The sequence below is a fragment of the Nannobrachium achirus genome (genome assembly GCF_963921795.1).
Source record: "Nannobrachium achirus genome assembly, chromosome: 5".
Classification (NCBI taxonomy): domain Eukaryota; kingdom Metazoa; phylum Chordata; class Actinopteri; order Myctophiformes; family Myctophidae; genus Nannobrachium; species Nannobrachium achirus.
This window is the reverse complement of record NC_137814.1, coordinates 53,746,910-53,891,088: the sequence shown is the minus strand read 5'-3', so window position 1 is coordinate 53,891,088 and position 144,179 is coordinate 53,746,910. Positions and strand designations below refer to the sequence as shown.

Here is a 144,179-nt window from a genome sequence, read left to right as displayed (position 1 = left end):
AAAACACAATTTGCTTTGACACATGAAGATATAATCATACGGTGTGACACTAAATCATTTGGTGTGACATTCCAAATAGTGAAAAATCATACCTTTATTAATGATGAAACCAAAAAAGATTTTATGGATTACATAGAAAATAGTATCAGGAAGAGTCACAAATATTTGTGTAATTTTAGAGAAAGTTTTGTCACAATAAATTTAAAATATGTTGAAAGATCGACAACATGGGCCTCACACAGAGTGTTGATTATGAAAAAGAAAATACAGATTTAATTAATTTTCACAAAACTATAGTGGATCACAGGTTAGTTATGATAAAGGACTTTGATAAAGTGAGTAACTTAAGAAAGGTGTACTCCATTTTCATTTTATGAACAATTATTGTCATGTCACACCATATGACGATTTTAGGCACAAGTACAACGAACTGCTGAATAAAGTCTGATTCCAATAAAATATCTAAAAACAAAATGTGTTTCCATAAAGTTGAGAGTGAGTAGAACAAAAGTAAATAATTTTTATGCCTGCTATTTAAAGTTTTTTTTTAAAACACATTTTTGGGGCGTCACGTCACTGACCCATATATGGAGATATCTGTCTGTCTGCGTCCATTTTATGCCCATATATGGAGATCTCTGTATCTGTCTGTATGTGTCCCTTTTATGTCCATATATGGAGATCTCTGCCCTTAAGGTGGCCAATCGTCTAGTCGGGGACCGGCCTACCCGGGAATTATGTAAATAGGGAATGAATGCCCCACCCTTTAACGCAAACCCCATTTATCTGTTTGCATGTGTCCATTTATGCCCATATAGAGATATAGGCAATACCCATCATACCCGTTGTTCGGTTATTGCCTAGCGGACATCAGCGCATACGGAGAATCCGAACCTTTCACGCCGGTTCCGGAAAATCGCATATCGGGTCAGGTTGAGGCCGGGCACTGCACTCCCTGCTGCGGCGGGGAACGCGCGTGCCGAATTTGAACAGGACGAACGGTTCTCGAGATACGCGGATTACATACATACATTCACACTCACAGATTTTGTATCATTTACATTTTTTCTCGCATTTATTGTAAGATTTAATTACAACAGTTCAGAGAATTTTAAAATCATAACTGCCTAGAGCCTGCAACTGCTAAGTGGCTGAATGCCTATTAGCTAAGCCACCCCAACAACACCTCGCTTTTCTGGAGTAACATGCATATTGGAGCGCACGCAGACAGCTCATCTTAAAACATTATAGAAACAATGATCTGGAGCGCTTGCCTCAGCAGGAAGCCGCCGCTGCCAAGAATCACGAAACCCAGTCCACTAGTAGCCCCTTGAAGCGCTTCTGATTGCGTACAGCATAGGCCAATCAGTCCATTGATCACAAGCGCTGCCTGGCTCACTCCTGCGCCGCTTGATTACTCATAGGCCGACAGCGTGGAGGATTTCGGGTTTGCTGAATCTAATGTAGCGTACATACGCTGCCAATGACCATCACCCTAAGGATTTAATCGTTGCTGAAGGCACCAAAAGCGCTGCTGTCGTAGCTGCTCCGATCCGGAGGGAATGCGTCGTGAAGAAGGTCGGAGATAGGCCGCAACTCTGGCAGAGCTTCATGGTCATGGGTTGCCCAGCGTCGGTGCGGAACAGTGGGTCGTTTGGAGCAGACATCGGACGGACAGCCAGGTATTTCAGCATAGAATTGAAAGGACAAATGGGTGAGTTAGTTCTTGCGACCATCACTGGAGTACCCTTGCTGTATGTATCTGTTTTAGACTGCTTCAGAATATACTGTAGTATTTTTTGCCTTTGGCCTTTCCTGAGCTGGCCGGTGGCCGAGTCGCTCGGGCACAGAGTGCGGAACTCCTGCAATTTGAAACGGGACAAAGCATCAGCGATGCTATTTTGTTTCCCTGGAATAAACACTGCCTGCATAATGAAATTCCCCTGCAGACAAAGCCAAGTAAGGCGCCTTACGAATGTATTAATAATAGTAATAGAGGAACAGCCTTTGTTAATAACTTGCACTGTTGCTTCATTATCACCCAGAACTGTTATCCTTTTGCAGGCCCACTTGCTTCCCCACAGAGATGCTGCCGCTACAATAGGATACATTTCATACAATGCAGTAGATTTACAGAATTGAGGAAAGTCATGCATTTCTTTAGGCGAAGTGCTGGCAAACCATTCACCTTTGAAATAGCCCCCGAACCCGACCGAAGGGGCCGCATCCGTAAAAAATTGCATTGACTCGGGCGACTCCGATTCCTCATCATAAAAGAACGATATGCCATTCCACTGATCGAGAAATAGCGACCAAAATTTAAGATCGGATAGGCTACCCTCGTCCAACTCTATGCTATCCGTAATGTTCTTCTTTGTCTTTGATAAGTTGATAAGCCGGGATACAAAAGAACGCCTGTGGGGGATAATGTGCATAGAGAAATTAAGATGCCCTAGCAGGGAGAGCAGGTCCCTTTTTGACACAGAAGTTTGAAACAGAAATTCCTAAAAGACGGCTTGCATAGAACGCTATCAAGCAAAATTCCTAGAAATTCAATGCGCGTTAGAGGCCCCACATTTTTTTCCTCAAAAGGGTACTCCGAGGGAATTGAAAATGTGACGCACCATAGAGATGGACCTAGCAAAATCAATCGTAAGAAAATCATCCAAAAGATGGAGTACGAAGGGGAGTTTGTACGTGTTATAGAGGATCCAGCACAAAGCCTCTGACAGCGTGTCAAATATGCGCAGACTACTGCGGCAGCTGAAAGTCAGTTTGACCGCAAAATAGAATTCAGAACGCCACCTGATACCGAAAAGATGCCACTGGAAGACCCTTCTTTATTTCCTTCCCCAGGAGTTTGTCAACTACTAACGGCTCTGAGAAAGCCGATTTGAGGTTCCTACACACGTAGGAAGTTTTAGGTAGCCAGCACAGCCCCGCTAAGAACCCCTGCATTAGTCCCGTGATCAAATAATTGACCCAGCATCTGTTTGGGTGGTCAGAAAGAGCAGCAGAAAGAGATGGCACATCCACAGGTGTTGAAGGGTGCTTCTCTTCTATTTTTTCCCATCCTTGCATCCTGAGCTATGGCTTTTGGGCACAAATCGGTTCTGTCGCTGGAGGAGCCGCATACTGAGCAAGACAGTGGAGGATGTCCCGTGAAGTGGCGGCTAATCAGGCTGAGATCCAGAATGGACCAATTTATCCTCTGGTTAAATCTCTGAATATGCAGGGCGGCTTTAGATGAGAAACATTTATGGTACTCGTAGAAGAGACCACCCCTGTATGTGTAGGCCAAATCAGAAATAATAGACCGGTATGCGTCCAGCTCTACCCTGCGCTCACGATAAATCTTGCACATGGTGTCTCTCTAGACGCCAAAAGCCACGTTAAACTCAGCTAAGGTCAGTGTTTTTCAGCTTGGGACACCAGAGCCCCGGTGTCCTTCTTCCTCCTCTCCAATGACCAGCTCCTGGTCTGAAGATGAGCTGGCCGACATGGTGAGTAATGCACTGTAATTACACCGTACAGACTGAACCTCATCGGTAATAGGCGGTGAGCAGGGTAGGCAGCAGGCAGTAGCTCAGCAGGCAGCACCTTAGCATCAGCTAAGCGACTGAATAAGCAACTGCTAAGCAACTGAATAGCTACGGGGCAGGACCTCCTGAGTAGGGGTCGGGACCTCGTGAGCGAGGTCCCGACCTCGTGAGCGAGCACACAACCTACAGTGCGGAGTAAACTCTCTAACCCTATTGGCTTTTCCTTCGTTGTTAGGTCGTATTCGGGTTGTTCTAGTCCTAAAATCGGGGCGTTTCGAGAATAATTAAGGGCGTGTTATTTAAATTTCAGCCTGCGCATTTATCAAGGCTGAGATCAAATGTACGCCAGGTGTGTCTATTTAGGACGTGTTCGTAAATGCCACTTGAACCTTGGCCTACGCAACATTTTGGGAAAAGAATACGCTGTTTTTTACACTCCATTGATAAATGAGGGCCAATTGTGTCTGAAAGCAAAACAGGCTCTGGTATTATCCTTCCACTGGATGTACTTCCACTGGTCACCCTCGAAAAAAGAGTTGTTGCAACTCAATGGTTGATCCTCTATTGAAATTTCAAATAAATACAGGGTGCAATTGACCCTTTGTCAGCCTTCTGATTGGTCCCTGACTGGCCAACAAGAAAAATCATTCTCCTTCTACTGGAGGCGGAGTTATGCAGTGGGACAAAGTCTATATTCTTCCATTAATATTAATGGCGAGAGTGTAGTTTTAAATTGATATTAATTTTTTTTAATTTTTTATTTTTTGCTTTGTCATGATAAATGGCAGGAGCATTTTGGAACACAATGGAGTGAATACACAGTGAATATTTGTTGAAATGATAAAATAAATCAATATGTGGATTTCTAGTCTTGCATAAACGTCTCCTGATAGTCACTGCGTTGTACGGTGATGCGCAGTACGGCCAAGATGCGGTACGGCGAGTATAATGAATAAGCTTCAACAAACTTGTTCACATGAACGATATCGATATCGATATAACTAAGATATCGATCTAACTAAGATATTCGATTGGGTACATATATTTTAAATGGGCAGAATTACAATTAAAATACATTTTATGTTGAGGGCTAGCCTATAGTTCCACAACTTCCTGGTCATTGCGAGTCACCCAAGATGCACTGAGTCTCTCTTTCTCTGTCCTCTGCCTGTTTCAGAGGATTAAACTAATTAAAACATGTATTTTCAGGGGAAACCCCTGTTTTGCAATGTAGCTACTGTACTTTTTTGTTAATTTTTTATTAATATCACATAGATGTTTTTCTTTTTGTACTTTAAATAGCAATAATGAGGCTATGAAAAATCGTTGTTTTCCCATTAATCTCCCATTATAAAAATAGTCTGTGCCCTGGCTTTGTTGTCCCACTTAGTAACAGAGCGACATGGGGTGGGACTTGACAAAGAGAGGATTCCCTGCAGGGCCCTGCTTACTGTCACATTTGTCTTGTTATATGTTTAAATGAAACTTCAAAACATAGTGTAAAGAGGCTGTGTTCATAAAAACCTGAGTTCCCAAGTTCTCATTTTTCGCCACTTAGGGGGAGGCAGACGGAGGAGTCTCGGAGAATGTTCATATTACCCACCTGAAACCCATTTAATATTGTCTAAGTAATTACATTATGTAAATTAAAAATGAAAATGTATAATGGTATTATTGCCTTTCTCAACAGGAGGACGTGTGCAGAGGAAATCCACTGCCAGGGTTCCAAAAGGTGGAACAGTTCTGCTCTCTGCTGGTGGACTTCGGCCCCTGCACCACAGGCAGGCTGAGCATCACAGCAACATCCTAGAGGCGTGGAACCAGGTGGAAGAGCATGACAAGCAACCACAGAAATGTAACCAGCTGTACAAAAGCCACTGGGGTATTAATGCTGTACTGTCGCACCAAAAGGGACGACCCTGCCGAAGCTGTGCTGGCACAAACACTGTTCAGGGGAATGCGATGCATAACCACATCAGGGGCCACATGTAATCGCCATGGGCCAGAGACGCGCCTTAGCTCCAATTTACAACTAACTTGGTACAAACAATGTTCAAGGGATCTAGCATGACAATAGTCACACACCAAACATAAATAACTACAGCAGTGTTACAGCAGTGTTAAACACTTATGGACACTGATCAGTACAATATAATGTATAGCAGTGGTTCTCAAACTTTTTCATGTCAAGGACCCCCACATTGACAGTTGTTAGCCCAGCAGACCACCATTTGAAAAGATATGCCAAGGCAAGGACCACCAATAGAGAACGGTTTTACAGCGCAGTGATTATAAACCAATTTAATTTCACAGGCCCCCAGTTTGACATGCATTAGGCTACGGACCCCCATTTAATGGTATTTCTATCTAAAGTCAACATCCAGCTTCAGTTTATATAAATTAAAAAGGATATGCTATGTGTGACTTCTATTCTATATAAATATTTTTGACTTGACTTGACTTATGTCATTTACTGTATGTATTGATTGAACGCTTGCACATTGCTAGATATGTTGTCCAAATCATAATAAAACCTTGGGCCCCAAATCTCAATTCCACATATTGTCAAAGTAAATAGTCTTCATTTTTGCTGTAAAATACAATCTAAGTATTCAGAGGTGGACCCATTCTCTTCAGAATATTAAATAAAGTCATATGAGTTTTATGATATGGGTTTGGGAGAAATTACAGGAGAACACAAACAAACAAATAAATACATACTGTATATCGTCGTTGTCGGGTGGAAACCTTGTATGTCCAATACTGTTCGTTTTATATTCATCATTTTAAAAATGAACTAAACTAGTGAAAATAGCAGATCTACAAGCACACAACGCCTCGCGGATGCGAGGCGTTGTGTGCTTGTAGATCGGCTGTTTTCACTACTTTTGTGCGACAGCCTTGTATGATGAAGCAGGGCTTTACTTGGTGAAAAAACACAAATTTGGAACTTGGAGATACGCGGTTTCTGCCCGACAGTGACGATATGGTGCCATCTTCCATCTGTCAGAATAGGCATTGGGCAGACTTACTGTACTGTCTTGGTGTAATTTTAATTCCATTGAATGACCATAAGATGTCACCAGTGAACTGTAACAGCAGAGATCTTGGTTTGCATTTGTACTTAAACAGTGAATATTGAAAATAGTTATTGTTGTAAAACACGTATTTATGGTAATATTTTGGCCCTTGAAACTATCATGTTAAACATGTTCAATAATGGAGGTGTCATCTGTTGGCATGACCAAACATTATGCTTTAAAAGAATACACTTCCAATGCAATTTGTGAAGCGCTTGTGTGATAACCATGGTTGGATGTTATTTTCCCTGAATGGCCTGTGTATTAATTACAGCTTTAATGCAATATTTAATGCATTTGAGATTATGTTGTATTCATGACAATTTGAGTTGCAATACAAATTCTCTTTTTAAAAAAAGAAAAAAGTGTGTGTTCAGTATCTATCTATCTATCTATCTATCTATCTATCTATCTATCTATCTATCTATCTATCTATCTCTTTGACAGGTCTTCCACCAGCCCAGGTTCGAACCAAGGATCTACTGTTTTCTACTGTTTTCTCATGGATCTACTGTTTTCTCATGTTCATTAGACTTTCCCCTCCACTCCCTCCCTCTCTCTTCTCTTCTGCTCTCCTCTCGTCGTTTTTTATTGAGGGGTACTACTGGAGAAAATAAAATGCCATGACCCTCCCTCTCAATTGGGGGAAAAATCAATCAAGCATTAAAAAATTAAAAGATTGGCCCTCCCCTACAACATGACATTTACCACAGTAAAATTATGCCTAAAACCTAAACTTATAGTGATTCCTAACCAGTGGCGAGGTCAGAACAGAGAAGCAAGTTCTGGGTGGACACTGCGATTTTTTATTATTATTATTTTTTTTACTGCAAATTATTAGGGCTTTTTAGGGATAAAAACGGGTGCGGGCAAATAAACTAACACACTCTCCAAACTAAAGTAACACACAGTGAGTGTCGTGGACATCACAAAAAAGGTGAGAAGTAACAGCTGCCATTCATTTTGTGCTGTTGATTGCCTGTGGTCAAATCTGGGTCAAATGCGCATTTTCAACGAGCGATCGTTAACCTAATGTTACATGAATGGCAGTGTTACCGGACTATTTTGAATAAAAAATTGCATGACCCTCCCTTGAATTCAAAGTGAAATCAGCAGACCCTCCCTAGGACTGAAATTAAAATAGCATGACCCTCCCCTATTTTCCTCCAGGGGGTACTGTTCATAAAAAAACGATTGCTCCCTAAAACATATTTTTTGGAGAAAAGAAACATGATATGCCCAGTCACTATACTGCACCTGAGATGTTCCTTTTTACTGACACCAAGTTTAAAATAAGAATTGAATACACTGAACATGAATATGAAGCAACTGAAAAAAATGTTATTTCAATGGTAGTGGATAGAGAGACAGGATCTACCAACCAATGGGTGTGAAGAGGGGCACAACCATGGGCGGGACTTGACAAAGGGTCCATTACAGGCACACTCAGGCCCTAAACAGAGGGCACGCCCACCCTCCTCTGTTAAATACAGTACTGTGGCAGTGAAAGTGTGACACTTGTTGCATTTCAGTCCAGCATGGAAGAACATAACCTGACTTGCGTCAGATGGTGGCAGTAGTGCGTAGGCTACCGCCCTACTCTACCATCTGAGATCTCTCGGTGGGAGTTGATAACGCTTGTAAAGCCCCGGGCCGGACCAATCAGCGGCAGCTACGGGCGGGCTCTGAGCGGCTCTGAACCAATAGAGTCTGATTGCAGACCACGTGGAAACCCAGGAGGCAGATGAGTGGTTGGAGTTGGCAATCCCAGACTGTGATTGAGAGACGGCCCCATCCAATCACCTGCTCAAAAAATGGCCCGCCCCTTACATCGAGTCTGCCGGAGGGATCCCATTTGAAGGTAGAAGAGCGATATGCAGCGCAGCCAGGCATACGCACTGCTGCCATCATCGGGCAGGTTAGGAAGGACATGCACTAATGGAAAACCCTAAACCTAAACTTAAACCTAACCCAGGTTTGGATGCAGATGCACTAATGGAAAACTGGTTCAAGTACCCTGTGGCGTCGAGAGCTTCTTATAACATCATCGTCGCTGGAATGGAGAAGCTTTTGGCTCAGCAGTTTACATGTCCTTGTGACGGACAAAGAAATAACACATTGCTTATATTTGTCATCATCTTCGTTCCCAGCTTCATGGTCCTGATGATAACGATGATCATCGAAACGTCCGGCAAAGATCGTTGGTATGTGTTCTACGTTATCACCCCCATCATCTTTTGGCTGATATTAATCTTCCTCGACGGCCGGTTCCTTACTTGTGCCAAGACAGACTGGGAAGGTATATATGTGGTGTATAATAACGATTCAGGTATGCAGGCACAGAGCTGGTGCAAGCCATGCAATTCATCTTTAATCTGTCCCAACAAGAACAACAATCTCGAGCCTCTTCTGAGTTGTATGCTCAAAACCCAAGAGTTATATGTTTTATCTCAGGTAAGTTAAATATTCTCCTACATGTATGCTGTAGGTCTACATTATAGCAGATGTCTATCCTGTTATGCTGTTTGCATAACTTGTAATGTTCTTATTTCAGTTTTGACTTTTCATTGTTTTTGCGAGTCAATATATGAAGAAATACCACCTAACCCCAAAAAATTGTCACAAATGATTTTTCAAAGGATTCTGGTAGTATTGGGCAAGCTAAATAACATATTAAAAGTTTACCAAAATCAACCTCCCAGAAAGCCCTCATTTTCAAGATGGTGTCCAGGATGGCTGCAGGGAGCTTTAAAAAAGGGCTATATCTCGAATGGAAAAAAAAGTTAAAAAACCATAACAATTGTGCACTTGGTTATAGCTTTTAGATTTTTGGCATGATGTTATGTATGGCCAGAGGGTTTTCAAAAAACATCACAAACAAGTTGGGCTTGCCCCCTATTGGTCTGTTGCAAATAATCCAATATTAAATAGGTCAGTATGGTTGAAACCCCAAATCATTGATGGAAGAGATTTTTCAATGGATTCTGGTACTATTGGGTATGCTAAGAAAAAACATACTGCTGGAAAGGCATCATTTTTAAGATGGCACATATTCCCCCCCAATTAACATGCATTTTAAGCTCCCATGGACGCCATCATGAAAATTATGCCTTTCCAGTCATTTATTTTTCCTAAGCTTTTACTAGTAACAGAATCCATTGAAAAATCTATTATTTTGGGTTTCAACCATATGTCACAGTTAGTTTGAGATTCAGTTAGATTGAGAACAAGAGGTGGAGCAGGCGGTGCCTCCTTTGGGGAACTAGGAATAATTTGACTGAGGTTAGGGTTAGGATTAGGGTTAGGTTTAGGCACAGTTTTACTGAGGTTAGGGTTAGGATTAGAGTTAGGTTTAGGCATAGTTTTACTGAGGTTAGGGTTAGGTTTAGGCATAGTAGCATTCACCAGCGTGGGACTAATGCATGGGCTCCTTCCACATCCAGGTGAACTTCTTCCACATCCAGGTTAACTAAAACAAGCGCTCCTTTCCCAATCTAACTGGTTTCTCAAACTAACTGTAACATATATAGGCCCCTACCGACTGACCTATTTAATATTGGATTAATTGCAACAAACCACTAGGGGGAAAGCCCAACTTGTTTGTGATGTTTTTTGAAAACCTTATGACCAATTGGCCATACCTAACACCATGCCAAAAATCAAAAAACTGTAACCAAGTGCACAATTGTTATGATTTTTACACATTAAATCCCATTTATGGGCATTTTAAGCTCCCGGCAGCCATTGTTGACGCCAGTTATGTCATCTTAAAAATTAAGCCTTTCCGGAAGGTATATTTTCCTAATTTTCTAGTATGTTCTTAAGCATGTCCATAGGTACCAGAATCAGTTGAAAAAACAGCAACTTTTCTTCCATTCGAGATATAGCCAATAAAGGATTAGTTCACCCCCAAAATGACTTTTTTTCTATTGATAACTCACGCCATGGAGACTTGAGTTCAATAATATGTTTTTGTACCCTATGTCGCATTCCTAAGACAAAAATGTGATTATAGTAAATTTACCCCCATTGATTCCGGATGGGGACCCGAATGCATTTGGGTCCCCATCCCGAATCAAAGGAGGTAAATACATTGTTGTCTTAGGAATGCGACGAAAAACGTAAAATATTACTCCATGGCGTGAGTAATTAATAGAAAGAAAGTCATTTTGGGGGTGAACTACTCCTTTAAAGGGGAGAGAAACCCTGCCTCTTTATTTGTTTTATCAGACTTGAATATGAAAAGAAAACTAAAATGTAGGCGTGGTTATCTGGAGAGAATCTGTCCGCACTTGTTGCTGTTTGCATTTCTATAACCAGTTAAAATTTTTAAAAGTATTTTACAAACAAGCTGTCTGAGCTTTTATCCATAACTTTCTCCAGCATTGGACTGTTTACCGGAGCAGAATGGACGCTAGGCGCTAGCGCTGTTGGCAAAATGTCCTGGCTGTGTGTGTGTGTGTGTGTGTGTGTGTGTGTGTGTGTGTGTGTGTGTGTGTGTGTGTGTTTGTGTGTGTGTGTGTGTGTGTGTGTGTGTGTGTGTGTGTGTGTGTGTGTGTGTGTGTGTGTGTGTGTGTGTGTGTGTGTGTGTGTGTGGTGACAGTGCGCGCGCACACACACTACACACACAATGTCCACATGCACGAAAAATAGCTGCGGCGCTTTCGCGACGCGTTGTGAGCTTGTAGATCGCCTATTTTTAACGAGTAGCCTACATTTTGAATCCTGGACGGTTACTTGTTTCTACATCGCAGTATTAATATACTTCCAACATGTAACAAGTTTTAATTTCCACAACTGACTCGAACAGCAACAGCCCTGCCCCATGGTCGACAGCAGCCACATAGCGTTCTCTGCCACGGCATGTAAACACACGGTGGTCATTCGGCTCGGAAAGAGTCAACGACCATTGAAAATACTAATATGATAAAACACCAAATACAAAGAAACTACCCTATAATCTAAAGAACTGTATGACTTGTGAGTTTGACTTGACTTGTGTTGTGAGAGAGAACCAGGAAACACAGACAGTGTAACTGTGGCCGGTCTGTTGACGGTCTTTGGCTCTGCTCTCTGGCTGCAAGCACAGCAGCCTACAGTGAAACCACGCCCCCCTTGATACGACTCTATATAAAACAAACATTAATATTAATTAGATATGCCTAAGTCACGTCACAGAAATAAAACAGAATGAGCTAATATTGTGGTTTTCAAAGATTTCTTTTCTACCCCGCAACTAGAAGTTCACAGAAATGGCTACAGAGACAGCAGAAAACTCTGAATTCACAAGCCTATAGGCAAACTGAATGATATCATTGCTCTCTATCACATCAAGTCAAGTGACTTGTGGATATAATATATTAATATTTATAAAAAAAAGTTTAATTTGCGTTTCATATATCCCTTTAAGTTCCCCGCAGCCATATCGGACGCCATCTTGAAAATGACGGCTTTCTGGGAGGTTGATTTTGGTAGACTTTTAATACTACCAGAATCCATTGAAAAATAATTTGTGACAATTTTTGGGGGGGTTAGGTGGTATTTTTTCATATTGACTCGCCTTTTTGTCTCCCAGTGGATAGGCATGGTGTTTCTGACTTTCCTGTGTATCCCACTTTGTGTTTATTGTTACAAAACATATTACAACAAAGAGCCAACGGTGAGTACCAGGACAATTATTTTCATAATCACTTTTTGGAGAACCAAGCCCATTCCCTAGAGAACTGGGCCCATTTATTAATATTTTAAAACTATCTCTAATCATGAACAGCGAGGTGTATTGATAACAGAAAGAAAAATACCTGGGCACTTCAGAAGAGATTACCCGAATAAAATGCCTCAAAAAGAGGTTTGACTCAGAGGTTGACGCAAATCAAAAAGCCAGTCACCCCTGCAAAAATAATAAACACATGCAGACCAGTTGAGTGCTCCGGTATTTTATTTAGGTAGTTTCTTCTGAGTGCCTAGGAATGTTTCTTTCTTGATTCAAGTTGTCCCTGTTGAGCACCGAGCCCTTCTACCTCTAATAGGCTGAAGCGCCTCATTTACAGTACATTCACTTCCTAAAACACAAGATGCTCCTAGTTGCTTAGTTGCTTTTGATATAAAGAATACATTTCACAAATGTCAAATCACATTACCTGGCTAATTATGGCTCCAGAGTTAACTTAATGTGGACACTAGATGTGTGCTACGTTCTACTTCCTCCAACAACTTTACTTTCCTATTTCCTCTATGAAATGGTGTAGTTCATAGTTTTTTGCAAGAAATTGCAAATAGAATTCTAAATATTATCATTTCGTTGAGAAAAACAAAGAAGCCAACCAGGTGAGGACACAAAAAGTAAAAAATGTTGTTTTTGATGATTATCTGGATGCTGATGATGATGATGGTGGATGATTTTCTTTGGGAAGTTATCCTTCCCCTGACTCCTTGTTGTTTTGTATGGATATTGCTGTATATCTTGCAGTGCTATATGTGTACCGTTAGTAAAGGTACACATACAGCAGACAGAATTAACACTGGTCGTAGCACAAGCACGCCGTCTAAAAGTGGTCTAATAGTGGTATAGATTTGAACGTTTTTTGTCGTCTAAACTTAGACTAGACGACTAATAGACGTCTAATAGTCGTCTAAATATAGACGGTCTGCATCTAGACGACTATTAGACGTCTATTAGTCGTCTAGTTTAAGTTTAGACAACAAAAAAACGTTCAAATCTATACCACTATTAGACCACTTTTAGACGGCGTGCTTAGTGGGGTCCTTTACTGTTGTGCTACGACCAGTGTTAATTATGTCGACTAAGACTAAAGACTAAGTATTTTAGTCAACTAAGACTAGACTAGTTTTTTCGTTGCGAAATGTGTTTTTCAGAGCAAGGAGAGAGAGAGAGAGAGAGAGAGAGAGAGAGAGCAAGGGACCCAGTGGTCCGAAAATAAATAAAAAACGGGCGGCAGTGTGCAAACGTGATTGACAGGTTAATTGCGAGGTTAATTATCTGTTCTTTTCAAATGTTGTTGGTTTTGCACAGAGAGTAGCAGGCAGTGTCAGATGTGATTGATACTGTTACTATATTATTTGCAGAGCAGAGATTTTGTACCTGCCAGTGGTAGGGTGGCACACACTAGGCATTGTATTTTCTATATTAATTAACAAGGTGCAATGGCATTACAGCTGAAGTTGTTTGTTTTTTTTTTCTTCAGAAATGAGCTGTATTTTTCTGAATCTTTTTGATATTGCACTGACAGAGTAATGACAGACAGTAGAAGACAATGACTTGTTCAGAGTTATATGGTTATATTTAGCCTAAAAGACTAAAAAACTAAGACTAAAAGACTAAGACAAAAATGTTTTGATATTTAGTCAACTAGACTAGACTAAACTAAAACGATTTAATGACTAAACCAGACGAAATTGTATGATTTAGTCTTCAGACTAAGACTAAATAAAATTTCTGACAAAAAATAACATTGGCTGCCACTGGCAACTTAATTTCCCCCATGGTATCAATACAGGTCTATCTATATAATCTATCTAATCAATATTAAGGTAGCATATATAGGAGTAGATTTGCAAATTATTTTTGACTGACTAAAGTCTCCATCAGAACTGTGTTGAGCTGAACTGATATTGGCTCTGTTTGTTTGATTTAGCAGAAGAATGAATCTCCAGGTAGTGCTGGAGCTACAGGTATGTTCTTCTACTTTATTTCAGTGATTTTCAAACTTATTGTAAAGGGCCCCCAAATTCATATGCAGACACCCATTTGAAAATATTTTGTGTCAGAGGTTTGCAAGATTTGTGTGGTTAAAATGTAAAAAAAAAAAAAAAAAAAAAAAAAGCCTGTCTGGTGATCCTGATCACTAACTTCGATCGAACAACTCCACTACTAAAAAAGAAATATCCCATGATTTTGTAACCAATTCTTCACCCAGTGCCAATAGCCTAAGCAGTAATCCTGGGGGGTACTCTCCTCCCTCTGTCAACCTGGGGAGAGCCCCTAACTGAGCTTGTGCTTCCTTCAATGCATGAGGATTGAGCAGGCCGCTTCAGGCGCCTCATGATACTTCCCCCGCCTGCTACACACCACTCCCAAAACCATGATCCTTTTGCTGTCCTTTTGGTACTCTATGCTTACATTTGGAGTCGGTTCAGGGACATGGTGAAATAATTTTCTTTGAAAATAAACTTTGAAATAACTGACATACATTCATCCACAGGAAACACAAACGAGGATTCGCCCCATCCGTCTCAAGACCCCTCCACTGCAGGGACTCAAGGGGAGATGGATTCCAGGGTATGAAGCTGCTCTGCTTGGCATCAGTGTGTTAATATCTGTGCCCCACTTTGTATTTCAGACTCAGGATTCCCTAGTTATTTTTGTTGTTGTTTTGAATGGCTATTGCTGAATCTTACAGTGCTGTATGTGTACCTTTACTTTTGTGCTGCCACTGGCAACTGAATTTCGTCCACAGTATCAACACAGGTCTATCTACATAATCGATCTAATCAATATGAACTAGTCCTGTGTCCGGGGGGGGTGTGCACTGTGCACAGGGTGTTCCATGTTGGAGTGCCCGTTGGGCAGATCTTTATGCCCATACACTGGCAGATCTTTATGCCCATACACTGTGTTCCATGTCCAGGCCAGTCTGTGATGCCATGTCAGTACTATGACGTCAGAGTATGACGTGATGTCAGCATGCTGACAGACGGTTACCATGGTGGCGAAACTGTGTAGTAAGAGCGATGTCAGCATGCAGATGGTCAGACAAACATTCGCTAAATTAATAGTTAGATGTAGATTTGCAATTGTTTTTAACTGACTAAAGTCTCTCCATTAGAACTGTGTTGAGCTGAACTGATCTTGTCTCTGTTTGTTTGATTTAGCAGAACAATGAATCTCCAGGTAGTGCTGGAGCTACAGGTATGTTCTTTTACTTTATTTCAGGGATTCAAACTTCTTGTCAAGGGCCGCCAAATGTATTTGGCCGCGACACCCATCTGAAAAAATGTTATGTCAGATTTGCAAGACTTGTGCTGTTAAAATGTCTCCCTCTGTCAACCTGGGCAGAACACTGAACTGAGCTCATGCTTCCTTCAATGCATGAGGAGTCAGCAGGCCGCTTCAGGTGCCTCATGATGCTTCTACCGCCTGCTACACACCACTCCCAAACCCATGATCCTTTTGCTGTCCTTTTGGTGCTTTATGCTTACATTTGGGGACGGTTTAGGGACGTGGTGAAATAATGTTCCACTTTGAATTAACTGACATACATTCATCCACAGGAAACACAAACTCACGTATGGCCGAGGATGACTCCAACCAGAACGATGATTCCCCAGGTCCGTCTCAAGACCCCTTGACTGCTGGGACTCAAAGGGAGACGGATTCTAGGGTATGAAGCTGCTCTGCTTGGCATAGTGTGTTAATATCAGTGCCCAACTTTATATAGTGTATTTCAGACTCAGGATTTCCTAATTATCAGAGATTACATTTGTTTAGGGAGCATTGTTAGCCCTCAGAATTTAATAAAATAAATTTTAAAAGGGCCAAAAAAAATCTGTTTCAGGAGAAAACTACTTTCACAAATGTAAAACCACATTACCTGTCTAATTATGGCTCCAGAGGCCAGAGTTAATGTGTACACTACACTCCCACTGAGCATGCCGTCTAAAAGTGGTCTAATAGTGGTATAGATTTGAAAGTTTTTTAGTCGTCTAAACTTAACTAGGCGACTAATAGATGTCTAATAGTCGTCTACATATAGACAGTCTACATTTAGACGACTATTAGACATCTATTAGTCGTCTAGTCTAAGTTTAGACAACTAAAAAACGTTCAAATCTATACCACTATTAGACCACTTTTAGACGGCATGCTCTTGCTCAGTGGGCTAGATGCATGCTACGTTCTACTTCTTCCAACAACTTTACTTTCCTAATTCCTCAATGAAATTGTTGCAAAATCCCTTGAGTTGATTATGGTGATGTGGAGAGAAATTATGAAAACCCAGAGTAGAGTGACAAGTCATGAGCAGCAGGAAAACAGACAATGCATTGTCGGAGAACAGACTGAAACAACAAACAGGTGTTCTAGTTCAATATGAAACATCAAAAGATACATTGGTTAACTTTTCTGATTAAACGCTCGCTGTGGTTCACAAATACAAGACAAGTTGAATAGGTGATGGAAAACCTTATCTGGGTCGCGGCTCCTAACTGAAGGATGGCAGGAAGTTAGATGCTTGCATTCTGCAATTTTCTGCAAAACTCAACAAGCAACAGTCATTCTGAGAAACATTAGAAAAACATATGGAAACGTATTGAGAAACACCGCCTGAATCATGCCGCACTAGACAGTAGATGTCTCAGACAGCGGCCACAGAGATCACAGGAGGTCACAGGAATAAAGCAAGGGTTAGAATGAACTGTCTAAGTGGGATTGCATTGTGTCTGATCACAACAGAAATGGTGTAGGTCATAGTTATATGTAAAGAAATTGTGAATAGAATTCAACTTATTATCATTTCGTTGAGAAAAAACAAAGAAGACAACCGGGTGAGGAGAGAAAAAGTTTAAAAAAAAAGTGTTCTGAAGGTGCTTCTAGGATCAACGGAAATGAGGGCTTAAAAAGAAGATGTCCGGGCAAGAGGATGTAAAGTTAAAAATAAACATTTAAAAATGCTAAAGTTCTGTTTAACTCTACATCCTCTCTTCCTCTGTCTTTGGGTGCTCGGATCTCTTATTCTAATATAATGTTGTTATTGATGATTATCTGGATGATGATGATGATGGTTGATTTTCTTTGTGAAGTTATCCTTCCCCTGAGTCTTTTTTGTTATTTCTTTGTATGGCTATTGCTGTATCTTACAGTGATGTATGTGTACCTTTACTTTTGTGCTGCCACTGGCAACTGAATTTTGTCCACAGTATCAACACAGGTCTATCTACATAATCGATCTAATCAATATGAACTAGTCCTGTGTCCGGGGGGGTGTGCACTGTGCACAGGGTGTTCCATGTTGGAGTGGCCGTTGGGCAGATCTTTATGCCCATACACTGTGTTCCATGTCCAGGCCAGTCTGTGATGCCATGTCAGTACTATGACGTCAGAGTATGACCTGATGTCAGCATGCTGACAGACGGTTACCATGGTGGCGAAACTGTGTAGTAAGAGCGATGTCAGCATGCAGATGGTCAGACAAACATTCGCTAAATTAATAGTTAGATGTAGATTTGCAATTGTTTTTAACTGACTAAAGTCTCTCCATTAGAACTGTGTTGAGCTGAACTGATCTTGTCTCTGTTTGTTTGATTTAGCAGAACAATGAATCTCCAGGTAGTGCTGGAGCTACAGGTATGTTCTTTTACTTTATTTCAGGGATTCAAACTTCTTGTCAAGGGCCGCCAAATGTAATTGGCCGCGACACCCATCTGAAAAAAATTTATGTCAGATTTGCAAGACTTGTGCTGTTAAAATGTCTCCCTCTGTCAACCTGGGCAGAACACTGAACTGAGCTCATGCTTCCTTCAATGCATGAGGAGTCAGCAGGCCGCTTCAGGTGCCTCATGATGCTTCTACCGCCTGCTACACACCACTCCCAAACCCATGATCCTTTTGCTGTCCTTTTGGTGCTTTATGCTTACATTTGGGGACGGTTTAGGGACGTGGTGAAATAATGTTCCACTTTGAATTAACTGACACATTCATCCACAGGAAACACAAACTCACGTATGGCCGAGGATGACTCCAACCAGAACGATGATTCCCCAGGTCCGTCTCAAGACCCCTCAACTGCTGGGACTCAAAGGAAGACGGATTCCAGGGTATGAAGCTGCTTTGCTTGGCATAGTGTGTTAATATTAGTGCCCAACTTTATATAGAGTATTTCAGACTCAGGATTTCCTAATTATCAGAGATTACATTTGTTTAGGGAGCATTGTTAGCCCTCAGAATTTAATAAAATAAATTTTAAAAGGGCCAAAAAAAATCTGTTTCAGGAGAAAACTACTTTCACAAATGTAAAACCACATTACCTGTCTAATTATGGCTCCAGAGGCCAGAGTTAATGTGTACACTACACTCCCACTGAGCATGCCGTCTAAAAGTGGTCTAATAGTGGTATAGATTTGAAAGTTTTTTAGTTGTCTAAACTTAGACTAGACGACTAATAGATGTCTAATAGTCGTCTAAATATAGACAGTCTACATTTAGACGACTATTAGACATCTATTAGTCGTCTAGTCTAAGTTTAGACAACTAAAAAACGTTCAAATCTATACCACTATTAGACCACTTTTAGACGGCATGCTCTTGCTCAGTGGGCTAGATGCATGCTACGTTCTACTTCTTCCAACAACTTTACTTTCCTAATTCCTCAATGAAATTGTTGCAAAATCCCTTGAGTTGATTATGGTGATGTGGAGAGAAATTATGAAAACCCAGAGTAGAGTGACAAGTCATGAGCAGCAGGAAAACAGACAATGCATTGTCGGAGAACAGACTGAAACAACAAACAGGTGTTCTAGTTCAATATGAAACATCAAAAGATACATTGGTTAACTTTTCTGATTAAACGCTCGCTGTGGTTCACAAATACAAGACAAGTTGAATAGGTGATGGAGCGACGTGCAACCACAGTGCAGGAAACCTTATCTGGGTCGCGGCTCCTAACTGAAGGATGGCAGGAAGTTAGATGCTTGCATTCTGCAATTTTCTGCAGAACTCAACAAGCAACAGTCATTCTGAGAAACATTAGAAAAACATATGGAAACGTATTGAGAAACACCGCCTGAACCATGCCGCACTAGACAGTAGATGTCTCAGACAGCGGCCACAGAGATCACAGGAGGTCACAGGAATAAAGCAAGGGTTAGAATGAACTGTCTAAGTGGGATTGCATTGTGTCTGATCACAACAGAAATGGTGTAGGTCATAGTTATATGTAAAGAAATTGTGAATAGAATTCAACTTATTATCATTTCGTTGAGAAAAACAAAGAAGACAACCGGGTGAGGAGAGAAAAAGTTTTTAAAAAAAAGTGTTCTGAAGGTGCTTCTAGGATCAACGGAAATGAGGGCTTAAAAAGAAGATGTCCGGGCAAGAGGATGTAAAGTTAAAAATAAACATAATGTATTTAAAAATGCTAAAGTTCTGTTTAACTCTACATCCTCTCTTCCTCTGTCTTTGGGTGCTCGGATCTCTTATTCTAATATAATGTTGTTATTGATGATTATCTGGATGATGATGGTTGATTTTCTTTGTGAAGTTATCCTTCCCCTGAGTCTTTTTTGTTATTTCTTTGTATGGCTATTGCTGTATCTTACAGTGATGTATGTGTACCTTTACTGTTGTGCTGCCACTAGCAACTGAATTTCCCCCACGGTATCAATACAGGTCTATCTATATCATATACCGGTATGGGCAGCTGGCGGCCACATGCGGCCCCCGCCTTCACTTAATGCAGCCCGCAGGTTAATATTGGAATACTGATATATAATTGATTTCAGCCGTTACAATTCCAAACATGCAAACATGATGCGAATTAAGTCTACTGTATATAAGTAACTTAATGACTAGTATTTAAATGTATTGTATTTTTTTTATGTCCAATGTGTTTTAAGTTCATAAAGTTAACATAAGTATAACTAAATGCATTTGAAATTAAATAAAAATGTTACTTTTCAGGATTCCAATTAAAAAATAGCAAAAATAAGAGATCTACAAGCTCGAAACACGTCACACTGCGACACGTTTTGAGCTTGTAAATCGGCTATTTTTGGTACTTTTGTGTGACATATGACGAAGTAGGGCATTCATTTACGAAAAAAGTTAAACTACAGAGGTAAGCCCGTCAGCATATGCAATGTGGCCCTCTGGAGTGAGTGTGGAAATATAGTGGCCCTGTCCATCATCAAAGTTGGCCACCCCTGCACTATACAGACCGAATACAAGGTTCCCCTGTTGACTCATCAGTGCAGCACAGCAACGCTCCTTCCTTCCTCAAGGAGTTATTCTCCCCACAACCCTCGACCCGCAACCTCCGCTCTTAAAAAAACACACACAAAACCAAGCCCAACCTACGTAGTACGTACCCTGGGCTATTTAAAAATAGCACAAAAAAAATCAGGATTCCAATTCCAAAATAGCAGATACAAGCTCAAAATGTGTCGCACTGTGACGCGTTTTGAGCTTGTAGATGGGCTACTTTTGCCATGTTTGACTGTATATACAATGAGGCCCTCTGAGTGAGTGTGAAAATATAGTGGCCCTCTCCATCATCAAAGTTGCCCACCCCTGATCTATATAATCTATCTAATCAATATTTATGTATAGGAGTAGATTTGTAATTGTTTTTGACTGACTAAAGTCTCTACATCAGAACTGTGTTGAGCTGAACTGTATCGTCTCTGTTTGGATAGATTCGGCAGTGTCTCAATGCATTGCATTGCAATTGTCTTTGCAATGACAAAGACAATGACAAAGACAATCCGGCTAAAAAAGGCTCGAACCAGGAGATGGGTAACCTGCCAAGTACCGGTACGTTCTTTTACTTTATTTCAGTGATTTTCAAACTTCTTGTCAAGGGCACACAAATTCATACATTATGTATTTGGCCACAGAGTCACTATGAAGGTAGATAGGTATCTTATTCATGAGCAAACAGTTCTGAAGTTGTGCACTTGTAGATTGATTTTGCAGTTCAGTATTTTGCGATTTGAGCAGTTTTACTTACTTACAGTTGTAGCTCGGAGTTTGCACATGTGTATGATGGAATCCTATGTTAAAAAATAAAAAAAAATCGTGTCCTGCCCTGCACGCGTAAACATTTACATCCTCAAATCCATTTCTACACGCTCTTGAATCATCATATACAGTTACGCATACTGACAGACGGCGAAACTGTGTAGTAGCCTAAGAGCGATGTCAGCATGCAGATGGTCAGACAAACAGTCGCTAAATTAATAGTTAGATGTAGATTTGCAATTGTTTTTAACTGACTAAAGTCTCTCCATCAGAACTGTGTTGAGCTGAACTGATCTTGTCTGTGTTTGTTTGATTTAGCAGAACAATGAATCTCCAGGTAGTACTGGAGCTACATGTTTGTTCTTTTACTTTATTTCAGTGATTCAAACTTCTTGTCAAGGGCCCCCAAATTTGGCCACAGACACCCATCTGAAAACATTTTATGTCAGATTTGCAAGATGTGTGTTAAAGTGTCTCCTTCTGTCAACCTGGGCAGAACACTGAACTGAGCTCATGCCTCCTTCAATGCATGAGGATTGAGCAGGCCGCTTCAGGTGCCTCATGATGCTTCCCCCACCTGCTACGCACCACTCCCAAACCCATGATCCTTTTGCTGTCCTTTTGGTGCTTTATGCTTACATTTGGAGACGGTTCAGGGACGTGGTGAAATAATGTTCCATTTTGAAATAACTGACATACATTCATCCACAGGAAACACAAACGAGGATTCGCCCGGTCCGTCAGACCCCTTGATTGCAGAGACTCAAAGGGAGACGGATTCCAGGGTATGAAGCTGCTCTGCTTGGCATCAGTTTGTTAACATCAGTGCCCAATTTGTATTAAATAAAAATGTAATAAAATGTTGTTGTTTTTTTAAAAATCTGCTTCAGCAGAAAACTACTTTCACAAATGTAAAATCATATAATCATATTATGTTATTATGGCTCCGGAGTTAATGTGTACACTAGACGTGTGCTACGTTCTACTTCCTCCAACAACATTACTTTGCTAATTCCTCAATGCAATGGTTTAGTTATATGTGAAGAAATTCAAATAGAATTAAAATTATAATCATTCTGTTGAGAAAAACAGAAGCCAACCAGGTGAGGAGACAAAAAGTTAAAAAAAAAAAAAAAAAAAAGTGTTCTGAAGGTGCTTCTGGGATCAACGGGAATGATGGCTTAAAAAGAAGATGTCCGGGCACTCAAAAAAGTGGAGAAGAGGATGTAAAGTTAAAAATAAACATAATATTTAAAAATGCTAAAGTTCTGTTTAACTCTACATCCTCCCTTCCTCTTTCTTTGGGTGCTCGGATCTCTTTTTCTATTATAATGTTGTTATTGATGATTATCTGGATGATGATGATAATGATGGTTGATTTTCTTTGTGAAGTTATCCTTCCCCTGACTCTTTGTTGTTATTTTTTTGTATGGCTATTGCTGTATCTTACAGTGCTGTATGTGTACCTTTTCTGTTGTGCTGAATTACCCCCACGGTATCAATACAGGTCTATATAATCCATCTAATCAATATTAAGGTAACATATATGAGTAGATTTGCATTTTTTTTCTTTCTTTTTGACTGATTAAAGTCTCTCCATCAGAACTGTGTTGAGCTGAACTGATATTGTCTCTGTTTCTTTGATTTTGCAGAATGATCTGGAGTCTGGTATGTTCTTTTACTTTAATTCAGTGATTTTCAAGCTTCTTGTCAAGGGCCTCCACATTCATATGCAAATACCCATTTGAAAACATTTTGTTTCAGAGATTTGCAAGATTTGTGTGATTCAAATGTAAAAGGAAAAAAAAGCCTGTCTGGAGATCCTAATCGCTAACTTCAATCACAACTCCACTACTTGTTCTTTCTTAAAAAGAAATCCCATGATTTTGTAACCGATTTTTCACCCATTGCCAATTGCCTAAGCTGTAATTCTGGGCACCGCTCTCCCTCTGCCAACCTGGGGAAAGCCCCGAACTGAGCTCACGCTTCCTTCAGTGCATGAGGTGCAAGCAGGCCACTTCAGGTGCCTCTTGATGCTTCCCCCGCCTGCTACGCACCAGAGCCCTAGAATGGAGAGTTAAGCCAACTACGTTCACTTCATGGGGCGAGTCCAATGGCGGCTCGGGAGGAGCTTCTATAGTGACAAATATCTAACCGGAAGTCTGCTAAATGAATGAGAGCAGCAGCTCAAAACATTATTTCCTAACGACTTTGACCTTTATAAAAATAATCGATTCAGACAAATGAAAGAAAAAATATCACAGGTTATTTCCTGATATCTTATTCGAATTTTATTAACCATGTTATTTTACATCGTTTTTTGGCAATAGTACCAAGTAAATATTACAGAGACTTTAGTTGTCACTGTAAAAATACTTTAAAACCGTTCTAATGTTGTATATTTACCTAAAAATGCCGATATTCGCGACGCTGCATCACTTTAGAGCTGAAATGGGTGACGTAACGAGTTCATTTTCTGACCCCTCGGTGACACCACTCTCTGATTATACTGCTCTGCTACGCACCACTCCCAACCCCATGATCCTTTGTGCTAAAGCTCCGCCTGCTCCATAGAAACAAATAAGAAAAAGCCCCATAACCCTAGCAAGAGCTGCTGTTTGCTATTTTGGTGCTCTTTGCTTACATTTGGGGATGGGGACGTGGTGAAATAACTTTCCACCAATAATTTATTTCAGTGGTTGTTGAGGCAGAGCCCTATGAGCGAGGACAAGACTCCAGCGATGTGACTCTGAAGCCCAAGGAGGACAGTGTGAAGTACAGGCCGTGAGGCGGAGGATGGACCCAGGCAGGAAGTCCCTGAGTCATCACGGCCCGTGATGCACACACCCATAACCCATCTGTTCCAACGGTTGCCTTCAGGGTAGAGTTGTCTGAGTATCAAAGCCAGCACAAGCAGACTGATAAACAGTTTCCTCCTGATAAATGAGTCTAAATAATACTTTTTTTCCCCTATGGTATTACAGCCTTTTATGCTTATCTGGGCCTTTTTTAAACAGCTTTTAACCTTTTAGATATGTTTAGTATTGTTATTTATGTACTGTTTTTATTTCTATGTAGCCTGTTATGGAGCATCCCACAACCAATTGTTTTTCACATAGATACAGTAGATTATTTTTGCACCAAGCAGCCATCAAGACACAAAATCAAACACACAAACACAATACATGAATGACAAGACGGAACCCACAATTCACTGAAACATGATACAAAACTAAAATAGTCATAATATCAGCAGAACTGAGATGGTTCAGAGAGTCTGTTCAGAAACCCTGCAGACAGTACTTGTGACAAGATAGAGCAAGATAGAGCAACTATGTGGTCTAGTTCTGTTCTGAAATTGTTCTTCAATGTTTTATGTTTTTATTTTTTCTGCTTTATTGTAATCATTGTAATGAATTATTTCTTTTTATTTTGTATTGTTTTCTCTGTTATTGTGCTTCATCTTCTGCTCTGTAAAGCGCTTTGAGCTGCATTTCATGTCATGAAAGGTGCTATACAAATACAGTTTTATTATTATTGTTACCCTTATTATTATTATCATTATTATTTTGTGACTGAATTGTATAGATTGTTTTTGTAGGGGACTTAATGTATCAAAACCTTTTTTGTTCTGCATGGATTTGGAACAGACGTATAGTTTATTTCTTTGAAAGGATGTGTGCAGTGTGCACATTTTCCATATCTTTGCAATTGTAGTAGCAGCACACCAGTGATGACAATGACTGTATCTGTACACATTACAAACCAGTCAGTTTTTCCTATAAATAAACAGTAGTGGCTTTTTAAACTGTCAATAGCAATGGTCTGAGAACTGTATCTTGTGGCACCCCCTTGTGGACACTTAAAACATCATAAAATATTAGCCTGAACACATGAGTCCTGTCAGCAAGATACATATAAAAAACGAATAGTCATGAATTAACCTCTGCTTCATTAAATTATAGTCCCAAGTATCAACTAAATACCTTTGAAGAATCAATAAAAAGGGCAGCACAATGCTGTATCATAATTATTTAAACCCCCATTTACCACTTCAGGCAGACTAATATCACTGTGTAGATTTCATTCTGGAATCTCTGTATAGAACCTCCATTTCCAAGGGGCATATCACCAGGAGAAAAGGTTCTCCTGTACTGGTGATAAAGACGCCCCATAATATTTGCATGCTGATTGGCCCTGAACTTCGGAGGGAGTGAAATCCAATCACAACTGAGCGGTGCCAGATCAAATCTGTCAAAGGCAATTTGTTTTTTGTAATGGCAGATTTGTTTCCAGGCTACTTTAAAGCAGTGGTTCTCAACCTGTGGGTCGGGACCTCACAGGTTGAGCCCCAGGGGGTTCCTGAAATAATTTTGTGGGGTCCCCAGAGGATTAAGTTAATGTGCAACATTGTTTTCTCACTCAACAGGAAACAAACCGACATAAAGTTAGTGTATAGGGGGTGTTTGCACATTTCTAAAGTTACAATTTAAGGAGTTTTTAATACCTCTAAAATGACAAATTAAACATTGGCCAAATTGTCAAATATTAGAGGCAGAAATTGTGAAAATAGACGATCTGCATGCTCACATACATGCAGCAGATCTATGCTCATGTGAGGCGTTGTGAGCATGTATCTGCTATTTTCACAATAGAACCGTGTTATACAAAATGTAATGCCTCAACTCTTAGTGCTCGTCAGGGTGGGGGGGTCCCAGTTAAAATAGCATTAGTTTGGGGGTCGCTGCTTTAAAGCAGCAGTTTTTTCACAACTAGATAACCTATTATATCTAAGTACGTTATAAAGATGTTTAAGCAACAACAACCATAACTGTATAGAGGATCCCTGCTAGGGACTTGACTGTATTACTAGCCTAAGTATATTCACCTTATTATTGGCCCTACTCCAGGGCGGAGCCATCACCCTTTTCTGTTGCTTCATTCAATATCTTATCACTTCCTCTCGAAGCTAAAGGAAAGGTCGCAGATTTGATGGATAGAGATAATCAAATTTTGATTATCTCTATCCATCAATTCCAGCCGGGACTTCAATGGAATACACATGCGATGAATTGAATACACAAGACCCCAATGGAGACAAGCCATAGTGCTTTCTTGGGTTTAGTCCTTTTAGCATCCTTTTGTAGATAGAACTTAGAACTGTATACTTTCTGTGATTTTAAACTGTTACTAAAGTATTCAGTCAATTAATCAATCTGTCAATGTGGGCCAGGTGGACATTTGAAAGTAAAATAAGTCATAAAAGTTGTTTTCTGCTGTGTTGCTTTTAGATGTGTATACTTTTTTGGGGACATATTTAAATAGCCCATCATTGATTCCAATGTTACTTCACTGAACTTCCGGTGCAAGCTTTTGCCACCGATGACCATCATGGCCAGTGTTGGGTGTAACAGCATTAAAACTAACAGCATTACTGAAAAGGATTACTTTTTTGGGCTAACGGAGTAACCTAATGAGGTAATTTTGCAATTTTAGTAGTTTCATTATAGTTACCTTTTCAAAAAAATTATGTTGTTACTCAGGTACATTTAAGACCTAGATTTCCCTGTTCTTTCTGTTGCCACAAAGGAAAAATAATCCATCTGACACATGTCTGCTGAATGAATGTGAGCTTGTCTCTGTCAAAGGAGACATGCATGCGATGGTTTACAGTCCTAGTGGCGAATAAAAATAACTTCTGGGATGTCAGATCTATGTCCAGTATTACTAGTTTTGTTTACATTAATGTGTTGCACGTGTGCGACATGGCAGGGCTTGGGAAAAGACAGAGAGGTTGCCCTTTAGGAAGGTTTCATTGTGACTTGATGTATCCTAGGGGGAAAGATTGACAAATTTGACATACATTTATTTATAAATAATGTGACAACAAATATGTGGCCCTCACGTTAATTGAAATGATATAACACACTGACTATTATTTTTCTATTACTTTTTTCATTATTTTTTATGTATGTATATATTATGTTTATTTCATTTGAAAGTGAAACATCCCTTTCGTGTAAATCATACTTTTTAGTTTGTCTGCATGGATTTGGAACAGGCTTTAGTTGCTGAAGTTGAGTTTGTTACTTTAAAAGGATTTGTGCATATTTCCATATCTTTGCAAATTGCAATAGTAGTAGCAGCACACGGTGATGACAATGACATCGGTATACACAAACAGCGGTTTGCATCAGAAACAGTTTAGCCAGTATCTTGTGGCACCCCCTTGTGGACACTTAAGACATCATAAAACAAAATAAGTCAGACATTCCCATGAAAGTGGCATGAGGGCCCACAGGAGGGTGTATTTAGGTCAGATAGGACCTGACAGACAGCGGCTATTTCCCTAGAACAGTGCTAGACCTTATACGCTTCCACTCTTAAGACAATACTCTAGTCACATGATTGCGACCTAGCGAGACATAATACATCATCATGCAATGGTATTGCACGCAGATAGATACTGTAGGTCATCAAAAATAGTAAGCAAAAAAGAGGACACATATCAGTCACCAGAACCAAGGGCATGTGTTCATACAGGAATTAAGTCTCTCCCCTCAAGGGAGGGAGAGAGAGCTTGGTACATCATTACAGAGAAAAGAGCCCTGTGTACTTCGTTCTGTACAGGTGCCTTGCACAAGGTTGCAATATGATCTCATCTCAAGTTATTGAACACAGTTTAGGTTTAAGGTCATACATAGATTAAGGTTACACTATTGGAAACTCAAATAAGATAATGAACTACATTTAATGACAAGAAAATGTTTAAAAACACTTTAAACATGCAAATCATTTAAATAGAAGCACACTATATCATTCTCTTATCAGTCTCTGTGACTGTTCTGGGGTGCGCAGTCTGCCTCCAAAACATATTATTTTATCTGTGAGAAGCTCTGTCATTGGTCCAGAATACGCAGCCACTTGCGACTAACCAATCAATGTGCCTCTCGTTCGGATTGGTTAGACCTGTCAGTCAATCATTTTAGCCCCGGTCAGCCGGTTCATGCACCAATGAGCTGCTAGTGACAGAGCTTCTCACAGATAACAGACTAGTTTTGGAGGCAGACTGAGGCCCCTTGGAAATGTCACAGAGACTAGATTTCTTTAGGAAGCATTGTTAGCCTTCTGATTAAAATAAAATAAGTAAATAAATGAATGAATACATACATACAAAAATAAATTAATACATTAAAAAAAGATAAATAAATAAGCTATTGCCAAAACATCTGTTTTAACCCAGAAGGAAGCCAGGGATCGAACAAACCTTCCGATTCCCATGTGGCTGTTCTACCAGCTTATTGGCCCTGTTTTACACACGTCTCCCTTTGAGTCCCTGCATGTCGAGGTGTCTTCTGTTGGCAGAAATGGCAAAGCCTCGTTGTGGTTGGAGTCATTCTCCGGGCTGGGTGCGTACATGGGGATTTCTGTGGAAGAATGTATAGGTCAGTTATTTCAAAGTGGAAGATTATTTCACCTCGTCACTAAACCGTCCCCAAATTTAAGCACAGAGCACCAAAATAGCAAACAGCATCTCTTGCTAGGGTTATTCTCAGCTGGGCTTTTTATTTATGTTTTCTCTTTTGGAGCAGGCGAAACTGCAGCAGAAAGGATCTTGGGATTGGGAGTGGTGCGTAGCAGACGGGGGAAGCAGAAAGGGGCGCTAAAAAGTAGTACTGGACTGGTCAACTTTTATTCAAATGAGAAGCACCTTTAGCCGGTCATAATCTTGTAATCATGTTGGGAAGGTATAATACACTAGCATTAACCAAAAAGTCGACAAGTCAACTCAGATGACTTCATTACACAAGTCGACTCCCACTAGGGAAAGTCGAAAGTTGGGAAAAAACTAAAAACAAACTAAAAACATATTTTTTTTTTCTATCATTATTTTTGCTCCATGTATACGTGTGTACAGCATTCAAACCGTAAGATTGCTTATTGTCAAGAACAGAATGATTCTATCCTTTTCCAACTGTGTTTTTTCAATGGAATTGAGCACAGGGTTTGGGGTTTTGTCCCCCCGTTCATGCACAGTGTGATGACGTCATGAAACAATAAAGTCGATTTCAACTCAGCTTTTTACTGAGTCGAGTCGACTTTTTCAAAAAACAGAAATCGTCAATGCCCGGCTAGTATACACACCCCTAGCTATAAAATATGTGACACCATTGCAGTTGTGCATGGTAGCTTTCTGTGTTACCACTCCATTCATAACTCCATGCCAAAGGACACACGTCGTCGCCATTCCAACACCTCGCCTTTCCGAAGGTTGACTTCCATTCATCGGTTTCCCCACTCTTCTATAGACCCCGCACATCGCTATTCCGAAGAATGACACTTCGGAATGGCAGGGTTTCAAAGTTTTCTAAAGACCCCGCCATTTGAATATACTTATTTATTATTGTTTGGTCCCTGAGATCGGTCCCTGATATTTCCTGAATGTTTGTGAATGAATGGTAAAATGTATCGTCAGGTCGGCATCAACATCAAATCACCTAATCCTTCATCAATCCTAAAAAAAGAAGAAAAAATTGTCAAAATGTCTTTAAAAAAAAGGGACATAACATGTTAAATGTTGAATAATGATATTAATGAAAATGTGTTACATGTTTTGACACAATAAAGTATTAAAAAAAATCCTTCATCAATCCTCCTTTTATTAAATAAAATCAAAGTTTACATCTGTCTTGCCGGTGTGACCTTTCATGAAAGCATACGGCACTGCTTTCTTTTCGATGTCTCCATGTCTGCACTTTTGGAAAGATTCAGTTTTAACCTAGAATTCACCCAAAAGCGATTTCAATAGTTCAAAGTTCTTTCTATCTGAAGTGTCTATGTTACTTCTGTATATCAATCGTGATTTGATTACAACTCAAATCAATAGAATGCTAAATGTTGAAGTGTAACTCGGATCAGTGAGCATGCATGCGTCAAAGAGACGCATTGAAAAATCATATTGGCGACCTTTCCTTAATTTAGGTTCCTTAGGGCAACTAGGGAGGAAGTGAACAGATATTGAATGAAGCAGCAGAAAAGGGTGATGGCTCCGCCATATAGTGATAGTGTATACCGGTACCTTCCCAACATGATTACAAGACGATTAAAAACATGTTTTACTACTGCACCTGCAGTGGTCTTTCTGGTAGGCCCACTTATAGGCCTATCAAGCATGCATTTATGCATCCATCCCTCCGGTTTCTGTCCAAAATGTAAGCTCACCTGAAACCTCCCATGAATCAGAGGGCTCACCCTTCTCTGTTAAATACTGTACCGATAGCAGTGGAAGTGTGTGACACTTGATTGTTGCATTTCGGTCCAGCATGGAAGCACTATCGGAAAAGTTGACAAAGTACCCTGTGGTGTCCAAAGCCTCTATTGGAATCATCCTGGCTGGGATCGAGCAGCTCTTGGCGTTGCAGTTTGCCTGTCCTTGTGATGGACTGTGGAGAAACAGAGAGCTGACTGCTGCTGTCTTCATAATACCAACTATAATGATCCTCGCAATATCGCTGATCATGGAAGGGTTCAAATTAGATGGAGCTGCACTTAGTATTATATGGGCGTTTGTCTCCGTTACCACCCCTATAGTCATTTGGCTAATGTTGATGTTCCTCGACGGCCGGTTCTTTACTTGTGCCATGACAGACTGGGAAGGCAGATATGTGGAGCTTGACGGTGCAGATCCACAGAGATGGTGTGAGCCAAACAATTCATCTCTTACCTGTCTAGACGACGACGATCTCGAGCCTCCTCTGGGTTGTATGCTCAAAACACAAGAGTTCTTTGTTACATCTCAGGTAAGTTTGTTATTCTCCTACATGCTCTACAGTTTTTATGTCAATTATGTTGAAAATAAAAGTAAGTACAGTTGTGCCAGTCAAAATTAGTACTTAATTTGTTTTAAAAACTTTACGGAGCAGCAAGTTCACATACATTTGTCATTGTTTTATCATTAAACATTAACAGTAAAATAAATGTTTCCATTTTCCATTTTCTCTTAAGTACCCCCTGTAGTATCTCTGCGTACCCCTAGGGGTACACATACTGTTTGAGAAACACTGCTCTACATACGACATGTATCCCATTATAACATGCACTATTGAAAACCTTCATTGCAATATTGATGCTGTTTGCATAACTTGTAATGTTCTTAATTCAGTTTAGACTTTTCATGGTTTTTCCTTGTAATTTATTTATTGTCTGTTTTGTCTCCCAGTGGATAGGCTTAGGGCTTCTGTTTTACCTGTGTCTGATACTCGTACTCCATTTAGTCAATGAATTGACAAAACCGAAGGCAGGAGGGACTTTAAACGGTGATGTGGAAGGTATGTTCTTTTATTTTATTTTATTGATTCAAACTTCTTGTCAAGGGCCCCTGAATTCATTATTCAGTATTTCGCCACAGACTGAAACATTTTGTGTCAGAGATTTGCAGTATTTGTGATGTTAAAATGTTTCTTTTGTTTTGAAAATAGCATATCTACAAGCTAACAATATGTCGCGATGCAACACATTTTGAAATAACTGAAATTCATTCTTCAATAGGAAACAACTCGACTCAGTCTAGGCCGGTTGCCAGCAATCCATCTGTACCGGTTGCCAGCACTCCACCACCTGTACCAGATTCCTTGACGGTTGCCAGCAAGACTCAATTTGGTATGTTTACACATGGTCCACCCAGCACTTAGCGAGTGTTTCACAGTTGAGATTGACAGATATCTGACAGAAATAGACTGCTGTGGGAAATTAGCGACTATTGATTAAAGAAATAATAATAATAAATAAATAAATCTCCCATTCATTTTTTCCTCATAGACTTTAAGCTTACAAAAATATTTAGATCCAGGATCCTGGTGAATCATGACCATAAAACGTATCTAGTCTGGATCACAACTCCACTACTAATGGCGATATAGGCTATTTCTGTAGGTCTGAATTCAAGAAAATACATACACGATCAAACTCCACGATTAATTATGTAATTATAACACATACATAATGAGATCTAGAGGTTATAGTCTGTCAAATGCACAGTGGTAAACAAAAGCAGCCTATGTCAAAGGCACTACATCCATAATATTGTATTTGTTTTGTCAGCACAAAACAGTTTATTTATAGATGTACAGTAGATGTACAGTAGATGTTTCGTGCTTGTATTCTCTTGAATGCAGACCAGTTAATATACCGGTATGGCATATGAGGGCAGGTGCTCCCTCTGTCATTGCAGGAGTTGTCCCAGATGATTCAAAGATACTAACAGCTTGTCAGTGAATGACCGGCTAAAGGTGCTTCTCATTTGAATAAAAGTTGACCAGTCCAGAACTACTACTTTTCAACGCCTCTTGCCCCGGCTGCTACTCTCCACTCCCAATCCCATGATCCTTTGTGCTGCAGTTTTGCCTGCTCCATAAGAGAACAAATAAATAAAAAGCCCAGCTGAGAATAACCCTAGCAAGAGATGCTGTTTGCTATTTTGGCGCTCTGTGCTTATATTTGGGGACGGTTTTGTGACGTGGTGAAATAATCTTCCACTTTGAAATAACTGACGTATACATTCTTCCACAGAAATCCCCATATACGCACCCAGCACAGAGGATGACTCCAACCACAACGAGGCTTTGCCATTTCTGCCAACAGAAGACACCTCGACATGCAAGGACTCAAAGGGAGACGTGTGTTAATACCAGTGTAAAACAGGGCCAATAAGCTGGTAGAACAGCCACATGGGAATCGGTAGGTTTGTTCGATCCCTGGCTTCCTTCTGGGTTAAAAACAGATGTTTTGGCGATAGCTTATTTATTTATCTATTTATATTTTTTATGTATCTATTTTTATTTACTTACTTATTTATTTATGTATTTATTTTATTCAGACGGCTAACAATGCTCCCTAAATAAATCTAGTCTCTGAGACACTTCCTATAGGGCCACAGTCTGCCCCCAAAACTACTCTGTTATCTGTGAGAAGAACCCGCCGACCCGAACGAGAAGCAGACCGCAGACGTATTATTTTATCTCACAGATAAAATAATACGTTTTGGAGGCAGACTGCGCATCCCAGAAGAGTCACAGCGGCTGATAAGAGAATTCTATAGTGTGCTTGAATGATTTGTATTTTAAAGTTTTAAAGTTTTTAAAGTGTTCTTAAACAATTGTCTTGTCATTAAATGTAGTTCATTATTTTATTTGAGTTTCCAATTGTGTAACCTTAACTGTGTCAGTATGACCTTTAAACCTAAACTGTGTTCATCAACTTGAGATGAGATCATATTATTGCAACCTTGTGCGACCCAGGCACCTGGTACAGAACGATAAGTACACACAGGAATCTTTTCTCTGTAATGATGTACCAAGCTCTCTCTCCCTCCCTTGGGGGGAGTGACTTAATGTCTGTATGAAAACTGTTGCTTTACTCAATATGTTTCAGAATGCATTCTCTGAATAAACCAACTTATTGAACTCCATATTCTCTTCTCATATTTGGCCCTGTGTCACTTTAAATGAGTATTTCAGTCAGACTCAGGATTTACCTAGTTAGTTAGAGACTAGATTTCTTTAGGGATTCAACATTTAAAATTTCATCTACATCATCATCATCATCAATGTTGTCCTCATCGGTATCGCTAACGCTAATTGAACCCGATTAAACTGAAAAGGCTGAACTGACATGCTAAACTATTAGTTTTACGCTACCAAACAGGTTGCAGATTACCCAGCAGTGCATTGCGTTGTAAACAAATATTATAGTATACTTCAGCGAATGAATGAATAGTGAAAAGGCGGCCATGAAGCTGTGTAAAGATTTAAATGTTGAATTAAACACTTTACAGGCACGGCAAAAATCGTACGTGATATGAACAGAACAGAAAAGCATCACACTACTTCCTAAGGTTAATCTGAGCATAAAGACAATGTTTTAAATAGTGTAACGAGAATGTATGTTTTGACATTCCATAGACATTCCATTTGGCCCGACCATAGTTCGGCCAAATGGACATTTATAAATTGCTAATTTGTATTTGTATTTAATTGTATTATATTCAGACGGCTAACAATGCTCCCTATAATCTAGTCTCTGTGAAACTTTCTATAGGGCTGCAGTCTGCCTCCAAAACTGTTCTGTTATCTGTGAGAAGCTCTGTGACTGGCAGCCAATTGATGCATGAACTGGCCGACCCGGGGCTAAAATGATTGACAGACTGATCTAACCAATCTAATGGCAGAGCTTCTCATAGATAAAAGAACAGTTTTGCCACACATTATTATACCTCACTCTATAATTGTTGTATGTATGATGTTGTATCTTTGAATAATAACCTGAATGAGGGTCATGTTTATTTATTTGTTATATTTAAAATATTATTGTACGGCAAATGGGTTTTAATAATTAAACGTTTTCTTGTAAACAATGTGTGCGTGCTCATCTTACAGTGTGCTTGTTTGTATGAAAGCCAAGGTCACTGCTCTATCTTTATACTGATTATTATATATTTACAGTATGGAAATTGCAAGTGTGGTTGCCGTGACGCGAGTCACACTTGCAAATTAATATTCCGTCTTACTATTTGAAGATTAATTCACCAATTTAATGAGTCAGTCCTTGTCCCACTTATGCCCATATATGGAGATCACTGATGTCATCAATATTAAGCCCATGTCTTGGAAAGCCCATATATGGACATACTGTGTTGCGCTCGATGCCTCAGCACCCCGCGGCATGGACAAAACCCGGCGCCTCTGACCACATGACCTACTGTATCATACTATTATAATTTCTGGGCGTGTCAGCGGGCCTTTAAGTGGCCTGGCTATCACAGAAATATAGAACAAAATCTTATCCAACGATAACAGAATATTCTTCGTTTTGGGTCTGAGAGGCTAAAGGTGTCAACTGGTGGTCCGTGGCGCAACTATAACCACTGCCAACTTAACGAGGCTAGCACTAAGACCCAGGGAATGCCTGCCCTATCCTGTTCCCATGGTAAATAAATATAGCCAGCTTACAGACAGTGTGGCACACAGAGGTTAGAGGCAGGCTGGAGCACATTAACTAAACAACATCTTTATTTCACTGGCTGCCGAGTGCCAAGGGAGATATGCATACATTATCTTAACATACGTGAATAGCATGTGTTTGACAGGTCATAGCCTATACAGGGATACTGTATTATGCTTGGCAGATGTGACTGACTGACTGACTGACTGACTGACTGACGGACTGACTGACTGTGTCCTTGTTATGCAGAGTGACACCGAGTGCATGCATGCGAAGTTGTTGTAGTTCTCTGGTCAGTGCTGCTAACTATTCAAGTATAGAAATACTTAAACCTTGTGGGATGGACATTGAATTGAGTCCCCAGTGAGAGTAGAGGGGTGTTAAGTCATTTAATTGGGGCCATATGAGGGGAAAACAATGTATAGGCTGCTATTGCTTTGGTTTTGAAGTTCTGTGGGCTATTTTAAGAAGAGAATTTGACAGCTGAGAGGGACACACACGGGCTAGAGAGAGCAAGAGACTCTCGGTCACACCATCAGCGGACAGCTCGCACTAGAAGCGGTCGGGTCGCCACCGCTCGCTCCCCGGACGGACCACCATGCTTCAGCTGTGCAAGGTGACCAGGCACCTGTTCATCAGCAACGCTCGCTCGGCCTGCAGCGACGAGCTCATCCAGCAGGAGGCGGTGACGCTCTGCATCAACGTCTCCAAGCAGCAGCCGTTCCCCGCCGCGTCCAAGTCGGCCTCCTGTCCGTCGCTCGCCGCCGTCGAGCTGATCCGCGTGCCCGTCTACGACGACCCCAACGAGGACCTGTACCGCCACTTCGACCGCTGCTCCGACGCCATCCAGAACCACGCGATCCGCGGCGGCCACAGCGTGGTGTACTGCAAGAACGGACGGAGCCGCTCCGCCACCGTGTGCGTCGCCTATCTCATGAAGCACCGCAAGATGCCGCTGAAGGACGCCCTGCAGGTGGGTGGAGAGAGAGAGGCTGTTGTGTTCTCTCAGCTCTGGTGGTCCAGGCAGGGACGAGGGACCTCATGCAAATAGCTGCTGTCTGATGATCAGAGCAGAAGAAAGTACCGTAGTCTAATCAGATTTTATATTTTGAAGTGAATGAAGGCAATCTAAAAAAAAAATAAAAAAAATCTTGAAATGTTCATATATTCTAGATACATTGCACATTCGGTGAATTATTCCAAAAAAATATATTTTTTGATTTTTATGGCATGAATATTAAAAATATTACAATATTACACGAGACCAGTCAAAACAAGGATTTATAATAGAGAAATGTCAGCCTTCTGATGTCAGAGCTGCTTGAAGTCCAGTGGGAAGTTTCCGACTTTCCGAAGTCAGTTATTAGGGTGCTGTGGCATTTGCAATGCCTTTTTACAAAATATTTGAATTTTCTGAGATTGATCTATAATGTAGAAATACTATTCTGAACTTTATGTGCTGCTGGGCAGATTAACCTAAAATAAAAGGCTACATCATTATTGATCACTTAATTTATGTTTTGCATTCAGAATCTATATCTGCAACATAAACTACACCTGTTAAACTAAAACTGCAGTGTTAAGTACAATGTTGCCTCCTCTAACATGTAGAGAAGCATAACGTATCAAGAAATATAAATATTCCAATAAAAGCACGGCTACTTGAGGAAATATAACTTTCCATCACTGGATCAGGGACTAACACAAGGTATGGGGACACAGGGACGTTTTATTTTTAAGGGGAAGTTTATTTGATTATAAACATTGTGATGCTGAGAATTATTAGTTGTTCCATACCAGAACCATTGCGCTAGTGAGAATTTATTCTGAGCATAAAAAAGCTTTAACATTCACTGCCCCCTTTGCATGTGTACAAGGTATGTAATTGCCAGACAACTCCACCTGGGGAGTTGCGCCCCAGGAAATAGTTATATCTAATTTAACAACACCCTGATGTACAATAGTTACTCCAAAATCACAGGTTTGTCTCACAATATTAAGATGGGCAGAAACGTGGTTACAAATGTACAAAAAGCTTTTATTAATATAATTTCATAGTATCATCAATGTCATCATAAAATGAATCCAACCAAAGTTTAAAAGTCAATTACAACTGTGAGCACCAATAAACACACATGAGCTATGCAGGCCAGCACTGCATCTGCATGGGGGAAAAGGATCGAGAGGGCAATGGTACACCAAAACACAGCAAATGGAAAATAAGCAAACTCAATAACAAATGAATAAACCAATAAAGGGGGGGTGGGGGGTTACCATTACCACTGGGCGGCCCAGTACCGGTCCTGCAAAAAGAACTGTAAATCAGTAGCCTACTTCAGTGAAATATAATAAAACCACATTTCCTATTCTATGTTGTCTATTGGCAGAAATGAACACTTAAAAATGCTCTTGTATACATTTTAAAGGACTTAAGAGCATGAAAGTGTTGCAAATTTTGGTTGTTTTTACTTAAAGTATGTGTGGCAGCCAAGTCTTGTTTTTAATTTGTTTGCTTTTAATTGCTCAGTATGTATTTTAGGCCTACAGCAGGCTACATTTGTTTTCTTGTGCCAAGAGGGCACTTGGCCAAATGGCCAGGTCCCTCTCTTAACAATGAATACAAACATACAGTATCTCAGTGAGTGAGGTCTACCTGGTTAAATAAAGATTTTATAAATATACGATACAGCAATCTTGTGGAATAGGAGACCTTGTGTGTCTTGGAGGCAAAAGAACTATACATAAGTATTGAGTGTTATTGGGTACTTACCGGTAAGTACACATTTGCGGTATCTTTACTGGAGTATTTCCAAATTTCAACACTTTTACTTCTACTGCACTACATCTCAGAGACAAATATTGTACTTTTACTCTACTACAATTATTTGAAAACTAAAGTTACTTTGTAGATTCCGATTATTATTACAAAACATATACTTGCAAGCTCACGGCTCGTTGCGATGTGACACGCTGTGAGCTTGTAGATCTGCCATTTTCATACATATTGAAAAAGTGAAATGGGCCATTCTGCGTAAAGAGTAGCCTAATTTTGGTACTTTAAGTATATTTTGATGCCAATGCTTTTGTACTTTTACTCAAGTACATTTTCTGCACTGGACTTTTACTTGTAACAGAGTATTTGCAGATTGTGGTATTGATACTGGACAGGTACTTGAGTACTTTCGTCCACCACTGCTGAAAAAAAACTCACTGGCTTAGAAAGCCTGTTCTGTAATGCTGCAAAGTCACAGTCTGGATCTCAATGACAGTCATATCCTGACACAAGGCTGTCCTCAATAATGAACATACCCGCTGGCGCTGACTCATCATGTATCTGGAGGCAGGCCTCTGCTGACGTACAGTGATGTACAGTAATTTAAAGACCTCTTCGCGCTGTCTGTTTGTTTCTGTGTCCTACAAGGACATCTGTAGTTCACGAAAATCAACACGATTTGATGGACGCGCACTCTATGTACCCAGACTCTATGTAACCAGAAAGAAAATGGTGTTAAATGAACTCTAAGATAGACAGACAGATAAACAGACAGACAATTATTGAACCAGTTGTCATAGCAGCACCACTGTAAGAATGAAACAAAGATACAGTCAAGTACAGAATAAGTAGAACACTAGTTAAAATGAGATAACAATTACCAGTAAGACTCCCTAATAGGGAGATAAGCGACCGTCAGGTCGCAGCGTGATTTTAGGGCAAAATGTGTAGGAGTAGTGTCCAAAAATGTGCTTGAAGAAATTGGCCTGTTGGTGGCGCTATATGGGACAGATCCATATTGATGAGATGAGTGTAGACATACTGTGTACCGATTTGCGTGATTTCAGGGCAAAATCTGTAGGAGCAGTGTCCAAAAATGTGTTTTAAAAAATCAGCCTGAAGGTGGCGCTATATGGGACAGATCCATGTTGATGACATGAGTGTAGACATACTGTGTACCGATTTGCGTAATTTTAGGGCAAAATGTGTAGGAGCAGTGTCCAAAAATGTGTTTTAAAAAATCGCCCTGATGGTGGCGCTATATGAGACAGATCCATGTGGATGACATGAGTGTAGACATACTGTGTACCGATTTGCGTAATTTTAGGGCAAAATGTGTAGGAGCAGTGTCCAAAAATGTGTTTTAAAAAATCGCCCTGATGGTGGCGCTATATGAGACAGATCCATGTGGATGACATGAGTGTAGACATACTGTGTACCGATTTGCGTGATTTTAGGGCAAAATCTGTAGAAGCAGTGTCCAAAAATGTGTTTTAAAAAAACGGCCTGAAGGTGGCGCTATATGGGACAGATCCATGTTGATGACATGAGTGTACAGAATAAGTAGAACACTAGTTAAAATGAGATAACAATTACAAAGACAATAGCCTCACTAACATGTGACCTTGCCCTCTGGTCTGGTCAGGTATGAACAGTGTAGGCCAACAGTAGATAGAAATAGAGGCACATGTGCATTCTTCTATCACCAATAAAAATGCCACAGAGAAAGACTTCTGGACGTCTGCATTTGCACTGACCGGACATAAATGCCATGAACCGTGATGATGCCGTTGTGAGGACTAGCTGACACCAAGTCAGGAATCTGAGACCGCTCTCCAATACTCCCTGCTATTCAGCATCAGAAATCTATGCAGTGTTGCTATCAACAGTAAAAAATGCTTATACATATAGGCTTATACTGTAGCTATGTAGTTGGATATAAATAAATATAGAGATAGGCGCCGGTATAATGTACATTCAATCTCCAGTAGTATGTGCAGGAGTGTTTGCAAGACAGGTCCATTTGGTTCCGTTTCTACACTCTCTAACACATTATGTACTGTTGTTCTAAACAAATCTATTGTTTGTTTTTATTTTACCCCAAAGATCTGAGGGGGAACGTGCCCTCTCTGTTTCTATGGGCATGACACCATTAGTAGTGGTAGGAGTAATAACTCGATGTGCTGTCGCTTCCTCTTTTGCAGAAAGTGAAGACGGCTCGTCATGTGATCGCCCCCAACGCCGGCTTCATGGCTCAGCTGGAGAGATATGAAACAGAGCTGAAAAAGAGACGCAGAGTGCATTCATCACCCAACTAGTAGATCCACTGAGATCACGGCTGCTGTCCCTCCCCCCAGAGACAATCTTACCTAACCTTCTTCTCCAACATGTAGTACCTCAAAGTTGCTCACCCAAAGCCTTCAAACCCTACTGTAAGATGTCTTTAAGAGCTCCCATTTCTACTCAAACTGTGCACCTCCATAAAGGAATCCGCTTTTCATCTAAGTGCTTAAAGAGAAAGTTCACAGTGTTTGTAAGCACTTAACTTGGTTACTCTTGCCTGTGCGAGTATACAAAGAAATGGCATTTTGTTTGAGGTTGACCTAGTTTCAGTACAGTACCAAAAGGCTCTCTGAGAGTATGGTCACACTAGCACCCTTTAAAGTCCCTTTTTCTTTAAAGCCAATGAAGAATGACTAATAGGTGACGGCATACTGTTGCAAAAGGGGCCACCTTTAAAAGGTGCTTGGTCATTGTGCTTTTTTTGGGAAGAGCTGAGCGAATTAGAAACTTGAGAGTAGTTTAACTTTTTAAGAAAGGGCACATACTTTGTACACGACATGGGCTGCTTTTAAACAGCTGGCCAACCACGATAAACTGTGTCTGCCATCTCGAGACAGCTGGCTTTACCCTCCACAACAAGTATTCAAATTGTCCCTTTAATAGTCCCGAGTAAAGCTCTTCGTCCAGAGTGAGCTCCTGGACAAGGTGGTGATTTGCCCCTGTACCGCTGGTTGTATAAGCGCAGGAGGATGTCTTTCGTTTTCAGAAAAAAAGCACTCCAGGCAGCACTTTCTCTTCACAACAAGGGGACAGTGCGAACACGCCCTGACACAGCATAAGCGAAGGGAGAGAAACGTAATACAGCACATAGGGTACAAGATCTTGACCTTTGCCTCGACGAATGATTCATCATTCTCTGATGACCGTGAGGGTTTATTTTTCCTCGCAACACCTCAGCTGTTTATCGTTGTCTTTTTTATCTCCTCTCCTTGCCTTTCAGAGTAATTGCTGCGCTGTACTGGAGCGGTGTCAGCTTTTACCTCTGCTCAGAAGCACCTTCACAGAGTGACGGTGCATTTAGGCAGAACACTGTGGAGCCGTTGGCATTGTTAGTTTTGAAGCCACTTTCACTTTAACCTTGTCCTTAGCCATGGTTCTGCTGCAGCGTCTCTAGGACAGTGGTTCTCAACCTGTGGGTCGGGACCCAATGGGGGTCCCCATATGACAGTGGTCCCCATATGACAGTGAAGTGTCATTTTAAGGACTTTAAAGCCTTTTTAACACCTCAAAAGAAAAGAATGAAAAAAGAAATTAGATCATTATTGCATCAAAAGTAGCCTAATCATCAAACTATACTATAAAAACATTGGCCAAATGGTCAAATAATATAAGAAAGGGACAAAGATTTTGAAAATAGCCGAACTAAAAGTCTAGATCTACTTCTTTTCCTCAAAGTTGTGAAGTTGTGAGCTTGTAGATCTGCCATTTTTGCAATATGTATCTTTGGAAACATAATCAAACTAAATGTAATGCCTCAAATCCTACAATTCCAAGTGCTTGTCAGTGTGGAGGGTCCCCAGTTCAGATATGATTATTTTGGGGGGTCACGGCCTGAAAAGGTTGAGAATCAAGTATTGCTTTGGAATGAGGTCCTTAGAATGCTAAACTGATGTCATTACAGCAGCTAGGGGCGAACTTGATATACTATCCATGTATTGGTATACGCAGTAGCTCTACATTATGTACAAAGAGCCATCAAATATCTAAACTTCTGTTAGATAAATGCACAGGATAGGTATTAAAGCAATAAGTTGTACTCAGGTAAATTCTATAGAATAAATAAAGTACACAAGCCATAAGATATAGATTCATATGCAAGTTTGGTTTCGACTAGATTTATTCAGATTATGTCTATCTATAGCTCAAGGACAGGTACACGCAGATTTATGAAGTGCAATGACGTACTCTGCTTGTTGTTTTATTTTTAGCACACAGGAGCAGAGCCCAGACCACTACAGTAGCTGACCAGGAAATATGTTTTTTGCCTTTGAATTAGTTTGTCTCTTACTGTGGGCAGATATGTTTAGGCCGCATACTGTGAAACATGAGCTTACTTTTAGGGATTAAAAAGCGGTGTAGATGATAAACTATTCTAGGTACAATAGGTTAAGCTTCTACAGATTTTTGTTCTAGTCTTCAGCATAATGTGTAAACTCAGGTCTTACCTTCTGTGCAGTGATTTGCAGTGTTGGAAAAAGTACCCAAATTCTTTACTAAAGTTAAAAGTATCAATACCACAATGTAGAAATATTCAAAATGTACTTAAAGTACCAAAAGTTAAAGTAATCATTATGCAGAATGTCCCATTTCAAGTTTACAAATGTGTAAAGCTCTTTTGAAAATAGCAGATCCACAAGCTCACAATGTGTCGCATCGCAAGCTTGTAGATCCTCTATTTTCAGATGGCCAAAATCCATATAGGGCTGAAGTCATTGAAGTGCGTAATACAAATCTACAAAGTAACTAGTAACTAAAGTTTTCAAATAATTATAGTGGAGTAAAAGTATTGGAAATAATCAAGTAAATACAAATACCTCTGAATTGTACTTAAGTACCATACTTAAGTAAATGTACTTTACACCACTTGAATGTTTATGGTAATATAGATAATATAGGTATTATATTGATATTGTGATATGAGATTTGATATCATCTGGGATTTTGGATATTGTAACATCGTAATATGGTATAAGTGTTGCCTTTTTCATGGTTGCAATCATTTAAGTCTTATTTTATACTTAAATAAAAAGGTCTAATGTAATCGTGACAATTGTGATATAACGAGGTGTTTGGACAAAATGAAGGTGATATTTGATTTTGTTCATATCGCCCAGCCATATCGGTCACACGACTGAATAACCATCAGAAAAATAACCTCACGTTTCTACATTGAAGAACTGAGCTTGCTAAGCTTGTAGATGCAAGACTAAAGAATGTGTGAGGCTAACATCAGCCTGACAGCATCACAGTAGGTCTATATCCAGTGTGTATATACTGTAGATTACAGCTTCAGCCTATTCCTTTTGATCACATGTAACAATGACTAAGTGGATGTATGACTAAAAATGGGAGTGATCAAATAAACTAAACTAAACTAAGATTAACTGTATTCATCACTGGCCCTTCCTTCTGAAAGATAGGTGGTGCTAAAGGTGATTTGCATAATAATTCATAATCCGGGGCGGACTTTAGATATAGCATGACCCCTTTTAAAAAAAACAAATAATCATTATTATGTTGTGGACAGATTTTATGTCTTAAAACAAAATGAAATAAAGGTTGTGTGTCCATTAGCAAGTTGACATTTCTCTCTTCTTTGTGTGCCCTAGAGTCTGTGTTGCTCCTCACAACCACCTGGAGCAACTTTATTTGAACCTACAGTAATATTTAAAATCATTATTGTGCCTAGTCTGTCTGTATAATATTCTGAATCATTAACATATACTTACTTACTTATCTATCTCTCTCTCTCTCTCTCTCTCTCTCTATATATATATATATATATATATATTTATATATATATATATATATATATATATATACCTGTATATATAGTGAGAGAGAGAGTATGTATATATACGAGTATTGTGGCAAGAATTTGGGGATTTGACCTAAGGGTTGCACTAAGGAGTAAGGCCGGCATGTGGTCATTATGGCATCCTCAGCAGATTCCATGAAATATCTTGCTAATTTCCCAGAAATGTGAATCTCTGTGTTGATCATGGAATAAAGACAGCATTAACGAGAAAAGAAAAAAACAGACATACCTTTTAGAGATAGATTTTTTTTTAATTAGAAACCTGTTTTAAGATCAACGTGGCAAGGATGTGTGTGAGGGCAGTGGTTCTCAACCTTTTTTTCAAGTTTGATATGCATTAGCTTGTGATGTCTTTCTTATCTTTGGGACAGCAATCTAATTACTGTAAAATCCTTGTTAATTTAAAGCAGCACCATGTAACTATTTAGCATAGCAAATTATGTCCCACAAATACAGCAATAACATATAAATATAGACTCAGGGGGGATCCCTGCTAGGGGTTTGACTTTATCATGTATAAGGGAGACAATGGGTTTCATTCTAGCATTTGCCAAGGCACATCCTCGCTGGACATGCTTGCAGAAACTCTAGTAATTTGTGTCCAAAGTGGCCACACTGATACCCAAAACGACATAGTGCTGCTTTAACCCTGAGAGTGTACAAATCAACCAGCCCATTTAGCTTGGATGACCCCAGACTTTGAAAACCAGGGCCTTTAATAGTGCATTGTTTCTCAAATGGTAGTATCTCTAGGTTACAGGAGGGAATGTCATGAGAGAACGTGGAAAATGCATGAATGTATTTTACTGCTATGTTCGATAAATGTTGACATACTTTGGGTGAACCAACTGAACTTTAAAGTGTTATCCCAGTTAGACTTGAGGCCCATTCTAAAAATGCCTTCTAAATCCTACCAGTCTTTCTGAATTTTGTATACTGCCCTACAAAGGTGAAGTAACTACGTTTTCGGACACACCGACTTAATTGTGTCGCCCAAAGGTCAGATTAGCCTTCATGATATTGGGGGATGAACACTTAGCTCAAGAACAGATATACAATCAGTGTATTATCACTTATATGCCGTTATCTCATTTGGCTGATCAGCTGTAACACTTTTAATCCCATTATTTTGTAAAATTCTCATACATAGTTACTGCACTCTGCCTTTGTAGGGCAGTATAGCCCAGATCTAAAATGACACAGATGCTTTTCCGACATTGACCTCAAAACTGGACTTAGGCATACAGAAATGTTACGGGCCACAATTTAAATACATCTGCTCAGGAACTGCAACACTCAAAAGGTGGGTCATTACTTATCATTCATTCATAGTATCACATTTCTCATGCAGTTTTGAAAGCTAAACCTGGTCTGGTGAAGCCCCCCCCCCCAAAAAAAACAAACATGTGAGACCCCGTTAGAGAACCGGGCGGGGACCGGACGTCTTGTCCCAGTCTTGGCGTATCTGATCGATCCAGTCGTTGTAGTTGGACACCTTGGTGTAGATGCCCAGCTTGTCCTTCTTGCCGCAGCCCTCTCCCCACGACACCAGGCCGATCAGGAACCACGTGTCCCCGTACAGGGTGACCATGGGGCCCCCGCTGTCCCCCTCGCAGGCGTCCACCTGCTGGCCCAGGACGCCGGCGCACAGCACGTTGCGGGTGATGTTGTGGGTCATGGCGCGGGCGCACGCGCCGCGGTCCACCAGCGGCACCTTGATGACGTTGAGCGCCGAGCTGAACTTGCCGGTGGCCAGGTCCTCCTTGCCCCAGCCCGTCACCACGGTGACCGTGCCGTTGAGGTGGAGCACGCGCTCGGCCATGCCGCGGCTCGGGAGGCACGCGGGCACGATGTAGTTGGAGAGGGGGGCGGGCGTGGCGAGACGGAGCAGGGCGATGTCGTTGTCCACCGTGTCGCTGGTCAGGGTGTAGTTGGGGTGCCGGAAGATGCCGTTGGGGGCGACCGCCAAGGTGGCCTCCGTCCCCTCCTTCTTCCAGCGCTCGTAGTCGCCTGCAGTATAGTGGTGGGTTTAAAAACACCACGAGACATCGTTATAGTCTCATGCGTAGACAGAAGATAAGAGATCTCTGTTTATCGATGTCTGGGCAACAAAAAAATTCTCCACTAACCCTCCCTGTATGGGCTAATCAAAACTCAAACACAAAAGGACCCCAATTGAAACAAGCTCAAAGCTTTTTTGAGGTGTTGATCCTTTTAGTTCACCTTGTACCAGTGAACTGTACTGTCATGAAACTGTACCTTATCCTATACAAACTTCTAATAAGTCTTCAATCAATCAATCAATCAATCAATCAATCAATCAAACAAAATGTAAAACAAAAAGTCAAAATGAAAGGTGCTAAACTTGAATAATACTGCTCTCCAACAACAGTTCCCATAGACCATATTCACACCGTGGCCATCTTGGATCACATGACTTCCTGGGGTAGCAGCCTGCACAAGCCTGCATTACAAACCATTGTGAACAATGGAGCGATGGTCCCAAAATATGAGTTCTGTTCAACCAATTTATTTTTACAAAATTGATAAATGGGCAGATGACAACATCATCATCCCCAAAATGATTAAATAGAAGGGTATTATCGACAATATTCATGGTAGTTAGGCTGCAACCTTACTGTGTACAAAGACTTGCTATCTGTGCAGTGCTTGCTCCACTATCATATTAAAGGAGCTATAGTCAACTTTTTCTTGAAAAAAGGATGCTAGTCTAAAAGACTAGAATGAAGCTTATTTTTCTAATAAAATATTTTCGAAACATTATTTTTATTTTAGCATCCGTTTTTCAAGAAAAAGTTGTAATATTAATAATATGAAGGCAGAGCAAGCACTAGTCTGCATACTGTAGCAAGTCTTTGTACAGAGTAACACTGCAACCTAACTACCATGAATATTGTGGATAATACCCTTCTATTTAATAATTTTGGGGATGTTGATGTTGTCATCTGCCCATTTATCAATTTGGTAAAAATAAATTGGTTGAATAGAAGTCATATTTTGGGACCATCGCTCCATTGTTCACAATGGTTTGTAATGCAGGCTTGTGCAGACTGCTACCCCAGGAAGTCATGTGATCCAAGATGGCCACGGTGTGAATATGGTCTATAGAGTCCAGCCTTTAGCCAAGCGCTGAGCCAGCCGTCATCACCAGCTTGTCCAGCCTCAGAAGCATCCCTGTCAGTCACGCTGCCTCCCCAGCAGACCTGTCAGTCACGCTGCCTCCCCAGCAGACTTGTCAGTCATGCTCCCTCCCTAGCAGACCGCAGCATAAAGTAAAACACCTGCACCATCTGACAGCACACATCAAAGGACCTGAGCTGCCCTCAGCAGGAAAAGCAGCGTTATAAAGTTTGCTGACAGCACCATCACCGCCACCACCCTGAGTACAGACAACGATGGGACGGTCTACAGCGGTGGTTCCAAAAACCTTTTGGCTGGTTGACCCCCAAACTAGACTTGACCAGGTAACGCCTGGTCACTCCATTTAGATGTTGGCTATTCAAAAACAACAGATCTGCAAGCTCACAGCTGCGGGCTTGTAGTATGTGTTATTATGCTATTTTTGAGCGGTGGTCAACCGCTCCTCAGAATGGCTTTGTCCGTGGCTATGTGGCGTTGTTAGTCCCTAGCATGGCAGTGCCGCTGGTGACCAAGTGGTGGTGTTGAGTCACACACACACACACACACACACACACACACACACACACACACACACACACACACACACACACACACACACACACGTGCGCACACACGCATGCACACACACACACACACACACACACACACACAGCAAACACCACCGCTCAGTTTACACGGGTGATTTTTCTACGCTTTTTGAAGAATATCATATAAAATGTAATAATTTATGTTTATGTTAATTATGTTAATCTTCTCTTCTGTGGGTCCCTGGCACAACAACCTTTTAAGATGCATGAAGACGTTTGGGAAACCCTGGAGTAAAGGACTGCTTGGCTCACCTAGTCTCACTCTGAAGCTGAGGCTGCCCTCCAGACAGTGAGCTGCAGTCAGAACCCAGCTCTCATCGATGAGAACTCCTCCACAGTGGAACCTGCCTCTGGCATTCAGTAACAGAGCCTATTGAAACCAAGCACAGGCACGCGCGCGCGCGCGCACACACACACACACACAGAAACATTTTAGGCATTTATGTCCACATAAAGGAGATGCATACAAGGACACACATATTATAGGTGCAGTAAGGTTATATTCACAAAGTCATGCATGGCATATACTGTATCTTCATGATACAATAAGCATGTCTCTGCCATACTGTATGTGGCGGCTGCCAATTATAGCGGAGACAGCACAGTTCTTTGCCAGCCTCTTTACCTATTTTTTGGGCATCCCAAGTTGTTGGAACTCTCTAACAACCAGTCCTAGGCTGCCAAATATAAAAAGTAAACAAATAGTCTGCACGTGTGGCCCAGCTCTGAGATGTGGTAACGTAGAAGTTATAGTTATTTAATGACCTTGGTCATGAAAGCTTTCTCTTGGCTAGGGTCAAAGGTGCAGGCTATCTCTAATACAGACACTTCTCTGGACTTCATCAACCACAACAACATCTGGTGTATTAGCTGACAAAGATGCAAAGATGTCTGAGTTATCACAGAGATGAAACATGGATGGAATGACTCGGGGGTTTGTACATTCTCACTGAGGGTGCATGATATTTTGATATGTCCTTTGCTATGAGTTCCACACACACGCACACTTTTCTCTCATTTGGTGTTTTTTCTATGACAGTATAGTTAAACAGAAGCAGCAGGTTTTGATAAAGTGACATTAACTGTGAAGTGAGGTTTTTTACCTGCCAGGGGCTCTCCCCCTTCTTGCCCACCTCCCCTCCCACCATCCAGGGCAGCAGGCCTTCCACCGGCCCGTCATACGACGTCCTGCTGATCAGGAGCTGACCACACGACGAGCTTCCTGAACAGGAGATACCAGTGGTGTAAAGCAGTGTTTCTCAAACGTTTACATTTCAAGGTCTCCCCTTAACTCTGACTGAACACAAATGGAACGAACTGGACTCCTGGTTCCTTTTGTATACTGTTAGAGTTACAGACTTGTATGGGTCAATTTAGACCCCTTTAAAGGTAGGGTAAAACAGCAGTGGGAGGAATTCATTTAATTAAGTACTTGGAGAAAAATGTGTGAAATAATAGGCTACTCTAAGTGTAAGCACTTGAACCCCAGCGTCCGTACTATGGTGGGAACTTTTGCCAAGAAATAGCGTTTTGAGCTCCTATAGTGTGTGCCAGCGGCTACGTCATTGTAGTCCTTAGCGGCCATTTCTTGGGACAAAACACAGGTGTTTCAATTGTTTGATGATTGCATAGAACTAATGCTATAGTCTAATCAGAACACTTGTGTAAGGCTGTGTTTACCCAAGAAATGGCCGCTCTTAGAACTACATTTGGCACACCCTATAGATCCTATTTTGGGCCTAGATGGAAAGAAGGCTCTCCAAGTACACTTGTAAACTTGAACTATAGCGGGTTTAAGTGGTTTTAAAAAATAAAGAAAACAAAACTTAAGTTAATTGTCTCACCAGCGGGGACACAGGTTTTGCCGTTGTCGCTGAGTCGGTAACCTTTGATGCAGCTGCAGGTGCGTCGCTGGCCGCCGCCGTTCTCTGTGCAGTCATGGTCGCAGTCACCGTTGTTAACAGAGCAGTTAGAGGCCGTGCTGGCTGCGGAACACATGCAATACATTATGGAAACCTTGGCTCAAAAACCTTAATAAGCTTAATATCTCCAAAAGAGAAGAAGCTGTGTGTTCCAATGGGCCCAATGTAGTTATTGTTTGTTTATAGACAGTCACAAGCTCTTGTCAATACTTTTCATTGGTTCAATGTTTAACCCACAGACACACTTAAAGGACAACTTTGTTTTTCGTTTTTACAACAAGGGTTCATGTTTTAGATAGAAATTAGAGAAAGGAAAGATGAGTGTTGAAATGTACTGCTTTCTATTGTTCTAGAAATGTTTATTTGAGTGGGCGGGGGCATGCGTATAAGTGATTTTAGACAAAATAAGCCGGCGATTTATTTATTAATGTTTACTATAGTCCTAGCTCCCAATAAGTCACAATCTCCCATGAAAGTCCACAGGGCATCTTGGGGATGGGGGAGGTGTGACCATGAATGTTGACGCAACACACAGAGAACTGTGTGTAGTAATCATTGTTTACCTCATGCTTCCCGTTCCCAAGATGCACAGCGATCTCAAAACCTCCACCGGCTGTCTGTCAGTCTGTCAGTCTGTCAGTCAGTCTGTCCGTCATGTCACACTTTTCCCCAACTCATATCTCCGCTACCGTTGCCCCAATCCATGCCAAACTTTGCACACACACTCCTTGCCTGCCAATCCACAACCTCCATCCCTCCAGGGACCCCCGGAGCTCCAGGGACCCCCAGGGACCCCCTTCCGCCGCTGCCAAAAAGTGCAAAAATGACCAAATTACCACCCCAACGGCGCTGTTCACGGGGAATTCCCAGGGACCACCGATTCCTGGTGCTCCAGAATGGATGCAAAAGTGGTCGCATCCCCTAGTGGAGGACCCCGCCACTGCAGCGCACATAAAATGCCATAACTCTGGCTAGGAGCGAGCCGGGGCCGGTACCCACACATCCGCCTCGGCGGTGCCAAGAGAGCCATCTGTGAATCTGTCCCATATAGCGCCACCATCAGGCCCATTTTTTCAAACACATTTTTTGGACACTGCTCCTACAGATTTTGCCGTAAAATCACGCAAATTGGTACACAGTATGTCTACACTCATGTCATCAACATGGATTTGTCCCATATAGCGCCACCATCAGGCCGATTATTTCAAAAACATTTTTGGACACTGCTCCTACACATTTTGCCCTAAAATCACGCTGCAACCTGGCGGTCGCTTATCTCCTGATTAGGGAGTCTTACTGGTAATCTTTTCATGGGCAGATGTGACTTTTAATTCTCACTACATTCTATCTAAAACATGAACCCTTGTTGTAAAAAAAACAAACACAGTTGTCCTTTAAAGGAGCATTAAACCCCAGGCTGATTTTTGTTGTTAGTGCTCCAGTTCGGATTAAAAACAACGGCAGATTAAAAACATAGCAGACTGCCTTTTAACAGCGGGCGGCCGTCATCCGTATTTTCCAGAAGTGTGTTATTTGTCAGTGGGGCCCGGCAACTACTGGCGATATAGCAGGCGATGAGGCGATAGTGGAAAAAGAAAGCCCAAAAAGAAAGTCAACATAATTAAACATGATAGCTGCATTCTAAAAAATGCACACACACACACACACACACACGCACACACACGCACGCACACACACACACACACACACACACACACACACACACACACACACACTGTGATTATGGGACCTGTAGGACCTGTGTGACACCGTCGCGCAAAGTATAAATGAGGCATAACCCCATGGAGCATCCTCTAAAGCTACCCTCTAAAAGCCTTATCCTACACTTAACCCCAACCCCAATCTTTTCCTATTTCATGGGTTGCATTTGTAGTCCTACACGGGCCATGTTGAGGGCCAACACAGGTGTTCTGATTGGCGTAGTATAGAACATTAGTTCTGGGCCAATCAGACAAATTGAAACACCTGTGTTGGTCCTCGACGTGGCCGTTTAGGACTACAAATGCACCTCACGAATTGTAGGCGTAACTGTAAAAATATTGCTTTTAAACGATAAAACAACCATTTCTCCTGTGAGAGCCAGGGAGATGGTCCTCACAGTGTCCACGGTGATTCTCTCACACTTGTGGCCCTCACAAGCTGGTGTAATACAAATGCGGGGCTACTCACGCTGGTTACAGTATTTCCCCTCATAACCCGGGTCACAGCTGCAGGCATAATTCTGGAATTGATCAACACAGGTCCCATGAGCACAGATGTTTGCAATACATTGGTTCCCATCTGAAAACACAACATGATATTTTGAGTCAGTGGTTCTTCTCACCTGTGGGCCGGGTCCAGCTGGTGGACCGTATAAGGGTATTGCAAGTGGGCGCCCAAATTGGCATTACATTATGATTTGAACTACTAGTCCACTCCTGTGCCTGGGGGGTGTGCACAGTATCTAAGGGATTGAATGTAGGAGTCTCAGAAGTAATGTTGGAGTGCCTGTTGGGCAGATCTTTATGCCCATATACCGGTATGGTGTTCCTTGTTGGAGTGCCCGTTGGGCAAATCTTTATGCCCATACATGGTGTTCTGTGTCCAGGCCAGTCTTGTGATGTCAGTACTATGATGTCAGAGTAGCATTCAGACAGACGGTTACCATAGCGGCGAAACTGTGTAGTATCAGTGATGTCAGCAGTCAGCATGCAGATGGTCAGACGGACGAACAGACATTCGCTAAATTATTAGTTAGATAATAAATAAATAAATACATAAAACATGAATACATACTTTTAAATGTATTTTTTTTTTAACCTTGAAGAAAAGGTTTTTTGTTATGCCAATAAATAGGAACTATACTATGTATACGTAAGTATGCAATGAACGAAAATGCATGCGGCCCACCCATCCGACCACTGTGTGTGTGTGTGTGTGTGTGTGTGTGTGTGTGTGTGTGTGTGTGTGTGTGTGTGTGTGTGTGTGTGTGTGTGTGTGTGTGTGTGTGTGTGTGTGTGTGTGTGTGTGTGTGTGTGTTTCCATACATACAACTTTGTCTTACCTATGTAGCGGGTCCAGAACTCCAGCTGTGGGTTCAAAATGAACAGTCAATGAATCATTTCCATCCCTTTGTAGCATATGATACCATTCACTTTACAGTCTTCTTTGCACCTTTTAGTGAATACTAACTTGTTTAACTACTCACGTATAGGTCCCCAAAAGGACAATGAAACCAGAAAAACTGGTTCCGCATAGGGTACTCATTATGTCCCGATGAGGAGGGAGTAAATACATCAGGTTGGGGTTGTTGGGGTCAAGTTAGTTGCCATTTTGGTTTAGTTGTACAATTTTAGTCGTGTCCCGACACTCCCGACAAAATAAAATAAAATAAAAAATGTTTCGAAAAGTAGCCAAAAACATGTTTTATGTGGAATGGTTATTGTGGGAAAAAAATATACAGAAGGTCTTAGCGAATATAGCGAAGGTCTTACTGTGGCCTCCCTGGTCTGGAAGATCTCCCTGGCTTCCTCGAAGTCACAGATCTCCTCATTGCACTCCCGCTCCTGGTCCCCTGGTTTGAGCTCCTCCAGGAAGGAGTTGGCCCGTCTGGCCCTCAGCAGCGTGTGGGCCTCCGGTCGACTGGAGAACACTGGACACATGCAGCCAGGAAGAAACTGTTACAAACTGTACATTTTCTACAGTAACTTGTTTGTACCTCAGCCCTCACTACATTTCAAAGACAAATATTGCACTTTTTTCGCTGCTTGCACCTGTATAAGTCAGTGACAAATAAAAACAAAAACGTCTTAAATCTTGGAAGAAGTCCAAGATTGAAACGCGCCATACTTTTTCACAGTAAGACGCTTGTTGGCTGCTCAAGGCATAATTCGGTTCCCTTCTTCCCATACTTTCTTCCCCCTAATAGGTAACCCCTTTCTTACATCTGACTCAAGTTGATTTTTTCACCATTGACGGAGTGCCCTGGAATTCCTTTCTCTGTAAAAGTCTGCTGTCTACACCTTTGGAATTTAGCAGTACTTCTTTGAAATATTTTTGTCCATGCAACAATGTGTTTCTGGGTTTCTGCTTCCAATTATGATTATGAACCACTTGTGTATTTACCTCAGTGATTCTCAACCTTTTTTAATTCCAAGGACCCCCAGTTTGCTATGCATTAGGTCACCGACCCCTGTTTCATCAAACTGTTATAATCTCTTGGACCCCAATCCACAATGCAAAATCCTCAGTGTTAATTTGACTCTGAGAGTGTACAAATGGAACCAAGTTGCAGGTCCACTTGGAGCATCCAGGTGGTGACTTACCTGACACGCTGATAACCGACGTCCAGCACAGAAGCAGCACCACTGATGCACAGAGGACGAAGCCAGCCATGACATCAATCAAACCTGCCAGCCAATAGGGGATGTGTCTGAGAAGAAGCCAATCGCTTTTCAGTTCTCCGTGTTTAGATTTACCAAGTGTTTATGCTATACAGTGTAAAGTTTACAGATGATTCATGGCTACAGTACATCAAGTGAATCTGTTCCCGCAGCATTCCTGGCAGCATATAGTTTTACTGAGATTGGGGTTAGGTTTAGGCATGGGTTTACTGAGGTTAGGATTAGGGTTAGGTTTAGACATGGACCATCATTTTACTGAGGTTAGGGTTAGGCTTTAGGCATAGCGCCTCTGGGAGAATTCAGCTCAGGGACACTTCGACACATATAGCCTGGGCCACAGCTCTACCACGCCTTCTTTTTTTTAAATGTCACAATTGATTCCATCTAGATTTTGCAACTACATTGCTTGTACATATGTTCTACCGTAAGGCTGTTCCATGAATAGCCTAGGCCTACTGTAAAAAGAAAGGTTGTTCCATCCATGACATTTACAGAAGGGAGTATTGCTATAAATCCCACAAATAAATGCAAATACAATAATTTAAATGGAATGCAATGCAATTCAAATGTACAGCTCACCAGAACAGCAGCACAGGGGAAAATGTTCACGCTTTCCTCAATTCTCCTTTTGATTGTCACTCGAGATGAAAACAAAAACTCAGAATCTGTCATGTGGAAAAGGCCTGAATAAACAATACTGATGAAACAGTTCTTGATTGTACCCTGATAACCTCTGGCCAACACAGTCCAAATCACAGACAGACTCGCAAACACAACCAAACACACACACACACACACACACACACACACACACACACACACACACACACACACACACACACACGCACACACACTCCCCGATTATCATCATTCATTTGAAATCGTGTAACCTTTTGACACAAGATAATATGAATCAGGGTGCCATCTTAATGGAATTGGAACATAACAAAAAAATAAACATTCACATTTAATACATCAGAACAACTAAGCATAATGTGATTTATTTAGCTGCTGGGTACTTACATGTGGAGAGTTGCGGCAGGGACTCGATCTGTTGCATGGGCTGTTTAATCTGAGTTAATGACTGACTACAGATGTTTACTGACAGTCCAACAATCTGAACTCCAGCACTGGCTTCCTTCACACACGCCTCCCCTTTAAACTGTCCTAATTTAACACAACGGTACATCCGGGAACTTATCGCATACACATTATGTGTCAACCACTTTACTATAACTTCTGCTATAGGCCTACCTGGTGCCCTGATCTCAATACAGTGAGTCAATAAAGGAGCTATAGTCAACTTTTCTTGAAAAACGGATGCTAAAATAAAAATAATGTTTCGAAAATATTTTATAAAAAAATAAGCTTCATATATGTGTTTCAATTCAAAAATGACCACAAAAAGCGTAACATAATGATAAAATAATCATTTTGGCCATTGTCGGGCCGACACTTTGTTTACATCCTAGTCTAGACTAGAATGTAAACGAAGTGTCGGTCTGACAATGGCCAAAATTATTATTTTATCATTATTTTACGCTTTTTGTTGTAATTTTTTAACCAAGTTAAAGGCTCTTTTCCACCGGCAGCGATAACGATGACGATAACGATTTAAAAAAGTGGGTTTTCAATTGAAGTGGATCGGCAGCATCCACCCAACACCGATAAAGACAACGATAGCCGACAACTACATCGTTAGGATCAACAACGATGTGGTTAAGATCACAGTGATATGGAACTGGGTCTCTGACAAACAGCTCGCGATGCGCTCTGCGCGAGCGGCTGTTAATTGGCGCCTCTTCACATTGATGTCCGATAACTTTATCGGACATCAATGTGAAGGCATAATTATCGCTGTGATATTTTATGGCTATCGTCATCGTTATCGCTGCCGGTGGAAAAGGGCCTTAAAGGACAACTTTGGTTTTTACAACAAGAGTTCATATTTTAGATTGTAATAAGAGAAAATAAAAGATGAGTGTTAAAATGTTTTCATTTGCTGCTTTCATTTTTTTTTTTGCGAGTTTGATTTCAGTGTGTGGGGGCATGCGTGCAAGTAGCTAAATGTCTTTTTAGACATAATAAGCTGGCAATTTCTTCATTACTATTTACAGTAACGCTACAAGATCACATCTGCCCATGAAAGATTGCGGTGCAACAAAAAAAAACATACATTTTTAATTTTATTTTATTTTCTCTAATTACAGTACAATCTAAAATATGAAGCCTTGTTGTAAAAAAAACAAACAAAAAAACAAAGTTGTCATTTAATTTCAGTGAGCGACAATCATAGATTAATAAGTGTTTAATGAGTGCTGATACTATTAAGAGATAATTTTTTGCCAATCAGCCTTGTGTGTTTCGGTACCCAGCATTGTCAGAGTTTATTGTGAGGGTGAAATAGGCTCCCCCCATTTAATTATTAAAACATATAAACACATTTACAATAATATTTTAAATATAAGAAATCATTTTAAATTTCAGATTATTGTTCAAAGACAACAATTATACATTGTGAGCAAAGAACAGAAAATCCTGTAATAATGATGGGATATCCGTAGCCTAGTAAACTGACTCCTCCCATCTTAATGAAGGCAGGAAGAGTCTGGTTTACGAGGCTAGGATATCCGTGGCTTCGTCAAATACAGAAAGAACAGCGTCTAGAGTCTAATGTACATGTTGTTTATTCAAACGTATAAGAATGTCCTTTAGGATCTTGATGGTATACACAAAACACCCTGACACCTCGTCGTCATCACATAAAAACACACGCAGAACAACACACTGATACCCTATTAAAGCTGATATAAGTATAGTTTTCTGCTGACATAAGCCGATTTTTTGACCATTGCTTATTTATTTGTTTTATTAAATTCAGATGGCTAACAATGCTCCCTAAATAAATCTCCATAGCTATTCTTTTATCTGTGAGAAGCTCTGTCATTGGTCCAGAAATTTGTGGCCACTTGCGCCTAACCAATCAATGTGCCTCTTGTTTCGGATTGGTTAGACCTGTCTGTCAATCATTTTAGCCCCGGGTCGGCCGGTTCGTGCACCAATGAGCTGCTAGTGACAGAGCTTCTCACAGTGGCCCCCACCCTGTAGACAATATGCCTTCCGGTGTGTTCCAAGATTTCTAGCGGAAGTCTGCGTTTAACGGACGTTACGTCATGCGGTGCGGGTCTGTTTACATTCCCCAGCGAAAAAAATAAATAGATTGTAGCTCTTAACTCACTCTTAATAGGTGTAACATTGCTTGAATCAATGTTTTTGTTTGTATATTGTTTATTGCGAGCGCAACCGACGGAGCAGGAGACGTAGACCAGAGTTAATTTCGTGCAGGGAATACGTTTGCAGGAACACCGCACCGTGAAAAAAAATACAGCTTCCGGTGAAATTCCTACGGCGGAAGTTGAACGCTTTCTGCCTTCTATTGTCACCAGGCTTTTCTCTTCGGAGATGAGTAAGCCTGGCTACGCGAGGCTAAGTGGCCCCTAGGACGTTTCACAGAGACTTAGATTTCTTTAGGGAGCATTGTTAGCCTTCTGAACATAATAAACTACAATAAAAAGATTGAAATAAGCAATCGCCTACAAATCTGTCTTGACCAAGGCACTTCAACACTAAACCAGAGGGGAGCCTCAGCCGAGGATCAAACGAACCTTCCAATTCTCATGCGGCAGTTCTACCAGCTTATAGACCCCGTTTTACACTGATATTAACAGCGGGGAGCTAAATCGTCTGAGGTTTTGGACAAGGTTGACGCCCCCTCGCGGCTTGGGAGCTTTTGGCTACGTCCCCCTTATGGCAGGGAACATTGAGTTTTGAGTGTAGCAACATTTTCATAAAATACCAAAGTGTTTATTTTGTTTTATTTACACGTCGCCACTTCCACTGTGCTTTCTACGGAGACGCTCATTTAACATGACAGACAAATAAAACACAGTAGGCCTACTATGCAGGAAAAAAGAAAATACCAAAGAAGTGTTTATTTTTTGTAATTTTCACATCGCCCACTACCACTCTGTGCTTTCAGCGGAGACGCGCTTGACACAAGAGGTCTCTCACTCTCCCTTCTGCATCGCGAGCCTAGGGGGGCGTCCAGGGGCGTCACAAGGGGTAGGAAAGTGGGACTGAGTTACTGGGGCCCAAGGTGGAGGGGCCCTAATAACTTTATCTATTGAAAAATAGCAGATATACAAGCTCACAGCGCGGCACCGAGTGCCGCGCTGCGAGCTTGCAGATCTGCTATTTTTGAAAAGTTGTGAAAATGTGTGAAAATCTTTGAATATATGTATTTTTTAAGCGAACATTTCTAACTCAAATTTTGCTTCTGGGGGGTCCCTGGAACTAAATATTTTGAGATCGGGGTCCGTGGCCAAATACATATCATCTTGGGGGTCCTTGACATAGGTTTCTTGCACACATTTCCATGATTTTTAAAAAATAGCAGATATACAAGCTCGCAGCTGTGAGCTTGTATATCTGCTATTTTTCAATAGTTAACATTCATGGGGGGCCCGCAGTGAATCCTTGTACCCAGGGCCCAGAATTTGGTGTGACGCCCCTGGGGGCGTCAACCTGGTCCAAAACCTCAGCCGATTTAGCTCCTCGCATATTAACACACTGATGCCAAGCAGAGCAGCTTCACACCCTGGAGTCCTTCTCCCTCTTTGTCTTCTCAGTTTTGGAGGCAGTGTCGTCTGTTGGCAGAAGCGGGAAAGTGTCGATGTGGTTAGAGTCATTGTCGGAGCTGTCGTCAACTAGCATCTCCTCAGTGTTTTCTGTGGAATAATTTGTGTCAGTTATTTCAAAGTGGGAAACTATTTTACCACGTCACTGAACCGTCCCCAAATTTAAAGGGGTATTTCACTTTCAAAAAAACTTTTGGTAATTTTATCATCCAATCAGGCTTTTATGAACACCCTGAACAGTTTTTAATTAGCTTGATTGAATATTTAGATATTTGATGTAAATGTTACCAGGCCCTCCAGGCCCAGGGCCTCTCCCCACACACACCCATTGTAACTTCAAACTTCATTTTAACCATGATAGATTCATTAAAAACACACATTATTTTTTCTGGTGACTCATATTACCCTCCTAATATGTGAGCAGGCCGTGTTTTTTCGATAACATTTTTCATTTATTTTTAATAATTATTTTTTTTGTATTTCATTTTTTCCATTTTTCCAAATAATTATTAAAAATAAATGAAAAAAGTTATCGACAAAACACGGCCTGCTCACGTATTAGGAAGGTAAAATGAGTCTCCAGAAAAAATAATGTTTTTTTTTAATGAATCTATCATGGTTAAAATGGAGTTTGAAGTTACAATGGGTTTGTATGTGGAGAGAAGCCCTACCACTGCTCCCTGTTGAAATTGGATATAGCAAACAGCAGCTCTTGCTAGGGTTATTCTCAGCTGGGCTTTTTCTTCTTTCTTTTCTATGGAGCAGGTGAAACTGCAGCACAAAGGATCGTGGGATTGGGAGTGGAGTGTAGCAGGCGGGGGAAGCATCAAGAGGTGCTAAAGAGTAGTAGTTCTGGACTGGTCAACTTTTATTCAAATGAGAAGCACCTTTAGCCGGTCATTCACTGACAAGCTGTTAGTCTCTGTGAATCACCTGCACCTCCTATCTGGGACAACTCCTGCAATGACAGAGGGACCACCTGCCCCTCCATGCCGATAATATTAACTGGTCTGCATTTAAGAGAATACAAACACGAAGTATCTGCTGGATGAATCAAATTTGTTTTGTGCTGACAAACTATATTACAGATGTAGTGCCTTTTCCCTGACATAGGCTATGCATTTGATTTAGCCTAGCAGCCTTTAACCTCTATACTGTTATTGGGATGCTGCCCCACTTCCTGTCTCGTCTGGAGCAATGATAGTGAATGTACAGTCATTATATTGTAGCAAATTGAACGGTGTAAACTACATTATTTTATTTTATTTTTCATCTTCATTTATATTTTGTATTGTTTGTGTCAGTGTGTCGACATGTACGTTTTGCCATCAAAACGTCTTAAATCTCCTCTTGAAACGGGAGACTGCACTGCAGCATAGCACTTCTGTAGCCTTAGATTAAGACGCTCATAGTGAGCGTACTTGCTGTGTACTTTTTAGGCTTGTAGCGTGTAAAAAAGAAAGAATAAAAAAAAAACACCCCCGAAGTACACAAGCCTTAAAGGAGTAGTTCACCCCCAAAATGACTTTTTTCCTATCGATTACTCAACCCATGGAGACTTGAGTTCAATAATATTTTTTAGTTTTTGTCGCATTCCTAAGACAATAATTTGAGGAGAAGCTATGTAGGCCCATTGATTCCGGATGGAGACCCGAATGCATTTGGGTCTCCATCCGGAATCAATGGGGGTAAATTTATTTTAATCAAATTATCGGCTTAGGAATGTGACAAAAACTACTGTAGCCCAGTAGGGGGCGTGTGTATGCATAAGGCCCATTGCTATATTAATCGTGGACTATGTTTTTCTTGAATTCAGACCTACAGTAATAGCCTATATCACCATCAGTAGTGGAGTTGTGATCCAGTGTAGCGATCAGGATCTCCAGACAGGTGACACAACCACTACGTGTTGAGTGGACCATGTGTGACACTCATTGCATGTGTAAACGTACCTTCAGACTCGGTGCTGTCGCACAGTAGTAGCTCAAGACTTGGCCTACATTCCAGACGGCTGGCAACCTTAGACGACTGTCTCTTGCTGGCAACCGGCGAGGACTGAGTCTTGCTTACAACCACCGAAGACTGAGTGTTGCTGGCAGCCTTCGAGGACTGAGTCTTGCTTGCAGCCTTCGAGGACTGAGTCTTGCTTGCAACCACCGAAGACTGAGTGTTTCTGGCAGCCGTCGAGGACTGAGTCTTGCTTGCAACCACCGAAGACTGAGTGTTGCTGGCAGCCGTCGAGGATTGAGTCTTGCTTTCAACCACTGAGGACTGAAAAAGAAAAGCGATGACTGAAAAAAAACATGAAAAAACTATTTTCATGAACAGAAAATTCCATGCACTGCTCTTGCTCAGCAGCCCATTTTTTAATAAGTAGACAGGCATTTCAGTCTCATTGGACCTTCATCAAGAGTGTCTTACATCAATATTACAAACCTCTCATTTATAAACAGTACACACACCCCTTGTTCACAGGTGGACGATCACACCCCTCTGTAGGATTGTCTCTCAATGATTGTCTATGACCTGTGTGTGGCTAATCACCCTAACCTGACCAGGACATGATACTGTGACATCATGACCTATGATCCACCCTGATGCCAACCCATATAGTATGAATTATTTACAGAAAATGTACAATTCAGTACATTTTGCAGCCTTCATAAAACATTCCAACATGTGCACTGTGTACAAAGTGTATCTTGGATGCACCACCTATATGCTTAATTTAAATTTCATCAATCCATTCAATCCCACATTTCCTTACAGCATAAGATGCCGGGGACTGACTCTTGCTGGCAACCGCCATGGACTGACTCTTGCGGGCAACTGGTACAGGTGGTGGACTGCTGGCAACCGGTATAGTTTGAGTGCTGGCAACTGGCATAGACTGAGTCGAGTTGTTTCCTATTGAAGAATTGATTTCAGTTATTTCAAAATGTGTCGCATTGCGATGTATTGTGTGGGCTTGTAGGCATGCAATGTTCAAAACAAAAGATACAAGGACATACCTGACTTGCGCAATATAAAATCATAGACATCATCCACGTTAATATGTATCTGCTTCATCTCCTCCTATACAAGCAAAATGAAACAAACGGAGATGATATCAGTTCAGCTCAACACAGATCTGATGAAGCGACTTTAGTCAGTCAAAAACACATCATCATCATCATCCAGGTAATCATCAGTCTGGAGTCACAATAACAAAATTATAATAGAAGAGAGATCCGAGCACTCAAAGAGAAAGGAGGAGAGGATGTAGAGTTAAACAGAACTTTAGCATTTTTAAATACATTACAGTTAGTTTTAACTCTACAGCACATCCTCTTCTCCACTTTTTTGTGTGATCTTATTTTTAAGCCCTCGATCATTCCTGTTGATCCAAGAAGCACTTTGGTTTTTTTTGACTCTGTCTCCTTTGAGGTTGGCTTGACAAAATGATAATGATAATCATTAGAATTCAATTTCCAATTTCTTTACATATAACTATGACCTCCACCCCTTTCATTGAGTTATTAGGAAAGTAAAGTTGTCATAGGGAGTAGCACGTACAGTAGCACACATCTAGACTACAAACATTAACTCTGGAGCCAATGATTTGTATAATGTATTCGTCACATCAAAAGCAACTATATAGGAGCATTGTGAATGTAAATGTTGATGGTGTGTTGTTGTCACATTGTGTCGTGAATACACTGAATGCAATATACAGTCCAACGCGCTTCAGCTCAGAGGTAGAAGGGCTTGAATCAGAAATAAAAATACCTGGGCACTTCAGAAGAGACTACCCAAATAAAATACCGGAGCACTCAACTGGTCCGCACGTATGCATACTTGCAGGGGTAACTGACATTTTCATCATTGCGTCTTCCTCAGTCTATTTGACTCTGAGGCATTTTATTTGGGTAGTCTCTTCTGAATTCTTTTTTTAAATATCAATACAAGGGCACAGTTAGGGAATAAATAGGCCTGGTTCTCCCAAAAATAAGTATGAAACTAATTGTCCTGGTACCCACCGTCCTGCGCAGTCCTTGTTCCTCAATCCTTTGCTTTGCCTTTGTCTCTTTGTCAAATACTGTTCTGACTAAATGGAGCATGAGTATCAGACACATGTACAACAGAAGCCCTAAGCCTATCCACTGGGAGACAAAACAGGCAATACGTAAATTACAAGGGAAAAAACGGAATTAAGAACATTACAAGCATTACATCATCAATATTGCAATGAAGGATTTTCAATAGTGCATGTTATAATCTGGGATAGACGTCCTCCATAAGGTAGGAGAATATTGAACTTACCTGAGATCTAACAAAGAACTGTTGTGATTTGAGCATACAACCCAGGAGAGGCTCGAGATTCTGGTCGTGGAGACAGATAAAAGACGAATTGTTTGGCTCGCACCATCTCTGCAGATCTGCACCGTCAAGCTCCACATATCTGCCTTCCCAGTCTGTCATGGCACACGTAAAGAACCGGCCGTCACGGAACATCAGCATCAGCCAGATGATGCCGGGGCTGGTTAGGGAGACCACACTCCATCTATCGAGTTCAAACTCTTTGATAATCAGCATTATGGCAAAGGTCATTATGGTTGGAATGAAGAATATCGCAGCAGTCAGCTCTCTGTTGCTCCACAGTCCGTCACAAGGACAGGCAAACTGTAGCGCCAACAGCTTCTCCAGTCCAAAGAGGATGATGCCAAATGTAGCGATAGGGCTCTGCTTCAACTTGTCCAGTAGCGCTTCCATCATGCTGGACAGAAATGCAACAAGTGTCACACTTGCCATCGGTGCCGTATTTAACCGAGGAGGGTGTGTCCTCTGTGGTGTCATGCCAAAACACACTTTCCAAAATGACTGAATGAAGCATTCTACTTGAAACGGATTGGTTCTCCCTCACAGTGTTATTGGCCCTCACTCTTTTGAAAGATGGTGGGCACAATAGCGCAGACTATATATTTTTTCAAATATATAAAAAGGTGTTCAAATTAGCATGTGTGTGTGTGTGTGTGTGTGTGTGTGTGTGTGTGTGTGTGTGTGTGTGTGTGTGTGTCCACCTGGTGCCCTAGGGTCGAGCATCGGGTGGACTGTCATAGACCTACACTGAATACCGTCCATGGAGCTACTGCCGAGGTGCCGCCCGTGCAGGACTTGCGGACACAAACAACAGAGGCGATCTGTTGTGCAAACAAGATGGACATCACATTCATGCACTCTGTTGTTATATACACACGTGCACGCAGGAGTCCTGGACACAAACACAGCAGAAGCACTTTGTTGTACAAACAACATGGACATCACTTTCACAAACTCTGTTGGCCTGTTGACCTTACTCCTCAAGGCATAAGCAGCAGAGCTGTATCCCTGAACGGGGCTGTTGGGTGGCAATATACGGTAGATTATTGTCCCACAAATTAAATCTCTAAAGAGATTGGACTAAGGTCATTCTGCTACAAAGCTCCATCTGATTGGAATGATCTTCCTCTATCTCTGATACGACTTGTTTATGCGTCTAAATGGACTTTATTTTTAGGGATACATACACGGATGCCATTGTACTGTGCCCTTCAATTCTCTTCGTATGGTTGGTGGGGTGGGTGGGAGAGGGTGAGCAAGCTCTCTGTGTATGTATGTATGTATAATACTTGTATTATGTATCTATGTCTGTTGTCCATGTTTTTATGCATGGACCCAGGGGTCATCGCCATGTTGGCTTGTGGTCGAAATTTTTCGTCAAAATTCATTTTTTGGCGTGGACATAAAAAATGCGTGGACAATAATATTACCAGAAACACACAAAGAGCTGGCCTTGAATTAACAGGTCTGTAACTCTGAGAGTGTTCAAATGGAACCAAATGGACCCATAATCCATTTGTAAACTCAGAGTTAAAGGGGTCCTTGCAAATAAAAGGTTTGAGTACCACTAGTATAGACTCTCCATAGACTCCTAATGTGCCATAGTGTCGTAGTTAATACGTGACAAACATATAAACCTGGAGACTATGCATTCAGATCAAAATAAGAACATTATAATGGTGTGTAAATCAGAAAAGCTCAAATTTGCCACGGACAGGACCAAGTATTTTCCACGGACACATTTGTCCGTGTATGGACATATTGATGACCCCTGCACGGACCCCCTCGAAATTGAGATGCTGCAGCTCAAGGAGCTATCCCTTCAATCCCCTAAGATGTACAATATCAACCATTCTTTATAATTATATAAATTAAGTAAAATATTACTGTTGTCTAGGTCAGGGGTCTTCAACGTTTTCAGGCCAAGGACCCCTTAGTTGAGAGAGAGATGAAGCAGGGACCCCCACAACCTTTTCATAGATTCCATATAGTTTCATTGTTTGACAGCACAATCATCATTGTATTTTGGATTCCTGTCAATGTGTTTTCAGATATTTAAATTTAACCACTTGAGCCATCAATACTTAATAAACTTCACTCTTAGTCTGCTCTTTCCCCCTTTACACCAAAGCTCTTTGACAAAAATAGACGAGGCGTTGTGAGATCAGCTATTTTAGATCAGCTATTTTTGGCTTTGTTAAGTTCTCAGAATATGGACGCTAGGGTTCAAGTCGTTAATACAAAAAAATAGATAAAGGTTTCTATCACACACCGATTTGGAGGACCCCCTGTAGTAACTCTGAGGACCCCCTAGGGTTCTTATGAATGTGAATAGCAGGGCAGTTGTGTGAAGTCAGTAGGCCTACTTTCAATGGTTCAGGGACCCATGGCAACGGCCCAGGGGCCCATGGACTCAGGATCAGGATGATACCTGGCTGTGTTGTTAAACAAACAAGGCACGTCACAATGCAAACCTATGTGAGAGAGGCTGCATGAGCAATTAGAGTCTATTAATAGGGGTGGGACGACTCACTTACCTCCCGATTCCATACGATCTCGATACCTCATGTCTCGTTATAGCGAACGTGTCTTCAGGCAGGAGGTAGGCAGGAAGGAATATCGGGGCAGATGTTGCCAGCCTTCACCAGGGGTCAGAGGTTGCCGGTATTGTAGACTATAAACAGACAGGATAGACTGTGTTTACAGTATATGCAGATCGTTTGACTGCAAAAGTTATTCTGAGTTAAAGGTGCTGATATGTTTTGTTAAAATATGTGTTAAATAGTTATTTTTTTGTAATAACCATTTGCTTAGTTGTTGTGCTGTAACGCATAAACAGAGAAGATATATAAAGACGCATGTTGGATTCATTCTGAAACCCTCTATAGGCATACAGGAAACCAGGAAGCGCTCCCTTGTGGTCTGGATGTGAAATAGTTACCACAAATGTAATGAAAATACCTGTTTTTTAAACTCAATGAAAATAAACAAAAAACAATTATGAATGCATAATTTATTCCTTAATTAAAGAAGTAAAAATGTAAATGCTATGCTGCTAAAAGTTGGTGAACCCCCTAACTATGGCAGTATAGCCTAAGTAAGTAACCAACAGAAAGAGTAGCCTATATGGTGATGCTAATTTTCCTTACGATCACCATTACCATAGGCCTACCCTATGCATATTTGACATATGACATTGTGCCTTTGTGACATGTTATCGCTTGATTCGCTTGTCATGTGATTCTGACTTTGTTTTCCTTGTTTTCTTCATAATAGCTTCACTAATTTCTCTTCTTCAATTTCACACACTCTTTTACACCTGAAAACCTGTGATGCATCTGATGTTTTGTGAACCACAGAGAGCAGTGTTTCTCAATGTGGATTCGATACCAGGGACTCGGTTGGCTCCTTTATCTTTATGGGAGTCTAAATTTGACCCATACAAGTCTATAACTCTGACAGTGCACAAATGGAACCAAATGGATCCGTTTGGTACGCTGTGAGAGTAAAGGGGAGACAATGACATTTGAAAGTTTGAGAAACACTGCTGTAGAGAAAACTAGTTCATAAAAGTTGAAGAAAACTACATTTCCTGTAGTTTACGTGGTGACGTCACGTCACGCTCTGACGTAAAGCAAAAAAAGAAGAAAAAAAAACGCAGCAAAGAACATAAAGTCCCATGATGCTTCGCGGCGCTCAGGACAAGAAGCATCGAGGAGGAAGCGTCGACATGGAGCCTGTGGTAGCGGCGGGTGGCTAAAAGTGGCAAATAAATTATACACTGACTAATATGGTTGTTCTTCAAAAAAAATATATACGAATAATTGTTTAGAAAAAGAGAAAAGAAGAACGTGTATCTCGCTAATTACTTAGCTTGATAGCTAAAACTCTGCATTGGAATATTGTTGGTGAGTTGTAATCTTAGCAGCGCGCTGTTGTTGTTTAAATGACACTTCTTCCACCGGGCCGCCATTTAAACTGAACAAAACACAAATCCATGGAAGCGACCAGGGTTCTCCGCCGGGCAGGCCGGCCGACCCCCGGTGTTAATGGCGGATTTAAAAGCGGCCCACACGGTGTCTGTCCCCCGGTCCGTCCACGGTGTCGTTGGGTTCGGTTAAATGGTGTTTCCTTTCCCCCCCAAATCCTGAGTTAGCTACATGCTAATGCTAGCGTGCTAGCTGCTAGACACACACACACACACACACACACACACACACACACACACACACACGGGGCTAAACATGTTAGCATCAGTGACAACATGGTTGTGAAGGAAAACGTTACTCTACAAATTGGACCAAAAGGACCCCGTAATGGTCCATTTGGTTACATTTTACAGCCTCCCTGAGTTACAGACCAGTTGTAGTTGCTCTTGAGCATCGCATGTAGACCACGATAGGCCTATGGGACACACAATCAGATTTACACTTATTTGGGGGCTGTTTATTTATTTGTTAAGCTGCAACCCGTAACGTTTACAAACATTGACTGATCGAATAAGTTCGCATTTGAAAGACGGTACAGTTCAGATACAAGGTCTACTAATAGGATTTACACCCAAGAAATCAATACATATGGCTTGTTTACATTGAGAGGTCCCTTTGTACTCCATTCATCGAGGAAACCTACGCTGGGGAGTTGAACTCCATGTGGAAAACCCAACTTATACAGCTCATGCAAGAAGCACATGAGTTCCAGGCAGTACTACTGTCATTCAGTGTTATATGAGTTTTTTTTTTTTTTTAAGGATCTCAATTAAAACAAGTCATAGACTTTCTTGGGTGTATCCTTTTTTGTTGACCTTGTAACAGTGAACTGCACTCTCATGAAACTATCTTTTTCCAATGCAAACTTCTAATAAATTCTAAAATGAATCAATCTACTGCTCTTGTCACCTAGTAGGTGTCCTGAGACCAGGGTCTGCATTTCTCAATGGAAGAGCATGGAGACTAGACTACCTCAAACCACTCCACATGTACTAGTTAAATTAACCTTGCCTTCTGCCATATAGATTGTCTACAATGACTTTTATGTATTACCACAAGTTATGGTTTGCAGCTTATCGTGGCACATAATATAGGCGAAAGACAAGCTGTTTAGATGCCACTGTTGTTGCTGGTGCAAAAACAGCCAGACTCAACAGCCTACTGTTGCTGTGCAGTTTGGGAACATACTGTTACTTGCACCAGTGTTGGCTTGATGTTTATATACCCTAAATGTCTGTCCACAGTCCACACAACAAGCACAATAACTATAAATATATCCTTTTTTAAGTCATTCTATCTCGAGTGGATGCTGACAGTGTTGGAACAAAGTATTCATATTATCAGTGCTTGGTGTGCTGTGGACAGTCCCCATTTTTCACTAGTGAACACTGACCAGTCACACTGAACGCCGATCACACAATGCATTTTACAAATTACTAGTTGGGTTACATTAATACACAGCACAGCCGAACGTATTTAACACCGGTGCGTCCTATGTCCATTACATTTGACTGCGTTTAAGTACGATTTAAATTACGTTAAATTGTTTCCCTTCCTAAGCGGCTTAGGAAAGAATGATTTCACTTTTCCTGATCATGTCCAAATGATTGTTTCTGGAACCAAGTGTTACTCAAAGTTATTCTGTTTGCTTAAACGTATCAATGACTGTCTGATGTTACAATGCTTTTTCATGTCTTTTGATCATTGCATTGGTGATTGTTTGTACTGAGTATGTTATGTTTTGCTGTGAAGGTCTTGGCACTGTCTAATCAACAGTTTTTCTCTCAGGGGTGCAATGGGGCAGCGCAGTTCTTGGCAAAGTTGGCATCAAGGACCGCAAACTGCTAGTGTAGAAGTTCTTTATGTGGGGTGACAGCTTGCACTTAACAGCATGAACACTGTACTTACAAGTTCAAGGGTAGCCAACATCATTTGGGGATCCACAGTCAAAGCCAGTTGGCTGTTCCGTTTTACATTGTTGATGATTATAAACAAGCAGCTACACTATGAAAAGCTGGATCCATGAAATGAAATAGAATCTGGCTCTGTCTCAACTTTACTCATTTATAAAGTTTGGTCAATGTTTTAACCACACATTTGCAAGCCAAATGGTACTCACTTTTAGTAATGAGTAGTAAAATAGCATATGAGTTATGTCTGGCTAACTGCCAAAATTTTGCACAAGGAACTCATCAGCCACAGTCTGAAAGCAGGTGGCTGTAGGGTTTCCCTCCCACCCTGTTGCCAACTACTGGTCCCCAGAAATGTCTCTGAACTTTTTGGGTTGTGTATTTAAAATCTAGGCTAAACATTATTTTGTATGTATTACTTACTTGAGACAGGTTAATCACATGTTGTCATTAACCATTATGTTTAACTACCAGCCATCGATTATCTGATTTACAAACTCACACCGTGTTGACATAGGCCATATTATTTGTGAGCTTGGATGGGATATTTTCGACTGTTCGGTAATGCAGAGATTTTGCCTCCCCGAACCAAAATAAATTAATCTCTAAAAGTGGAGTATGCATCGGCCCTTAGGCTTTAAACACATGCACAAAATTGTGATGGCATCAGCTATGTGTTTATGAAATCACGTTGGCAAATAGCTGTATTTTAACCCATTTAGAAACTTGAGGACGATTCTAAAAACGCCTTCTAAAATCTAACGGAAGGTCTCTGAAAACCTTCAAATTCTTATTAAAAAAAATGTAAAATTAAATTCAGGGGTTGACACTAAGGGCTCAGAGGCACTTGCCCATCGGACAAGTACAGCCAATGTGCTACTTGCCCCAAGGTCATGCCCACTTGCCCGAAAAGTAAATCGCCCATTATAAAATGACTGGCAAGATTTGAATTACTGCTCAATTTAACACTTATTTCTTTACTTTCTGGTCCTGTGCGATTAAAAAATGTCATACCTTAATACCTCTAAATCCAAATGCCAAATAATAAATAGTGTAGCAACAGTAAAAACAGCACATTATAGGTAACAGTGCTCTTATTTTACATTCCACAGACCAGAAGACAGAGCACGCTGTCCATGTTCAGGTGTTTAGACGTATATCTCGTGTTGTGTTTATAGATGGTTGTGTCGTGTCCCCTCTCAAACGAGCACTTGCCCGGTCGGGCAACCCGAAAGCAAACTCCACCTGCCCCAAAGTTTTATTTACCTGCCAGGGGCAGGTGGGCAAGCCTTGGTGTCAATGCCTGTTAATGATGTTGCTACATGTATATCAAAATACTAATGAGACACAGAGGTGGCATCACAGTTTATATTCATGTTTATGAATGTAACAAAATGGAATAATTTTCTGTTAATTTGGTGACCCTCACCTGCTAAGTGTGAGTGTTTTTAATGTATTATTTTTGAAACCTCAAACATTTCTTCAGATGGTTAAAACGTTTTGTCTCACTGAACATAATAGTATATCGGTGCTGTTGGGCAGAAACCTTGCATTTTCATGTTTCATTTTTGTAAATGATTGCTTCGCCTACTTCTACGTATGACAGTGTCGCTCAAAAGTAGTGAAAATAGACGATCTACAAGCTCACAAAAAAAATGTATCTTGTAGTTTGGCTAGTTAAGCTGTGAATGGTTATCTGCCTTTGGATTTACAAATATTTTAACATCGGGAAAGTATGAAGTATTAACAAGAACTAACAAGACTGACATGGACATGTAAGGTTTTCACCTGACAACGATGATATTTATTGACTATTAAAAAACAATAGAATTATTATCTGAATATTTTGAAACCTTTAAAGATATTCACCTACATTGCCCAAAACGGAGGTGCCAGGGTTAAATGCTCTAAAATTAGCTGAAAGGCCTCACTAAATATATCTCTTTCTGAAAGTGGTACAGATGGCTCAGTAAAGCACCTTCAAATTCAGTTTCTGTACGAAAGGTGGACTGCAAACAAAATCCTTTCTTCCTTGCAACTCTTTCTTTTTTTCCCTTTTTTTTGGGGGGGACGTTTATTGATGGGACAGTAGACTGACCGGAAACAGGGATAGCAAAGGTCTTCGAACCCACAATGTGCTGTCAGGCCTAGGCTATGCGGTATGCATCTGGACCGCTTCCATGCCAATTTGAGAGATTTATTTTTATTTGTATTCCCTGTTGGGTTGTAGTAGTGTTAACGGATGCTCACAGGAGCCTGCTAAAAAGTACTTAATTCCAAAACTTAAGAGTGATCCTAGTTACCAGGTTTTGTCTGTGGAGATTATTCTATCTTTAATATAAATGTCTAAAAGCTCCAGATAAGAATCTTCCTTTATGACTAAAGATTGCTAATCTCCATCAAGAAATAATATATGTAGAATCTTTATTCTGAGTCAGAATTTAAATGTGTTTCATACTAAAGTACCTTACTGTAAGGCATCCCTCTAGGCTGGCATGTTCCTTTTCCTTTGCGGTTCTAGCTTTGATTTTTAATACTGTGTTAAAACTTGATCTTGTTACAGTGTCTGGCATTCTAGGTTTCCTTTGAGCTTTATTTATATGGCCATATCAGTTCTGTGAATAATCTTTGAACAACACTAGGTGTGTCTCAGATGATATCAGTGGCAGTATCAGAAGGCACAAACAAAATGTGAATATGGCTGAGCTTGAGCCTAAAACCTTATACTTATCTTTTATATGTGTATAAAAAAGAAATCAGCTTGTAGGGATATTGTGGAAGCAGAATGTAGAGGTAACATTATAATTTATTTGCTTCCCATAAACAGTGAGACATTTGATACGTTTGGATGTTTTGTAACCGAGCTGAAGCCAATAGCTTATAGGAAGACTTGGGTGCAGCAACTCTGCAAGGGATGCGATGAAATTGCACCTGATTCAAAATGTATTGTGTTTGCACTTTTGCAATGATTGTTTTCTTTTGAAAGAATTGTGTGATGTTTTCGTTATAGAAGGCAAAGGATCTTATACTAGTTTGGGAAAAGTAAAAACAAATTGTGCCAGACATTTGTTTAAAATTTAGACTAAGGACATTTTAGATCAGGTCCCTCTGTGTGTTTTGAGATTTTATTGTGTTATTGTTATTGTTATTTTTCTTACATTCTTTAATCATATGAATTGCTTGGAAATATGAATATCATATATTTTATCATCACAAAGTTACTTCTGGTTGTACTGTAAGGAAATTCATTTTGTTACTGTCGAGTCAACCACTTTGTTCAAGCCTGCTTCATCTACACACTCAAGTTCACAACGCATCATATCAGCAGTGCCTTGTGAGCTTGTAGACTAGTGTATATTTTTAGCTCGTGACATCATATATGATGGAGCATAATCCTCAAACTAACTTGGTTGACTTCTCTTAACTCGAACCATTGCTGATTCTGGGAAAAAAAATCTTTACATTTGACTAGTCTGTGGTGATGTACTTGTGTCGCCTGCAGTTTGATTGCGCGTTCGTAGCGTGGACACACTATTACATGCTTATATCCCATCTTATTAGAATTTACCGTGCTCTTTTCTAATCTGAACGGCCCTTTCTGGTTGCCATCAGGGGGATTGAGCCAGCGGCCACCATGGCGACGGACATCACCTCCCCGCCGCGGTTCTTCCACATGCCGCGCTTCCAGCACCAGGCGCCCCGGCAGCTGTTCTACAAGCGGCCTGACTTCGCCCAGCAGCAGGCCATGCAGCAGCTCACCTTCGACGGGAAGCGCATGAGGAAGGCGGTCAACCGCAAGACCATCGACTACAACCCATCTGTCATCAGATACCTGGAGGTACCCATCCTATGTCTGTCACGTTGTTGTAGTCTAAATGTGAAGTAGGGTTCCCACGGTCATGACATTCCTGGAAATAATTTGAAATTAGAAAAATATTTTTCCAGTACTGGAAAGGTTTTGGAATTTTTCAAGGGTCCTGGAAGGTCCTGGAAAAAATAGCTATGAATTGTCTTTGGTTATTGATTTTGTTAATACCTCTGAAATGACAAATTAAACATGGGCCAAATTGTCAAATATTAGAGGCAGAAATGGTGAAAATAGCCGATCTACATGCTCACAACGCCTCGCAACGTGAGGCGTTGTGAGCATGTAGATCAGCTATTTTCACAATAGAACCGTGTTATACAAAATTCCTCAACTCTTAGTGCCCGTCAGGGTGGGTGGTCCCCAGTTAAAACATGATTATTTTGGGGGTCACGGCCTGAAAAGGTTGAGAACCACTGGCATACACTACCTGTCTTTGGGCATTGCGCATGGGAGTAAGAGACCTGTTATTGAGCTGAATTATTGTTATATAGTCCTGGAAATTGGATTAAACATTCTGGTAAAGTTTTGGAAAAGGTTTGGAAATTAATTGGTAAAAATGTGTGGGAACCCTGACTTTAGAACGGTGGTGAGAATGCTCACACTCTGTATCACCCATTAACTGTCATATTTGTGACTCTTTACTTATTTGAGATATTTATTTATTATGACATGTTTTGTCGCATGCCGTGAGGTGCACTTGATAAATAAAAGTCTAGTACTTGACTTGAGAATGCTTAACAATGAAACTGCTTTTAAGATGGTTTATATACTAAACCTGAACTTGATTTGAACCTGCGTCGGCCAGGCATTCTGATCCCTAGTCTTTTGTTCATTATCTGTTCATCACAGAACCGGTTGTGGCAGCGGGACCATCGAGATTTCCGTGCTATCCAGCCTGATGCAGCATGCTATAATGACGTGAGTACAGTGTTTACATGAAATGAAACCAATATGAACTTTGACTTGACCTAAGTGGTTAATCTATGAAAGGCATTCTATTCTAACACTAGACATCAGCCAGATACTGGTAATCAGCCACTGTGGGCGGTAGACCCCAAAAAGCTTCCCCTTTCTCCTCTAGTGTGTCACATTCATATCAATTCAATTCAATTCAAAGAACTTTATTTTCCTTTCGGAACTTTGTCTGTGCAGTGGTTAAAAATACAACATACATTCATGGTACATAAAAACAGAAATGTTGCTACATACTAGGGCAACTGGAAACAGTGGAAGATTAGCCTCACAATGTGCTAGGGAAACCCTTCCTACTTTAAATGGAAGACTTATGAGCCGTAATCATCATTGTGTTCTGGGAGTTGTAGTCCTGTAGTGTTTGATGAAGCAGTCTTTGTCTGTCCCTACAGTTGGTCCCTCCTGCCGGGATGCTCAACAACCCTATGAACGCTGTCACCACGAAGTTTGTCCGAACCTCCACCAACAAAGTCAAATGTCCCGTTTTTGTCATAAGGGTAGGTCTTCTCTCTATATATATTATGCTGTCTTTGTCTTTTGACTTTGTCTTTCCACGTGTTAATATCTACTGTATATCTAAAGTTATTTAGCTGATGCCCTTATTCCAGAGTGGATCGGTATGACTGTAATGGTGCCGTTGGCTCAATTCCAGACGTCACCGATCCAATTGTTTTCTCTGACTCCTTATTGCAACCGGCTGCACATGCTCGTACCGACTGTGGATAATGATGAATTGGATCTCTCTTTTCTCCTTCTCTGGTACCCTCCTAGTGGACTCCCGAAGGTCGCCGTCTCGTCACCGGGGCGTCCAGTGGGGAGTTCACCCTATGGAACGGACTCACGTTCAACTTTGAGACCATTTTACAGGTAAACTTGAAGAAATGATGGGACACGGAACATTAGTGCAACATATCTGTGAGAAGTGTGATTGTTGTAGATTCCGATCATTTCAAACAGTCATACAGCTTGTCATAGTTCTTGTGAAGGCAAATAGTGTCTCAATTGGTGTCAATTTTGCCATTATCGGCATACAACAGGAGGACAATATAAAATATGACCAAACTTCCCATTGTTTTCTGTGTCCCGAGAGCTTGGTCTCTAGGCTCTATGCCATCATTACACTGTGCAAATTGCATCATCTGGCAGAGATCATACATGTTTTATGTAGGCTGCCGAACACCTTGTTCAGGACAATCCCAGGACACAGAATGCACTGGGTCCAGGTTATACATCTGCGATGTGGCCCTTTAACAAGTACTGATACATAGTTAGTGTGGTTGCCAAAGGCATTTTTATTAACCATTTACTAGTGAATTAATGTTCGCCATTGATCTGAATGGGAGAATGCAAAAACAGCAACAACACAATTGCAAATTCCCAGAATTGCATCTTTCTAGTTGTATATTAGAGCTTTCCTCTTTCTGTAAATGTGTAATGCACACCACATTTGGATCATCTAAAGCAGTGGTTCTCAAAGTGCATTCCAGGGACTCGTGGGTTCCTTTTAGGGGGGTCCAAATTGACCCATACAAGTCTGTAACTCTGACAGTGTACAAATGAAACCAAATGAACCCTAACGGGTCCATTTGGTTCCATTTGTACACTGTCAGAGTTAAGGGGAGACCTTGAAACTTTGAGAAACACTGATCTAAAGTAATTCCCTAGTACTTCACATTGGGTACATCTGGTACAGACATAGTAGTGCTGTGCGACTAGGACTCAATTCAATTAAGGAGCTTTATTGGCATGAGAAAACATACGTTTACATTGCCAAAGCAAGTGTCACAAATACTCATGTGGTAGCCCTTCTCCTGTCCTGTGTCCTCCAGGCCCACGACAGTCCCGTGCGGGCGATGACCTGGTCTCACAACGACACGTGGATGCTGACGGCCGACCACGGAGGCTACGTCAAGTACTGGCAGTCCAACATGAACAACGTCAAGATGTTCCAGGCACACAAGGAAGCCATTAGAGAAGCCAGGTTTATACCCCATCTACCATTCTCTGTAGTTAAACCAAGTCTTATGTGGTTGTTATTATCACCCTCATTATTATTATTAATATTACTATTATTATTATTGCGGCCCGGCAGTGCCAAGGCCTAGTAGCCACAGGGTTGTCGTTGTTCTTGCGGTTCCTGTGGCTTGTGTGTTCCTTTTTATATTGCTGTTTTTTATTCTTGTGGCTGCTGAACCGTTGTCTTCTTGATGAATTCTTTTCTCTCGACATAATTGCTGTGTACAGAAAAAGGTTGATATTTTTCACGCTATTCTTTGTTGAATAAAGTGATGTATTCTTCCATTTCACATACATTTTTAAAAACCAACCACTGGTTTGTCCAGTTGTAGGCCCAGAAGTCGTGCAGTCTGACCAATAAAGTTGAGTGGAAGGGATGTGACATTGATCAATAAAGTAAAAGCCCAGGGTTTTCCTTAACACCCAATAAAGTTGAGTAGAGGGATCTTTATAATTAGCACCAACCAATAAAATGGAGCGGATGGTTGCCATAATAAAGACAAATAAAGTTTGAACGTTACTTATGAAGAGCATTACTGAGGTACGGAGACAACTCCTCAGGGGGTGTCTTCCTTCACACGTCCAGGAGAAGGCGTTTGGAACATGTAGTAGTAACTCTGTCTCTAAGCAAAGTATTCCTTTGGCCTCAAACATAACATTCTGCTTGTCTACTGCTCCTAGACACTCCTAAATAAAGTTTTCCTTTTTGATTTTGATTTTTGTCTTTTACAAAAAAATGCCAAACTTGTCTCGGTGTGAGAGCAGTTTGCTAGCTGACGTTGACGATCCGAAGTCTTCGCACACAACGTAAATGTTCTGGGCCCAGTCCTGATCACGCAACACAACGTTTCGCTCACCCATTCCCCTCCCCCCATGTTAAAGTTCTTTTGTTTTTTTGGGGGGACACGTTGCCTTTATCAAATAATAAAAGTTGCCTTTGGTTTTGATTTCTGCCCTTCTTGAGGTGGTCATCTTGGAGGTGAATGTAGGGGAATGTTGAATAAAGTTTCATTTAAGTTTATTAACGAAAAACCACCTCTAGAATGACATCCTAATGTCGTCGCACACTGGCTCTCATTGATGCCAACTCACTTTGACTGTGACATAAGATGCTTTACTTCATTAAACCTTAATACATTGCCATATTTCTATTCAATTTGTCCCTCTCACCCCGTTCATAAGAGATCATAGTAGTGCATACATTTGACATGTTTTGGGGGCATGGGGTTGATTTTTGGAGAACGGTAGTGATACATGGCTGATAATACATGTATGGTTGCTTAACTTCTGCTGGTGAGAAGGTTAGAATATGCTTCGCTTTGACTTCTGTTAAAGCCGTTCGGAAATAACGTAGTTGATCTTTTGCCCCGCATTGCATTTCTGCCTGGCTTCATGATCACCTGTCATTTCGCTGAAAGGCCTGCAGATGGAGCCATCTGCCCTCTGCTGTTGCTAATACAACCTCAGTTGAAAGTTGATTCATGTGATTGTGGTAGTTAATAAAATGTAGGCTATTCTGCCCAATGTCATAATAAACTCATGTCATAGTGTTACACCCTCTCCACAGTGCCTCCTTGTGGATTAGACAGTCCAAACTGAATAGGAGGTGTCTAGTAACAAACTGCCAGACTGTTTGACAGCACTTTTTATTTGAATTTAGTTAAGCCATAGTCTTTTGAATAAAATGTAATTTGGTTTTAGTCTTTTGAACGGTATTAGTCTAGTTTAGTCGACTAAATATGCAGTTGATTTTGTGACGCCTTGATGGCGTCACAATGGCTGATGTTACACCTGGTTGCAAGCTGAAAATGAGAGCGCAACACTCGAGCGCAACCAAACATAAAATGACTTGTTTCTTAGAGTCAGTCATCATAGCTTAGTTTTTATTTTGTTTGTCAGTGACAGCATTATTTCTTATCACACGATTCTCATCCAACTGTTATGTACACCACATGGATAGCTGCAGAAAAACTGCTGAATAGAGCTCTCCGTGTTTGCTAGAGCTCTTGGGGCCGTGGGGAAACGATACATTAATTTGTACGAAGAATGTTCAAAATAGCCGATCTAAAAGCTCACGTGTCACTGTGCGACGCATAGCGAGCTAGCAGGTCTGCTATTCTTAAACGTTCTGAAAATGTTGAAAAACCTCTTTTTCACATTATCGTATTGCCTGTAAATTGCCTCTAAATTATATTGGGATGCCAGGTTAAAAGTGATTTGAAGAGATGCATGGGGAATGTTTGGAGTGCCGGTCGAGTCATCACAACTTCAAGTCGGGGGTCGGGGACCTGTGTTGCTTTTGCGTGACCTCTAGCTGCCATTCGTCACTGTACCATTTAGACCGGGAATGCATTATTACGCATTATTACTTAAACCATTATTTTATGCTTTAACGTTTGAAAAATAGAATGTATACAAGCTCAGTGCCACGCTGCGAGCTTGTAGATCTGCTATTTTTTTTAAATCGTGAAGTCTTAAATATTTTTGACCCGATTCTATAAATGTCTCCTAAATCCTTTTGAAGGTTTTTGAAGTTTCTATATTTGTGGTTCGCAAACCTTTTCATGTCAACAACCCCCAAAATGATATGTATTTGGCTGCAGACCCCCAACTCGAAATATTATGTATCAGGGACCCCCCCAGAAGCAAATATTTTAGTTATAAATGTTTGCTTTAAAAAGATATGTTCAAAGATTGGCAAAGAATTGATTTTTCAAAAATGGCAGATCTATAAGCTTGCAGTGTGGCACTGTGCTGCTCTGTGAGCTTGTATATCTGCTATTTTTTAACTGTTAAAGCGTAAAATAATGGTTAAAATGGTCCCAGGCCTAAATGGATTTTAAAAATAGAAAAAGAGACCCCACAAAGTTGAATTATCCCATCATGTACACTAACTACCAGGAACATCTGAGCAAGACACCTCAAAATGAGATCATTACGAGGCTATTCTGAAAGTTATGTTTTTTCTAGACTTTTATTTTTCATCGGCCTAAGTAAGTGTTTGTTGTCAGTAGCTTGTAATGTTGACAGTTTTCAAATTTGAAGATTGATATCACCAGTGTTAGGCGGAAACCTTGCATGGACAAAACCATTACTTATCAGGAAATGGAAAGAATAACATGTGGTCCATTGGATTCAATATAGTTAATTAGTCACTCAAGCTCTTGTGGTGTCCCTATTTTGGGCATTATAGGTAAAGATTTTCCAACTTACATGTGTCACATTGTGATGCCTGGTGTATCAGTTATTTACTTTTATGCCACACTCATAGGGCATTCATTTAGGAAAACAAACATGGAGATACAAGGTTTCTGCCCGACAGTGATGGTACAAAATCTAGATGACGGTATTATACCAGTTGTGATGATGTGGATGAAGTCGCCAGGGAGCTTGTCTGTTGCTTTGCTAGGTCAAGAATGGGGCTAGATTCAGAGTTGTTAATTTTATACAAGCTTGCAGTATAGTTGAGAGTTCTTTTTCGGAATGACTGCAGAAATATGCCTTGTCGAGGACTGTACGAAAGGAAAGGCACACATGGAGTGGTGGTTTGTGGATCAACCTCAGTCGGTCTTGGTCTCACCTTTTGTACCAAGAACTGTGTTTGAGTCAGGCAGGAGTCAAGTATCGGTAAAATCATTCCTTTAGTTTTGTTCGTCCATAGATTGAAGAATGATTTTGACACATCTTTTGGTCAGTGTTTTGAGAAGTGGTTTTGCGTGGTATGTTTTTGTTAGATAAATACTGTTTACAGGCACCTTGTACCATCTTCATCAGAGAGCGGATAGAGACTCTGTAGCTAGGCAGTGATAAGTTCAAACCGGGCCGAGAACAGCTGTAATTCCCTCTGACACGAGCTGGAAATCACTGGGTTGTTGAGCCAATAGGGGATACGGCTGGCTGTGTGTGGTGGACGGTGTCCTTGATGGAGGAGCGCGTTAGCTCCAGCTGTGGTCCCTGGCGGTCTGTCTACCTTTGTGTGTGTGTGTGTGCGCCTGCATTGTTTGACTGTCTTGCCTTTCCCCCCCTTGCCTGTGTCTTCAGTTTCTCACCAACGGATAATAAATTTGCCACTTGCTCAGACGACGGCACCGTGCGCATCTGGGACTTCATGCGATGTCACGAGGAGAGAATCCTCCGAGGTACGTTCGTCTCTGTCTGTCCATCGGCGGGACGGTGGCTGGTGTACCAAACTGCACCGCATTTCACTTCACTTCTCTCTCAGACCCCTCGCACACACACACACACACACACACACACACACACACACACACACACACACACACACACACACACACACACACACACACACACACACACACACACACACACACACAGGGACAGGTGTTCAGGGATTTGGAAATGTCTAGCTTTTCATTCATTCACTCAGGTGTATTTTTATAGCTCTTCGAAAATGGATACAATGTGCTTCAAATACAAATAAAATGTTGCTTGATAGATAGACTATACAAATGTTACAAACAATAGAAAACGATGTAAATCGACAATACGCGCCAGTAAAAATATATGAAAGGTACAAAAGTGAAATGGAAATGTTTTAAAGGACAACTTTGTTTTTGTTTTTTTATAACAAGGGTTCGTATTTTAAATTATTAGAGAAAAGAAAAGATGAGTGTTGGAATGTTTTCATTTACTGCCTTCTATCATTTTAGCAAAGTTAACGATTTCAGTGGGTGGGGGCATGCGTACCAGTGGCTAAATATGTATTTTTAGACACAATAAGCCCATTCCCCAGATGCACCACAATCTGTCATTGGCAGATGTGACTTATGGGGGCTAGTAGTGTTACCGTAAATGGTAATGGCTTGTGTCTAAAAATACACATTTAACCACGTTTGCGCATTCCCCCTCCCACTGAAGTGGTAAATGAAAACATTTTAACACTAATCATTTTTTTTCTCTAATTACAATCTAAAATATGAACCCTTGTTGCAAAAAAACTAAAACAAAGTTGTCCTTTAATGAGTTCTTCACAAATCGGAGTGTAAGCTATCAATCAACAAGGTGGCTGTTGACTTGTGGGAAAAACATGCTTAGCCTTATTATCAGGGAAATGTTGGGATTGGACCAAAATGCTGTTGAGCCGACAGCTCTTGGCCAGACCTACCGATGCCTTGGCAGCACAGCTTGTGTACCTTATTACACTTTGCACTAAGGGTTCTTGTACTGGCTGTCAGGAACTCTGCCAGGACAGAGTACTTATTAACTGATGTGTACGGCTGCACCACTTAATCTAAAGCCAGGAGCTCATTTTAAACTCAATATCAAGATCAACGTAATTGGCAAAATAAGCTGTTTTCTGGTAGATGACTTATATTACTAGCACAAAGGAAAGGGAGAGTTTAAAAGGAGCCCCTTTACAGGTCTATAACTCTGAGAGTGTACAAATGGAACCAAATGGACCCGTCAGGGTCCATTTGTACACTCTCAGAGTTATGGGTTTTCTTGGAAGTAAAACATTTAAGAAGCGCTGGTTTAGAGACTATTTCACGTATTCTATATCTGACACGGCTGTCATTCACAAGTGAGGAACTCCCTACTAGTGGAAGTTGATCAGTGTACCACTGATGTACCTAACAGATGGTGCAGCAGAAGTGCATGTAAACACGCAAGTGATCAAAGCGACACAAATCTGGTCTGTATTTCTCAAACGTACGTCACTACTATTACTGCAATTCATAAGAGGAACTCTTAGAGGAACTCTTGATAGACTTGAAAAAAATCACTTGACATCATTTAATGCTTTAAAGTAGGACTTGTCCTATTTATTTTAGAGTCTTATCCTGTTCTCAAGACAGAGATTTTCACATTGTCCTCTCAATGGAATGACAGGATTCGTGCTAGAAATTGAACGAAGTTGTCCTAAAACAAACAAGGGGCTTTTTCCAAAGCAACACGTTTCTGTTGATAGACACTAATTGATATTAATTAATGACACTAATTGACTAATGATTGATGTGCTCAACACCTGAAAGCAGCGCTGCATCTTTATAATGTAGTAACTCGCCACTGTCCAGGGATACTAATAGATGGATGTACAAAACTCCCTCCATAATGACTGTAACCAGAGCACTGAATTATGTTATCTAGCTCAGGGGTTCCCAAACTTTTTTGTCTCAGGGCCCCCCATAAATATTTCTTTTAATCCGAGGCACCCCTACATTATAGTTTTCACTCCCAGCACCTTATATTTATAGTATATCCTCATTGTCGGGTGGATACCTATAAAATGTACTAAACTAGTGAAAACAGCCGATCTACAAAGCACACAACGCCTCGCATCGCAAGGCGTTGTGTGCTTGTAGATCGGCTGTTTTCACTAGTTTTGTGCGACAGTCTTGTATGATGAAGCAGGGCTTTGCTTTACCAAAAGACGTACTCATTTGAAACTTGGAGATATGAGGTTTCTGCCTGACAGTGACGATATTTTAGTGATTATGTTGCGAGGAAAACGTTGAGATAATAGCCATTTTGGTTAGAACTGACTGAAAATAACTTTGTACTTCAAGTTTAAAATGATACTAAATATTCTTTCAAGTGTTCAAATAAATTCCAAATATTATCAAATTATTTCACGGCACCCCTGGACTGCCGTAACGGGCACCCCAGGGTGCCCCGTCACCCACTTTGAAAACCCCTGATCTAGCTATCCAGACACACAGGGACTCGGGGCATTATTTGTGTAACCCAATTATGAAGCAGCTCAGTGGCCTTGTGGTTAGTGTCCCCGTCCTGAGACTGGGAGGTTGGGATTCGATCCCCGGCCGAGTCATACCAAAGACTCTGAAGGATGGGACCCAATGCCTCCTTGCATCAGTAAATGGAAAAAATAACCAGTGTTCCAATGGATTCAAAATAGTCGGTCACAACAAGCTCATGTTTCGTTACATATTTATAAAACCCATAGACCAGGGGTTCCCAAACTTCTTTGTCTCAGGGCACCCCATAAATATTTGTTTTAATCCGAGGCACCCCTACATTATAATTTTCACTCCCAGCACGTTATATTTATAGCATATCGTCGTTGTCGGGTGGAAACCTTGTATGTCCAAAACCGTTCGTTTTGTATTTATCATCTATAAAATGTACTAAATGCGAGGCGTTGTGTGCTTGTAGATCGGCTGTTTTCACTAGTTTTGTGCGACAGAGGTTTCTGCCTGACAGTGACGATATTTTAGTGATTATGTTGCGAGGAAAACATTGAGATAATAGCCATTTTGGTTAGAACTGACTGAAAATAACTTTGTACTTAAAGTTTAAAATGATACTAAATATTTTTTCAAGTGTTCAAATAAATTGATCTCGCGGCACCCCTGGACTGCCGTCACGGCACCCCAGGGTGCCCCGTCACCCACTTTGAAAACCCCTGCCATAGACAAGCCATAACCACTTTAAACCTGGTGTCCCTGTTTTGGGCATTATAAATGATTGTATTTGTTTATTTTTAAATGGCAACGATCTACAAACTCACAATGTGACACATTGAAAAAAATGAGCTTGCAGATCGGTTATTTTCGCCAGTTTTGAATGACAGTCGTTGCATAAAGTATAAAATGGGACATTAATTTATGAATAAATAAACATTAAAAGGATGAAATAGGGAGATGCAAGGCCTATGCCCATCAGTGGCACTGGTGCTATGTTAGTTGTTGCCACCTTGACACTTTCCTTGATTGCTTTATATGATCAGGATCCAGCGTTATTTAAAATGATCAAATGAAAGAGTAAATGGTTGTCTGTTAGCTTAGAAACCAGTATGCATTCACAGGTGACTTGTTTTTCTGGTTTACATCAATCCATACATTTAAATTAACCTAATATGAACACCATTTCAGCAATAAGTACAGAGTGCTGTTTTCAACCAATTATAGTAATATTTATATTGTGTGTGCTGTGCATCACATATAGCACTCTACTCTGTCAATATAATGTACTATAGGCAATAAAAAATACAAATTTCAGATTAATTCCATTTAATAAATAGAACATGAAATAAAAGTGTTAACCAAAGTAAAAGAAAAAGAGAATAACGTGTAGAAATTCAAGGAATTCCTGCTGCGAATAAAAGTGTTTTCAGAAGTGATTGAAAAGATGACATTATGTATCCTGTTATTGAAGACTAAACACGTGCCTCTTTGAGTTCAAAGTGTAAACTGTATATTTATTTATTTGCCACCCTCAACTCTTCTGATTGTCTAACGTCTGATTGTTCAGAAGTTAGACCTGTACTTTTACCGCTGTTGACTTTACCAAAAATAATGATAAAACAAGATACAATAAAATATTTTCCTTCTACAGTAAGAAATTGTAAGCTGATCTCATTCATGTTCTCAGACAAAGAGGCTTTATTCATCTATTCATGTTCTCAGACAAATAGGCTTTATTTATCTAGACCATATCTCTTTTTTCCAAGGACACCCCTGTGATACAATGATTTATCTCTGGGACCCCAATCTACAGTAACAACGAGAGTGTACACTGAGAAAAAAATCAGGGGTCAATTTGGTTTAAATTTGTATAAACAAGACTTACAGACCCTTAATGGTCCATGTTCCTAACTATCAGTCATTTAGCTGGAACCTCCTCAAGGACCCCTGGGGGTGCTCAGACCCCATATTGAGAACCACTGATATGGTGGTTATTGATTTATTAAATTAGAGCTAATGCTGAATGCATTATGATTCAAAACTCCACATGTATCTTCGCTGTAATTCTCCATTGTGAATAGGGTAACAGGAGTAGCCTGTTTGTTTAAAAGTGTTAAAAAGTCAAATATATTGTATTGATCCTGTATTCCCTTGTTTGTAATTGATTGGACTCACATAATCACTGTTCTGGGCCAATACAGTCAGATACATTCACATTCCTTATAACTCAGAATACAGTATTACATAGAATCCAGAATGATTAGAAACGGGTGTGCACACCTTTTTTTTACCACACACACACACACACACACACACACACACACACACACACACACACACACACACACACACACACAAACCTGCCTAGCCTATTAAAACGCAAAATCTGTGTAATTTTCAAAAATACCAGATATACAAGCTTGCAGCGCAACACTTCGAGCTTGTACATCTGCTATTTTTGAATATTTTTGAAATATCTTGGAAGTGTTTGATAAAATCTTGAACAATAATTTAGAATTACGAAAAAGGTTTGTAGCATTTGTATAAGTGGCCTCCACGGTCTAAATCTAACAACGTTTTTTCCCTCTGCAGGTCACGGTGCTGATGTGAAGTGCGTGGACTGGCACCCCACCAAGGCCCTGGTGGTCTCTGGGAGCAAGGACAGCCAACAGCCCATCAAGTTCTGGGACCCCAAGACCGGACAGAGTCTGGCTACACTGTGAGTTCCTGTCAACATGCAACTGCAGACGGTTGACTTTGATCCAGGGTGTCTGACATGTAGATCTCTGTCAGGTGGAAACCTTGTATGTCCAATACCGTTAGTTTTTAGGAAATGGAACAAGAATAAGAGTGTCAAGCACTAAGGGCCCTATTTTCGTCCATGCCTTACTCCTTGTTCCTAAACTTCTTTGCCTTTTTTTTTTTTACTATTTTGAAAAAACATTTTTAAATAGTTCAAATATCTGATCTACAAGCTCACAACGAGGCAATGTAGATCGGCTATTTGAAGTATTATAAAAATAAGGCATGGATGAAAATATAGCTGTAAGTGACAAAAAAAGGTTTCTTCCTGACCGTGACAGATCAAGTTTTATTCTTTTCAGCATATAGTTTGTCTCCTCAGAATTGTTGATGTCTTGTAATGGTGCCACTTTCTAGGACTAATGCCTCATTCACATACAGAAAAGCCAAGCTAATGGTTGCTTGGTAATTCAATGTAATCTCTATGCAAATCAGCTTTAAAAAAAAATCCAAGCTTTTTTTTTTTCAGCTTGGACATTTTAAAAGCTTGTTTGCATAGAAATTACTTTGAATTACCAAGCCAACCATTAGCTTGGCTTTTCTTAATGTGAATGAGGCATTAGTCTCTTAAGCGAGCACTTCAATCATTGTCAACTTTTAACTTCTCACCAATGCTCATTATTATAAGATTTGGCACCATTTCTGTCTACTCAACTCACTGTGTCTCAGAGGTGGGCTGTGGACATGTGCACCGATGACCTCATGGGTGTGGAGTCCAAGCTAATGGAAACAACAGCCTTTCTCTCCCAGGTCTTTTCTCTCCCAACTGGCATGCAGAAATAGAAGCCATTGGTCTTGCATCAATACAATCTCTTAAAAAGACAGAAATTAGGACCCACATATACGGAGCTTATTGGGGTCCCTGTCACAAAATGTTTTCAAATAGTGGTCCGTGATAAATCCATTTAATATTCCACGAGAACTCACCCTCTCTCTCTCTCCCCCTCCTCCCTCCATTGCTTCTCTCTCTCTCTTTAGCCACGCTCACAAAAACACAGTGATGGAGGTGAAATGGAACCTGAACGGTAACTGGCTGCTGACGGCGTCACGTGACCACCTGTGTAAACTGTTCGACATCCGCAACCTGAAGGAGGAGCTGCAGGTGTTCAGAGGGCACAAGAAGGAGGCCACAGGTCAGCCATCATTACGGCCTATTTATGTTTGATAATTTAGTTTTTCCATACTTATTTGTTGTTTTGAAGGTGGCGAGTTGTTCTCAAAGTGAGGATTAGGGACCGTAGACCTAGCCACGCATTGGCAGTAGGGGTGGGCGATATGGAAAAATACAATATCACGATATTTTCCCAAGCTGTATCGCGATACACGATTTTATCACAATTCTTTTTCACGTTGGTTTTTATGGTTATTTTTCAAGTTACTTGACAAAAACTAGACTCTCTGGGTTCCTTTTGGGAGGTCTAAATTGACCCTTACGGGTCCATTTGTATACTGTCAGAGTTAAGTGGAGACCTTGACATTTTAAAGTTTGAGAACTACCGATTTAGACCAAAATGCAAGTTTAAATTGAATTCTGCAATGAATCCCTGTATTAACGATTGAACAGGAATTGTCCTCAAGGCTCCCTCACATGTATCACGATATATACGATATCTCTGAAAAGGCATATCGTGGAGACATTGTATCGTCTCAACGATAATTATCACCATATCGCCCACCCCTAGTTGGCAGACTCATCCCACTGCAGGGGGGATGGGGGTGGATGAGCGTCTGACAACGAAAGGCTGCCGTAGACCGGTAGGGGTTCTTGAGAGTTCCATTGGGTCATCTTAGGCCTCACTCTCTCCACTGTTAGTATAGGCAAGGTAGAAGTCTATACTAAATCTATCTGATAACAAAAACAATCTGTTACGGGTGTACCAGGCCAAAAATAATTTCAAATGGTGGAACTGTATGTGGCTGTCCTTGGTATGACAATGTCTTAGCCAGCACCCATAAGTGATGTTGAGGACTTTGTAATTCCATTACCGAGAGTATGCCAGACCAGTACTTCTCCAGCATGACACTATGCATTATAACACAAATGATATTGATTTTATATGCAGCATCTGTAGTAATATTGGTAACAGTTGTAATGTTCATGTTGTGTGGTCTTTCCTCTAGCTGTAGCGTGGCATCCCATCCATGAAGGTCTGTTTGCTAGTGGAGGCTCTGATGGATCTCTACTCTTCTGGCACACAGGGTAACTATTGCAACGTTATAACAAAAAGTGTCATGACATGTGTATTTGTGTTTCTACATTGTCAATGCAGCCTGGAATCTTGTCTCTAGTCACTGTTACACTGGGCCCTGAACTGGCTGAACAAAGTATGACTAGGGATGGGACGATAAGTGATATTATCGTATATCGTGATAAAAAACACTCATGATAATAGTATCGTGGAGATTGAATTCATCGTGATATCGTCCTCCGTCATGCACTGGGATCAATTCACCTTTTATTTCCCGAGCTACATATCCAGTACTTAAACCCTCTAAAATTGGTAAAAGGTACTTATAATATACCTACTTGAGAGTCTTTTTTTCACTCTCTGTCAAATGTCTTTGCCAAAAAACAGCAGTGAGCTTGTAGATCTGCTGTTTTTTGGCAAATGTTCCGCCCAACGATAATGGATTTTGATTATCGTGATAATATCGTAAATCGCGACTTATTTTGTCACAATAATCGTGATATGAAATTTTCATATCGTCCCATACCTAAGTATGACAACAAGAACATGATTACACTGAGTGAGTCACACCATGTCAGCTGAGACACAAACTCCCTTTAGACCAAATTCGCACCGCAATGCTGGCACGTCACGTCAATGCAGAGTCTAAGGAAACGAGCGTCCAACGCTTTTCCCACATTGTTGGGACGGCGAGAGGGCAAAGACGGGCGTCAAAAGTTGAGAAAACCTCAACTAAATTACAGTACTTCATAGAGTGAAAGACGGAGAGCACTGTGCTCTGAAGTAGCATGGAGTAGGCATTATACACTATAACACCACAGAACAAGACTAACCTCTGGCTACTGACATTTTGTTACAAAATACAAAATCACTATCCTTTTTTTTTGTCAGGGCTGGTATGGCCGACTTTAGCATCAATCTGCACTTTCTTGAACTGGGTGGTTGTATGGCTGACAAAACATCACAATTCTACATATTGGGATAGTTGTTTATTAAACACAGCGCTGTTTAACAAATGACATACTGTATTAGGACTAGAATGGCGTAAAAAACAACAACAAAATAAATAATTTGTGAGATGTTATTTTGCTTTAATCCATGGACTTGCTCTTCAGGGTGGAGAAGGAGGTTGGTGGTATGGAGATGGCTCACGAGGGAATGATCTGGAGTTTAGCTTGGCATCCTTTGGGTCACATCCTGTGCTCCGGGTCCAACGACCACACCAGGTAGGGACAGCATCCAACACAACGCAGAACAGCTGACCACATACCCGTTTGACCCATTTAGACCTGAAAAATACACAAAAAGGTATTCTAAATCCTAACGGTATTGAAAAATGTATGTTTCTTTATCTGTGGTGTATTTGTCCACGGACCCTCATCTGAAAATATTTTGTTCCAAGTACCCCCCAAAAAGCATTGAAAAGATTTGAAATAAAATGTTTGCTTTAAAATAATATAATATTCAGTGATTTGCACAAATGTTCACGTTTTTTTTTCCTCTAAAATAGCACATCGACAAGAGATTACATATCTGCTATTTTTTTTTATTGTTAAAGCTTAAAATAATGGTTAAAGTGGTCAAAATCTAGAGTGACATGGCATTCCAGGTCAAATAACAAAACCTGTGTGTTCCGTAGCAAATTCTGGACGAGGAACCGTCCAGGGGACAAGATGAGGGACAGATACAACCTGAACCTTCTACCTGGAATGTCAGAGGACGGCGTGGAATACGGTGAGTTCTCTTCAGTTGGTGCTTGTGTGGAGATGAGAATATAACACCAGTATCGTTAAATGTCAGTATCATATGAAGATAATCGGTAGTATTATTAATATATAATGTAATAGTAGTGTGTTATCACTAGTATTGGTGTGGAGACTTCACTTCACTAGGTGACAAGCCCATATTCATACCTAAACCTTTATAATAAACCAATATACTGTCTTTTAGGAGAATAACTCGCAAATAAAAGTGCATTAATTCAGTATTACTCTGATAAAATGTAACGCATAATCCCATTATAATTCCAAGTTATATTGTATACCTTTGTGTTAATTATCACAAGTATATGTGTGTCAATATACAGCATACTGTATTTTTCCAAATAGTATCCCAGGCGTTTCATTCGCTGAATCGATTTGAACCCCTGGTGTTTAAAAGAACCAGGATGCTATTTGCCTCCATAATCTCATAAAAAAGTCACAGATATTGATGATGCATCATTACTTTACTCATTGCTATTATTCATTTCTTTCTTTGCTGATAGTGATTTAGATGGTATTTCAAGATGTAGGTATTTTGTCAATGTATTTAAACAGGAGTATATTTTGGTGCTTGTGTTTTTAGATGACATGGATCCAAACATCATGGCCTCCATCCCTGGTATGGGAATACCTGAACAGCTCAAGGTGGCCATGGAACAAGAGCAGAGTGGTGAGTGATCACTCACACCCACCACATTCTAATGAGAAACTGCACCAAAATTGTTTCTGAACTCTGTATTTAAGTGACGCACCACGCATTGCAATTTTCAAAGATGTGAAAATAAAGATGTGTCCGGGTAAAGTATTCATACATGATGATGATGCGTGTGTGTCCAGGTAAAGAGGCGGCTCCCGAGGTAGAGATGTCTATCCCGGGTCTGGACTGGGGCGTGGAGGAGGTCATGTCCAAAGACATGAAGAAGGTCCCTCAGAAGAAGGTCCCCTACGCCAAGCCAATCCCTGCTCAGTTCCAACAGGTACTGTAGGACCACCAGATACAGACCAAACACGCAGCGTTCAAGGATTTCATACATCAAATGTATCTCTCGTGGCGCTCAGGTGGCGCAGTGGTAAGGTCCCGGCCCACCCCCACATAGGTTGTGTGTTCAAATCCACTGTGGTGCATCCAGCTTTGTCCTGCATCTACGAACACAATTGGCCCACGTTAGGGGGAGGGAAGCCGAGCGGGGATGCTGCTATTGGTCGTTGCATGTAATCCTTCGGGCTTGGGGGGGAGGCGGCACCTCTCAGCGGGCAGTGTTGGGCGGGAGGAGTAGGACGAAGGCTCTACGTCATCATCCCGGTGGGGGCTCCTCACTTGCAGAATATACTGTAACACATTTTGGGTGATTTTGTGAACGTTTTGGTTGTGTATTACCAGAACACATTCGAAATAGATTTTGGTCAGAGATGTTCACTGTGTTTGGAAACATTTTAATAATGAGAAATGAATAACTCACTCTCTGCTTCATTCCAGGCCTGGGCTGACAATAAGGTTCCTGCACTGCCCCCTGGTGGCGAGCTGCCCAAAGGGATCAAGGTGGAACAGAAGATGGATGGGAAGAGGAGTGGTGCAGAGATGGAGCAGCAGTACAACAACCCCATGCTGGAGGTAAGCGCCTCTGCCTGCTCCCTCATTGTCATTTCATGTTTACATTCACCACTTAAGCACCGTAAAAAAACAAAAAAATAAAAAGACAACATATAAAATGTCACTCAGATCAGCTAACACAGGGAAGCTGACAAAACCCTCACTAAAAACCCCAAGACAACGATCCACTAGTCCTAGACTCTTCGCCCTCCTGGCCCCCAAACTGTGGAATAAATTCCCCAGTGCAATTGAAACTGCAGAGTCACTCCCTAGCTTCCACCGTGGTCTGAAGACACACCTCCTTAGCCCATAGCACTTACAGTAGCATTTACCTCTATGCTAGCCAGGTTCTACATTTTGACCTCTTGATAAATAACGTATCTTGTGTTGTTCCCGCAGCAAATGAAGATGGACCGTATGAACCAGATGAACCCCGACAACAACATGGGCCCTCCACCGGGTCAGGGGACCATGCCTCCATTCCCGGGGCCCGGAGGCCCCATGCCCCCTCCCCAGGGCTTCCCTCCAAACATGCCCCCCCAGCAGATGCCCCCCAACATGGGCGGCCCTCCTATGGGCCCTGGCGGCATGCAGCCCCCCTTCATGCCCCCGGGACAGATGGGCCCTCCGTCGGGTCCCCCGCCAACTCACCAAGGGCCCCCGCAGGGCATGATGGGCCCGCCGGACATGCACGGCCCTCCCCAGGGGATGCAGAGACACCCTGGTCCTCCCAGGAACATGGGCCCTCACGGCATGGCCTCGGGGCCCAGGGGAATGCAGGGGCCCGGCGGGATGATGGGGCCCCCGCCGCGAGGAATGGGCCCCCGGGACCCTCAGGGGCCGCCTCCGCAGGGTGGCATGATGCCCCCGCAAGGGAACATGATGGGCCCTCAGGGGCCAATGCAAGGGGGCATAATGGGACCCCCTCCCAGGACACACGGCAACATGCCCAACAATTTCGGGATGGGGAACATGCAGGGGCCACCGCCTGGAGGGATGCACGGGCCCCCAGGAAACATGCAAGGACCCCCGGGTAACATGCAGGGGCCCCCGGGTAACATGCAGGGGCCCCCGGGGAACATGCAGGGACCCCCAGGGAACATGCAGGGGCCGCCAGGAAACATGCAGGGACCCCCAGGAAATATGCAGGGCCCTCCTGGCAATATACAGGGGGGTCCTTCATACATGCACAATCAGGTGTGTTACATGCTGCGTTACAAATATAAACAATCTGTCACAAGTATTGACCAAGCATTTTATATTCAAAGTATACTTAATTGCTTCAGATCATTCATTTCCAAATGTATTTTTGCTGTAAAACACATTTCTGTGTAAAACACATTTCTGTGTAAAACAGGATACATCAATATTACACAAATGCAGGTGCACAGAAGGCCACATTCTTTAATCTTTATGCTGAAATACCCAGATTCTTTGAAATGTTTTTAACTTAACTAATGCCCCATATTGCTTAACACAACAAACCTTAACATCCTTCTTCCCCCAGTATAAGATCATAAAGCACCCAATCACATAATGTATAAATATTCTTGTATTACGTATAACGGTAACGGTGCGTGACAGGGCAGATGTACTGTATATCTGACTATTGTAATATCTGTTGCAGGGCCAAAACTCTGGACCCATGATGCACGGTATGGGACAGCAGGGACCCAATGGAAAAGGTAGGGAATGAGTGTTTTAAGTCTGCTTCCTGTTCACACTATCACATGACAGCGTGTATCGTTACATAAAGTAATAACAGAGTTTGATTACATTGTGGCATCGAGAAGGCTTGAAACAGGCTACCTGCTGCTGTTTGAATAAGTGCCACAGACTGTAGAGCACTGGTTACCAAACATTAATTTTGTCATGTGAAGCACCCTCCAGATTGATATGAATTTGGCTGAAGACCCCTTCTGAAAAGATGTTATGCCAGGGACCCGCATTAAGAGAACATTTGTTGTTAAAACTTTAAAAAATTGCGTTGCAACGCCTAAAAGGAAAACAGTTTTTATTCATATTTTCCAATGTTCAACAATGCCAGAAACACTATTAAATTGTTAATCATCAACTTAAATTTGTAATGGACAAATGAAATGTGAGAACCCCTGATGGAGGATATGAAACGGGACGGTCCGTTGTCTTAACCTCATAGCTCCTTCCTTTCTGTCCACCATCTCAGGAGACTCTCGAGGGCCTCCGCCCAACCATCACATGGGGCCTCCGCCGGGCCCTGGTGGCGGCGGCCCGGGAGGACCCGGCGGCGGTGGCAGCGGCGGCGGCCCCGGGGGAGACCAGGGCTCGGGGCCGGGCTACTGGGGAGACAACCAGCAAGGCCGAGGACGAGGGCCCCAGGACTTTGACGGGGGCCAGGACTTCCATGGCAACAGGGGGGGAGGCGTTGGTGGAGGAGGCGTTGGTGGAGGAGGGGGAGGGGGAGGGGGAGGAGGAGGAGAGGATAACTGGAGGCAGGGGCCTGGCCAGGGCTACCAGGGAGCGGGAGGACACAGAGGAGGAGGTGCAGGAGGTGGAGGAGGTGGAGGAGGAGGGAACTGGGGCTCCGAGGAGCGGTTCCCTCGCGACGGAGGAGATTTCCGAGGGCACAGGGATGACAGGTGAGCGGCTTTCTGACCCTTCACCATGGTGGTGCACAGTGAATATAGCTGATCAACAACATTATTCAGGCATGCAAACTTGTAGCTTTTCGGCGAAAATCGCCGTTTTGAATCCAAATTGGTCATTTGTGTGATTCGTTAAAAAAACTGTTTAGTATAATTTCCACCCAAATCTCCATCCTTGCAGAGCTCCATTGTGGTTCCTCACTATTTATTTTTTTATTATGGGATGAAACGTTTGCTTGTGAATTCTTCCAGCTGCTTACATTAACCTGCTTACTAACATCTTTGCTAGGTGTCTGGTTTAGCGACTTGTTTGATAAAACTCTGTCAAACAACTTAATTAACTGCTCTTTGCTTTCTGGCCGAGCTGCAAGGCTCCAACTCTTAAATTGACAATGAACATTGCACCTTGTGCTACATAGTTACCAGGATATCACTCCCAAATATTGTAGATCATCTTTATCTGTTGCTTCTGTGATTGAAGTTGCAGCGATGCAGACTAAACAGAAGCTTAATGTAGAACCAAACATTTTAACAGACATGAGGAAAGCATTTTAGACTTTGCAGCAGCTCGGTCCAGAAAGTACAAATCTGTCACCTTTCCAACTTCTAAAACTTGAAATACTTCTGGGTGGTGCGTGCGTGCCGTGCGCGTGTGTGTGTGTGTGTGTGCGTGTCTACCTTTGTGTGACAGGTATGATTATGATAGTTATGGAGGTCCAGGAGAGGAACACGACCCCAGACACAGAGACAGACTTCCTCCGAGACATGGCCACGGCCACGACTCTGATGACATGTGGGTGTCACAGTCACACACTGATCAGCCAGTCAGCTTCGCTGCCAGGGCTTTGCGTCGGCCACTCTCCCTAATTCCATTCCACTCTTATTCCATCCGTGTTTTGAGAGTGTAGTGCTTTCACACTGGAAAAGAAGTAAAACACATATTCTATACTTAAACAACTTCAGCCATTTTCATTTTGTCCCAAACATGTCATTGCCACTGTTCCCATGTGTGCTGTGCCAACCCCTACCCCATGCCTGCCTGGTCATGTCCGAGTCCCTGCTGCAAGGAATCCAACCCGAGTCTCTGTTGTGTTGTACACTGACAGACCTAAATCACTGGATCTTTTAAGTGTAGTGAAAATGGGACAATATTGTCTCATAATGCAGCACACAGCAAGGGTTGATTCATACTCGTAGCTGGAACAACGTGTCAGACTTGTCTCTTTGTTTCTCTTTTCTATTGTCATGAAATGCTTGGAGCATTTTTTCCCCTGCTTCATTTGTTGACAACATGCATCAGGCCACTACATCTGGTTTACTCCTGGACCCGTCTTTTTTATTTATTTCTTTACTGCTTGTTACCGTTCCGCAGCACACAAAGCAGGACTCAACAGTGTTGTAAAGCATGGAATTGGGACTTTAATACTCACCTCTAGAGTATACTGTATCTCCTTTCACACTAGCGAGCTGCTAACTAACTAACTTGCATGGTTTCATTCATAAAGATACTAACTTCACCTCCTTTCAGAGGTTTCTCCTTAACCCATTTAGACCTAAGGCAAATTTTAAAAAATGGCCTCTAAATCCTAAACTAAAAGTTTTCATAAAATATATACTGTTCATGGCAACACCTAAAATGATTCCCGGTTTTAAATGTATAAAAAACGTATAGGCTTTCCCGGTCTTGTGTTATTGGGTTAATTCAATCTCCAAAAGGCCAAAGATCGACACAAGATTGCCCAAATGTGCATATACACTATTTGCTCCTTGAAACATGTCTCCCATATCTCAAATATATAGTCATTGCACAAGTTGTATATTAGGTTTTCTTATTATTTAGTGTTCTAAATCAGTGGTTCTCAACCTGTGGGTCGGGACCCCCAGGGTGGTCCCCTGATGATTGGCTTAATGTGAAACATTGTTTTCTCACTCAACAGTAAACAAACCAACATAAAGTGTAAGTGTATGGAGGCTATCTACACATTTCTAAAGTGACAATTGAAGGACCTTTTAATACTTCTAAAATGACAAATTAAACATTGGCTAAATTGTCAATTATTAGAGGCAGAAATTGTGAAAATAGCAGATCTACATGCTCACAATAGAGCATGTAGATCTGCTATTTTCCGAACAGAACCATGTCATACAAAATGTAATGTCTCTCTTAGTGCTTGTTAGGGTGGGGGGTCCCCAGGCAAAATATGATTATTTTGGGGGTCGCGGCCTGAAAAGGTTGAGAACCACTGTTCTAAATATGGTGGGGAGGGGGTTAGTCCTGGTTTAGGGTCTCACCGTTCACTGTCTCCTGACCTCAGGTACCGAGGCGGGGGTCCGGGGCGTCCTGGTGGAGGGAGAGGCTACAACAACAACGAGGAGTACGGCAGCCAGGACGAGGGCTTTAATGACGGCCCCGGAGACGACATGGGACGAGGAGGAGGAGGAGGAGGATGGGACAACAGCGGACGGGGACGAGGCCGTGGAGGAGGTCCTCCCAGAGGAGGAGGAGCAGGAGGCGGCGGGGGAGGAGGTGAGACGATATTAAAAAAAAAAAAAGAAATCTAGATCAGAGGTTTTCAGGCCAAGGACCCCTTAGTTTGAGAGAGGGACCCCCCACAACCTGTTCATAGATTCCATAGTTTCATCGTCTGACAGCACAATCGTCAGTGTATTTTGGATTCATGTCAATTTGCGTTTTCAGATGTTTAAAACACTTGAGCCATCATTACCTAATAAACTTGACCTTTCACTCTGTACTTAGTCTGCTCTTTTTCCCCTCTACACCAAACCTCTTTGCCGACGCCGATCTACAAGCTGAGCTTGTAGATCTGCTATTTTTGGCTACAGTTCTCAGAATATGGACACTAGGGTTCAAGTTGTTAATATTAAAAAGGATTGGAAGATTTGGAGGACCCCCTGTAGTAACTCTGAGGACCCCCCCAGGGGTCCTGGACCCACTGTTGAAGACCCCTGATCTAGATTATTCAAAAACGTCCTAACTTTTTTTGATGTCAGACGTACAAGCTTGCAGCGCAGTACGGAGTAAAGCGCTGTGAGCTTGTACATACAGTAAATGGTAAATGGTGCATTTATTTAGCGCCTTTATCCAAGGCGCTTTACAGAGATTGTGCTTTACATTCACCCATTCACACACACATTACATTTACCTCGTTTCCAAAGTTTCAATGTACAGATTACCCTGCATTTGATGTATGTATTTACCTTGCTTATTGCAAGTGAATTCATATATAGTTTTGAGAGTGAAATGGCTACTTTCAATGTTAGAGTATAAAGTCTATGTACAGTAGGGAGAAAACCAAAACTGTTATTTCTCAGTAACAGTGGCTTTGCGCCGTGCCTCGAGCTTTTATATCTGTTAACTTTGATACCTTTGTGTGACACTCTAGTATGATCATGTACTGTAGGTCATTAATTAAAATTTAAAAAAAAGTTAAAACATGGAGAGTAGAGGTTACCAGCAATATTACCCTTGATGGAAGTTCTCTAGTCTAACACAGAAAAAATAATAACACAAATCTCTGTAACATGCCCACTATGTTAGTAGTTGCTGAGTCCCTGACGATCCGTGTGTTTGTGTGTGTGTCTCTCTCTCTCTCTCTCTCTCGCTCAGGTCACGAGGGGTACAACCAACAGATGCATGAGGGCTCGTCCCCGGCCAGCCGGGAGCGCCCGTCGTCCCTGCAGGGCATGGACATGGCATCGCTGCCCCCCCGCAAACGCCCCTGGCACGAAGGACCCGGCACCGGAGGAGACCCCCGAGACAGAGAGTCCCCTGGAGCAGGGCCTGACGGAGGAGGAGGAGGAGGAGGTAAACCGAGACCGTTTCACATGGTTCAACCCATTAACACTTTTCATGCCTAAAACGGAGATCTCCGTTTTAGCACTTTTGTTGACTTCTGTGCCAGCATTTTTTTGTGGTTTTACCATGTTTTTGTAGGACGATCGCGCGTGTGCACACTGCCGTTCGTGTCCTCCGTTTTTCTTTGCGGAGCATTCCGCACCCTTACTGTTTGTGAGCGAGCAGTGAAATGGCTTCCGTATTGATTCAGCTCGGCTCGGGCTGCACTCAAATTCATGCAGGCGGGGCCATGTGAGGCTGTGGAAACCTAGAACCCGCGGAAACGCATTTCTTCTGCAGTTAGATGGGACTGGATGGGGAATCGATGTTTTGTTTTCGAGTTATTTAGTCTCCAAGCAACTATTAGCAGCCGAGGCTTGATCGAACGGCAGACAACGGCGATATTAATACGCTGATTAAAGAAAACGCTTAGACGGAGATCTCTGTCTAAGGTAGTAGTTTTAAACCAAAATCATAAAAGTCCAGCCACGAAATGTGTTAAGATCCATTCTTTTTTTACTGTGTTTGTTGCACTTTCTTTCAAGTGTAAAGTGCATTATAAAAATCTTTTATTATTATTCATTGTTTAGTAAACGGATCACTAGTGTCGAAAACGGCTGTGGAATCAGAGATGCTAAACGTCGTCTTTGTCTCCCATGTATCTGTCCAGGTCGTCCGGCACAGAGAGATGACGGGGGCTACGGCGGGCCCCCGGGTCGCGGAGGCCGGGGGGGCTGGGGGCCGGGAGGACCCAGAGGAGGACCCCGGGGAGGACCTAGAGGCGGGCCCCCCAGGGGAGGGCGGGGGCGGCCTCAATGATGAGGAAAGACTCAGCACTTGTTACCTCCTCTTCATCTTGCCTCCTCTCTCCGCCACGCCAGTGTTTCTCAAACTTTCAAAATTCCAAGGTCTCCCCTTAACTCTGACGGCGTACAAATGGAACCAAATGAACCCGTTAGGGTTCATTTGGTTCCATTTGTACGCTGTCAGAGTTAGACTTGTATGGGTCAATTTAGACCCCCATAAAGGAACCCACAGAGTCCGCTTTGAGAACCACTACGCTGCGCCATCCCTGGAACGTCACCCCACATGCTCCGTAACGACGCCAAGGACCAACACAACCACACAAACCTGGCCATGCCCTGCCGGGCCGTGCCAGGCCATGACCCTGGCACAGGTGGTGGCGTTGGGATTGAACATGGATCGCATGGAGTTGTGTGAAGAGACAGAGGGAAGAACAGAGAGGAGAGACATCATACTGGACACATTTGCGCACCTACAACAGTGGTTCTCAAACCTTTTAATTTTAACTCCGAGAGTGCACAAAATGGAATCAAATAGACTCCTTACAGGGCGGTCAATTTTGTTCCATTTGCAAACTCTCAGAGTTATAGACCTTTTTTTTAAGGGTCCCTTTGGAACCCTCGCAAGCACCCTGAGGGTCCCTGGAGCCCACTTTGAGAACCACTGTTATACAACCCTCCAGACAAACTGTTCCGTTCACGTCTGTGTCTGAGCACGACCACAATTCCCGCCCACAGAACTCTGCTATCCCTGATTGGTCTTGATGGTCGATTGAAGGGGGTTGTGTTTATGATTGACAGCGGAGATGACAAATTACCTATCTATTGGCTGTTAAGTGAGTTGAGTTTGTGGGGGTTTGCCACTAGTGGGGATGTAACTTTATACCAGAGGACAGTTCGTCTCCAAATTCACCTGACAACTTCACCATTCTACTTCACACCCGGATGTTTAGAATAGGAGACCTTAAACAAGCTACTGTACTTTGTGTACAGGGCTGGAACACCCCACAACTCATCTGTGACTTGCACAACTTTTATCAGCCAATGAGATTTTTTTTATAAGATTGCAGCCCAAGTGAAACCACCAACTGACTGTTGCTTAACATGTGAAAGTGACTGATAAAGTATAGGAGACAAACCTCCCAGGCAAGAATCACAATTTTTGAAGCTGTCGGGTAGAAATCATTTAGTCACAAGCTCTCGTGAGACATTTCGTTTGTTCAAGATTTATAAACCCACAGACAGCACTTTCTAACTTGAAGATAGTCATTGCTTTTGCGACACACTGTCATATGACAAAGTAGAAAACAAGGCATATATTTGTACAAAAATTATAAATAATAATAATAAAATATATAAAAAGATGAAATATAAGGTTTCTGCCCGCTGCATATGGTCAGTTATGTGGCAGGTGGCTTGTGGTCATTTTTACCCGACCTGGATTCCACCACCCTATAGAAATGGATCATGTGCATTGCTACATTTAGGATTCCTCTGCAGTGCCTGGCGCTCAGAGCTGGGAGGGTTCAAAATAAGGTAATGCATACATAAGTAAATTGGAATATTGCCCGAAGTTGGCAGCTTTTAATGGACAAAAACATAATGCTAAAGTATTCTTTCGGAAGAAACCAAAGTGAAATCAGGTCTCGTCCATCCACGTTTACTTGCACTGACTCAATTGTAAAGGCCTCGTTTATACTTCACTGTACGACTGTATCGCGCACCACCGAAACTTGCCGATCTACAAGCCCTGCAACGCGTCGTGGGCTTGTAGATCTGCTGTTTTCCGGAATGATGAACATCAGAGACGTGTATAGAGCATATGCGGGGTGTTGCCTCCTTCAGTGGAATCAAATAAAATGGCTGCGTTCATCTAAAGTGGACAACGTTCTGTGAAACCTCAGACCTCAACTGATCACGGCACATTTGCAACTGGGGAAACCTTTGAAAGTGGTCCGGTGGCGTTGTCACAGAATGCACACTCCCCCCATGTCTCAAGAGTTCCCTTCTCTTCTGAGCTCTAAGTGTCCCAGTAAAGTACTGGCTGTGTTTTTGGATCCTGACGCCAAGAAGAAAAAAACAGAACAGGACTTTGAATGTGTCCACCCCCCACCCCACCCCTCACCCCCCTTTCAAGTCCTCAGAGCTCCATTTAAGTAAATTTTTAATGTCAAAAGAATGGAGAGAAGCATCACTGTCTCATAGCCGGGTACCTCTCGGGTTCAGGAGAGGCATTTCCTTTTGTTTCTAGATGTACAGTTTGTCATGAGATTGTTGTTTTTTTGTCAATTTCTTTTTGTATGAAACTATAATAGAATTTGTGCAAAGTTTACCAAAAGATTGTCTCGAGCTGTTCTTTTGTGTGTTTTTACTGCCTATTGTTCAGAGTGGGTCAACATGCTTGATTTTTAAAGATATGTTTTTGGGCTTGTTATGCCTTTATTGATAGGACAGTAGACTGACAGGAAATGGGGAGAGAGATGGGGAATGACATGTGGCAAAGGTCGTCCGGATCGGGAATCGAACCGGCGACGCCAGCAGGCATCATAGCCTAGTATGTGGTATGCGCCTTGACCACCAGGCCAGCGGGCGCCCCAGCATTCACTATTTTTACATTAGAGCTTGTATGGTCCAACGATCCTAGCCGAGTATTACGAACTGTAACTGCAGGGGTTGACACTAACGGTTGCCCGACTGCCCGTGGCAAGTAAATAAATGTTGGGGCAAGTGAAGTTTGATCTCCCGTTGCTCCGACGGGCAAATTTGAGTTGGGAAGCATCTCTTTAGTTCGCTATTAACAACACAAGATATCTGTGATATTTAAAATAAATCACATTGTATAGCTATTGAGATATTTCGCATAAATATTGAGGTGCAGTATGTCCATATCTCGGCTCCAGAATTCGCAAAAAGAAATGTTAAAATGAACCGTAATTCAAATTTTTACCTATCACAATTTAACTTTCAGCAAGTGGACATGACCTTTAGAGAAAGTATAACATGACCTGTATTTGTCTGACGGGAAACTGCCTCTGAGACCATAGTGTTTGTTAACCCTTGACTGGAAGGTACTGATGTGGTCCTAAAACCAAATCAGACTGGTGACCATTACCATATTAACTCAAACAGCCTTGGCTTAGATGCTTAATTCATATACGTATGCCACAGTTGCACAGTGAGACTGGGAAGATAAGACATTGACCATGAAACTATAAATGGTATGGATTTACAGTGACAGTGCAGGATAACATTGCACTGTCACTGTTATCCTGACATTGTGTCTACCGCTAGAAAAAGCTTAAATGCCTGGAAAGCAGAAATCACAAGCATCCGCCAATATAATGAGTTCAAATAGCAGAAACGGCACCTTTCAGTATAAAACACATTGTCCCTGGAATGGACAATCAGGTGTAGGACATGTAGAAAACAGAGAGTAAGGAGTGCATCTGAGTAAAAATCTCCCGGGAAAGGTGCTCTTTGGTTGTCAGGTGACAAAATTGATGCAAAAAAAGTTAGACCAAGGCACTCTTGACTGTCACCCTGAAGAAGGCATTATGTGCTGCAACACGTAGGTGAATTTTTTATTCTTGCCAATATGCATTAGCCCTAAAATAAAGGCTTTTTAACTGTCCCTCAAGAGTGCCTTGGTCTAACTTTTTTTTGCAGGTGTAGGACATATTGAAATGGCACATTCCTCAAATTGTAATATGACCCACTTCACCTCAACTCATCCCCCACACACCTCAGTCCCACGGCTTTCAGTCACTTGACATCTCTCACCACGAGAACATTTTATTGATGGAAATTACATTAGAGAAAAGCAAAAAACAAAAATATTAGCTTCACATTTATTATACAGACTGGAATTTACAGTTATAAGTTTGTGTGAACATTTGTAAAAACAAAGAAGGTTGTTTGGTCCCTTTACAGAATCAGAACAACGGAGCACTTTGGAAATGTCTTTTTTCACATTTATTCTTTAGTCTTTTAAGTCCTGGGCATCTCTTTCTAGATGGGTATCCGTATCTGTCCCATCTACACAGAATCATCATTGTTAAAGCTGCAATCCATGAGTGTCATCATATGTCCTAACCAGAGAGAAGTAACCATCTCCTGCGTTGGAGACCAAACTTGTCCCCAAGCTGGCCAGGGGAGAAGATGTGCAGTGCACATGCCTTGTGAGCTTCAGGTAGTACTACTACTCGTCAACCAGTAGATGTCCTACTTGACACAAAAGGAGGGATCACCTCCAAGACCACCCTACCCACACAACCAACCACAGATGTGCTAGTTTGTACAGTGGTTCTCAAAGTGGATTCCAGGGACTCTGTGGATTCCTTTAGGGGGGTCTAAATTAAATTGACCAATACAAGACAAGTCTGTAACTCTGGTTCCATTTGTACACTGTCAAGAGTTAAGGGGAGACCTTGAAATGTTAAGTTTGAGAAGCCCTGCCATACAGCCATACAGTATCAGATTGGTTAAAACAACGTGTCATTCATTCAAAATAAAGTCCTGGATTGCATCTTTAATTCAACTGAGAGTGCAACACATCATGGAACCAGACGGGCCCGCCCAACAATAACAACGGGAGTACTCTCAGATCGGCATGGTCTTCCCACCAGTCACGGTCCTTTTGATGGCGGAAGCCGCCAGTCCTCCCATGAACTTGATGCCGGCGCTGCCGCCGGGCAGCAGGGACACCACGTAGCCGACGATCACCGCCACCTGCACGATGGCGCCCAGCGCGGTGAGCACGGTGCTGTGGAGGCTGAGCGCCGCGTACAGCGTGCCGCCCAGGGAGCACATGTACACGGCGGCGCCGGGCGTCGGGAAGCCGATCAACCGACTGGGTCCCCGGAGCACCGCGGCCCCGGCGATGGCGAACAGCGAGCCCAGGGACCACAGCAGCGCGAACTTGCGCGCGTAGAGCAGCAGCAGAGGCGCGTACAGCGCCGACAGTCCGAAGCACAGCGCCGAGAAGGTGATGCACACGCCGAACGCCACCAGCCGCTGCCGGCGGCTCATCCCCGGCAGACACGGGTCTGGCTCCGCGGACCACGGCCAGGAAAAGCCGCTGCTGCTGCTGCTGCTGCTCGACGCCGCGGAGCCTCCTCGGCTCGACCACCTCCCGAACCAGCTGCCGGCCACCGGGTCGCCGCCGTCGCCCATGTCTAAGGACATGCTGGAGCTGGACTGGGAGATGGTCTTGGCCCCGCCGCCGCCTTTGGACTGGGCCAGGTACGCCTGCAGGTCTCGGTTCAGGTCCGCCATGGTGACGAGGTGAGTCCAGTCCGAGAGAACCAGCTGGCGTTTGTTGACAAAAATCTGCTCTTCCGGTTGTTGTTGCGAGAGTGAGTACAAGGTATTTGTTTTTGCCTTTTAGACTTGTTGTGGAAGTGAGTTATTTGTGAAACTGGAGAGGAGAGTAATGCATGAATTCATATCACGTGTAGACGTGTTACTAGATTACAGATGTGATACTACTAGTGGAGTAGTATTAGAAATACTTAAGGCATATTTCAACCACGAATGTTCAAAATGGCATCCTCTGCCTCACTCAAAACCATAAGGCAAAATAGCACCCTATGCGCGCTGGGAGCCACGCAGGATAAGGATGTGATGTCATTGCTTTTAAGCAGGATGGATGTAGATCATAGATTCGATGTGATGTCACTAATTTAAAGTAATTTATTTTAATGACGTAAATGCTCAATAATTAGACTACAGAGAATCCCTGCTAATCATTTTTAGGGAATCACATTGTGTGTTTGCGCTTCTGCTGCTGCGTGCGTGTGCGTGTGTGTGTGTATGCATTATAGTTCTAGCCCAGCTTTCATCTTTTCCTGGATACACAATCAAAATTGTCATACTAAAGTGGATTTTATCAGTATTGGTCGAGCTTCACATGACGGTTAGCTTGCTGCATAATATAGTCACGTCGGCAACCACACTTACAATTTCCAATTTCTTCTTTCTAGTTATTGTGGGCTCACCTGAAAGGCATGAACACTATGTTATCTTCATTATTGTGGGCCCATGACAGTTAGCACGCTGCAAAATATCAGTACGAGCGAGCCCACACTGTTTCGTAGGAAACAGTATATCTAGTTTATATAGATGCCTTAATGGTCCACGTCACATTGATATAAACCAGTATGCGCACGCCGGTCGGCACCAAATGAACCACCGTTCATAGGATGCAATGGATGGCACTCGTGTTTAAAAATGCATTCCATCAAACTTTCAGATGCCGTTTTTCTCCCAGTGTGGAGGAAGAATGCTTAGGATTTTTACTGTAAATTCTCACTCTTGAAATATATAATCCTTAGTTTCTGTTGATTGTAAACAATAATAGCGATTCAAAACAGTTGTCCTTCAAACCCCACCTCTATTCACCGTCATCAGAACAGAGGGAGCGCTCCTCATGATCACCCACTCGATCCACTGGATCACCAGAGCGTCTACTGCTCGCCCAGCTGCAGTCCATGAAGCCTAATTATGCTCCGTCCTGCGACGGTGTCGCGCGCAGAGCCGCAGACCTCCAAGCTCAGAAGGGTTGCATACTTGCATTGGTGACGCGATGTGAGTTTGTATATCAGCTACTCTTGACGTGGAACACCGTTGCGCAATGAAGTATATGTCTCGATAAGGGCGCACCCACGGGAGCACCTCACTAGCACACAAGAGGAGGTTGAATAACCAGTGCTCCCCAAAACAACAGGTTTGGGGATCTGTTGGGAATTGATTACATGATACAGTCAGCTGTGCATTCAGTCTCAATGTTTGTAAACAAATAATTGGCCTATTGTGAGTTCCGTCGCAGACAGTACAAAGGCAGGGCCCTTAGCCAATGAGGTGCAATTGAGGTGTGGCAAATCTGGGAGTGGTGTTAGCTGGAATATTGGTTGAGCTTCACATGACAGTTAGCACGCTGCAGAATATAGTCACGAGCGAGCCCACACTGTTTCGTAGGAACAGTATTTCTAGTTATTAGTGTGGTTGCTGTAAGCAACACATTATTGCGACCGAAGGTCGCATATACTCTGAAGAATCGTGTCGCTTGAGTGTCCTTCCTTCCGTCCTTCCTTCCTTCCGTATCCTCGTGACCGTCCTTCTGTATCCTCTGTGATGCCGGAGTCATTGGCTGTCTAAACATGGAGATGTGGATAACACTATATATGGAGATAGTCTAGTCCAATATGTCATATGGGACTACTGTCATAGACAGTAGCCATTGTTAATCCGGAGTCAATGGCTGACTGTCTGTACAGGAAGTGATGTCACATGACATACTTTTTATGCCCATATACTGTATGAGTCCTAACATGGAGATGTGGATAACACTATATATGGAGATAGTCTAGTCCAATATGTCATATGGAACTACCGTCATAGTCACAGCCATTGACTCCGGCCTAACAATGGCTACTGTCTATGACGGTAGTCCCATTATGACATGATGGACTGGACTATCTCCATATATAGTGTTCTCCACATTTCCATGTTTAGGCCCCATCGCTCACACCCTAGATGGGGTTGGCAATAGGGCCTTTCTGTGTGGAGTTTGCATGTTTCCCCGTGTCTCCTAGGGTTGATACCCTCACAAAAACATGAACAAACTCCCCCCAGAATGATAACAACTAGAATCGTCAGAGAAACACTGTGGTTGGCCAGATAGTCAAGAATTGGCGCCCTTTAGGGCGAGGTCGCATGTCACCCTGAGGTGTCTTACTAGTAGTTCTAGCTCAGTTTACTTTTTAATGTTCCGGATAAACGTTAGAGTAGACAATCAGGAAGCAGCATTTTCAGTGACGTCACCATTATAGAGTAAGTCTGTTGAGTTCAATTCACCGTTTGTCAGCCTTCTGATTGGTCCCTGAGACTCCCTGACTGGCCAACCAGAAAAATACATTCACTTTTTGCAAGCGGGGGTGGAGTTCTGCAGTCGGAGAAAGTGGGAGCCGTCTTTCACCGGCTGTCCGCACTGCGGAGCACGACCAGGCCGCTCGCGACCATAGCGTTTGCGATCATTGTAATGAATAAGCTTCAACAGACTAGTTCACATGGACCTTATCAATGGTCTAACTTGTTACGTTTGGGTACATATATTTTAAATGGGCCGAATTACGAAAAGCCAGCCTATTTTGTGAGGAGAACAGATTATAGTTCTCCTCTTCCTACCCAAGATGCAATGCGCGATTTCTATTCTCTCTCTGATCCAGAGGATTAAACTAATTAAAACATATATTTTCGGGGGAAAATTACTGTTTTGCTATGTAATTACTGTACCTTTTTCTTCCCTTTTTATTAATATCATGTAGATGTGTTTTTTTGGTACTTTATATAGCTGTAATGAGGCTATGAAGGAAAAAAAATCCCATCCACTTCCACTATAAAAGAATCTGCAATAGTGATTCTGTCCCACTGGGATTAAACAAATTAAAACATATATTTTCGGGGAAACCCCCTGTTTTGCAATGTAACTACTGTACCTTTGTCTTCCCTTTTTATTAATATCGCCTAGATGTTTTTCCTTTGGTACTTTAAATTGCAATAATGAGGCTATGAAAAAAAAAATCCCATTCACTGCCACTATAAAAACAATCTGCCCAGGGTTAATGTCCCATCATAGTAACAGGGCAGAATGGGGCGGGATTTGCAAAAGCCTGAATTGGGGAGCTGGTGCTAGCTTGAGGATTGGTCAAGCTTCCCATGACAATCGGGCTATCCAGAAAATACATAGACAACCACACTTACAATTTCCAATTGCATGTTTCTAGTTAGTTGCATAAGTAGAGCATGCAAGTACTGTAATCGGCTGGGTATGTACAGTATGTAGGTGACTGGGTTTTTTGAAGACCCTAGCCCTGAAACGGCTGGGAATGTATGTATGTATGTATGTAGGTGACACCTACAGCCAATGAGGGACCAGCATTCCTGGTGATGTCAGCAGAGTTTGGTATATAAGAGCGCTCTTGGTAATGTCTTCATTAATGGGCGAAGACATTAGGGACATGAGGCCAGCAGTGCACGCCTCGTGGCTAGTGACCGACCGATAGACTTTTTTGTGATCCGATACGATACCGATTCTAGAGAGGGGAGCCATCACCGATACCGATACGATACCGATATATACATAAAACAGGCCTTTTAGTCTTTATTAAAGAGCCACAGACCTCCAATCTGCTATGCTCTAACTGGACTGGAGTCTCATTTCTCTCCTAAAGCCCTTGAATATGTTGGAATATGATTAAGGATTACTGTGATTATCACATTTCACATCGCACAAACCATACTTGTAACTTTCACTAGCCCCTAAAAAAGTTATATCGGTTATATTGGTCGCATATCGGTTATATCGGTCATATCGGTGCATAATGGTCGCATATCGGTGCATACCGATATGGCCAAAAAGGTCATATCGGTGGCCGATATATCGGTATACTCGTGGCGCACGCTTCTTGCGCACAAGTAGGCCATGTGTGGCTACTTGAGCGTGTGTGAGACGCAAGTTGGCACCTCGACAGAGTGAAGTTCTAATTGTATTTATTTTATGTTTTGTATCTGCTTTTGGTAATCATGGCAGCCACTTCTTTTTCTTCTACCTACCCTAGCCAGTTCCCACTTGATGTTGTGTGGGAGTTCTGTCTGCTGCAGCCCATACTGAATAACTGCCAGTTTGCATAATGTCTTGAGACTAGGACTGAAGTCTAAGACGTGCAGGTCATTGGCGTGAATTCGTCCGAATTCACCCTCAAAGAAGATGATACGATCTCCCATCATGCAACTGCACATCCTATACATCAGACCGGGGCGTTTCCCCTTGGGTTCAACCTTCTTCCAGGAGAAGGTCCCTGGGTTGAATTTCCACAGGTCACTGCAGGGCTGACGAATAATATCCCGACCACCATATATGTACAGCTCTCCATTGTAGGCAAATGCTGAGTGACCCTGCCGCCGTTCTGGTAGAGGCAGTGCAGAAGGCATGTTAAGCCAGCGGTCTGTCTCTGTGTCAAACACTCTGACGGTATCCCCCTGCCCATCGAACCTGTCCCTAAATACAAACACCTTTGTCCCGATGATGGTAGAAGAGCTCCATAATGAATAAGGCTCTGGGGTTCCTACGCTGGAGTGAATTAAAGTGCAGACCATTGTGGCGGTGTCCAGCCTGTACATTACATTTATATATAAGAGTATGTATATATACATGACCTTTCCCAAGGCACAGGCCGAGTGGCCCGTGTCTGAATGTGGGAAAGTGCCAGAAATCTTGGGTTTAGACCATAGGTGGGTGTCAACATCAAACGCATAAATCCCCTCCCCTGTACTCCCTGCGCAGATGTAGACGATACCTTCTATCAGCACAGCTGTGTGGACCACAGAGGGAGCTCCAAGGTGGCGCTCTCCTCTTCCAGTTGTCATAGGTGGCACCGTCCGCCAGCTTAAATCCACTGTGTTGAGAACATGCACACCAATCCTCCTATTGCCACGACAGAAGCAGTACACCTTGCGCTCCACCGCAATAGCCGTATAACAGGAGGAGCCTCGTAGTCCGTTCCGAATCACAGCCCAGGAGAACATTTCTCACACTGCAGTTTAAGTATCTGTATATGAAGTAGTGTCGTATGCACAGTGTATGTGTGCTCTGTATATGAAGTAGAGTCGTATGTACAGTGTATGTGTGCTCTGATGCTTCTGTAGACAAATGTCTCACAAGGTTTGGCGAATCCACAAAGACGGTGAGCTGTGGTTTTTGGCCAGTCAAGGAAGTCGATGGCTGTTGATAGACTGACAGACTGATTCACAGTTCTGGTAGTCCTCCTCCGCGCTACGACAGGCTGTGGAGCAGTGTTAAAACAACTAGTTCAGAAGCTCTTAATCTCGGCTCGCTGGTAAAAGTTGCTAAATGGCGATGTCTGTAGTTGACATATCATTTTAAAGGACATGCATGTGATGACGTATATACATGCAAATATTACTATCTCAAATGTTTGCTTATGGGGGGGCCCTGGAACAAAATATTTTGAGATGGGGTCTGCTGCCAAATACACATACATAATTATGGGGGTCTTTGACATGAACAAGTTTGAGAACCACTGATATAAATTGGGATTTAGAAGACGTTTTTAGAATCCCCTTAATTGGCAGTGGGGCGGCAGTGAATCACTTGGGAACCAGTTCGATCCTGGGCTCCCGCAGAGTTATTGTCAAAGTGTCCTTGAGCACGACTCTGAACCCCTAGATGCTCCCGATGTGCAGGTTGGTTTCCTCCGCCATCGGTGTATGAATGTGTTTGTGAATCGGTGAATGTAACGCACTATCTATGTCAAGCGCTGTAGATAAAGGCGCTATATAGACTAAATGCATGCACCATTTACCATTTATTGTTGCCAGACCCATGAAATGGGTAGGCCTACATAAGCAAATGTCGGTCTGTCTGTCCGGGTTTTCTATATAAAGGGTATATATGATGATGACATGATGATGACATGCCTACAAAAGGCATGATGTCATAAATGATGATGACAGACAGGGGGTTGGCAGAACCGGGGTCTGGCACAACCAGGTTGACCTGGTCTAGTTATTACTTACGCCAGCAGAGTGTGCAAGTACTGCGTTCGGTGGCGTATCTGTCGTGTAGCTGTCTGTCAATAGGGAATCAATTGGTCGAGCTTCACATGACAGTTAGCTTACTGCAGAATATAGTCACGTCAGCAACCGTCAGCAACCACTCTTGCAATTTCCAATTGCAACTTTTCTAGTTATTATAATTTTCCTGGATACACAATCCAGACTATAAAAAGTCCTGAATTGAGTTCAATGGGGGAGTGGCCAGTGGTGCTAGCTGAAGGATTGGTCGAGCTTCACATGACAGTTAGCTTGCTGCAGAATATAGTCACATCAACCACACTTGCAATTTCCAATTGCATCTATCTAGTTAGTGTGGTTGGCAGTAGGGCAAAAAAGAAAACAAATCACACCCAATGTGAAGTGAGCGGTGGTCGTGCTTGCATAATGTCTTCAGACTAGGATTTAAGTCTAGGATGTACAGGCTATGCTACACACACACGTTTTGCTATGGCTGAGAGAAATGGCTACAGACACACACGCAGCCACTCTATGGAGTGGTTTACCACCGCTCAAAAGAAAACCGTTTTTCTTTTTTTTTAACTTGCGGATATGCAACATCTGCTACTTTTGTGTGGCGCTGTAGCATGATCAAGTAGGGCAGGGGTTCTAGAACCTTTTTAGGCCGTGACCCCCAAAATAAACATATTTGAACTGGGGACCCCCACCCTGACAAGCACTTGGAATTGTAGGTATTACATTTAATGTGACTCGGTTCTGCAGATAAATATTGTGAAAATAGCAGATCTACATGCTCCTACAACACCTTGCAACCAATGTTCGCCTCTTGCTTACTTAATAATTTATTTGACAGTTTGGCCAGTCTTGAAAGTCCTTAAATTGTCACTTTAGAAATGTGCAGATACCATGCATCCACACGTTTCCGACGTCCCATTGTGCATTGCACAGCCGTTGGGCGGCAGTTCTGGCTTCGGCAGCTGAGCTGATCTACAAGCTCACAACGGCCGCATCTGCGACATGACCAGCTAGCTGTTCTCAGCTGTTTTCTACATGCTTACTGGATGTGTCATACTGTGAGTTGGTTTGTTTACCATTGAGTGAGAAAAAAAATGACATTAAGCTAATTATCTCAAAATAATTTGGGGACCCCACTTGGGGTCCCGACCCCAAGTTTGAGAACCACTAAAGTAGAGCATTACATTTAGAAAAAAACACAAAAAGTTAAAATATGGAGATGGAGTTTATGCCTGACACTTGTTTGACCATGGAGGGGGGGGGGGGGGAACGTTCTGACAGTGACTACAATGTTTGAACCAGCTGCTCTACTGTCAGTCTAAAATTAATCAGTCTCTTCTATTGGCTGGCCAGCTCATCCAAGCACAACCTTTTTAGGGTATGTGGGGGGGTTGTGTGTGTGTGTGTGTGTGTGTTGTGGGGGGAATCATTCTCAAGACTACTCTCTGGATGGGATCAAACTGAAGGGACCAAAGACCAGGTAATCTCTCTGTCTCTCTGTGTCTGTCTGTCTGTCTCTCTCTCTCTGAAACAGTACACAGTACAATACCTTCATGTTTATAATCTATGGAAAAGTCACCGCGTGTCATCCATTTAAAATTGCCTTCCTTTCATTGTGTTTGAGCTTATATAGCCAGCATTATGATGCACGGTGTCTGTTTGCACAGTTGTGCGTGACTAGCGTTAAGTCTACTAAAAACAATATCAGTCTTAGCAGTTAACATCCATGCTCTCTGTAATGTTCATAATCATAACGTTTATGTTCAGCAGTAGAGCTATCTGGCGGTGCAGTGATTTAATGGACTCACTGCGGTGCATTCTGCATAGCGTCTGCAGTGTACACTATACACAGTGACTGAATGTATGTCGAGTGTAAAGTGATATGTCTAGTTGACTGCCTATCCTATGTCTGCTTGTTATGCATGTCCTTGTACTGTGTGTGTGTGTGTGTGTGTGTGTGTGTGTGTGTGTGTGTGTGTGTGTGTGCGTGTGCGTGTGCGTGCGCGTGCTACTATATAATAATGTTGATATGCACCAATACAACCAAAGCATTCCTCTGCATTTATGATCAGCGGTAATTAATGATCACTACATGTACAATGCATGAACAGCATCTTAATTGTTCTGGCATGGGTACAGAGACCGGGAGCATGAGTCATGATTTCATCACCAGTTGATAATGGAACCCAGGTTGCACAATAACAGAGCGTCCAGCATTAGAAAGATGAGTAGCAGTCAGATAAACATGGTCACCTGTTGAGATGGCAAAAGCCTTGTTTACTTTTTAAGTAACAACTGAAATGCTCAGAGCGTTACATCAACCACTGAATGGAGGCCGTTATACAAAGCACATCACTTAGGCTACTAACTTAATCCTCTTCGTCCCAAGTGGGATATAAGGCTTTGATTGATGATCATCTGCCTGCATCGGGATCTGTCTGTGCTTACATGTTGTGCCTCGCCCCGCGTAAAGTTCATCTCCTTTAGCTCAGCTGTCACATTTCGTCGGCAGGTTGTTTTGGGACGACCTTTCTTACTTTTCCCTGCAGGAGCCCATCGTTTCCCAAAGGTTGCTTTAGGATACGATCCTGGGCCCATCACAAGCACATCACACTCACAGTAACCTGCATATATCTTTAGCACGACTTTTCCCACTAAGAGATCATGCTTGAAGTCACTTTTCCACTGCATGGAACTTTTCCATTGGGCAAAAGTACCTGGTACTTTCTTTTGGTATCTCTTCCGACAAAGTTCCAAGCGAGCTGAGGGGGCGCATATCGATATTTCGATGTCCCTTTGTTTTGAGGTCCCAGTAGGCTAACCTGCCGACACGGGTGAACGCTAACCTCCCGACGCGGGTGAATGCTAACCCAAAGCCTAAACCCTAACATTAACCCTAAACCTAACCCTTACCCTAACCGTAACCGGACTATTTGTACCTCGAAACAACAGGCCATTGAAATATCGAGATTTTGCCATCTGAGGCAATACCAGAAGGTGACGTGAAATCACTGCTGACTACTGATTAGGGCTGTCACGACCATGACATTTTACCTGACGATGAATTGTCTTACAGATAATTGCGATTAACAATCTAATTGTGTGGCTTTTAGGGCTTTGTAAACCAAAGTTGCTTATAATTGCACGAAGAAATGACTGACATTGACCGATACCAATAATCAAAATAAATCTTGTATTATGGCCAAAATATGCCATATTCAATAATTATGTTATGCTCAAAATGTTACAAAATAGCAGATCTACAAGCTCACAATGCATCTTCCGTGCTATGCTATTTCCACATTTTATTTCAAAATGTATGAACCTTTACATTTTCTCGAATTATAAAAAAATAATGTGAATCCAGGTGAGAGCCAGGTGAGAACCAATCAACTTAGCCGTGCTTGTGTGTGTGTGCGCGTGCACGTGTGTTCTCTCGACAGCCTGCCATGTCGCTGTCTCAGATCACCCCCACGCTGTTCCTCAGCGGGGCCGAGGCTCCGCTCAACCAGGAGCTGGTCTCCAAGAAGGGCATCACCCTCATCGTCAACGCCACGGTGAACCACGCGTGCCCGGTGTACCGGGGCGTGGAGTGCCTCCGCGTGCCCGTCTCCGACTTGCCCAGCGCGCGCCTCGGCGACCACTTCGACCGGGTGGCGGACCGCATCCACGGCAACCGGGCTGGAGGGACGCTGGTGCACTGCGCGGCGGGCATGAGCCGCTCACCTGCCCTGGTGATGGCCTACCTTATGCGCTACCGCGGCGTGACACTGCGCCGGGCCCACGCCTGGGTGCAGGAGAGCCGGCCCTACGTCCGGCTGAACGCGGGCTTCTGGGACCAGCTGCTGCAGTACGAGAGACGGCTCTACGGGAAGAACACGGTCAAAGTGGCGCCGCCGGCGGAGCCGTTGACCAGTGGCGCCTTTCCTCCGCCGCCCGGCACACCGAGGATGGGCGGCAGGTTGCCCAGAGCGGGGCTGGCGCCCATGTCACCGTTACTGCCCCCCCGCTCGCCGTTTCTGGCCAGGTCACAGATGTTGATCCAAGCCAAGAGGACGAAAGGGGCGGCAAGACACGCCAGTCTCGGATTTTGAGTGATCTGAGGTTTACCGTTGTATGAAGAGTTGTCGTTTGTGGTTTTACTGTTGTTTTTAATTTCTTTTCATTGACTTAAGCTTAGTCTTTAACACAATCCAGCACCATCAGACAATGAACAAACTGTAGCACCTCCTCCAAGTGCCATCACCACGAATCCACTGGATCCAGAAAGATCCTCTACAAGCAGTAAGATAATTGACTTTTAACTGCCACCCACCATTATTCTCAATACCGACGTTTCACGGAGGTGCATACTCAGTCCATTTCTCTAGACTACCCAAAGAAAGGCCCATTTTAGTAATTGTGTTTGTTCCCGAAGTCATACACGCTTTAAATACGTAACCTCGCCAAAAATCCAGTCTGAGGTGTGTAGTGTTTTTTGTTAAATGTGTTTAACTAAAGTTATCTGGTTTGTAAGGCCAGATATCTAGGACAATACAATGTCCAATCTGACAGGATTGGTCATGCTTCACTTGACATCATAATATGTAGGCCTAATATAAATTGTAAGACGGAATACATTTCCTTTGAATTCCTCATGACTCGTGTTGCTTCAACCACATTTGCAATTTCCCAGAATTGCACATTTCTAGTTGTTCTAATTATGTTATGTAAGCATCTGTCTACTGTTGACAATATTTTCCTCCTTGAGGGAAAATAAACTATATGTTTATTGTATGATTTGACATTTATCATGTTGGTCATTTGGCCTACAGTAATTGATCTGAGAAAGCCAACCATGCCAGCAGCATGTAGCCTGCAAAAAGTCTCTGTCGGGTGGAAACCGCATATGTCCAAAAGTAGCAGATCTACACGCTCAAAACTTGTCGTTTCACGCTGCACTCCGAGCTTGTATATCTACTGCTGCTTTTGATACTTTTGTGTGACTCTGTGGTATATGATCAACTAGGGCATTCATTTACGAAAACCTTAACCGTTCAAATGGATCCAAATGTAGTTATTATTTACTCAATCGCTTTTCATAAGCTCTTCACTAGGGTGCTAACTAACTGCCATCTTTCCCATGGAAAGAACTAGCCTGGCATTAGCCTGACTGATGCCGTGGATTCACTCACACGTTCCTCTGCAGTATCAGTCTGGACTTCGGCCCATTAGGGACTGAGTATGAGAAATCAGAAAACAACCGGGCCAATCAGTGACTGCGTTACACTGTTCAGTTGAAAACGCAGCCGCTGATTGGCCCGGTCGTTTTCTGATTTCTCATACTCGCTCCCTAAATGGGCCGAAGTCCAGACTGATACCGTGGAGAAACACATGAGTGAATCTGCATTATCAGTCAGGCTAATGCCAGGATAGGAAAGAATGTACTGTATATCGTCATTGTCGTGTGGAAACCTTGTATGTCCAAAACCGTTTGTTTTTATAATTTAAAAAATTTACGAAATAGTGAAAACAGCTGATCTACAAGCACACAACGCCTCACACCACGAGGCGTTGTGTGCTTGTAGATCAGCTGTTTTCACTACTTTTGTGTGATGGCCTTGTATGATGAAGCAGTGCTTTACTTTGGCAAAAAATGTACAAATTTGAAACTTGGAGATATCATACAAGGTTTCTGCCCGACAGTTACGATATGTATATAATGTATTCTGCCAGTGCTTTGCAAATCAAATGAATCAGATAATACTTGTCACTGTTTCAAAATGTATAAAACACACCCAGGCACACTTAACCTCTTTAACTTAAAATAGACGATGTAAAAGCGTAAAACGTGTCACATCGCAAAGTAGGGCACACATTTCCGAAATAAACTAAACTAAACAAAATGTTGAGATCTGAGGTTTCTGTTCTGACAGCAAAGCATTGTGTTTATGGAGGTTTTTTAGAAGTGTGATTCTTCTGACTCGCTCTTCAGACAGACACTCATTATGCTGTTCTCTCATCCAGCTCTTTATGTAGACAGCCAATTAATGCAGTTCAACACACACCCACATGTAATAACAAACTGCTGGAGCTAAAATAACCGCTACAGTATTCTATGTAGAAGCTGTGTCACAAACTGGAGAGAATTTTTTTTAAAAGAAGGGGGGAAAAAAAGAAACTGGCTGACAACTTGGCAAGCAATTATTACCTGACTACTGCTTGGAAACTATGACTATGTGTGTGACGTGTATGTGTGTGTAAGCAAGCTTGTCTTTACATAATGTGAGTGCTTTTAACTGTGTGTGTGTGTGTGTGTGTGTGTGTGTGTGTGTGTGTGTGTGTGTGTGTGTGTGTGTGTGTGTGTGTGTGTGTGTGTGTGTGTGTGTGTGTGTGTGTGTGTGTGTGTGTGTGTGTGTGTGTGTGTGTGTGTGTGTGTGTGTGTGTGTGAAGCCTATGTGTACACACACTATGTTATAATGTATGTGCGTGTATGCTTACATGCAAGTGCACAACAATACAGTATAGTGTGTGCGTGTGTGTGCATATGTGTGCAGGCACGTGCACACATAGACATCAAAGGGGGCTTGAGCCCCTGCCCTTTTATCCGTCTTTTTAAAGTGCCCACTCCAGACCAATAATGCAGTTTTTACTATGAAAGATGTCATACCTGAAGGCAGCATTCAAGAGAATTGCCTTGTCCAAACTCTTCTGAACTTGAATGCAGCATCTTATGTTGAAAGAATCACCCTCTCTGTGTAGAAATCCGTGCCGTTACGCCACATCTCCAGAATTTACTTGATTATTGCGACCATAGGTCGCAGTTTATTATGAGAAACGGCACATCATGTCTCCGGACCTCTGTCTGTGTATATGCTTTTTTTTTTTACAGTCTATGGGTTTGACGCTGTGACATCACACTGGGAACCACACTAACAGAATCCCTTTTATGCCATTATATGGAGATCATATCTATCAGGACTTCATATGGGAAAGACAGCCCGTATCTGTGTGGCTGGCTCTACAGACAGGGATCTCCATATATGGACATAAAAGGAATTGTATGTATGACGTCAGATGTCATAGACGTTATAGGACTTTCACATAACGAATAACTGAGTAAGGATGTTGGGGGTCTCACAGGATATCTCCATATTCAGTACATTGATCTCCATATATGGGTACCAGGGGTCTCCGTATATGGGTAACTGGTCTGATATACATCACAGGCCAGACTGCCAAGACATGGCACGACCTCTGGGCGAGGTCGCTTGTCACCCTTAAAGATGGGGTGCCATGATTTTCCCCTCTATAAAATATGATTATCTACTATTATGATTATACTAGGAGGAAGAATTTTTCCAAAAGTGTACAGAAAGAGTTAAAATAATGTTTTTATGTGGCCACACCCACCAGTTCATTGGTATGCGTGGTTGTCATGGTGGGTGGCACTGGTGACCCAGCTGAAGTTAGCCACACCCACATGTGTTGGGTGAATGGTAATTAGGGGAGGGGTTGATTCTATGATGTAATAAGTATGGGTGTTTTTGGAACGGCACATCTGACCCAGCAGGTGGCATCCTCCAGCTAAAAACCCAAATAAATAGAGAATGCATAATTGCTCATAACAACCACACCAGGGGGTCTAAAGAAGTACTGTCTCCTAGACACATGAAAACCAGAAAAAGTACAAAACTATGGCACCACCTCTTTAAGCCCTTAGTCTGCGGTGAAGAGCCTATCACCGCAAATTTTAGGTGATAAGCTATCCACCTAAAGTGAGAAAACAAGTGGAGGCCATCATAGTCAGTCGCGGTGAAGTCCTATCACTGTGACTGACTGGTCTAGATCGACCAATCAGTGAACGGGGTGATGGGCCGATCTGTCTGAAAGTAAAAATCACACCCGTGTGAAGTGGAGCTGTGTGTGTGTGTGTGTGTGTGTGTGTGTGTGTGTGTGTGTGTGTGTGTGTGTGTGTGTGTGTGTGTGTGTGTGTGTGTGTAGATCATGTGTACCGATTTTTGTGACATTTGAAGAAAATATGTAGGAAAAGGAGCAAAAAGTGTGTTTTGGAGAAAATTCAAGATGGCGGAAAATCTATCCTGGCGCAAATGGGCGTGGCCTATATGGGGAGATGCGTCTTGACCCAAGGAATCCAGGGAAAAAAGAATTTTAATTTTCCGATCTACGGTTCAAGAGTTACGGGGCAAAACGTAAAGTGGGCCGTTATAGCGCCACCATGAGGCCGAGTGATGTAATTATTTTTCGATTCATTCTTAAAATCATTATGAATCTCCTCTCCGAGGTTTGAAACTGTAGCCCCTATGGTTTGCGAGAAAAAAAATAATTGAATGTGAGTTTTTGCCATTCCCATTATAAGTCAATGGGGAAAATTAATTCACTAATAAATTAATATCAATTAAACGATACAACCTTTCTCTTAGAAAAGTAATAGCCCACGATTCCCGAGTAAGCCGGTCAATTTGACATATGGCGCGAGTGTGTGGTGCAAAAACTGTGGGACTAGTGGCGTGCCGAAGTTTAGGAAGTTCAGGCTACATACAGACAGACACACAGACACACAGACAGACAGATCCACACGGCCACGTATAGGGAGCCTGTGTTTCACACAGCTCCAAAAACAGAGAGATGTGTCAGGGTTCGCGGTGGACCGCGAGTAATGACGCAATGTTGTAGTTTTATGACTTAAAAAGACTACACCTGGATAGCTTATCACCGTGGTGCCTACTATGATAGGGGCTTTAGGCATCTTACTGGTGTTTAGTTCAGTGTGGTTTCACGCACCGAAAATAGCCGACCTCCAAGCTCACGACGCGTTGTGAGCTTGGAGGTCGGCTATTTTTGATATTTCCACCAAAAGGCCCTTTTAGTAATGTCAGCCCCTGCCTCTCTAACATTCTCTGCACGTCCTTGCATGTGTGTGTGACTGTGTGTGTGTGTGTGTGTGTGTGTGTGTGTGTGTGTGTGTGTGTGTGTGTGTGTGTGTGTGTGTGTGTGTGTGTGTGTGTGTGTGTGTGTGTGTGTGTGTGTGTGTGTGTGTGTGTGTGTGTGTGTGCATCTCCAGAGGCCATCGCGTGGTGAAGTCTGTGTGTTGAGATCTGTCATTATTCTGTCGCCACGTAGCTTGACAATGTACACACACACTCCCCCAACCCCCAAACCACAGTGTGTGTGTGTGTGTGTGTGTGTGTGTGTGTGTGTGTGTGTGTGTGTGCGCACATCTGTGTGCACGCCTGTGTGCATGCGTGTGTATGAAAGTTTGCATGATTCTGCAAATTGTGTGTGTGTGTGCGCGCGTGTGTGTGTGTGTGTGTGTGTGTGTGTGTGTGTGTGTGTGTTTGAGAAAGTAAGTGCATTCTTCTGCAAATGTGCACACGTGTATGTGGGTATGCCACTGTGTATGAGTCTATTTACTTACTGTATGCCTATGTGCGTCTGTCTCTCTGTCTCTCTCTCTCTTCCCCTCCGTGTGTGTGTATGTGTGTGTGCGTGTGTGTTTGTGTGTGTGTGTGTGTGTGTGTGTGTGTGTGTGTGTGTGTGTGTTTTTGTGGCTCGGCGCCAAGTGTGAGGCGCCACTTTACGACCACGATGATCTCACCTCAATCCTTAGAACACTGTGTATATTCATCTGTGTGTGTGTGTGTGTGTGTGTGTGTGTGTGTGTGTGTGTGTGTGTGTGTGTGTGCGTGTGTGTGTGTGTGTGTGTGTGTGTGTGGGCTGCAGATTGAGTTGTATACATCTTGGATAATGGGGATAGATAGTAGATGACTGTTTAAGAATAAATGTGTGTGAGTATAGGTAGAAATAGAGAGAATTAAAACAAAATCGACAACGATACTGTGTTTATGCATGGCGCCAAAGACAATTAAATATGCCTTTCTCATTGGCTGTGGGAGCTCATGTTACTCAGCTCATTATACAGTGCTATTTAGAACAGCTTTGTAGAATTTTACGAATAAAATGTATTATTATGATCAATATTACTATGTTCACACCATCATAATGTACAATGTACTTCTAATTAATTAAAGTAGTCCAAATTGTAATTAGCGACACCTGGTGACACACATGATACTGCATTGAATGGATGGATGGATGGATGGATGGAGGCACGCACAATAAAACTAAAGGCAATTCACACATAACGTGTGCTAGACTAGACCATATACTCATCAAAAAAAATTATTACATTCAATTCAAACTGAAGTTTTATTACAGGCAAAAAATATTCACAACTTCTCTTTTATTGCATACATATCACATACAAAGTGAATAAATATTAATTTTATTGCATTTCTTTTTTTTTTAATGGAGAGTAACGTTTAGAAAGTATGACAGCTGTGGTTTGACAAAATGGCCGCCAGATCCCATGGCGACGAGCACGTGTAAGATCCAAGGTTTTTTTTTTCTGTTTATCATGTTTATCATGTCGGAATGTTGCTGGACTGTGTGTGTGTGTGTGTGTGTGTGTGTGTGTGTGTGTGTGTGTGTGTGTGTGTGTGTGTGTGTGTGTGTGTGTGTGTGTGTGTGTGTGTGTGTGTGTGTGTGTGTGTGTGTGTGTGTGTGTGTGTGTGTGTGTGTGTGTGTGTGTGTGTGTGTGTGTGTGTGTGTGTGTGTGCGCGTCTCTGTCTGTCTGTCTGTCTGTCTGTCTCACACTCCCAGCAGTATTCCAGAGAACAGGGAGTCTTGCAGGACACTGATGGCTGATCCTGTCCCGTTGTCCACAAAGACAGACACATACTCCCCCGCCTGTTTACACACACACACACACACACATGCACACACACACACACACACACACACAAGAAATAACAAGACACGGTTAACAGTTTTTTTCCAAGCTGGGGCCTATTTTTAGATCATTTTGGCCGCAAAAACGGAGCGTACGTCATTGGCTCAGGATGGTAGAGCGGCCGCTTGGGAAATAGAAGATTCCCAGTTTGGACCCCAGAGTTAGTGTTGAAGTGTCCTTAAGCGAGACACTGAACCCCTGATTGTTTGATGAGCAGTTTGATGCCTTGGTTTCCTCTACCGTTGGTGTGTGAATGGGTGAATGTAATGGACCCTGATAAAGGCACTAAATGCGCCATTTACCTAATGAAAGGTGGGCGTGAGAATGATTGGAATTGGACCATTTGTTTCTTTCCTTGCCTTCCACTTTCCAGTGGGGCAATAGCAGGTAATTCAAACTGACTTGTTTCCTAAATACTCATTTAACACACATTTCTACAGAAATATAGGCTGTCCATCGCCCTGATGTCACATGGGAGTTGAGTTGTGCTGCTGGAAGGGGCAGAGAAGTTTGTTGTTTAGCGTTTACACTATTTGTTCTGCGTAAAGTTCTTCAGTAAATCCCAAAGCAATAAAGTGGCACTTCAACTCAGTAGACAGTCTATTAAACTTACTTCACTCACATTCATTTCAGTTCAAACAGTTCATATACTGTCATATACTAGGGGAGAGCCTGCACGATTGTAACGTTTTTCACATTTCAATATTTTACTCAGAGATTCTTTTACCTACATAATTATGTAATATTTTCAGGCAAATGACCTACGCATGTCTGCTATCATAAATCACTTCAAGTTTTTCTATTGATAAAACAGGTCATGAGATATTAAACCAAAAGTGGACGCTGTTCCGATGTTACATTTGAAGCCCACGTGGGTTTAATTGTAACAGCATGATTTACAAATGTAACACAGCTAAAGAATTGCATTAAACAAATATTTTTTAGTTTAAATCAATTATATTTCATTCAAGCAAATCTTTTACATTGTTTTCATACCAAGGATGTGATAAGATACTATATCATACTTTAGGAAAATATTATGTTCATTACGGCCCTGGTCACATACTGATGTGATGACCTCATGATGGCATTGACCAATCAAGAGATGATGTGCTTGTTACAATTATGAAGCGTTACAAATGAGGCGGCTCTCCCCTACAGTATACATACAGGTTGTTATTTAAACCCTCTAGACTTAAAGAGTAAACTGAACCCGAGTCGTCTGGGTACTTCTTAGACCATTTTTGTTCCATCTACATCAAATCTCTTTGCCAAAAAAGCAATGTTTTGGCTGATGTTGCTCCCAGACTATGGATGCTGGGATTCAAGTAATTCATTCATATATGATAGCCTATACAAAACTGGGGGTCTCTTAATTAATTAATTCTCTTGGAAATAAGAGATGCCTGGCCTGGTGCCAGGTAGTTGACAAACCCTAACCCTAGGGAAGACTAATCTTTTAATAGTGTTTGTTGCCCCAACATAAGACAAATACACTACATATAATACCAGCAGTAGTGAATATTCATTATTCAATACTGTAGCCTGTATAAAATAGATATGAAAGTATAAGACAGGGGTCGGCAACCCAAAATGTTGAAAGAGCCATATTGGACCAAAAAAAAACAAAACAAATGTGTCTGGAGCCGCAAAAAAATATAAAAGTCTTATATATTGTCGTTGTCGGGTGGAAACCTTGTATGTCCAAAACTTCGTTTTGTATTTATCATTAAAAAAATTAACTAAACTAGTGAAAACAGCCGATCTACAAGCACACAACGCCTCGCACCGCGAGGCGTTGTGTGCTTGTAGATCTGCTGTTTTCACTACTTTTGTGCGTCAGTCTTGTATGATGAAGCAGGGCTTTACTTTGCGAGAAAAAAATATATACAAATTTGAAACTTGGAGATACAAGGTTTCTGCCCAACAGTGACGATAAAAAAAAAAATCGTTAAAACTAAAAATATTTTTTTCCCCCCATCTTTTTTTCTTTTTCATATATTTTTTTTTAAAAAGGTCCAGGGAGCCACTAGGGTGGCGCTAAAGAGCCGCGGGTTGCTGACCCCCGGTATAAGAAATGCTAGCAGCCAGTCACCCCATCCTGTCAGTGTCAGGGAAGTGAGGCATCAACCTTTTCTGTTAAGTTATTATTACTGGCGGCCTTTTTAGGAGACCGGAATTATAGGTTGGATTCTATTATTTCCAACGGGAGAAGTGAACGTGAACACAGCTTCTGAACCATTCCCATGGTCCCATGGTCACCAAACTAAATATTGAAACCAATCAATCACCAGCAGGCCACGCAATATTCCCAAGATTTTCATACTAAAATGGCTTTTTTTCCTGAGAGACAAATCAGGAGAAAATCTAAGTTATCATAGACCTTTCTCTCGCGGGATCCAGCACCAGTAAACATTGATAGGACTCTGCAAGATCTGTCGTCCGACACCGGTGTCCACTTAGTAGACCTTTTGTAGGATTTGTGTACTGTCTATGTCGTCTCTATCTATCTACGGCAGTGTTGCCAGATGGGAAATGTTGAATTATTGTGGCGGAGGCTTAAAATTAGAAACAACCTTGTTTGACAAAATGTGTCACATGTGGTGCATGGAGGCAGGAAACTTCCTGGACTTTACACAAATGAAAGCCTGAAACTGGACTGGAAAGATGCGCCCGGTGTTTTTTTTATCTTTAACAGTTTTAATGCCTCCAAATACACATCCAGGGTCAGATTGACTGATTTCCTGACTTACTTTGAGAAGCCAAACCGGGAATTGAGTAAATTAAGTCTTTTCTTTTGTGGTATGCCGAAATTATCGTACATTTGATTTGGGCATTTTCTGAATTATTGATCGCACATCGTACAGAGGGTCAAATTATCGTAAATACGATAATTATCGTAGATCTGGCAACACTGATCTACGTACGGTCTTATTCATTAATTCATAAATTAACCAGCTTTGTCATTATCCAGGCAACCTTCCTGTGTGTGCCTGCAAGGCCCTGTCAGTCTGCACTCTGCTCGTATCCCTGTCGCTCTGCAGTCTTGTCACTCTGCACTCCACTCTTATTCCTGTCAGCGGGATGAGCCGGGCAGGCGGGTAATTATGTATAATGGTACAAAGATATGGACTGATCTCTGATGGAGCTGACAGACAAGTATGTCTGATTGCACACTGCGTGCGTGTCCGTGTGTGGGAAAAGTACTCGCATGTTTTGCTTGAGTCAAAGTATCAATGCTGCAATGAATTACTCTGCTACATGTAAAAGTCTGGAATTCAACATTTACTTGAGTAAAAGTACAAACATTTTGCCATCAAAATGTACTTAAAGTACCAAAAGTAAAAGTATTCATTATGTAGAATGTCCCGTTCAAATGTATAACAATCCCTTGAAAATAACAGACAAGCTCACAATGCAGGTGTGTGCGTGTGCGTGTGCGTGTGTGTGTGTGTGTGTGTGTGTGTGTGTGTGTGTGTGTGTGTGTGTGTGTGTGTGTGTGTGTGTGTGTGTGTGTGTGTGTGTGTGTGTGTGTGCGTGTGCGTGTGTGAGAGAGAGAGATGTACCTGTAGATATAATGTTCCTGTCAGGAGAATACTGAAGACTCCTCCATTACTCCCAAGTCCTGTTACTGACTCTACTGACCTGCAGACAGACAGACAGACAGACAGACACATCACTGTACTGATAGACAGACAGTAGATGGGAGGATTAAGAGACGATGTTGTGTAGAGCAGTGGTTCTCAACCTTTTCAGGCCGCAACCCCCAAAATAATGTATTTGAACTAGCAACCCCCCCCCCCCCCCCCCCATCCTGCACAAGCACTTGGAGTTGGCATTACATTTAGTTTGACTCGATCTACTGTACATCACATGCTCACAAGTGAGCATGTAGATTGGATATTTTCAAAATTTCTGCCTCTAATATTTGACAATGTGACCAATGTTTGACCATAGCTACTAAACAGACTGGTGAAGAAAGCAGGCTCTGTCGTTGGGTCCTCTCTGCAGGGGGTGGAGGAAGTAACCAGGGTGCGCACAGCGAGGAAGCTAGATTCCATCTTGGAGAACTCCTCCCACCCCCTCCATCTAGAGATCACCAGTTACTGGAGTAAGAGTGGAAACGACCGCTTTACCTACCCAGGACGGAGATGTGAGAGATTAGGAAAATCTTTTGTACCGGCTGCCCTTAAGCTGTACAACGAGACACATAACGGACGCTTGAAAAGGTCTCCCTTCCTAACTTAGACTGACGGAACCATTGCTGTATTGACTTTGACCTCTAAGGAACTATTGCTGTATTGACTTTGACCTCTAAGGACCGTCCAGGAAGAGTGCTCATGTGCGTCTTGCGGTGACACGCTTCCTAGTTTCTTCTTTTTTGGCACTGATTTTTGACATTGCACTATTAGGTTGTGTTGGTAGTTTCTGAGTATTTTTGCTTTATTTAACAATGACAGTGAGATACTTGTTTGCACTAACTAACATTGACTGCTATGGTCTCTTTTGCAAGACACTTTATGTATATATACTTATATATTATTCGCCCCCTCTATTGATGCACCTTCTCTTTATTGTCTCCACCAGCCGAAGGCTGAGGGAGAGTATGTTTTCCCCTCCGTCCGTCCGTGCGTGCGTCCGTCCGTCCGTCCGTCCGTTTGTCCGTTACCAGCTAATCTCCGGCGCCGTTGGCCCGGTCGCTGCCAAACTGTGCACACACACTCCCTCGACACCAATTCAGAACCTCTGCCCCAAATATTTCACATGGGCCTGTTCTAGCGCCACCAGGAGGCCGACTTTTGCAAAACTAACTTTTGCCAGTACTCCTACAGATTTTGTCCAAAAATCACGTAAATCAGTAGACAGTATCTCTACAGTCATGTGATCGACATGGATGTGTCAGATTTTCCATATTCCATCCTGATTGGCTAAAACTGGCTTTCAAAGTTTGCAGGATTGGTCCGTTTTGAATAAAATGCCTGAAATCCTGAACGCAGTGTGCGATTTTGGTGAAATTGTGCATGCACATTCCCAATAGGCAGAGGAATAAATCAAATCAGCCTCATGGTGGCGCTATAACAGGCCGATTCATGTTTTCACCTATAACTCCACCGATTAGTGTCAAACTTTGTATGCGCACTCCTTAGAGCCAAGGTAAAACCTTTTCCCTGCATTTTTTACATCAGCCTTTTATAGCGCCATCAGGAGGCCGACTTATGTAAAACACATTACATGCCTGACCTGGTGGAGACCTGTGCTCGGAAGAGCACTGCTTCTAGTTGGTACTGTACTGCTCTTGTCTTTGTTTTTGTTTTTTTTCCCTCTTATCTATCTTTTCTTACGTCTCTGTAACTTTGTAAATACAGATACTGCTGTGCTTCTACTGGACAACTGAATTTCCCCCTTGGGATAATAAAGGTATCTATCTATCTAAAAAGGTCTTTAAAGTCCTTAAATTGTCACTTTAGAAATGTGCAGATACCCTTCATACACTTAAACCTTATGTTGGTTTGTTTACTGTTGAGTGAGAATGAGCTGTTGAGTGAGTGCGACCCACAGGTTGAGAACCACTGGTGTAGAGAGTGTTTCGGGGAAATAGAGAAACAATTGTGCATACAGTATTACGTACCTTGTAGTATGTGTATTAGGGCTGAACATTACATCGTTATCGCATCGTTATGGAGACATGAGACATTAGTCATCGCTAAGGGCAGCGATTATGGACGATACCATCCCACCAGGTGTAACAAGAATTTAGCTGCAGCCAACATTTTCAGTCCATTTTAGACTTCAGGCTGCAAGGACAATATTAAGGACCCTTTCTCCCCAAACTGTCATTTAAGTTAAGTTTTGTCTTTCATGAAACCTACACGCTGTCAGAGTCAAAGAAGGATGCAACCACGTGTGTGCGTGTGTGTGTGTGTGCGGGTGTGTGTGCGGGTGTGTGTGCGTGCGTGCTTGCGTGCGTGCGTGCGTGCGTGCGTGCGTGCGTGTGTGTGTGTACGTGCGTCTGTGTGTGTGTGTGTGTGTGTACTCACACGTTGCCCTGACAGAGAGATTCGATGCAGATGGAGGCTCTCACACTGTCTCTCTGCCTTGTGTGAACCCTGTCACCAGCCTCTACACACACACACACACACACACACACACACACACACACAGAAATAGTGAGTGCATTTTCAGGAACTTCTCTCTCTATCTATCTCTCTCTCTCTCTCTCTCTCTCTCTCTCTCTCTCTCTCTCTCTCTCACACATTTTTGCAAATACCATGTGTGCGGACACACACACACACACACACACACACACACACACACACACACACACACACACACACACACACACACACACACACACACACACACACACACACACACTCATGTGTGTGCACACACGCACACTCACACACACACACACACACAACACAGACATAAACCCCCTCACACATCTCCACCCTGCTCACCCACCAACTGTGCCTGGTTTTTTATCTCGGCTATAACATCCGATAGGTCAAGCCCTCTGACCGGCCATGTCTGACCCCCCCCCCCCCCCCCCAACTCAAGAAACTGTTATTGAAGTTCCATCTCAGCTGTACTAGTAGACCGAGTGCACACTGTCTCTGAGGCCAGGGCAATTAACCCTACATCTATCCAAAACCAAAATGTAGACTCATTAACCCAGCGGTTCTCAACCTTTTCAGGCCGCGACCCCCAACATAATCATATTATAACTGGGGACCCCCCCCCCCCCCCCCACCCTGACGAGCACTAACTCATTCTTAGCCAAAACGCCAAAAATCGCCATTTTACAGGAAGCCCAGCCAGCCAAATCGCCTAACGTCGCCTTGGGGATCATTTTCTCATCATTTTGGTATTTTTTTGACATTTTTTTAGCTATAAATTAGTTATAGCTCAAAAGCTTAATTTAGCTTAATTTTAGTCTAAAGTTACATATTCGAAGGAAGTGACATCATCGATGACGTAACCCGGAAGTCGTTCGGCCATAACATAGAATGGGCCTTTTTACAGCATTGAATGTTGACGTTTTTCTTATCAAACTTTACCATATTTAGACCGATTTTCATTCGGAAAAAAATGGCTGGACTGACAGATTGGTCACTCAAGAGCAAAAACGAGTGTAAATGGCGTGCGCACGACGTTCGGATCGTGTTTTATAGCTCCCGTTCGGCGGACCGGGAGACATAATGGCCGCCAATGGGCGCCTCCATTATGGGTCTACTGCTGTCCACTCGCTAGTCCAGACTCTAGGAGATTATCGTTGGGCACACTCTAGTGGATAGTACTAGTACTACATTCTACAACAATATGATCCCTGTTGGGTTAGATTAAAGCTAACTTGGAAATTAATAAAATTCCTGGCAGTATAGGCGCACAAGCCTAATGTAAATGGCCGGGAGAGAGCTAAGAGTTGAGGCATTACATTTTGTATAACATGTTTCTATTGTGAAAATAGCAGATCTACATGCTCGTGAGGTCAGAGCAGCAAACCCATTCTTAAAATTAAAAGCATTTGTGTTGCATGAAAAAACATTCATTGGGCTAAAAACATACCCAAAAGATTATGGTTTAGTGATGAGTCATCACTTTTCACAGTTTTATGGGTTCCATGTTTTGCCCAAGGAATGTTTTTATGCAAAAAAAATGCTTACAATCAGAATAATTAAAAACACCTAGTTAGACCCTTCACATCCCACTTAAAGCATATTTTTGGGGAGTCATCTTTTTCCCTTATATAGTGTATAGTAAGTGAATGAGACCCAGAATTACCCTAGCTGTAAAAGATTCTCCTAGGGATTTTGAATTTCAATCGTTGTTAGGTATGTTACTAGACACCTTTACGAACACATTGTTGAAGAAATCGTTTGGTAAGGAATTTATTCCCAGCTTTGACAGGTATTCTGATAATATTCCTTGACTATACCTGTAGGCACCAGTCTCAGCGTAACAGGGTGTGGATGGTCATCAGTTTGAGCGTAACGCGGTGTGGATGGACATCAGTTTGAGTGTAACGCGGTGTGGGCGGTCACCAGTTTGAGTGTAACGCGGTGTGGACGCTCACCTATGAGCAGGCTGGCAGTAAGCTGGTAGAAGCCAGCGAGGGGTGCAGTGTAGCGTCCGGTGCTGGAGTTGAAACTCGCACCTCTCTGCAGGCGCTGCTCCGACTCTGAGGGCTGCAGGGGTCAAAAGGTCACACAGAAATAAAGGGTCACAGGTCATGCAGACCCCTGAGCAGTGGCGTCAGTTCAGGAAAAAGCTAAGGTATGGCAACATGACTGGTGAAGGCGCGCGTGCAAGACACCAGTCATGTTGCCATACCTTAGCAACAGGCATGATACATTTATTTTAAGAAGTATATTTTTTCCCCCCGTTTCTACGGTTATGATATGGCAGCCTGGAACGGTTGCTCAAGTGCAGCTAAACTTGGCATGTTAGTAAACGTGCCACAATTAACAATAATGCATTGCACCTGTGCAGCTGACCTGCGGAACTTGGTAATATACCATTTTATCAAGATGGGGAGAATAAAAGTGTGGAGTTATTTTACTGCAATTTAACAACATAATAACCAGCACAGATAGACAAAGAGACATTCGTGGATTTATATTTAAAATTAACTTCCCCCTGGATCCAGGGTATGGCAGTGTGTGTGTGTGTGTGTCAACATCTGGCCTACATCTTGGCACAAAGCGCTCAAAGTGTGTCGTACGCCCAGGGTCCCGTTGGCCAGGCTTCGCGGGACGCTTAATGAAATTAACTCATAAATAGCACCTCTCACTTCACACTAGGTGTGATTTTCTTTTCTTTTTACTTGTATTGCTATACTTGTGAGGGTCCCCACAGAGGTATAGCAGAATTGGAGAAATAAACATTGGGAGGACAGTTTTCCTATAAAGTCCTTACTCCTCACTGGAGAAATTGTTGTTTTTATGGTTAAAACAAATACTTGGGGAGTTAGGCTTACAGTTAGGAAAGGATTCAGAGGTTTGGTTGTGGTAAGAATTATGCTTAAGTATATACTTAGTTGAGTTAGTTGATCTGTATTGTGGCATTCTACACATTCTGTGTGTGTACGTGTGTGCGTGTGTGTGTGTGTGTGTGTGTGTGTGTGTGTGTGTGTGTGTGTGTGTGTGTGTGTGTGTGTGTGTGTGTGTGTGTGTGTGTGTGTGTGTGTGTGTGTGCAGGGGCGTCACAAGGGGGGGGGGGGTGGGGGGGGGGGGGGTAGTGGGACTGAGTTACTAGGGCCCATGGTGGAAGGGCCTTAAATAGCAGATCTACAAGCTCACAGTGCAGCACCGAGTGCAGCGTTGTGAGCTTGTAGATCTGCTATGTGTGTGTGTGTGTGTGTGTGTGTGTGTGTGTGTGTGTGTGTGTGTGTGTGTGTGTGTGTGTGTGTGTGTGTGTGTGTGTGTGTGTGTGTGTGTGTGTGTGTGTGTGTGTGCGCGCGTGTGCGTGCGCGCGCGTACCTGGCTGTACGGCAGCAGGCTGCGTCGGGGAACGGCCAGCGAGCGCTGGAGGCGGCTGTGGAACGCCGTGGACACACGAGGAGATACGTGTCACACAACGTGCACACACCTCCTGCCATCTCTGGAGGGAGAGGAGAGGAGAGGAGAGGAGAGGAGAGGAGAGGAGAGGAGAGGAGAGGATGAATTGAGAAGAAAAGCAACTGAATAAACATTGTTTTGAACCGCCATAATTTCTTTTGAAAAACAGTCGGACACTTTGTTTATTCTAGTTTGCGTGCGTGCATTGTACACTACAGTATGTGTGTGCAAGGGCATGCGTGCGTGCGGAAGAATTACATTGTGTGTTTTTGTCTAGGAGTCTATTTATTTGAGCGTCTGAGCACATGTTTTAGTCGTGTGTGGGTGCGCATTGTACATGTGTGTTCAGATGTCGTAATGGGCTACATGCAAGGAGATGTCCTGTGTTTTTTTGTACATGTGTTGTGTGTGTGTGTGTGTGCGTGGCGCGTGTGCGTGCGTTGTGTGTGTGCGTGTGTTTGCATGGCGCCACTCTGTTCTACAGTGTGAAAGAGTCTTTATGTTGCAGCTCAAACAGCCTGCAGCTCTCAAAGACACAAACACACTGCTGTACTCACCTGGCCAGCGGCCAACACACACACACACACACACACACACACACACACACACACACACACACACACACACACACACACACACACACACACACACACACACACACACAGAAAGTAACAGACACACTAGCAGGTCTGAAGGAATCCCAAGAATTCTTCATCGGAGCCAAGTTACATCCATGCTCCGTAAAATTAGCCTTATTAAGGTCTCTTACACACACGCACGCACACACACGCACAGGCACACAGTAACACCAATACACATGTGAGAGCTAACATTGACTTGCTAGTAACAGTGTTTATACAGCATATAAACATTCAAATGTAGGCTGACGCGCACAGGCTGCGTCCAGCACAGGTCTGTCGGTGACAATGAGCGTCTCCCAGGTCATTTTAATGTCAGGGAAGAGATGCTGAGGAGATGCAATGTACGGTCGCAACGCATGCATGCACGCATGCTGCCCCGAGTGCGCATTGTTGCCTTTGCATATCACTAGCACTAGAAAAACCCACAGGCCTTTATGAGTTTGTGTGTCATTATCATTGCTTGTGACTTTAAGAATGTGTTTTCTCTCTGTGTTGTTGATTCAGACTGTTAGACAGACTGGCTCCATGGTTTGTCATTAAGACAGGCTGAGATGGTTCTTTAAAGACCAGAGTTATTATAGTTAAAGACAGCGAACGACATCTAGGGATTGGAGATTGGCAATTCTTCCTTTTTCTTTTTTTCCTTTTATTTTACCTTGTTCAATCTTTCCCCTGGGACCAAACCATATTACAATAAAAGAAAAAGCTAAATAACACATACAAACTAAACTAAAACCAAGCCTTTTTAATAACTAAACTATAGTAGCAAACCCACTTTAAAAACAAATAAAAACGAAACTGAAATTGAAATTGAAGCAAAAAAGACAAAATAAAATAAAATAAAACTAATCTAAACTAAACTATAACCTAAAGAGGCAGGTCACCCCAAAATACAAACTAAAAATATACTAAAATATTAGTTTTTTATTTATTCTTTTTTTATTTTTTACCTGTAGTCATCGATTCAGGCAGACACTTCTGGTGTGCTTTACTGAGATATTTCTACTGTAGGGGCGTCTGCCATCGCCCCAGCACAATGGAGCTCAAAGGCATTTGGTTTGTGGTGGTTTGTGGCGCCACTACTACTGTCTAAGGCGTCTCGTCCATGAGCACCGCTGGCACGCTTCCTTCTGCGTGGAGATATTATGCAGCCCGCACTTTGGTAGCAAATAGTTCTCTGTGAGACTGTTCAGCCAGTAGCCGGGTCAGGAGTTCTTGGAAAGGGACAATCTTGCTTGTCATTTTTTTTCTTTCTGTTTAAAACCAAACGCTGTTGAGCTCCAAAGTATTGTGGAGACAGAAGACAAAACCTCCAAGCCACAGAACATCACAATGAAACCAACAGAATGGATAGACAGCACTCTGGGTTAAGAGTTTTATAGCATCTTAACTGTGCGCTGAACTGAGTTGATCAGACCCGGACTGACTTGATTCTGTATGTCTGCATTTAAAAGAAATATTTACACTGCAAGTTCTCCAAAATATATACCGGTATATATAAAAGTAAAGTATAAGAAACTATAAACAACATAGATGTATCGATATGTATAAATAAATACATTTGAATTATTGCACTTGAAGAGTGCCTGTGAACACCATGCATACGGTATGTAGTTATTTTGCAATGAAGAGCATCTGGTATTGTGTTGGGCCAGGTAGAGTGGGTACTGTGTTGGGCCAGGTAGAGTGGGTACTGTGTTCGGCCAGGTAGAGTGGTACTGTGTTGGGCCAGGTAGAGTGGTACTGTGTTGGGCCAGGTAGAGTGGTACTGTGTTGGGCCAGGTAGAGTGGTACTGTGTTCCGGCCAGGTAGAGTGGTACTGTGTTGGGCCAGGTAGAGTGGTACTGTGTTGGGCCAGGTAGAGTGGTACTGTGTTGGGCCAGGTAGAGTGGTACTGTGTTGGGCCAGGTAGAGTGGTACTGTGTTGGCCATATCTAGCCTGGGATCAATATCATTTTCGGGAAATAACTTTTCCTACATGTTAACTACATCATGTTGTAGTTTGTTGTCAGGAGGCCCATGGGACGTGCAGATAATGTTAGAGAGGCAGGGGCTGAAAAGGACCTTTTGGTGAAAACATCGAAAATAGCAGACCTCCAAGCTCACAATGCGTCGCAACGCGACACGTTGTGAACTTGGAGGTCGGCTATTTTCGGTGCTTTGTTTCTACACATTTCTTGATTTCAACATAAGATGTTGCATTGCAAGTTCAGGAGAGTTTGGACAAAGCAATTCAATTCTTGAATGCTGCCTTCAGGTATGGCATGGAAAGAGGGCATTTGCATTTCTTTCACCATAGTACAAACTGCATTCATGGTCTTGGAGAGGGCACTTTTTACGGATGTATAAAAGGGCCAAAATGATTCCCCTAGTTTAAAATTGGTTTCAATTGAAATTGTTTCGTTTCTTTTGGTATACTAATCATTTGGTGTGTTCATCTTTTATTCTAACTCGACTAGCGAGAATAAGCAAATTGTTGGGGGAGGCTGTGGCTCAGGAAGTAGAGCGGGTCGTCCAATGATCTGTGGGTCGGCGGTTCGAATCCCGGCTCCTCCTGTCCACATGTCGAAGTGTCCTTGGGCAAGACACTGAACCCCATGTTGCCTCCAATGAGTGGGTCTGTGTCAGCGTGCCACCACTGGTGTGTGAATGTGGGAAGTGAGGACGCTGGCGTCGAATGTTCGCTGCTTCACCTCCCAGTGTGTGAATGAATGTAAGGAATTGTAAAGCGCTTTGATTCGACGCCAACAGGAACCACAGTTATTATTATTTCATTTTTTCTCTCTCTTTTTTTCTAAACAGGTGTCAGTACCATTTTGACTCGGGCTACCATACGGGTGCGGGGGCCCGGTCCTGCGCTTGCGACTGACGTCACAAAATATGGCTTTTGGCTTTGTCGTACGCTGGTATTGCGTGCCGAAAACAGCAGACCTCACAACAACGCATCACAAGTGCAACGCTTTGTGGGCCTGAAGATCAGCTGTTTTCACCACGCAACACTGCCACCGGTGCCCAGTTGTTTTTAGAGACAGCATGGCTAGTTTTCCTCTGAGGTGGAAGGTCTGGTGACACAAGGTTATCGTCGCTCTCGGGTGGAAACCTTGTATGTCCAAAACCGTTCGTTTTGTATTTATCATCTATAAAATGTACTAAACTAGTGAAAACAGCAGATCTACAAGCACACAACGCCTCGAAGCGTTGTGTGCTTGTAGATCGGCTGTTTTCATTAGTTTTGTGCGGCGGTCTTGTATGATGAAGCAGGGAAAAAGACGTACACATTTGAAAGTTGGAGATACAAGGTTTCTGCCCGACAGTGATGTTATGTTACAGTAGAGTACTGTGTTGGTTATGGTGGAGAGGGAGTATGGTTCTGGTAAATGGTGCTTCACAATGATTGTGCATTACATTCACCCATTCATTCACACACCGATGGCGGAGGGAAACCATGCAAGGCAACAACCTGCTCATCAGGAGCAATTAGGGGTTCAGTGTCTACTAGCTCAAGGACACTTCAACACTAACTCTGGGGGATCCTGGGTAGTGTGGTGGATCCTTACCTTTCAGCTTCAGGTGCAGACCCTCTATGAGCTGTTGTTGTTGGGGCAGCAGCGGGGCCGGGGCCCCTGGTGGCCCCTGAGGACCAGGGGGGCCTGGAGGTCCTGGCAGACCATGCTGCAGACGCACACAAAGAAACATCATTCCAGGAAAAGAACAAAAAAATAAATAAAAAAATAAAAGATGAATCAATTTAATTTATAATTAAAGTTTTTTCCAGAAGCCCACCATTGTTGCCTGAGTTGAGATATTAATGGTTGCTATGGAAGATTTTTGAAGGCGGAGGACTGTATGCTGCATGGTCTTGTATGCAAGTAGTAGGTTAAGTTACTCAATGCGCTCTTGGCAAATGATCTAGTGGAATGTGCTTACTGTATATATGGATGGTCACATTTTGCTCAACATGTACTCCATCTTCTATTTTAGCTTGCTCCTAAACCGAAATTAATTAAACATCACACTCCAGAGACCACTCCCACCTGCGTAAACCGCGGCAGACTGACCTTGGATACCCTCTTGGAAGGTTTGCTCCTCTTGTTGTCTCCTTTGTTGGAGTTCTTTCTGAAGAACAGCCAGGAGCTCTGGGGAGACACTCTGGACAGGTCCGGGGACACCGTCTCCTGGGAGACACGGGAAGAAGACATTGTTAAAAACAGTCGCAATGCAAGTAGTTTCTGTCAAAACCACATACTAGTAAGACGCCTCAGGGCGACATGTGACCTCGCCATAAAGGGCAAGGTCACGCCAATTCTTGGCCATCTGGCCAGTGATGTATATCTATAGATCTTTCACTCTGTACTTAGTCTGCTCTTTTTCCCTTCTACACCAAAATATCCGCTTGTGCTATTTTTGGCTAAAGTTCTCCTTAGAATATGGATGCTAAGGTTCAAGTGGTTAATGTAAAAACAAAAAAGAATCACACAAATTTGTGTTCCTATCAGCTATCACACAAAGATTTCCCGGACCCCTTATTGAAGACCCCCTGACTTAAAGACTAACCTCATTCCCAGCCTTTTCTCACCTCACAAGGAGAAAAGCCTGGTTAAGAATTATTGCACAGTGTTTGTCTATAGGGTGGCACTTGAATGTACTGTACATCGCCTGTAAGTATGCACAACGAAGAATGATGAAACGATTAACATAATCAGCACGGCATCAACGTAACTTCCTTGAACGGTAACTAGTGTGGGCCTATACTTCCGCTTTGACACTTTAAATAGCACTTACTGGCCAGCGTATTTAAAGAGAGCATTTACTTTTTTTCTGTTTTTAATTTGTCTAAGGAATTGACATTACTCCTGTAGACAACATGGTGTGTTTAAAATGAGAGGATTATCTTGCCTGAGTATTTTTTATTTCATTTTGTGAAATGTGCGAGTAAAACAGTCTGGACTTATTACTATGTATCAGGACCATGGCACATGTACCTCCCATCATATTAGGGGCATGACACCCCGGGCTGATTTAGTTTAATTTCCAGTTAAAAAAACTACAGCAGATTAAAAACATGTCTGACACAGGTAAGCAACACAGCTGTATAAAAAAAAAAAAAATAACTTTGATTTTCATAGACCTGTGTGACACAACCATTATTAATTTGATTAGCTGCACCTGTGTTGCTTACGTCACTGTGTTTGCCCTGCTGTAGTTTTTCACCTGAAGTAAGTGGAAAACAAACTACAAAATCAGTCTAGGCTGTGTTCCGGAGGTCCCTGTCCAGACACCAGACAGATGAGTATAGAGTCATGCTGTGGTCAGACTCCAAGTGGGCAGTCATGTAAGGTCCCCACACCTGGAATTCCTAACGAGCTGTCTTGTGTGTCCGCATATAGTGGCTAAAAGTAAGTAAATGAATTGTAAATAAAAAATAAAAACAATCATTAGTTAGGGGGTGATACTGTAGCACTATTTAGAATCTAATGTATCATCGCTGTCAGGTGGAAACCTCATGTCAAAAAAAATTTACTTTTCTGGATTCAAATTCAAAACTAGATCAAAATGCTAATGCTAATTTTGTGCGACGCTGTAGTAAGATCATTGATCAAGTAAGGTTTAATTTAAAGAGACAAAAAAGGTAGGACTTTAAGGTCAAGGTTAAATCCACAAATGATTGAATAATTGATCTTCAACCTCTGGCTAATGGAAAAATTGAAGAAAAATAAGAAGGACTAACGAATCATGCATCAATGAATGAAGCTTGCATACTTCTCTACACAAAGTAGTGTTAGTTATAGTACATAATCTAATAGTGTAGTGTGTGCCAGTTCTGTCTTAATAAACAATAAAGTTCACCTGGAGCTTAACCACTTAAACACTCTATAGCAGAGGTATTCAACGTTTTCAGGCCAAGGACCCCTTAGCTGAGAGAGAGATGAAGCAGGGACCCCCCCCCCCCCCCCCCCCCCACTACATAATATATTGTATAAAATTGTGTTGCAGATTAAAAATGTTCATAGATTTCTTAGACAGCTTAGACTTGTTTGACAGCACTGTCGTCATGTTGGAGTAATTTGTATTTTCAGACATGTAACCACTTTTCCCTCTACAAACCTCTTTGCCAAAAATAGACGATCTACAAGCTTACAATGCCTCGCAGTGCGAGGCATTGTAAGCTTGTAGATCAGCTATTTTTGTCTAATGTGCCACTCAGAATAGGGATGCTAGTTGCTTGGGTTCAAGTGGTTAATGTAAAAAACATGATCATATCACACAAAGATTTGGTGGCCCCCCTGTAGTAACTCTGAGGACCCCCTAGGGGTCCTGGATACCCTTTTGAAGACCCCTGCTCTAGAGACTTGATAAACTGGACCTGAATTGTCTCTGTAAGAAAATGCCAATCTACAAGCTCACTCATGAATTCAGTGGGGCACAATAGAGTTACATTATAAACTGCAATGTGAACTATTAACATACATATGATGCACAGCAACACTTAATATATTATGTCTGGTAGACAACCTCTCCCCCCCTCCCCCCAAATATACCCAGTACCCAAGCTTGTCTTTGGTTTTCTGTGTGCAACTATACTAACCTTCAACCAATACATACAGAAATATCTCACTTGGGCACCCGGTGGCCTAGCGGCCCATGCGCATACCACATAGGCTCTGATGCATGACAGCGTGTCGCGGGTTCGAGGCTACCTACTGTACTTTCAATAAATGCAAAAAGCCCCCAAAAAACTGCACGCATAATATCGGTTATCAACCAATGGGACATACCGGGCTCTCTGTGCCGGCCGTGTTGCTCTCTTCGCCCTCTGCCGCAGCGCCGGCCACCTCCAGCACCATCACCAAGCCCACCAGAACGGGCAGCCACAGCGGAGCTCTCATCATCCCACCCACACGGGCCCTTCCCTGGGCCAGGCCGGCCAGCATGCTGGGGTGTGGGGGTGTATAGTAGTCCTCCTTCAGAAATGGTCCAAGGTTTTTCTGGGTGGGGGCGTCTCTAGGAGAACCTACAGTACAAGGTCACCATGCTGCCCCTTATGGAAGAGGTGACACCCTCTCTGGGTTCGGTTCACTTTTGTCCTTGGATTTCTTCTTCTCCACGAGGGGACAGTGGAGAGGTCAGGATCCTGGATGGACGTGTGTGACTGTCTGTCAGTGCCTCCTGCGTGACGATGATATGGTGGTGGCCTTTGTGAAGGTGACGCGTCGGGTCGAGGATGGGAGGTTGTGTCCCAGACTGGTCCGTTGTCTGTGGTGGTGGTGGTGCGGTGGTGGTGGTGGGACGTGTTCCTCGGGGGAGGACATGGATGTCCTCACTGTCCCCGTCTGTGACCTAAAAAAAAAGTGTGGTCCCTCACACTGGATCCACCGCTCCTGGTATGGTCCCCTGCTCCTGTCTTTTTCTGCTGTCCAATGTCCTTCAGTGAACTTCTTCTTGCAACGTCCGGCCTGTCAGAGGCTCACTGTGGCGTGCGTGCGTGCGTGCGTGTGCGCGCGTGCGTGCGTGCGCACTGTGGGTGGTATATGAGCACTGTGTTCCTTCTCTCTCTGGCCAATTCTCTAACTTCTCTCACTCACGCTTTCCACTCATCTGTGTGTGTGTGTGTGTGTGTGTGTGTGTGTGTGTGTGTGTGTGTGTGTGTGTGTGTGTGTGTGTGTGTGTGTGTGTGTGTGTGTGTGTGTGTGTGTGTGTGTGTGTGTGTGTGTGTGTGTGTGTGTGTGTGTGTGTGTGTGTGTGTGTGTGTGTGTGTGTGTGTGTGTGTGTATCAGTAAGTCCTTTGATGTCTGTTGACTGAGTTTCAGCCAAACTCTCTCTCCACTCTTCTCTTCTCCACTCCCTTTTTCTTCTCCTGTCTTCTCTCCTTTTCTCTTCTCCTCTTCTCTTCTCTCCTTTTCTCTTCTCCTCTTGTCTTCTCTCCTTTTCTCTTCTCTACCTTCCTGCCCCCTCTCCAGTAGTTCTCTTTCCCCTCTTCTCTCTCTCTTCTCACCGCCTGTCCTTTATATCTCCCCCCTTTCAAGACTCCTCCTCCTTCCCCCCAACTCCTCCCTAATCCCCCCCTCCCCCCTCTCTCTCTCTCTTTCTCTCTCTCTCTCTCTCTCTCTCTCTCTCTCTCTCTCTCTCTCTCTCTCTATCTGTCTCTCCATCTCATGCTGTCATGCTATCTCTCCACACTTCTCTTTAATGTCTCCCAACACAGTCTATCTACTCATCTCTCTTCCTCTCTGCTTCTGTCTGCCTGAGTTGTGTTCTCTCTCTCTCTCTCTCTCTCTCTCTCTCTCTCTCTCTGTACAGTGTTTCTCCTCAGGGTCCTAACACCTGCATGTTCCCGCAGTCAAACTGAGGTGGTCTGCTGTATTGTGTGAACACACACACACGCGCACGCACACACGCACAAGAGTGCTTAACCACAAACCCTTACTCACCTACAAACTCCCACAGATATGTAAAGTGAAAAGGGAAGAGACAGAGAGAGTCTCTCTCTCTCTCACACACACACACACACACACGCACACACACGCACACACACACACACAGTAAGAGATAAGACAGGGGTGGGCTGTGCGTCATTGTGTGTGAGTGACAGGCTGATGACAGTGACATGTCTGATGAAATGTGTTGTGGATGTTAAGTGTGTGTGTGTGTTTAGGAATGATGAAACCCAGCGTGTGAGTTGGGTGAGATTCCGTGGTATTCTGCGGTGCCACTGCCCTGTTTCACACGAAGTCTCCGCGGCGATGACCGTGGCGGCTGATAGCACTTATCAGTCCTATTCAGTGTGGTGGACAGTGGTGGAAAACAAGGACTTCACTTCTTGTACTTTAAGTGAAAGTATCAATACTGCAATGTAGAAACGCTCGGTTACAAGTAAAAGTCCGGAATTCAAAATTGACAAAAGTAGTACCAAAAGTAAAAGTACTCTACTCATTAGGTGGAAAATTCCCATTTCAACTTTTCAGATGTATAAAAACCTTTTGAAAATAGCAGATCTACAAGCTCACAATGCGTTGTGACGCATTGGCTATTTCCAAATGCCCCAAATTGAAATAGGCCTACTGTATGCCTGAAGTGGTAATCAAAGTCAACTAGTAACAAAAGTGCAATATTTGCCTCCGAAATGTAGTGGAGTAGAAGTAAAAGTATTGGAAATTGGAAATACTCAAGTAAAGTACAAATTTGTACTTAAGTACAGTTCTTGAGTAAATGTACTTAGTAAGTTTAAACCACTGGTGGTGGACAGCAACGAAATACTTTTACTTGAATACTGTACTGAAAAAAGTGCAATTTTCTTACTAAAATAAAAGTATCAATACTGCAATGTAGAAACTCTTACAAGCAAATGACCGGTAATCCAAAAAAGTACATAAGTATTGGCATACAAATTTACCAAAAGTAAAAGTACTAATTACGCACAATGTCCCATTTCACAAGTTTTCAAATGTATAGCCTACTGTAAAATGTATAAACATCTTTATTTTCTACCTTTTACTTTTTCTGATTATTCCAATGATTGAAAAGCTTACCTTTTTTTATAAAATGTTTTAGCAATTATCTTTTACCTATGGCTGTTCAGCTATGTTCTGTGCATTGCACTGCAGTGCAGTTCTGTGGTGCCAAGAGCTTCAATTAATAGTCACTGTTGGGTAGAACCCTCTCCATGTCCAAAACCCTTCCTTTTTTATTACTAATTTCAATAAACTAATATACAATAGTGAAAATAATCGACCTACAATCTCACAACACGTCACAATCGCCATTTCCATCTTGAATGACAAAGTAGGGCCTAAAAGGAGTAATTCACCCCCAAAATTACTTTTTTTCTATTAATTACTCATGCCATAGAGACTTGAGTTCAATGATATTTCTTTGTATTTGTCGCATTCCTAAGACAAAAATGTGATTTATAGTAAATGTATCCCCATTGACTCCGGATGGGGACCTGAATGCATGGCCCTGGATGGGGACCCAAATGCATGGCACTGGATGGGGAATTTACTATAATCAATTTTTTGTCTTAGGAATGCGACAAAAAACTAACATATTATTGAACTCAAGTCTCCATGGCATGATAAAAAAAGTCATTTTGGGGGTGAACTACTCCTTTAATTTACTAAAATAAAAAGGTTTAAATATGGACTATTTGAAACCAGAAATTAGAGTCTGGAATGTGGCCCATGTAGCTAAACTAATCTAATAGCCTTGAGGTTTTACATTACCAACTATGGTGCAGTATAGACCTATTAGTATTTCATAGGCTATGGTATAGTACAGGGTTGGTTAGAATTAAAGCTTCACTACATATATGTAACTTTCCTTTACTACCCTAGATTTGAACAGTACAAGTACAGTCAAAACAAAACAAAAGTGTGTACAGCACAATGCAAGTACAGTCAAACACCCTGCCTAAAAGGAACACCCCAAAAAAAGCCTATGCGGTCTTGTTTCCGTTGGAGATCCTTGGTCAGTGACCAAGTGTTTCAGTCAACAAAACATCTCCTGATGCACAAACACATCAACGGTGTTGTTATATCAGTTATATACTGTATATAGATTTATTTATTGATAGGACAATAGACTGACAGGAAATGAGGAGTGACACACAGCAAAGGTCGTCGGGATCGGGATTCTAACCCGCGACACGCTGTCATGCATCAGAGCCTATGTGGTATGCACTCGGACCGCTAGGTCAGCGGGCAACCCGTTATATCACTTATATTGTATTAAAATACTCTAACATACAAATCGGACACAATTACATTGTATTAATAAATAAACAGTGACATAGTTCTGCTTTAAAGGTGCCATATGTGTGCCTTGTCTTTCTTTCTTGTTTGTGTAAGCTGGCTGAACTGGCCCTTTAATTATAAATCACTAAGGATATTAAGTTTATCATTTTCTGTCTTCCACCAAGATGCCGGTAAACAACAGCATTACTGTCTGTTGTTACTTCAGATTAAAAGGTAAGCAGTCACATTCAATCACAGAAAGTTAGTTAACGGGTTCTAAACCTGTGGGCCGGAAGGGTTTTACCAGTGGGCCTCCAAATAGTTGGCAAAACACTAAGATGGCAATAGCTTCATATTATTAAAAAGAGATGCCAATAATAAGAACCTAAAGTATACTATAAGTAGGTTCCATTGCTCCAGTCCTGGATTAATAAGATGATTCTGTGGTGTAGGATGTATTAATACACGTAAAACAAAAAAGTAAAACAATACAAAAAGGTTTGACCTCAGAAGAAGGCTGCACTTACCACTCAAGTCCACAAGAGGGTGCAAATGACGTTGCTGCTCTCCAGGGCACAGGCCTGAACTTCTTATAACATCATAAACCCTATACATGCCTGCCTGTCACTTTTGGAGCAACAGAAAGCTCCTGTTGCATGAGTAAAGGGATTTTGTGTTGTGTATTTGTATTGCGTTATACCATTTAAAGTTTTTATTCATGGTCTTTCGATTATTGTTTACCAAATATTTTAAAACCACGCACTGAATGTTGAAAGTTCTGTTTTTTGTGTGTGATTGAGGTTAGGAAACATGACAATTAGGGCTGTCACAATTATTACATAATCGTCTAATCGTGATTATTTGACATTATCGCAATTATTTTGTCATAATCGTCATAATCGTGAATGTTGAAAAATGTCAGAAATAGTTGAAAAAGCAGATCTACAAGCTCACAACGCGTCGCATCGCGACGCGTTGTGAGCTTGTAGATCGGCTATTTCCACTATCAATGTTATTTTTTAAGTAGTAAGTTGTCAAATATGTCAGTAATTTATTTGTGTGTTTAGGTTATAGCAGAGAAAATAGCAGAGATTTTCCATCTGCTATCATCTGCGAAGATTTTACCCTCAAAAGGGATGCTGGGGTTTAATTGACTGGAGTCCCTCAGGGCTCTGTACTTCTGTTTTCACTCTAAATTATCTTTGCTGAAAATAGCCTATCTAGTAGATCAGTTATTTTCCAGCACCCGTTGAAATCGAAATTGCGAGCATAACGTATTGGGAAACAGATTTTCTCACATTACTCCTTAAGAATTCTGCAAAAGTTTTACTTTTCACGGCAAGGATATTGTGGTCCTCCGTCTCACCTGCTGTAGAAGCTGACGCTGGACTTCAGGGTCGTTCATATCAGCCCCAGAGCTGATCTTAACCTTGAGCCTTGACTGTTGTTCAGCTTCTCCTTGGCAGACAAAAGGTAATTTTGTAGCACATGATAGCACACACACACACACACACACACACACACACACACACACACACACACACACACACACACACACACACACACACACACACACACACACACACCGGTTTTCTAACCTGAGAGAGTGAGGAAGAGCAGTATTTCCCCCTCATCCTGTGGAAACAATTATGGTAACATAACAATAACTAGAAAGGTGCAATTCTGGGAAATTGCAAGTGTGGTTGCACTGACAGGAGTTTGCTCTTATTCACTTTAAATGTTCTCACCCACCTTCTCTTAGTGACCTCAAGGAGGTGGAGTTGAAGTTGTCTTTAATCAATATGAAAATGTTGCCTCTTTTGAATGTGTGGCCCTTCATTTGAATCCCTTCGCCTTCATCCTCCTCTCCAGCTATGTTCCTACAAATGAACTTTTAAAATCCTATTAAACAAGGGGGAAAAAAAGACCATTACTGCATCAAAAGTAATCAACAAACTATACTATAGAAATATTGGCCAAATTGTCAAATAATTTAAGAAAGGTGCAAAATGTCCTCAATATTTATCTGTGGATCCGAGTGTAATGCCTCAACTCCAAAAAATGTTTAAAAAGAAAATCAAAAATCACAACCCAAGAAAGAAACCATGGTGTATTCACGGAGTCAGACCCTGAGTTTCAACTGCCACATTAACACAGTTAATTAAGACAGAATAACTGGTAAGGCTAAAAAAGAAATCATAGCAGACAACTCTCATCCCGCACACTACCTCTTCAATCTCCTCCCATCAGGCAGGAGATACAGATCTCGCTTCAGAGACAGCACTTAGCTAGACATCTGAACTTGCACTGACTCGCTATGCATAATGTGGCAATATGTACCTGTATATGGCACTTTAAAACAACTCTATGCACTTTCTATGCTGCTGGGTAATGTTGCCCGTTTTTCTTTTTCTGTCTTTTTGTTCTGTGTGCGTCTTTATGGGTGTTCTTATATAGTGTGCTGCAGCATTGTCCTTATTTTATGTTTTACTTCTGAGAGTCAACCAAGACAAATTCCTATCAACTATGTTGACATGGCAATAAAGTTATTGAATCTTTTTAGATATCGTACGAGATTTTAATGATTTTGATTTCAGTGGCTGGGGGCATAGGTAAAAGTGGCTAAATACCGGTATGCATTTTTA

At 42.2% G+C, this 144,179-nt stretch overlaps 7 protein-coding genes across 15 annotated transcripts; 3 read left to right on the top strand and 4 right to left on the bottom strand.

Annotated features, from left to right (window-relative positions):
• Positions 1-35,871: 35,871 nt before the first annotated feature.
• On the top strand, positions 35,872-41,941 carry LOC308285829 (dual specificity phosphatase 28-like). The gene is made up of 2 exons (XM_080726720.1): positions 35,872-36,345; positions 40,350-41,941. The coding sequence occupies exons 1-2, from the start codon at positions 35,971-35,973 to the stop codon at positions 40,461-40,463; spliced, it is 489 nt and encodes a 162-aa protein (XP_080582846.1). The 5' UTR covers positions 35,872-35,970; the 3' UTR covers positions 40,464-41,941.
• A 2,315-nt stretch (positions 41,942-44,256) lies between these two features.
• Positions 44,257-55,197, bottom strand: LOC308285633 (vitamin K-dependent protein C-like). Of its 7 annotated transcripts, none has more exons than XM_080726461.1 (10): positions 55,124-55,197; positions 54,680-54,738; positions 54,023-54,106; positions 53,192-53,349; positions 52,762-52,786; positions 51,888-51,998; positions 49,620-49,760; positions 48,879-48,997; positions 48,028-48,145; positions 44,257-46,036 (listed from the first exon to the last, which is right to left on the bottom strand). In XM_080726461.1, the coding sequence occupies exons 3-10, from the start codon at positions 54,090-54,092 to the stop codon at positions 45,444-45,446; spliced, it is 1,335 nt and encodes a 444-aa protein (XP_080582587.1). In that variant the 5' UTR covers positions 54,093-54,106; positions 54,680-54,738; positions 55,124-55,197; the 3' UTR covers positions 44,257-45,443. The 7 variants fall into 7 exon arrangements, with proteins under 7 accessions (XP_080582587.1, XP_080582585.1, XP_080582584.1 ...); XM_080726459.1 differs by having other exon boundaries at positions 54,023-54,129; positions 55,124-55,190; XM_080726458.1 differs by having other exon boundaries at positions 54,023-54,129; positions 54,680-54,765; positions 55,124-55,172.
• A 3,167-nt stretch (positions 55,198-58,364) lies between these two features.
• On the bottom strand, positions 58,365-63,907 carry LOC308285347 (uncharacterized protein). Of its 3 annotated transcripts, none has more exons than XM_080726071.1 (6): positions 63,100-63,907; positions 62,817-62,939; positions 61,809-61,872; positions 61,565-61,704; positions 60,750-61,068; positions 58,365-58,887 (listed from the first exon to the last, which is right to left on the bottom strand). In XM_080726071.1, the coding sequence occupies exons 1-6, from the start codon at positions 63,631-63,633 to the stop codon at positions 58,751-58,753; spliced, it is 1,317 nt and encodes a 438-aa protein (XP_080582197.1). In that variant the 5' UTR covers positions 63,634-63,907; the 3' UTR covers positions 58,365-58,750. The 3 variants fall into 3 exon arrangements, with proteins under 3 accessions (XP_080582197.1, XP_080582198.1, XP_080582199.1); XM_080726072.1 differs by having other exon boundaries at positions 58,365-58,806; XM_080726073.1 differs by lacking the exon at positions 62,817-62,939.
• Positions 63,908-66,874: 2,967 nt separating this feature from the next.
• Positions 66,875-98,310, top strand: LOC308285187 (uncharacterized protein). Its single transcript, XM_080725903.1, has 22 exons — positions 66,875-67,064; positions 72,668-72,893; positions 73,773-73,841; positions 74,288-74,392; positions 74,667-74,762; positions 75,725-75,876; positions 79,953-80,050; positions 85,169-85,295; positions 86,357-86,511; positions 87,500-87,578; positions 88,683-88,793; positions 89,207-89,301; positions 89,914-90,000; positions 90,168-90,307; positions 90,808-90,942; positions 91,321-92,118; positions 92,549-92,606; positions 93,107-93,539; positions 94,237-94,338; positions 95,861-96,072; positions 97,174-97,371; positions 98,072-98,310. The coding sequence occupies exons 2-22, from the start codon at positions 72,690-72,692 to the stop codon at positions 98,218-98,220; spliced, it is 3,603 nt and encodes a 1,200-aa protein (XP_080582029.1). The 5' UTR covers positions 66,875-67,064; positions 72,668-72,689; the 3' UTR covers positions 98,221-98,310.
• A 3,670-nt stretch (positions 98,311-101,980) lies between these two features.
• On the bottom strand, positions 101,981-103,491 carry LOC308285696 (vesicle transport protein SFT2C-like). The gene has a single exon (XM_080726541.1). It carries the CDS (start codon positions 103,476-103,478, stop codon positions 102,804-102,806), a length of 675 nt encoding a protein of 224 aa, XP_080582667.1. The 5' UTR covers positions 103,479-103,491; the 3' UTR covers positions 101,981-102,803.
• Positions 103,492-113,260: 9,769 nt separating this feature from the next.
• On the top strand, positions 113,261-113,905 carry LOC308285186 (dual specificity protein phosphatase 18-like; the record flags this gene model as incomplete). The annotated part of the gene is made up of 1 exon (XM_080725902.1): positions 113,261-113,905. One exon carries the CDS (start codon positions 113,261-113,263, stop codon positions 113,903-113,905), a length of 645 nt encoding a protein of 214 aa, XP_080582028.1.
• A 6,556-nt stretch (positions 113,906-120,461) lies between these two features.
• Positions 120,462-137,736, bottom strand: LOC308285185 (erythroferrone-like; the record flags this gene model as incomplete). Its single annotated transcript, XM_080725901.1, is given in 9 exon segments — positions 120,462-120,560; positions 124,170-124,248; positions 126,642-126,723; positions 128,681-128,792; positions 130,086-130,169; positions 130,172-130,206; positions 134,362-134,476; positions 134,863-134,979; positions 137,581-137,736. Coding segments are annotated over 9 exon segments (879 nt in total).
• Between the last annotated feature and the right edge of the window lie 6,443 nt (positions 137,737-144,179).

Bases quoted from the DNA above. Each gene is read 5' to 3' on its own strand.
- LOC308285187 (XM_080725903.1), top strand. From the start codon at position 72,690: ATGGCGACGGACATCACCTCCCCGCCGCGGTTCTTCCACATGCCGCGC. The intron at 75,877-79,952 runs GTTTATACCCCA...CTGTGTCTTCAG, and splicing joins GAAGCCATTAGAGAAGCCAG to TTTCTCACCAACGGATAATA. The intron at 90,308-90,807 runs GTACTGTAGGAC...GCTTCATTCCAG, and splicing joins TCCCTGCTCAGTTCCAACAG to GCCTGGGCTGACAATAAGGT.
- LOC308285633 (XM_080726457.1), bottom strand. From the start codon at position 55,160: ATGCAACAGATCGAGTCCCTGCCGCAACTCTCCACAT. The intron at 54,107-55,123 runs GTAAGTACCCAG...ATTGGCTGGCAG, and splicing joins CCTGCCGCAACTCTCCACAT to GTTTGATTGATGTCATGGCT. The intron at 48,146-48,878 runs GTAAAAAACCTC...TGGTTTCAATAG, and splicing joins AGGGGGAGAGCCCCTGGCAG to GCTCTGTTACTGAATGCCAG.
- LOC308285696 (XM_080726541.1), bottom strand. From the start codon at position 103,478: ATGGCGGACCTGAACCGAGACCTGCAGGCGTACCTGGCCCAGTCCAAA.
- LOC308285347 (XM_080726071.1), bottom strand. From the start codon at position 63,633: ATGACACCACAGAGGACACACCCTCCTCGGTTAAATACGGCACCGATG. The intron at 61,873-62,816 runs GTGGGTACCAGG...TTGCTTGTATAG, and splicing joins AACAAGGACTGCGCAGGACG to GAGGAGATGAAGCAGATACA. The intron at 58,888-60,749 runs GTACGTTTACAC...ATTATTCCACAG, and splicing joins CGACAGCACCGAGTCTGAAG to AAAACACTGAGGAGATGCTA.
- LOC308285829 (XM_080726720.1), top strand. From the start codon at position 35,971: ATGCTTCAGCTGTGCAAGGTGACCAGGCACCTGTTCATCAGCAACGCT. The intron at 36,346-40,349 runs GTGGGTGGAGAG...CCTCTTTTGCAG, and splicing joins CGCTGAAGGACGCCCTGCAG to AAAGTGAAGACGGCTCGTCA.